Source organism: Sciurus carolinensis, chromosome 7 (genome assembly GCF_902686445.1).
Source record: "Sciurus carolinensis chromosome 7, mSciCar1.2, whole genome shotgun sequence".
In the NCBI taxonomy this organism is placed as follows: Eukaryota; Metazoa; Chordata; class Mammalia; order Rodentia; family Sciuridae; genus Sciurus; species Sciurus carolinensis.
The window spans coordinates 39,212,885-39,357,063 of NC_062219.1; positions in this window are offsets into that span (position 1 = coordinate 39,212,885).

Here is a 144,179-nt window from a genome sequence, read left to right on the forward strand (position 1 = left end):
CTCTACCTCTCCAAAAACTCTACTTGACGTCTATAGGAGATGATCCACAAATTCTGCGTATGCTTCATTGGGTCCCTGTATAACCTTGGACAGACTGCCTTGGAGATCACTGGTTCTCTGTAAAGTTTCCCAGGCCTTGGTTGCTGCTGTATATATCTGCGCATACACTCCAGGATCATATTGATTTTGTGTATCTATTGGAGCATATTGGTCTTCTGCTGTTAGCATATCAACATTTCTACCAGGAAACCCTGCTGCTGCGTTTCTGCGAGCAGTTTCAACAGATATTTCTTGCACTGAGCTCTCCAAATCAGATATTGTCCTCCAGATAACACTACTCTGCATAGCTGTTTCCAATCAGTAGGATTCAAATTTAAATCACTCAAAGACTTAAGCATACTTATGGTAAATGGTGCATGAGGTCCATATGTCATAACTGCCTCTTTAAAGTTTTTAATGGTTTTAAAATCTAATGGTTGATGGTATCTCTATCTATTTTGGTCCTCAAATATGGGCAGGTCCCACGAATTTTGGAGTTCTTTGTATTCAAGGATGTCTAAGTGCTTAGAAGGGTCCTGAATGGCCTTGGTCAGAGGATCTTCCCATGGTGGTGCAGAAGGCTGAATAAGATTTAGCTCTCTCCTACCTTTTTCCCTTGTTTTTCTTAAATTATCTGAGAAATTACTTTCTAAGTCACTACCACTCAATTCTTCCTCACCTTGTTCTCCTTGTTTAACAGATTCTCACTCTTGTACTTCTCCTAAGGCTTCTGCACTTTCAGCGACACTTTCCTGGACGCTAGGTTTAGATGAAGTTAAACATTCCCTAATTAATTGCCACATAAGAAATGTTCCTTTAGGAAGAGGAGCCCCCTGTTTTTCTGTCGCTATTAGATCCTGTTTATGAAGATCCCATTGTGGCACCTTGAGCAGCCCTTCCTCTATAAACCATGGGCTTACTTTTGCTAGAGTTTAAACATATGACTGTGCAGTGGTTTCCTTCATTGCCATGCCATTACTTTTTAATACATCTTTTATGACCTTAGTCATTTGGGTCTTTGAAATTTCCGACCCCATTTCTTCTTACTTTCCCTTGCCCTAAACCGCTCTGGCCAGAGACTCCTGCGAGGTTCCTCAGTGTTTACCTGCCATGCCGATGAAAAGGCTTCCCCATACGGGCCACCACTTGTTGCCGCCATCTTAGAGCTACTTCCTCAAACAGCTGTAAACATGTCTCTACAGGTAACTGTGTAATTACAGATTAAATTACAAAGTCCCTGTGGGCAAGGACTGTGTCCAAAGTTGCATTCCATAAAGAGTTGTGGATTGGTGAATAAAGACATTTATAGAAGTACTGATTTTTTAAAAAAATTCTTATTTTAAAAAGCACACAAAACACATTGTTTTGACTCTCATCTCTCAGCTGAGCACTAAGTAGGCACGAAGAATAATGTAGAAGAAACAAATAAATCAAACTTCCCATTAGGATATACTTTTCTGCTACAGGTTTCAAAATTTATAGAGCTTGCTTGCATAATTTGACCCTATAAACAGTTATTTTCATTCATCATGCTGTGAATCAGGCCTTGTTTATGCTGCTCACATTAACTGGATTTATTAATGACTTCCCTATTTCCTCCAGTTGTAATTGTCTCTTTCCTTCATCTTTCCGAAGGACACTTATGATTCTTAGGAACTTTAGTTTATCTCAGACTCCCACAGGACCTGTAGCTATGCCCTTTTTGGTTGAATTAAAGGGAATTTCTAAAGTTAGGACCATCTCTAAATACTTGAAGGTAAAGACAAACCTAGAATTAATGGTAAACTATTTTCTGAATATTCTAGAAGTTAGTATATCTGATTACCTTCTAGTCTTGGGAAAAATCTTATAGGGTAGGAATTTTGAAGCAAGAAGGAAACTCAAAAACTTGAGTTTTTCTCATTTTATAAATAAGGATAGAAGACCAGTAGAGCTTAGCCTCTATTTTTAGCTCTGTGACTCCATATTTGATTGCCGATAGACAATGTCACTGAACATCTTCTCACTTTTATCAGTATCTACCCTATCTTTAAATCCAACACAGAATTTTAAGAAATTATAAATATGAAAGTACTTAGCGCTCCTGTTATGTTTTAGATATGAGGAGACCCCCAAAGGCTCATGTATGAAATAATACAAGGTTTAGAGGTGAAATGATTGGGTTTGAGAATGTTAACCTAATTGGCGCATTAATCCCCTAATAGGGATTAACTAGGCAGTAACTATAGGCAGGTAGGGTGTGACTGGAGGAGGGGGTCATTGGGGGATGTGCCTTTGGGGCATATAATTTGCTCCTGGTGAGCAGAAGTCAGCTTCCTGTTTCCTGGTTCCATGTTGGAGTGGGTTCTGCCTCACCCTACCGCCCAAAGCAATGGAGTCATCCATCTGTGGACTGAGACTTCTGAAACTGAGCCCTGAAATAAACTTTTCCTCCTCTAATTGTTCCTGTCAGGTCTTTTGGTCACAGTAACAAAACAAACAAACAAATAAACAAAAAACCAAAAACAACAACAACAACAAAAACTGAATAAAACAGAGTTGAATGGCTCTGATTCAACTATCTAGTACTTAGGAAGCAGCTTCAGAGATAGCCCAATCCAGACTATTCTTTTAAATAAGATAATACACTAGTAATGCAGCCACATCAATGTTTATAACAGCTCAATTCACAATAGCTAGACTGTGGAACCAACCTAAATGCCCTTCAGTAGATGAATGGATAAAGAAACTGTGGTATATACATAAATGGAATATTATTCAGTCATAAAGAAGAATAATTTTATGGCATTTGCAGATAAATGGATAGAATTGGAGACTATTATGCTAAGTGAAATAAGCCAATCCCCCAAAACCAAAGGCTGAATATTTTCCCTGATAAGTGGATGATGATCTATAATAGAGGTTGCAGGGTGGGGGGTGGGGTGAGAGAAGAATGGAAGAACTTTAGATTACATAGAGGGAAATGAGAGGGAAGAGGGGATGGGGGCATGAAAAATGGTGGAATGCGACAGACATCATTATCCTAGGTACATGTATGATTACATGAATGTTATGAATCTACATCGTGCATAACCATAGGAATGAAAAGATGTACCCCATTCGTGTACAATGAATCAAAATGCAGTCTGTAAAAATTTAAAAAAATTAAAATAAATAAGATGATACATTTACAGCTGTAAGCACAACCCCAGGCTCATGGTGAGTATTCAATACATAATAACTGTTTTTTTTTTTCTCTCCAATTCTGGAAAATATAAACATTTTTGAGCCACATGAACCTGCTGATATGACAATAAGCCTGTCTTGATTTATACTTAAAACTCAAGGTATATGGGGAATATCATTATCTAGATTAATATAAAAAATAATATTTTCAAGTTGAAGGAATTAGACTCATGCATTAAATTCTGTAACAAATAGCAACGTGCAAATTGCTTATATTTTATCCCTGAATATGTTCTTATCCCTCTTTTTCTACCTACAGTACCTTGGGTTAAAGTTTTGTTTTTAAGAGTCAGATATAAAATGATAGTTTCTGGTGTCATTTGGATACCATATCTTTTGCTGTATAATTTAGAAAATCTGCTTCCTGGTATCATTGGTTTGGGTTTGGCAATTGTCACAAATATTTACATCAGTCTTCCCACAAACAGGATTTGGGGGAAGCAGGGATGTTCTGATACTTCCTGCTTATTCATAACACTTGAATAACTAGAACTCACAAATATGAGACAAATTTTTACCAGCTAGTTGGAACTTCAAAGAATAAAATCTTCATTAAAAAGTCTCATTATGAAAAGATTTGCAGCCATCTTTATTTAGCAACAGAAGGTGCAACATGGAAGAATATCAGCTCACTCCCTGCTAGGTGGGGACTAGAGAGGACACATGAATGTGCTGCTTTTAAAGTGATTCTAGGAGAAAATAAATATCTTAGACCTCTGTTCCTCATTCTACAAACTTCTCCCATTTGGGTTTCTCCTCTTCTTATGCTGATGTTTCAGTTAGGGGTTTACTATTACAGGTAATAATTCTAACTTGGTATTTGACTTCAGTTGGGTTTTAATTAAAATAGATCCAGTTTGGAATGGGATGCCTAGTGAGAGAGTGAGCTCCTTCACTGGATTTGATGCAGATGCTGGCTAGTTGTACACAGAGAATGTTGAGGGGAACTTGCTTTGGAAGTTTGGTCCATCTGGCTAATAAAATCCTTTCCAAGATCTAAGTGGATATGATCAGATTTATCATTTGTTTCCATTGTCTATCTATTGTCTAATTTGTGTGAGATGTTCAGTATTTTACCTAATTTTGTGCTATTTTTTCCTTTTCTCTTTATGCAGGTGAATACTTGATTTTAAAACCACTTGGTTATTAGTAATACCCATAGGCAGTTATCACAAGAATACTCAATAGCCAGAGTCTTAGGGGGGCAAACCTGAACAAGTCCAGAGCAACAACTGAACTCAGATCCTAGAAACTCAGACCAGGAAGCTTGAGGTAAAGGGAACAAAAAGGGGAACTGGGAGATCATAAGAATGATTTGGATTATAATTTCAGACATAAAAATCTAAGATAGTTAGATTGGTAAATATAATTAGGCCTTTTTTTAAGGAAAGTAGAATAGACTCATCTCATTCTGTGATTAGTGGGTTACATTTGTTCGATACTGTCTTGATTGTTTGGAGGTGAATTAGAATCTAAATTGCCTGGTAGGATTATTCTACTTTTGTGTCCTCTTTTTCTCACTGCAACAATTTCAATTGAGTTTTATATTTTTCTTGTATAACAAACTAATGATTATGGTCCTGTCTTCACTCTCCTTGAGTCCTCCAAACTTAACGTGCCTTGTGAAATTGGGTCCCTCAGTGATTAAACAAATGATCAGTTAGCTGCTCTTGTGATTCAGGAATGGAAGAAGAAGCAGTAGTGGCCAGTTGCTGAATTCCTTTTTCCATCAATTCCAGAAAGACTTGGGGGCTTGTCAAGAATTCTTAATCACGTCTTCTGGTAATGAGAGATCGTGATGGATTAAAAAAAAAGACTGACCCCACTCAGTCATAGAGTGCTTGTTAGCATGTGTAAGCTGGGTTTGATCTCCAATACCACAAAACAAACAAAACTGACCTAATCTATGGAATCATAAAGTTTTAGAACTGGGGCATATACATTAGAACCATCGTGGCTGCTTTAAAAAGAATTTATCAACCTTGGGGTTCTACACCAGGGCAATTAACTTCCTTGAATTGGGCCTAGGAGACGCCCTTACTTTTCTGATCAAGGAAGCGAGGCCTGCACCAGATTCCAGAGCAAGCAGAGGCAGCGTGAGGCTGGCACCCATCTCAGGGCTGTGTTCTCTTACAAGGAAACATTGTTCTAAAGTTTTTTTTCTCTTTCATCCTATTTTTCCCCCAGTTCCAGAGGGTAATAGTGACCTCTATTTCTTCACTCCAGTTTTTTCACCTCTGCATTTACCAAACATCAGCTACATCTTTGAAGGATTTCTCTTGCACAATAACTTGGACACTCCAGACTGTTGTGTTTATTTAGAGTCTCTGAAACCAGGGACACTTGCAATAAAATGAGAGTACGTGGAGTTCAGGAAGCTCCCCACATTACCACGCACACAGCTTGAGATGAAATTGGTGGATGGTATCCAAAGGGTAAGGATTCCGATGGCACTGGTTTGGAAGCCCAGGAAGGCATTCTTGGGGGCCTCCCTGGCTCTTAATTCTGACCTGTAAACTACACTCTGGATAAGTAGGTCACACGAGAGGCTCCCCAGTGGCCCAGCCAACCTCAGGAGTCTCTTGTGGCCCTACACACTGAGGAAAGCACTTTCCCTTGCAGAAAGGAACTAAGGCTCTGAGACTGGAAAGCCAGCATCGTCGTCCTCCGGAAGGTGCCTGACTTCTACACCCCCAGCGAAACTCAACGCCTTTAGTCTTCATTCATCCCCTCCCCATGACTTTTTTGTTGTTTTGAAACCTTTTTTTTTTTTTTTTTCCAAAAAGCAACAAATTCTGCGGGTTATCACTTATGCCCCACCCCATTCTTCTAAGGCAGCTTTTGTGCAGGAAAAGAGAGAACTGTTTTCATTGCCTTATCAGCGTCCCAGGAAAGGGGAAAGGAGCGTCTGGCCCGTCTGGCCCACTATCTGTGCCTTGCCTGGGGACAATGAAATGCTGAAAGCAGGCTCCAGGGGCAAGGGGCTGCCCCTTCAGACCCACAGAATGTCTGCAAGGACCAGGGAAGGAGGCTATGGAGGAGGGGCCCTGTGGAGCCTGCAGAAAACATAATAGCCCCCGGGGTGGGCTGCTCCAAACAGGAAGGGTGTGGGCAGGATCTGAGAGCAGCTGCTCCTGACGCCCATTCCCACAGCCTTTGATCAGCAGGCAAATGGCATTTTGTGCCCTGAGATAAATGCCTGGTCAGAGGGCGTGGGTGGCTGTGGAGGGGGATAAGGATTTAAGACGAAGGTGTTTTATAGCCTGCCTTAAGGAGCTGTGTTTCAAACCTGGGACCAGGGATGTGCTAGGTACAAGGGGACAGAAGGTCTTCCCGTGAACACATTCATTCATTCATCAAACATCTGTCGTGTATCCAGAAGACACTGTGCGGGAATCAATGGTGAATAACACATAAGCTGGTTCTAGTCTGGTATGGAGAATCTTGAGTGAAGGAAGGTCCGTGGGGGGTGGGGGATGTGAGAAATTTACATGTGTGGTAGCAACAGGTGGGGCACGTTCTTGGGCTTTATGAATTCTCCTCCGCCCTAGAATCAGATACTTGCCCTGACCACTCCCTCTTCCCCATTTGGGATGTGTGCCTCTGCAGTTAAGAATCAGTGGGAAAAAGGAATGCTTTGGGCTTTTGAACTGGGTGGAGACAGATGAACAAGGAAAACTGGGTCAAGTAGCAAAGCTAAGGCTCACACAAAACAAGCAATCAAAACATCCAAATAGATGGTGGAAAGTGTCATCTCAGAAGGAAAGAAGGAGATGTTGAACAGTAAAGAGTGGAGAGAGCTTCCATCCAGCCAGGGTGGTGGTGATGGTAAAGCTGGGAGGAAGCAAGACCTCTGTAGAAGGCACAACACTGATGGAAGACCTTGAAGGAGGTGGATATGAAAGTCAGATACATGGTGGTACCCAAGGGCGCCGGGAAGGGTGGGAGAGGTAGAAAGGACATTTGAGGACAAATAAAATATCATAAATAGACCATCGTGGCAGAGATGATCACACCTGGTGGAAAATAGCTCAGTTTTCTTGAGACTGTATGTTTATACACACACACACACACACACACACACACACACAGAGAGAGAGAGAGAGAGAGAGAGAGAGAGAGAGAGAGCGAGCACTAGAAGTTCAAGTGGAGTCATCCTCTAGGGGACTTTGGATGCACACTGAGTACTATAAACCTGTGAGCAAGCCACAGTTAGTGGAGGATTTTATCCCTTCATCAGTTATTAACCAATCCTGACTTTCCTACAACCTGAAGGAAATTTCCTAAATCCCATGTTTTAATGTCCTGTTTCTCAGTCACACACAAAGTGTGAGGGTGACACATTATAAAAGCTTAATACATAACCTGATTTCTTTCAGAAGCTCTAGGCAAAGGCCTCTTACTATTCATTTGTGGATTCATAAAACAAATATCTCCTGAGGGCTTTCTTTTGCTGGGCATTGTACCAGGTGGGTTGGGGAAGGAGGATATGGCATTGAACGAGAAAATGCAGTCTTGCCCCCAGGTAGCTGACATCCTAGGGGCTGGAGCCACCAACTCACAAGGAGCAAGTTGGGCTGTGAAGAAGAAGAAGGAAGAATAAGACCTTAGAGATGTGCTGCTGGTTTGGTTTCCATGCGGTGGTCAGGGAAGGTCTTTCTGATAATTGAGTGTTATTTGGGCAGCAACCCAACTGAAGTGGGGGGAAAGAATTGCAGGCATAGGAAACTGTCTTGGGGAATTTGGTACATTGGAAAATGGATACAAGAAGAAGGTTTGTGTCCAAGTCCACTTACAATGGGCAAAGAAATGAAAGGATGAATGGGCACCGGAGCAGAGCCAGGGCTATATGCTGGATCTGGAACCAATCTGCTTTCCTGGCAAACATGCTGCCCTCCAGAGCTTTGCCTCTTGGTGGCCTATTCTGGATGTTTAATATAACCTTCTTAAGATGAAGACAAACAAGTTTACCAAAAATATCTCCATAGATTTGGGTGAGAGAGTTTGGATTAGGAAAATGTGGTTTGAAATTCTTCTATGACATTGAATGTGGTTTTGGAAGGAGTCTGTGAAATCTTAAAAGGCTGTTGGTCTGTCAGGGATGAAGAAGACCTTCATATAAGTCAGTTGTTAATCCAAACCAAAAAAAATTCTCCCATGTGATGAAATGGAAGGATAACATCTCTCACGCTTTCTGACAGCCAACAATTCACCACCAACAATTTGCTAATGTCAAACTGTGTCTAGCTCTCATTCAGGTGTATTCCCTTGGAATAGGGAATGGGCCTTAAATGCATATCGTGATCATTATGTAATGCTGGAGGATCTTTTTGGTTGGGTTTTGCGTGGTAATGTCTGGTAGACTCCTGGTGTATTTATATGACACCATAACAAACAAATTGAACAGTGAAAAATGCAACCAATAACTGAGAGTGTTACCTTCACGTCATACCAATGATTCTATTATTCTCTTCCTCCACAGAATGACTTTTTCTGCATTTTGGTGGGCATCAGGGACAGATGGATAAGTGTCCCATCTGGTGCACATTATTTCTGTTACCACTTAATTTCTCAAAGATCTATTTTATGAGATGGAACCAGTGTGTGTACTTGTACAAGCCTTGCTATAGTTGCTATTAACATCAATATTTACTTTTACCAAGATTAAAAACTCCATACACAGGAGGAGGTGCGAGGCTCATTTACAGTAGAAATGCCCCTTATGCTACAGGCGGATTGACTGATGTAGAAACTTTGGAGTTTAGGGTTTTGATTTATGGTAGTGTCTGGAGGAAGGGTATGTACTCTGTTTCTGTAAGGTAAAGCCCGTTTCTGGCTTCTCTTCTTCTCAAGAGATTTTTGTTTTTTGTTTTCTATGTGAAGTGTCTTGTGTGAGATGGAGATGGCTAAGTGATTCCATTATGCATGGTGTCTCACACATCTTAACCAATTAGGAAAGGCTGTAGAGAATTACATGGAATTAATCCCATCCAGAAGGACTACAGAAAGCCTCAACTACTCAAACTCTAGTTACTTCGTTTACAATGTCACAAGAGTGCCTTGATGGTTTTAGGACTGTGTATGTCAGGCAGTTTATTATTCTTTCTGAATTCTGTGTGTATGCGCACGCATGTGTCTGCAACTGTGTCAGCATTTGTCAGTGGCTAATGGTAAACTCTTGCATTTATATTATTCAGTCTGCCAAGTCATATGATGGTTTTTGAAAATGGTCACCTCATTTACATTTATAAAAACTATGCTATATAGTTGACTTCTCTTAACTTTTTCAAGTATTTGTTTTGAAGTTTCATTTTATACAGGAAATAGGCATAATCTCCAATAAGTGAACTTTAACAACTAAGACCCCAGGATCCTTTCCCTGGTAGGCAAAAAAAAAAAAAAAAAAAAAAAAAAAAAAAAATTCCTTCACATGCTACAAACCTCCTTCTGGGATATCCTATTTCTTATCTGGAGATGAAAGTCAGGATTAATCCAGATGATTAAGAAAATACCCTGCATCCTCTTTAAAATTAAACTCTGCTGGAAGTTTCTTTTCTTACTAAAATAGTTTCAGTGGTAAAAGTAAAAGCAGATCACAGGTATTTTTGGTGTTTTCCATATAAATTTTTAAAACTTGAAACACTGATATCTTCTCCATGTATTAATGCACAAAAAGTGACAGTAGAATGTAACTTTAAGCCAAATAATTGCTTTTGTGTGTGCATTGGGTGGGATACTGGGAATTAAACCCAGGGTTGCTTTACCATTGAGCTACGTACCCCGCCCTTTTTATTTTTTATTCTGAGACAGGGGTTTGCTAAGTTGCTTTGGACCTTGTTAAATTACCTAGGCTGGCCTCAAACCTGCAATCCTCCTTCTTCAGTCTCTTAGTCACTGAGGTTACAGGCATGTACTACTGAGTCTGATTAGGAGCCAACTGTTAATAATCAATATTGGACAATATAGTCAACGTACTAAAGAAGTTGAAGGTGCATCTAAGGAAAAATCTTAAATTCTTTCAATTAAGTCATCCACTCAAAAAGCTCTCACTTTATGTATTGTGCATCTACATGCCAAGTAAATACATGCACACATGCACACGCCTGAGCACACGCAGAGTTAATCTGCTTTCTAGAGCCTAAAGTAAAGAAACCCTTCTGCAGATAGCATTCCTGAAGGTTTCTCACCCTTGCTTTTGCTTTCTAAGGCAGAGAACAACGTGGCTCCTTCCCAGACAGTCAGACATGCTATAAAAAGTAACATCAGCCTTGGGAATTATAAAGGGAGAAGGGATATGCCATAAACAGGGATAAACATCTTCCTTTATACAAAGCTGTCAGATGCATTTAAGCAGAGACCTGCTCCTTGTCCCCATGGTGGCCCCTCTTTCCTGTCCAGGGACCAATGAAGCAGGGCTTTACCTAAGTGGCCCATGGTGAGAAGCTTAGATAAGGCACAAAGTTGCCTCAATAGACTTAAAACCCCCATCTCTGGGACAAAGTGGGGAAGCTTTACTTTTTTTACCACCCTATCGAAGAAAAAAAAGCCCAAGGAAAACATTCATTGCACAAAGCTTACATTGTGTGCTGAGAAAGCCTGATCCTTGACTATTGTCTACACTCTTATTTGTGCAACAGAGATGATTTTCAGGGGCTTAGCAAAATTATCAACAGGGCCATTTTAACACTGTGTGTTTATTTGGCTAGTCCACTCTCCCTTTTCAGGCAAAAGAGAACTAACACATTCAAGTGACTTTCTTCAAACCAAAAATTACCAAGGGAAGAACAATGTTCATTTCTGAACAGGAAAGTCCCTTTCCTATAAAACGTTCTGACATAATAAGAAAGGGACTTATTCCAAGTCTTCCAGAACTTATTTTACACACTTGATATGTTGACACATATTATTCTCATTATATAGTACATATACAGCATATGAAATAGACAAGATTATTTCAGTTTTTTTTTTTTTTTTTTTTTAATGTAAACAAGTACAACTACTTACCAGAGGGTTTTATCTGGCCAACTCCAAAACCCAGCTAAGCTTTAAGTTATACGTAATGTTTTGAACTGGACACGGGGAGAGATGGAGGGCACCAATGACAGATGGGGGAGGGAAGAATGGGCTTTGGGGCCCATGTCCCAGATTCTGAATTGCAATTGCACCCCACTAATAAGTATCATTTTATTTTGATTTTTGAGCTATAATATTGTAATAATAATATTTCCCTTGTAGGCCTCCTGTTATACATGTAAAAAAATCTCCATTTTGTGAAATAAGTGTGAAAAATAAACTTCAAAGGTGGTTAAGTACGAAGGGTGGATAACAGAGCAGAACGATTTAGTTTTCTACCCTACCTCCCCTTGAGCGTCTCAGGGAATCTGAGAAACCTTTGCTAGGTCATGGCATTGACATTTCAAACTGGAATCCATTATCCATACAAGACATATTTTGTGACCTATTCTGTGCCAGGTCCTAGAGTGATTTTGCGGAGTGCTTCAGGGAGCCTCAAGTTTTGATCTGAATTTTATTCTGGGCATATACTTCAAACCTCTTTTAAAAAGAATGGAAATGTTGTGCATGGTCCGTTCATTATCTACTCAATTTTAGCTCTTAACGCGCCTTAGATGCTGAACTTGTGCTCTCAGGTTACCTTGTTTTTGTATAGACTCAGAATACAGCTCCTCTGGCCTCTAAAAATGTTTACTTCTTGTAAATGTGTCATTGGTTAGGATTTAATGGTGCTTAAATGTTCATTTAAAAATTTGGGACTGCTCGTATTCGCACAGGTGAAATTGCACAAGTGTTACAAGAATAATGTGCCCCATTAAACTCCAGGTCAAGGCCAGGGATCTGCTCAGAGCATGTCCTGTTGACAGTATAACTGCTCGGTTGTGCAAACATGCGTGACAAGTTGTCTTGTTCAAAAGAGTTAAGGACACTTACTTGTAAATTTCAAATTCTTTTCTTTCAACTTTTATATTATGAGAGAAAAAAAAGATTGTTACATATTGTTGGAGATTTGATGAACTGTTCCTACTTGCTTCTTTGAAGCAATTGCTTTAATTGAAGAGCATGCTGAGGTTGTAAGGGGAACTTTCAAAAGTTCCACCATTTGTAAAGAATTAGGATTTTGCTCAGTACTGTACCAAAGTGCAGAAAGAAAGAAAAAGAGAGAAAGGGGACAGAGAGATTGAGGATGCTTTCAAATTATTTTTTAAATCAAAAAGACTATTTGTGCTCAATGATTGATTTCATAGTAAGTTGATATTATAAATTAATTATGGAAAAAGAAATATGCTAATGAAATGGTATTTTGCCTGTTTCCATATGGGAGCACAGAGTACTGTTAAATAAGGATGGGAGCCTTGGCTCCATGTATCACTTTCTCCAAAAGGAAGGTCATGGTGAAGAGGAGCCAAAGTGCTGCAGAAGCTCTGTTTCAGACACGGCTTCTTTCCTTTTTCTCCTCAATAAAATGGAAACTTAAACCCCAACAGGTAGTTTGTTCGGTAACACAGACAAAAGTGTTGTGTGGCATGACCGAATGGTGTATAGAATGGAGACTGTCTTAGTTAGCTATTTTTGTTGTGGTGACTAAAAGGATCTGACCAGAACAATTTTAAAGGAGGAAAAGTTTATTTGACAGCTCACAGTTTCAGAAGTCTTAGTCCATAGAAGACTGGCTCCATTCCTTGGGGCTCATGGTGAGCCTGAACATCATGGTGAGAGAGTGTGGCAAAGGGAAACAGCTCACATCATGGTGATCAGGAAGCAGAGAGATACCCCATAGCCATGCCCCAATTCCCACCTCCTCCAGCCACACCCCACCACTTCAATTAATCGCACCAGGGATTAAATCACTGATTGGGTTAAGACTCTTACAACCCAATCATTTTCCCTCTGAACCTTTCAGCATTGTCTCACATGTGAGCTTTGGGGGACACTTCGCATCCAAACCATAACAGAGAAGGGGATCTTCTTTCCATAGGTTCCCCTTTGTAAAAGCATGCCCTGCCCCACCCCCAACCCCCCAGGCTCAAAACCCATGAGGTCATCTGGACAAGGATTGTGTGGACTTTTCTGGCTCTGTGAGTCTTATTTCTCCTTTAACCAAAATGCCATTTCATCCTTAATTCTCCAGAAAAAAACTCACAGAAAAAAAGTCACTTGGATGGTCAAAACCAGCTTTATAAATATTCCTGTGGGAATATTTCCTTGCTGGGGTCAGCACTTAGTGCAGGATATCCCAGTATCCATCACTGTTCTATTAACTCCAGTGAGCGAATACCACTTCCTGTTCCCAGATCTGACAGCTGAAAGGGAGGAGAGAAGAAAGAGGGAGCAACCTGCCCACCCCCGGAGCTGATGATGGCATCTGGGGAAAGGTCATATGCTTTCCTCAAACCCTTGCTGCGTGTGTGGGGATGAGGTACGGGTGTTAGAAAAGTCTTTATTAATTCAGCATCTTGTATGGGTAACAAAGTATAACTACAGTAGCTTATATGTTGATCTTTATATTAAGGATTCACACTTAATTTTGGAGTCTTGACATCCAGACTAGATAATCAAATAGATACAAATTCCTATTTACATGCTAGGTTGTTTACTTTGTTTTATTCTTTAAGACATCAATGAGACAATATTTTTCCCCCAGAACTCCCTGTCACCTGGTTGCCTTCTGAAATCTGTTTCAAATTAGCTTGTCATTTCCCAATCTTTACCTTCGTCCAATTGCCCCTTCTTCTGGTGAACTTGCACTACAAGTTTTTTTTTCTTTTCTCTGAAAAGAACATCACTTCCTGTTCTCTCCACCCTTTCCCTTGCAGCCATTTCCCCGCCTCCCAGCTACTGTCAGTCTGTGAACATCCTAGCTAGCTATGGGTTCATCAGTCAGCTTGCAAGTATCCTTCTCCGTTATTGGTCCCCTGTTAGGCGGGGATTCTTAAAGATAGCTTCACTGCCATCTTTTCTCTCTTGCCTTTCTCTCCCTGACTCACTTTCTCCTCCTAGCTTTTCCACTCTCTCTAGTGTGCGCCCTTTCTCTTTCCCTTTCTTTTCCTCTCATTTTCTCTCTTATCCTGCAGGGAGACACTCTGTTTGCTTAATAAACTCCCTTACGTGATTTCCCATGTCTGGCGAGGTTTTCGTGGGATTCCTTACACTTCCTGTTTTTATAAGAATATTGTTATGCTTTGGATCTTAAATGACCTCCAAGAGCTCATGTGTTGAAGTCTTGGTCCCCATTGTAGCAATGTTTAGAGGTGGGGTTCAGAAAGCAATTGGATCTTGAGGACTCTGAGTTCATCAGTGGACTAATCCACTGGCAGAATAATAACTTAATGAGCTATTGGAGGTGGTGGAAACTTTAGAAGGTGGGGCCAACTGGAGGAAGGAAGTCATTTGGTGGCATGCCCTTGAAGGATGTACTGGAACCCTGGCCACTTAATCTCTCTTTTTTCCTCCTGTTCACTATAAGGTGAGAAACTCTGCTCCTCTATGTGCTCCCCACTATGATGTTCTGCTTTGCCCCTGACCCAAGTAATTGTGCCAAACAACCATGGAACTCCTGTGAAGCAAAATAAATCTTTCCTCCTTTAGGTTGATTTTTCTCAGGAATTTTGTCACAGCAAGGGAAAGCTGACTACCACAAATACACTCTTCTGTATTTTTCTGCTGATGTTAATGGAATTCTCTTGCACAGATTCCAAATGACCTGATCTAAATTTTGTCATTTTTCATTTTGGAATTATTACCCCTACCCCAAGAACAACTCAAGACGACCAATATTATTCACCTCTCCCAGCACTGAAATATTTCCTATCACTCATCACCAAACTAGATTGAACATGAAGTGGTGACTAAGCAATGGGGAGAACCTTTATCATCCGATCTTTCTCATCCCCTACACGAGACGGTTTAAACAAAAGACACACAGAGCTAATCATCTGAAAATCCTGCCAGTATAAAAACAAGCAAATCTTCAAAAACGAGTTAAACAGGTGGAAAGGGATCTATCCTAATGCTTACCTGAGTAGACAGTTGAAATCATTATTTTACTTTTATAAAATAATGTGTGGGGGTAAAAGTAGCTCAGAGGTTAAATTTGGTCTGACTTCTTGGGATAAAAGTTTAGCTGGGACTTACCCATGTTCTTGAGCAAGTCACTCCTTGTTCACTCCTTGTATCTATTTCCCTAACTATGAAAAGGACATAATACCTCCATCCCGAGGGTCCTGGGGCTCAGTGTCAGCGAAGTACTTTGCAATCCACTGCTGAAAGGTGCTCAGCAAGTTCAAAGAACCAGTATTAAGAATTGTTTATCATCTTTATAAACCAGTAAATCCTTCTCATGGCTGTAAAATGATTCTTCCTAGCTTTATTCCCTTCACATACCAAAATAAACTTCAGATTCTTCTATATTATCAGCTTAACATTGTGCCTCAGTTGTTTACATGCACAAAGCCCTTCCCATCTCCTTTTGATTTGCAGCATGTGCTGAGCCCAAGACAAAAGAACGTACTATTCACAAGTATGACTCATGTGAAAATTGAAACTTCATGCTCTGTTTTATTAAGGGCCTTGCTTTCCATCTGTGGGTTAAAATAATTGGGAATAAAGATAAACACTGTTAAAAAACAAAACAAAACATGAGCACTGAGTTAGTCAATAAAGTAAATTTGAATCAACTGTTAGGTGGCAAATCTAATGGACAAATAAGGAAACAGAGTCAAAAACCTAGTGATGAACCAGGTGTGTTATTTTGCAAGGTACTGTATTGAAATGCATTATTTTAATTAATAGTAACAATAATCAATTGTAAAATGCATGATGATTGTTTGGGTTTTATTTGAGAAATTAGGGAGCTAAGAAGAGGCAAAGAGGGCATCTGGCAAAAGCATGGATGAAGAGTTGGAAAAGGCCCAATAGAAGAGATGGTATTACAGGTTAGAGGGAAGAAAGAAAGAAAGGTGACATTCATTGTGTGCCAACTTTGTGCCAAACATTATGCTAAGCTCCTTACATACACTATCTCATTTAATCCTAGTAATGACTTTGCAAGATAGGCATTATGATTGCTTTCATTCCATTGAAGCTGAGAGCTTATGTCATTTTTCCAGGGTAATGGAACTACTAAATGACAGAACAGGAATTCCTACTGGGTTTCAAATGACTCTCAGTCTAACACTTTATACCACACCCTGGCGCCATTTTAGGAAAAAAACCACTGTTGATACTAGAGCTTATTATTGGGTTCCTTGTTATGACTTCTTAATAAGCACTGAAATAATGCTATTAGTTTTCATCATTTTTTTTTTCTGCTTCTGTGGGGCTGACCATATTTCCTTTTCCTAAATCATAATGGCATTAAAATCTGCTCTTTAAATTAGACTGTATTATGTCTTAAATATGAGGCTGGCAGTGAAAATATACAACATCAGTTATGATACCTGGTGGACAGAGATAGAGGGGCATTGATGTGAAATTTGAGCAATTTAGAAGGTATGAGAAGAGCTTTTCCGAACAATTTTTTTCTGAGTAGTGTGCTAGGAAAAGAAAACCCTAACTCTGGGGAATTCTGTGAGGAAAAACTGAATTGCTTGGAAGAGGGCAATGTTTGCCCCCATCATATCTACATTCAATGTCTGCCTCCAGAAAATTAGTCCCCATTATCCCCTAGCTTGCTATTACCTCTATGGTCACTTTATCCATCCAGTCTCCACCCTGACCTCTGGATTACCTCTTTCTCATGCCTCAGAGATCAGAATCATCTCCCTGCATGAAGTTTTTCTCTTCTTCTCTAGCCTGAGGCCATGAACCAGTGATTCTGCAAAGGAGCCATAGTTTTGACCTCTTTCAGGACTGCAACTGAGTTTTTTCTTCTTTGTCCCTCAGCTTAAGAATGAATAAGAGCAGAGATCCACAGTGGTTCTTCCTCCATGACTAGAAGAGCAATAGGTTGGTTGTACCTTCATCAAAGCCTAGGCAGGAATAAAGATTCAATAACTGGAAGGCCTTATGGGGGCTGATTCTTTACCAAAATGTATATTTTGTGTGTGTGTCCAGATTGTTTCCTGGTAGCATTCTAATTTCATGTTTTTTTTAAAGTGACTTTTGCTCTCTAAAGTTATCATTGTACCTATCTTTTTTTTTTTTCTTTTTTTTTTTTTTTTTGCAGAGAAAAAGGTAAAGAAATGACAATGTAAAGGCCAAACCTATTGCTTTAGAAACCTCTCTGAGAAAAAAATCTGGCCTCTGGCATGTAAAACAATTTAAATACCAGGAATGGCCAGGAGAGCCTGTGTATACAAACTTAGCCGGGACCCTGATTTTATCAAGATTTATTGCATTTGGATTCCAATGTTTCTCTGATATGTTTTCTTCTTACAACTTTTTCTCTATCTTTAGGTTTTATACTTTCTTTCTCACCTTACCCATCTGTTTTTATGACTTTTGTTTCTTTCTACCTACCATCTTTAGAAGAAGGGAGAATGACTTACACTCAGGAAGAGAAAGCTTTTCATCTCTACCAGGCCTATACAATAGAACTTTCTGAAACAATGGAAATGCTCTACATCTTCACTTTCTAGTACAAGAATTCACTTGTCACACATGAAGCTACCAAGAAGGTAAAATGCAGTTATGGTGGCACTAAGCAATGACAGCAAAGCAGAGCCTGGGAGAAGTTTGTTTTGTAGCAAGGATTAAATCCAGGGATGCCTAACCACTGAGCCACACCCCAGCCCTTTTTCATATTTTATTTAGGGACAGAGTCTTGCTGAGTTGCTTAGGGCCTCACTAGTTGCTGAAGATGGATTTTATGTTCCTCCTACCTCAGCCTTCCATGTCACTGGGTTTACAGGCATGCACCTCCACACCAATCATGGAAGAGGAATTAAGAAGAGGAATATGCTAGAGGAATAGATCATTTAATTCTGTGATTAAACTCTTGCATTGTTCTCCGTCCTCCTCTTGTTGGCGGTAGTGGAGGCAGGGCTTATGCATAAAATCAACCAGAATCAGCACAACAAACAAAAACTTTGAGAACTGAGCTTTGGTGTATAATATCTCCCAGGCTTCAGACTGGACTCTGAGAAGCCCACCGGTGAGGCAGACCACAATAGCACTGCAAGGCTTTGAAATCAAATTGACATTCAACCCACAGTCCACAAAAGTAGACAGAGACACGTGTTGACTCTGTAAGAATTTTAAAGATTTGATTCCAGATTCTTTTAAATAACATTTGAAATGTTCAGAAATCAATTCAAAATTATTTACTGTACTAAGAATCAGGGAAATCTTAAGAAAGAATAACAAACATATGCTGTTATGGTTTGGATGTGAGGTGTCCCCCACAAGTTCATATGTGAGACAATGCAAGAAGGTTTGGAAAAGAAATGATTGGGTTAGAGCCTTAACCTAATTGTGATTTAATCCCTGATGGAATCACTGAATGGTAACTAGAGGCAGGTGGGTGTGGCTGGAGGAAATAGTTCACTGGGGGTGTGGCTATGGGGTATGTATTTTGTATCTGGAGAGTGGAGACTCTCTTTCTGCTTCCTGATCTCATGTGAGCTGTTTCCCTCTGCCACACACTCTGCCATGACGTCCTGCCTTACCTTGAGCTCCAAGGAACGGAGCCGGCCTTCTATGGACCTCTGAAACCATGAGCCCTCAAATAAACCTTTCCTCCTCTATAATTGTGCTGGTCAGATTGTTTAGTCACAACAACACAAAAGCTGACTAAAACATTTGCCAAGGCCAGAATGATACAAACATTGGTATTATATGACCAAGTTTTAAGTCAATTATCATAAAAATATTCCAGTAAGTAATTAGAAACACTCTTGAACAGAAAAAATAGAAAGTCTCAGCAAAGAAATAGGAGATATAAAGAACAAAATGGAAAGGTTAGAACTGAAAAATACAATAATAGAAGTACAAAACCATAGTCACTAGAGCAATATAGAGATGTCAGAAGAAATTTTAAGTATAGCAATAGAAATTATCCAATATGAACAAGAGAATTTTAAAAAAATCAACAGAACCCCAGAGACATGTGAACAACAAAAAAAAAGAGTTAATATTTGTGTCACTTGAACTCCAAGAAAGAGATGGAAGGAGTATCTTATTATGATCGGAAACATCCCAAATTTAGTGAATGATATAAGCCAATAGATTTAATAACTCAGCAAACTCTAGACAAATAAACCAAAATAAATCCACACCTAAAAACATCACTATCAGACATCTAAAAAGTAAGACAAAGGACAAAATTGAAAGCAGCCAGAGAAATGACAGCTTGATGAGGGAATTGATGATTCAAACAATCGTAGGTTTCTCCCCAGATGAAAGGAAGTAGTATAAATTTTTTTGTTTTTTATGTACATATAAAGCTATCAACACAGTATCAATATCTAACACAAATATTTCTCAGAAACACAGGAGAAATAAAGACATTGTTAGATACAGGGAACAAAGAGAATTTTGTCAAAAGAAATTCTTCAGACATAAAGGAAAAGATAAAGAAATTGGAAGGTCAACAATAAAGAAATAACAATAGAAAGGGTAATACTGAAAAAATACAATAGACTATTATTTTCCTCTTGTTTTTAAAAATTACATTTGATAGTTGCAAACAAAAATTATAACACTTCATGTGGTGTTCAGTATATGTAAAGTGACATTGAAGACATCAATATCTTAAATAGGACAGGGCAAAGAGATCTAAATGGTAATAAAATTTCTCAGTTCCACTTAGAATGGTAAATTATGGACAGTAATATACTGTGGTGAGTTAAGTGTACATATTATACACTATATGAAGAAAGCAATGAAATTATTATAGGTAAATTAAAATGAAATTCCAAAAAAAGTTTATGAAACCACAAAAAGACGTGAAAAGAAAGAGAAAAAGCAGTAGAATGCATTAAAAAAAAAAAATAAGAAAACAGCAACCTGAATTCTAACATGCTATTAATTACCTTTAAAGAAAATGGTCTAAACACATTAATTAAAAGACAGAGATGAGAAAAATGAATTCTAAAAATGATGCAACTCTGCTATCTTCAAGAAGCTTACTTCAACTACAAGGGAGATATAGGTAGCTTAAAAATATGAGAATGGAAAAAGATGTATCTTGCAAACACTAATCAAGGAAGAGTTAGAGTGTCTATATTACTATCAGTCAAAAGACTTCACAGCAAAGCAATTTACTAAGGACAAAGACATTACAAAATGTCAAAAGTTCAATTAACTGAACGCGTAATAGATCTAACCATGTACATGCCAAGCAACAGAACTTCAAAATACACGAAGCAAAAATAAATGGAACTGAAAAGAGAAATAGATAACCCAAGAACTATACCTGGGGGCTTGGATATGAAGAGTCCCCCACAAAGCTCATGTGGCAATGCAGGATTGTTCAGAGGTAAAATGATTGGTTTATGAGAGCCGTCACCTCATTGGTAGATTAATCCATTTGATGGATTAATAATTTGAATGGATTACTGGGTAGTAACTGTAACCAGGTAAGGCATGGCTGCAGGAGGTAGGTTACTGGGAGTGTGCCCTTGGGGATTCCAGATCTTGTCCCTTGATCCTCTTTCTCCATCTCTCCCTACTTGCTGGCTGCTGTGAGCTGAGCAGCTTTCCTCTACTACATACACCCTTCTGCCAAAATGTTCTGCCTTGCTTCATGTTCAGAGTAATGGAGTTGGCTGACCATGAACTGAATCCCTGAAACCATGAGCCCAAAATAAAGTTTTCCTTCTCTAAATCATTCTCATCAGGTGTTTTGGTCATGGTAATGAAAAGCTAACTTAACACAGCTTCTCTCAATGATCAATAAATCAGCAGTGAGAGAAGGAGCACAAAACTTGAACATGAATGTTCATAGTACCTTTATTTGTAAAATTAAAAAACTGGAAACAACTTAAATGTTCTTTACCATATGGGTAAAAAAAAAAATCTTACTGGATATCCATACAAGAATGATAAAAAGAAATGAACTATTGGTACACAAAATAACTTAATGAATTTCCAGAGCATTATGCTGCATGATTTTACAATATCTCAAAATGTTACAGATAGTTTTATTTATATAACATTCTAAAATAACAAAACAGTACTGAAGATAACAGACCAGTGGTTGTCAAGGGTTAGGATTTGGGGCAAGTATAGATTATAAAGGCATGATGTGTCCTGATTATTGCCATGGTAGTAACAATCTATCTATGCAATTAAATTTCTTAAAGTGAATATGAGACGGGGCGATCCAAGATGGCGGCCTAGAGGGAGACTGCACCCCCAGTCGCTCCAGAACCCAGGAGTTAAGAAGGGGAGGCATTGAGAGACTCGGACTGAAATAGAGCCACGGGTGAGTCTGCCCACTGGGTAAAGCTCAGCCCGGGTGGCAGGCCCAGATAGAGGTGGCTTATCGGAGCCGGGCAGGGCAGCTAGAGTCATCCACAGGCAGTCCTGCGCACTCCGGAGGTGGGCCCCGCCCACATAGCCAGCTTCTCCAGGTTCCCGGAGCGGGCCCACTAGTGAGAGCCTTTCTGACCAGAACAAGCTCCAAGTCCTGGAGCCAGCACAGCATAATCCCAGTGTACTCCGGCATGCAAGCAGCTTCAGGGACCAGGATAGGGCAGCCAGAGACTTCCCCAAGCAGCCTGGACCCCTGCGGTGGGAGGGGCCTTTCAAGGCTAGCTTCTCGGAGCAGACCGCCCAGTGAGAGGCTTTCTACATAGAACCAGCCACAAGCCCCCGAACCAACAGAGAGCTTCGATCCACAAGCAGCCTCTGGGATCAGGGCAGGGCAGCCAGAGACCTCTTCAGGCGGCTCTGCCCACTCCGGCCGCAGGCTCTCTTCACGGGGTGATCCAAGATGGCAGCCTAGAGGGTGACTGCACCCCCAGTCGCTCCAGAACCCAGGAGTTAAGAAGGGGAGGCATTGAGAGACTCGGACTGAAATAGAGCCACAGGTGAGTCTGCCCACTGGGTAAAGCTCGGCCCGGGTGCCAGGCCCAGATAGAGGTAGCTTATCGGAGCTGGGCAGGGCAGCTAGAGTCTTCCTCAGGTAGCCTTCCACACTCCAGCAGTGGGCTCCTCCCACACGGCCAGCTGCACGGTGCAGGCCCACAGTGAGAGCCTTTCCGCACAGAGCCAGTTCCAAACCGTGGAACCAGTAGGGGGCTAGGGGCAGTTTTCTTCGGATGCACTGCTTTATCAGATTCCTCCAAAACATCAGGCTACTGAAGGCTGGGAGGTGATAAACTGGAAATCTACCGGGACACTATAAGCCAATAGCGGAAAACTGCAATTCTCAGGGTCCCACTGACAGCTGACCAATATGAGAAAATAAGGGAAGAAAATGTCCCAAACAAACCTAGATACTACATCAATAAAACCCAATGACAGCACAGCAGAAGAAATGTCAGAAAGGGAGTTCAAAATGTACGTAATTAAAACGATCAGGGAAGCTAATGAGGAGATGAAAGAGCAAATGCAGGCATTGAAGGAGGAGATGAAAGAGCAAATGCAGGCATTAAATGATCGCACCAATCAACAGTTAAAAGACCAAATACAGGAAGCAAGAGATCATTTCAATAAAGAGTTAGAGATACTGAAAAAAAAACAAACTGAAATACTTGAAATGAAGGAAACAATAAACCAAGTTAAAAACTCCATAGAAAGCATAACCAATAGGATAGAACACCTGGAAGACAGAACCTCAGACATTGAAGACAAATTATTTAATCTTGAAAGCAAGTTGGCCAAACAGAAAAGATGGTAAGAAATCATGAACAGAATCTACAAGAATTATGGGATATCATGAAAAGGCCAAATTTAAGAATTATTGGGATTGAGGAAGGCTTAGAGAAACAAACCAAAGGAATGAACAATCTATTCAATGAAATAATAACAGAAAATTTTCCAAATCCGAAGAATGAAATGGAAAACCAAGTACAAGAGGCTTATAGAACTCCAAACATACAAAATTACAACAGACCCACACCAAGGCACATTATTATGAAAATACCTAACATACAAAATAAAGACAGAATTTTAAAGGCCGCGAGAGAAAAGAATCAAATTACATTCAGAGGGAAACCAATAAGAATATCAGCAGATTTTTCAATCCAGACCCTAAAAGCTAGAAGGGCCTGGAACAACATATACCAAGCCCTGAAAGAAAACGGATGCCAACCAAGAATCTTATACCCAGCAAAACTTACCTTCAAATTTGACGATGAAATAAGATCCTTCCATGATAAACAAAAGCTAAAGGAATTTACAAAAAGAAAGTCAGCATTACAGAACATTCTCAGCAAAATATTCCATGAGGAAGAGATGAAAAACAACGATGCAAATCAGCAACAGGAGGCGCTAGCCTAAAGGAATAGCCAAATAAAGGAGAAACCAAATCATGTCAAAAACAAATATGAGTCAATTGACTGGGAATACAAATCATATCACAATAATAACCCTGAATGTTAATGGCCTGAATTCATCAATCAAAAGACACAGACTGGCAGAATGGATTAAAAAGAAAAGTCCAACAATATGCTGCCTGCAAGAGACTCATCTCATAGAAAGAGACACCCATAGACTAAAGGTGAAAGGATGGGGAAAAACATACCATGCACACGGACACAGCAAAAAAGCTGGAGTATCCATCCTCATTTCAGATAATGTGGACTTCAAACCAAAACTAGTTAGAAGGGATAAAGAAGGACATTACATGCTGCTTAAGGGAAGCATAAATCAGCAAGACATAACAATCATAAATATCTATGCCCCAAACATTGGCTCATCCACGTACGTTAAACAAATCCTTCTCAATTCCAGAAATCAAATAGACCACAACACAATAATACTAGGCGATTTTAACACACCTCTCTCACCACTGGATAGATAATACAAACAAAAATTGAATAAAGAAACTATAGATCTCAACAACACAATCAACAATTTAGACTTAATGGACATATATAGAATATACCATCCAACCAAGAACGAATACACTTTCTTCTCAGCAGCACATGGATCCTTCTCTAAAATAGACCATATTTTATGCCACAAAGCTACTGTTAGCAAATACAAGAAGATAGAGATACTACCTTGTACTCTATCAGATCATAATGGATTGAAATTAGAAATAAATGACAGAATAAAAAACAGAAACTTCTCCAATACCTGGAGATTAAATAATACACTATTATATGATGAATGGATAACAGAAGACATCAGGAGGGAAATAAAAAAATTCTTAGAAGTAAATGAGAACAAAGACACATCATATCAGAATCTCTGGGACACTATGAAAGCAGTACTTAGAGGAAGATTTATTTCATGGGGCGCATTCAAAAAAAGAAGTAGAAATCAACAAATAAACGACTTAACACTAGAGCTCAAAGCGCTAGAAAAAGAAGAGCAGACCAATACCAAAAGTAGTAGAAGACAGGAAATAGTTAAAATCAGAGCCGAAATCAACAAAATCGAAACAAAAGAAACAATTGGAAAAATTAACAAAATAAATAGTTGGTTCTTTGAAAAAATAAATAAAATTGATAAACCCTTAGCCACACTAACAAAGAGAAAGAGGGAGAAAACTCAAATTACTAAAATTCGGAATGAACAAGGAAACATCACAACAGACATGACTGAAATACAAAACATAATTAGAAGCTATTTCGAAAATCTATACTCCAACAAAACAGAAAACCTCGAAGACATCAACAAATTTCTAGACATATGAATTACCTAAACTGAACGAGGAGGACATACACAACTTAAATAAACCAATTTCAAGCAATGAAATAGAAGAGGTCATCAAAAGCGTACCAACAAAGAAAAGTCTGGGACCAGATGGGTTCTCAGCCGAGTTCTACAAAACCTTTAAAGAAGAGTTCATTCCAATACTTCTCAAACTATTCCATGAAATAGAAGAGGAGGGAACCCTCCCAAACTCGTTCTATGAAGCCAATATCACCCTGATACCTAAACCAGACAGAGACACATCGAGGAAAGAAAATTTCAGACCAATATCCTTAATGAACATCGACGCAAAAATTCTCAACAAAATTTTAGCAAATCGCATACAAATATATATTAAAAAGATAGTGCACCATGATCAAGTGGGTTTTATCCCAGGGATGCAAGGTTGGTTCAACATTCGGAAATCAATAAATGTCATTCACCATATCAACAGACTTAAAGTTAAGAACCACATGATTATTTCAATAGATGCAGAAAAAGCATTTGATAAAATACAGCATCCCTTCATGCTCAAAACACTAGAAAAAATTGGGGTAGTGGGAACATTCCTTAACATTATAAAGGCAATCTACGCTAAGCCCATGGCTAATATCATTCTAAATGGTGAAAAACTGAAAGCGTTCCCCCTAAAAACTGGAACAAGGCAGGGATGCCCTCTTTCACCGCTTCTATTCAACATCGTCCTTGAGACTCTAGCCAGAGCAATCAGACAAACCAAAGAAATTAAAGGGATACGAATAGGAAAAGAAGAACTCAAACTATCCCTGTTCACTGATGACATGATTATATATTTAGAGGAACCTGGAAATTCCACCAGAAAACTTTTAGAACTCATAAGTGAATTCAGTAAAGTAACAGGTTACAAGATCAATGCTCATAAATCCAATGCATTTTTATACATAAGTGATGAATCTTCAGAAAGAGAAATTAGGAAAACTACCCCATTCACAATAGCATCGAAAAAAATAAAATACTTGGGAATCAATCTCACAAAAGAGGTGAAAGACCTCTACAATGAGAACTACAGAACACTAAAGAAAGAAATTAAAGAAAACCTTAGAAGATGGAAAGATCTCCCATGTTCCTGGATAGGCAGAATTAATATCGTCAAAATGGCCATACTACCTAAAGTGCTATACAGATTCAATGCAATTCCAATTAAAATCCCAATGATGTACCTTGCAGAAATAGAGCAAGCAATTATGAAATTCATCTGGAAGAATAAAAAACCTAGAATAGCTAAAGCAATCCTCAGTAGCAAGAGCGAAGCAGGGGGTATTGCAATACCAGATCTTCAACTCTACTACAAAGCAATAGTAACAAAAACGGCATGGTATTGGTACCAAAATAGACAGGTAGATCAATGGTACAGAATAGAGGACATGGACACAAACCCAAATAAATACAATTTTCTCATACTAGACAAAGGTTCCAAAAATATGCAATGGAGAAAAGATAGCCTCTTCAACCAATGGTGCTGGGAAAACTGGAAAACCATATGCAATAGAATGAAATTAAACCCCTATTTCTCACCCTACGCAAAACTCAACTCAAAATGGATCAAGGACCTCGGAATCAGACCAGAGACCCTGCATCTTATAGAAGAAAAAGTAGGTCCAAATCTTCAACTTGTTGGCTTAGGATCAGACTTCCTTAACAGGACTCCCATAGCACAAGAAATAAAAGCAAGAATCAACAACTGGGATAGATTCAAACTAAAAGGCTTTCTCTCAGCAAAGGAAACTATCAGAAATGTGAAGAGAGAGCCTACAGAGTGGGAGAATATCTTTGCCAACCATACCTCAGATAGAGCACTAATTTCCTGAATGTATAAAGAACTCAAAAAACTCTACACCAAGAATACAAATAATCCAATCAACAAATGGGCTAAGGAAATGAACAGACACTTCACAGAAGAAGATGTACAAGTAATCAACAGATATATGAAAAAATGTTCAACATCCCTAGTAATAAGGGAAATGCAAATCAAAACTACACTAAGATTCCATCTCACCCCAATTAGAATGGCGATTATCAAGAATACAAGCAACAATAGGTGTTGGCGAGGATGTGGTGAAAAAGGAACACTCATACATTGCTGGTGGGGTTGCAAATTAGTGCAGCCACTCTGGAAAGCAGTGTGGAGATTCCTCAGAAAGCTTGGAATGGAAACACCATTTGACCCAGCTATCCCACTCCTTGGCCTATACCCAAAGGACTTAAAATCAGCATACTACAGAGATACAGCCACATCAATGTTCATTGCTGCTCAATTCACCATAGCCAGATTGTGGAACCAACCTAGATGCTCTTCAGTTGATGAATGGATAAAGAAACTGTGGCATATATACAATGGAATATTACTCCGCAATGAAGAATGATAAAATTTTGGCATTTGCAGGCAAATGGACGAAATTGGAGAATATCATGCTAAGTGAGATAAGCCAATCTCAAAAAACTAAAGGACGAATGATCTCGCTGATAAGCGGATGAGGACATATAATGGGGGGTGGGAGGGCTAGCATTAGGTTTAGGGTTAGGTTTAGAGTTAGGCTAAGGAGAGCGGTAAGAATGAAGGAAAGAAGGACTGTGTAGAGGGAAAAGAGGGGTGGGAGGGGTGGGAGGGGTGGGGGGAGGGGAAAAATAATAAACATCATTACCCTATGTAAACGTAAAAAAAATAATAATAAATAAAAAAAAAAAAAAAAAAGAATACAAGCAACAATAGGTGTTGGCGAGGATGTGGTGAAAAAGGAACACTCATACATTGCTGGAGGGGTTGCAAATTAGTGCAGCCACGCAGTGTGGAGATTCCTCAGAAAGCTTGGAATGGAAACACCATTTGACCCAGCTATCCCACTCCTTGGCCTATACCCAAAGGACTTAAAATCAGCATACTACAGAGATACAGCCACATCAATGTTCATTGCTGCTCAATTCACCATAGCCAGATTGTGGAACCAACCTAGATGCCCTTCAGTTGATGAATGGATAAAGAAACTGTGGCATATAATACAATGGAATATTACTCCGCAATGAAGAATGATAAAATTTTGGCATTTGCAGGCAAATGGACGAAATTGGAGAATATCATGCTAAGTGAGATAAGCCAATCTCAAAAAACTAAAGGACGAATGATCTCGCTGATAAGCGGATGAGGACATATAATGGGGGGGTGGGAGGGGTTAGCATTAGGTTTAGGGTTAGGTTTAGGGTTAGGGATAAGGAGAGCGATAAGAATGAAGGAAAGAAGGACTGTATAGAGGGAAAAGAGGGGTGCGAGGGGTGGGGGGGAAGGGAAAAAAAATAAATATCATTGCCCTATGTAAAAAAAAAAAAAAAAAGTGAATATGAAACTAGTAAAATTCAAACAAAATTTGCATTTAGTTGGTATGTTGTACCAAAATCAGTTTGCAGGTTTTTGTAATTGTACAGAGGTTTTATAAGATGATACCATTAGGGGAAACTGAATGAAGGACACATGAGAGAGAACTCCCTGTACTCTTTTTGCAATTTTCTATCTAAGCCAGAAATTATTTCAAAATAAAAATCGACTGAACTTTTAATGTGATTTAATTGTTATTAATTTAAATAGTGATATATAACTCATTGGTATGGTATTGGACAGTGCAGGTCTATACTAAGTTATGTCAAATAACTTTATTTTTCTGTTTTAACTCTTAGGTTCCTGAAGACAATTTTCATGTATGAATTTTTTTTCAACATGTAGTTCATATTCTTTAAATGTCTGCTAATCAACTACAACTGAATTAAATCAGAGCGTCGTAAAATTCAAGGGTGCACAAATAATGTGTTCAGTTATTCTAATCCAGACTGTTGACTAATTCGGATGGCAGAATTTTAATTCCTCAGGTAGGTTGCAAAGGTTTAAAACCTTATAACCATGTTTTGTAAGCTCATAAGTAGGAAGAAGCCTACAGTTGTTCAGAACCTTAATTATCTCTTTTTACTGACAAAATCCAAGCATGTTACTGACTCCAAATCCCCAGGAATGAACAATTGGCCCTTTGACTTTTAACGTTTGCCAGCACAGGTTAAGAGAGCAAGTCCTTTCTCAGAGCCCACACAAGTCAAACCCCTCTGACATGCAGAAGGTGCTTGATTTTGTCCACTCGACTCAGTCCCTTAGTTTTTCAAAGCACCTTCACTCCAGATAAAATATACACATTTATAATGAGGCAAATTCTTTATGTGCTGGCCCCATCTCCACACCAGCCCTGCACAAAAGCAAATCTGATCCTAACTCACTGTACAAGCTTTCCTGGGGACACTGGGAGGTGGAGACTCTTCAGGCTGTTTTGGGCTTTGTTGCTCAACCCCTTCTTCCAATAACTCATGGTGGAAGCTCTTGTGACTTCCAGCCTTGGGGAAAGGCTAAGCCTGGTTATCCAGAGATACCTAGGGAATACTACTGAGGTCATCTTCAGTAGCATTTGGAGAACATGAGATCATTATCACTACCATTGTTAAAAGCTACCAGCACTTGGTGATAAAAGCCACTTGTCACCTTTACTTGGGAAAACACTCATATCCCTCTCCCCTCAGAAAGCCACCCATTTTTTCCCTTCTCTGCACAGAGGCACGCACTACTCTCATGTTGGCAGACAAACTGAGAGAGACTCAGATACTATCCAACTCTGAAAGCGCAGGAGACAGGATGTTCCCTCTTAAGTCCCTAAGAATAATGTAATGTGTGGCTCTGCCATAGTTTGGATTTGGAGCATCACCCAAAGGCCTTTGTGTTAAAGGTTTGGTCCCCAAGTTGGCACCATTTGGAGGTGGTGAGATCTTTGAGAGGTAAGGCCCAGTGGAAGGTTTTCAGGTTACTGAGGGTGTGCCCTTGAAGGGAATTTTAGGACCCCAGTCTCTTCTTCTTCCTGTCTTTCACTTTGTGATCCCACCATGATGTGCTGCCTCACCATCACAGAACTAAAAGCAATGTGTCTTCCCACATACGGACAGAGTCGAGACTATGAGTCAAAATAAATTTTTTCTTTTTCTTTTTTTTTTTTTTAGGTACCAGAGATTAAACTCAGGGGCACTTAACCACTGAGTCACATCCCAGCCCTGTTTTGTATTTTATTCAGAGATGGGGTCTCAGTGAGATGCTTCACACATCACCATTTCTGAGACTGGCTTTGAACTCACAATCCTTCTGCCTCAGACTCCTGAACTGCTGGGATTATAGGTGTGCTACACTGTGCTGGGCAAAATGTTGCTTTTTAAGTTGATTATCTCAGGTTTTTGTTTTAGTGAGAGAAAGCTGACTAACACAGGCTCAAATCAACATTCAGAAAGTAGTTGTTAAATAGCTAAATGAATTAGTTTATATTTCACAAAAAGAGATGACCATTTTTGTTTCACACAGAGAGAATATGCCACAAGATTGGATTTTAGAGCAATCGACCAAAAAATAAATTTCAAATTACCACGAAGAGTGCCTATTGGAATTTTATCTTCTTTGAAAAATCTCTTTCTCAATGGAGGAACCCTAAGAACAAAAATATTAAGACCAAGACATTAACTAATATTCACTTCTGACTTTTATTTTATTTGTTCAATACTTCAAGTCTCATAAGAACGGTATCCTCTGAAAAACATGCTCTTGGCCACCTGATCTAGCTAAGGTCCTATCTTGGGTCCTACTTCCTGGAAGCAGAGCCTGAGAAGGATTGTGGTGTGTATGTTTATTAGGGGAGTGTTCTCAGGATAAGAGAGTGAGGGAAGCAGGATGGCATAGGAGAAAGAACTGGAAAGAATATAGAATCAGTTAGAGCTCTCCAGCCTGGTCCCGCAGAGGGCCTGGAACATGATTTTTACCCTAGGCTGGTGTCAGACTTTTGTGGTTCATGCTAATGAGTCTTTGACTTCATGCTGCCCCTTTTAAGGGCACAGTTGGATTGCCTCTCAGGAAAAGTAGTTCCCATTTGGTCAAGGTCAAGTTTCCAGAGGAGAGAGCAGCTGTGAGCCATTAGCAGGCAAACTTAGAGATGTTGCAGGATGAGTGAACTGGCCTGAAAAAGAGGGAGCTTGGCCGGGCTCCAACAGAAGCTCCAACAGTCTGTCCCTTGTACCATTCATATCCGGTTGTTTGTCACACGGAATTCACTCCAGACAGGTTTTCCAGGATCTGGTTAGCCAGGAAGGTGGAGTTTAGAGGTTGACTGACATCAATTGGCTGAGTCAGTCTGTCTGTGGTCATTTCATGACTGAGGAAGTAAATGGGGCTGATGGACATTATGATCCATGCACACTTAGTTTTTGACAATTATACCAATTCCTGCTTTTCCATCTCAGATGTATTTTTTAAAAATGTATTGTCTTGTAAGTTTCAGGGATGTTCACTTGATTTTTCTTTCTATGATGGCTCTTTCTCTACTGGTCAATGTGAATGTTCTCTCAAATGTTCAGTATGTATATTCTGATTATAAATTTATCTAGTTAGGAAATCATCATGAAGGACCTGTGAACCCACTATGATATAGACCTGAACTAGAATTCCTGGCTTCTAATGAGAGGCTCCCTAGCATATGTAAGTGGCTTTATTAGTCCATTTTTCATCACTATAACAGAATACTTGAGGAAGGCTATCTTTATAAAGAAAAGAGATTTATTTAGCTCATAGTTCTGGAGGTTCAAGTATTTTCATTGGGTTAGGGACTTCCTGCTGGCAGAGTCTCAAAGCAGTACATGACATAACATGACATGACAAGAGATAAGGAGTGCGTGTGTGTGTATGTTTGTGTCTATGTATGTTTTTTCTGGTCTCTTTCTTTTTCTTTTCTTATAAAGTTACCAGTATTTAATCACTGAGAACTCCTCTCTGATGACCTTATTCAATACTAATCACCTCCCAAAGTTATAGACTCCCAGTGTAAGTGTCTACCCTGTTATTACTTTCACTATGAAATTAAATTTCAACACATAAACCTTTGAAGTCAAACCATATCAAGCCCATAGCATTCTGCCTCCAAGATTCGCCTCCTTCTCACAACCCAAAATACACTCATTCCTTCCTGAATAGTTCCAGTCTTAACTTGTTCCAGCCTTAATTCAAAAGTTCAAAGTCTCACCTTATGTCCGAGGCAAACTCCTTGCCGTTGTGAGCCTGTAAAAATTGGAGACAAGTTACACACTTCCAAGGTAACAATGGCAGGAGAGGGATACAATAAACATTCCAAATCCAAAAGGGAGAAAGAGATAAGCAGAAAAGAGTAATCGGCACGAGGCTAGAAACTCAGAAGGGCAGACTTTATATCTTAAAAACTCCAAGTCCAGGATCCTGTGCATAGGACCATGGGTAGGATCCCTACTGGTGGCTTTGCTGGTCACAGAATGTGAGCCTGATTTGGCAGGTTGACAACAGCTTTCCCTGGGGGCTATTACATGCTATTACTGGTAGTTGTGCCTTTCTGGGGTCCTCACTGAGGGTCCACCCTCACAGCAGCACTAGGCACCACCCCACTGGGAATGTTCTGCAGGGGCTTGGACTCTACAGCAAATGTTGTCCTCTCTTCCCAGTTTTTCCTTTGAAATCTCAGTGGGGGCTGCCATAACCCCATCACTCTTATGCAAACTTAGCATAAGAGTCTGCTGCCAGCATGAGCCACCCCAGGCTGCTTGAACCATGGCAGCAGATGTGGAGTACTTCACGAGTTGAAAGTGGAAGAAGAGATCCTGAGGCAGCTCTGGAAGATGAACCCCTGGAGGTTCCTAAAACTGGGTAATTGTAAAGGAAAGGGTTTATTTAGCTCACAGTTTTGGAGGTCAAAGGTCTGAACAGCATGGCACAGGGTCTGTTGAGGCATCCTTGGCCACATCACATCATAACAGATGGCAGGAATGATTGACAAAGAGAGGAAGCCAGAATGGCAGAGGGAGGCCCGTCTTGATTTTACAAACCCTCATAGAGCTAAACAGGGTCCCGTGAGAACTTGAATTTCTTCCGAGGGTAGATCCCTCAATGACTTCTCACAACACTAAGGGCATCCCTTCCGGTACGTGAACACTTGGGGTTCAACCGCATCCAAACCATAGCAATCAGAATAGAGAAGGGAGTCTTGACAGGACAGCAACAAGGCCCACAGTAGGGTCTTTCTGCCCAGCGCTCCTCTCCATGACTTTTTCTCCGTCCTTACATGTAGTGACATTTCCAGTTTACAGGACCGTTTGTGCCCCACATCAGCAAGCATCTTTTCTAGAGCAACAGGAGAGGTTCACCTCCATGGATCTTTACATTCCCCCCAATTAAGGCAATGCCTTCCAGATATGGGCACTCAAAAAATATTGTTGATTTGCCCTTTCACCATTAATAATAAAGCCACAAAATAATGTGCCAAGAATATGGTGTATAGCATTTCATCTTCTTAGAGTTGAAATACAGTGACATTTTAACCTATGAATTTGAAGGGAACAAAAATATTCAATATATAGTAAATCCTCATATATCCCATGCTGGCATTAGTGCCTTTGTAAGAATGAGAGTCCTGAGCTAGCATAAAGTATGGCTCTGTCTTGCCATGTGATGCCCTTGGCCATGTTGTGATGCAGCAAGAAGGCCCTCAGCAGATGCCACATGGATTCTGGCACTATACTCTTGGACTTACCAGCCTCCAGAACTATGAAAAGCATTAGCAGCTGTGAGCCACATAAACATATTTTCTATACGAATTACCTCATCTCAGGTATTTTTTTTTATTGTAACAAAATAAACTAAGACAATCACCTTTCCTCTATTTCTCTTTCTCTCTCTCTTTCTCTTTCTCTTTCTCTTTCTCTCTCTTTCTATCTCTCTCTCTTTCTCTCTCTCTTTCTCTTTCTTTCTTTCTTTCTTTCTTTCTTTCTTTCTTTGTTTCTTTCTTTCTTTCTTCTCCGTGGTGCTGTGGATTCCTGTAGTTTCTAATAACATGCTTTTCATGTCTATCTGGCACCTTACCAGAATTACCTTTAATGTCCCCATATTTCTAGCATGTACCTCAAAACTCTTCCAGTCTCTACCCTTTACTCAATTCCAAAGCTGCTTCCACTATTTAGGTGTTCATTAGAGCAGCACCCCACTTTCTGCTACCAAAATCTGTCTCAGTCTGCTCAACCTGCCATAATAAAATACTGTTCACTGGGAGCCTAAACAGTATTAATTTATTTTCTCATAGTTCTGGATGCTGTGAAGTCTGCGTCCAGGGTGCCAGTATGGTGGAGATTGTTGAGGGCTCTCTTCATGGTTTGTAGACTGACACTTTCTCCTTGTGTCCTCACAGCCCTTTCTTGATGTACAAGTAAGGGGTGGGGGAAGAAAGAAAGAGAATGAGTCCTCTGATGTATCTCTTTATACGGACACTAATTTTACCAAATCAGGGCCCCACACTTATGACTTTATTTAACATTAGCTATTTTCTCATAGACCCTAACCCCACAGTCACAGTGGGGTTAGGACTTTAGCATATGGAAAACACAGTTCAGTCCATAGCACGTTGGGAGTATTTAAGAAGAGAGATAATCTATTATCATCACATAGTTAATAAACTTAAGATCTTAGTAATTTGGTTTTTAATTTGAATGTTCTCTTTTAGGGTTGCCAGATTTAGCAATACAAATAAAGAATGCCCAGTTAAATTTGAATTTCAGATAAACAGAAAGTATGTCCTATGTAATCTTTCTATATATGTTTTAACACAATCACTGCTAGTTTTCACTCAGGTAAGGGATCATACCTTATGTATTTACAAACCATCTAGGGTAGATATTTGCTCCTTGAATTAACACATGAGGAGTGAGATTAAGTATTTCAAAATGTCCCAGTAAAGTTTATTGCTACATTAGTCTAACATTTCTGTGTGTAGACACTTGAAAGAAAAACCATTTCTCCTTTCTGCCAAATTTGTAAGTCTCTTATTTGATCAACAAAAATTTTATGATTTACATCAGTTTCTAAAGCACCAAAATGCAAGTGTTTTTCTTCACCTTAAAATAAAATTTTAAATCAAGGAGCACTTATTTAAAAAAAAGCATTCTCAATTCTGTAATAACTTCACAGAACTTCCATTTTAAAGTCTGAATGTTCAGCTTTTCCAGAAAAGCCGAAACTCCTAACAAATCACTTTTTATAAATACTCAGAACAATGTAGCCATGGTGTCGGTCTTTCCGAGGACTCTGAAGACATGTGCGTTGCACCTCTTCACATTAATTCTTTGTCCCAAGGCTGCCATTTGCTGTGTTTTAGGCAAGGTAGCACTTATCACAAGCATTTGGTTTCAGCTGCCAGCGTACTCTGTGACTCCCAATCACTTTCTCTGCCTTCAAGCCTTCGTAGACGTTCCTGGAGAAACCTTCGAGCCAAGGAGGTGACGCGATTTGCATTGGACTCAATGCTGTCACAGAAGCTCTCTCTACCCAAGATAATTTTACATTCAGCCACAGACACATTATACTGTTTTTTTTTTTTTTTTCAAGGGATTACCCATTGGAAATGAGAGCTGAGAGCTGAAATGTATCCTATACACTACAATTGTACGTACTAAGTACTAAGTCTTTAGAGAAACAATGTCACCCTATCTATGGAATCTAGCTGCCCAACGAAATATTCAGCAAATATTTCTTACATGGAAGTATCTGATTTAAATGTCAGTGTTCTCTAAATTACTTTACCGGTCTCCAATCTCCTTTTCAGGTTTCCTAGGATTGCTTTTCTTTCTCTTCTCACCTCTAAGTCCATAAACACACAGTGCATTGTCTCGCTTATCATCTGTAAAGAAATAAACTCGACTTGAATGACCCAAGCTCCTGGCTAGCTAATGCTGAATTGTAAGCTGTTAGGAGTAGAGAACATAAGAACATAAAATTATGTTTTTCTCTTTGGGTCTTGATTTCATCAATACAGAGAATGGGAACCTGTGAATCCAAAATACTTTTTGTAGGATTTAGGGATGACTCTCAGTGATGGAGTGTTTGCCTAGTATGTGTCAGACTCTGGGTTCAATCCCTAGGACTGAAAAAAGACAATTTTTTTTTCCTGTGAAGGATTGACAGGAAAACCCTAGATTTGTATACCAAAGGTGACATATCTGTTTTTCAGAAGTCTGAACTATAAAAATTTCAATACAGGGCTGAGGCTATAGCTCAGTGGCAGAGCACTTGCCTGGCATGTGTAAGACACAGGGTTTGATCCTTAGCACCACATAAATATAAACAAATAAGATAAATGCATTCTGTCTATCTATAACTACAAAAACTTTTTTAAAGAAGTTGCAATACAGTGCTGAATAACAGCTACTCTGTCGTACATTTTTCTTGACAATTACTGACTTCCATGTTCCACCTTGCCCTCAAGAATCCAAGCTTCATGGAGATAGGACTTTTCACTTATTTTGCTCACTTCTCTATTTCCAGTACCAGAATAATGCCTGGTGCATGATATACTCTCTTTATTAGAGAATGTGTGAAGAAATAAAATATAGACAAAAAACTGTGCTTGATTTTATCTCCCTGGTGAATAATCATGAACAAATTCCTGGTGAAGAGGACTACTCGTAATTAGCACTAATTTCTTCCCTACTGTCGAGGTGGGTGTTCATCAGGCATACCAGCTTTCTAATTGATGTTTTGAAAACTCCTTTTGCCAAACATTAGTGACTTTTGTCCTGCCATGTTTACATACCTGAGACCAAGAACAGGCACTTTTTGAAGTTAATTAAAGATTCACTTATGTTAAACATTTCCGGATGATAGCAAGAGCCTAACTTGGCAGACAGTAATCTCTAGAACTTCCCTCTGTGATTTTTCTCAGGTCTTGAATGGGCTGGTCCTAAGATTGATAGAAGAAAGATGGAATGATGGGGAGATGCTATAATCCTGCCTACAGCAAGTGTGCCTGTGAATTCAGAGACAAAAATCATCGTCTTCCCCCTTCTTAGCAGCAATCTGAGTGCACATTATCTGCAAAACAAACAACAATAACAAAAAAAAAAAAAAAAAAAAAAAAAAAAAACCTTTCTGGCTTCCTCCTACCACCCAGTGACTTTGTGGTATGCTTTTCCTTTTATCTGTTCTTGTGTGTTCAAAGGCTAAGAGCTAAATTTCAATACAAGCTTAAAAACTAACTTTATCAGATTGCTTTGCAACCTTTTTACCTGGAAGTATCCTTTTATTTTCTCCCATGATGCACTAGGTTTTGAAAGATTCTATTTTTAAAACTGTATTTACAAACTAATAATTAATTTTCCATTTTCATTTTATTTTAGGAACTTCAATGGCCAGAATTTCTCATCAGAAAATGATAAGCCTGTTCCTACCAGCTGTTGATACTGTTCCAGACAACACTGAAGAAACTTAACTATTGACCTTGTAGTGGTACATCATGGGTAACGTACATGTCTGTAGTTAGGGTCTTCGAAATATTGAAAGCAGTTTGAAGGACTCTTGGGGACATGGGGGTAGGGGTCCAAGGACAAATCTGTGCATTGGGACCAACTGGAGAACTTAAAAGTGCTGTTTCTCAGGCCCCATTCCAGACCAATCAAATTAAATTTTCTGGGCCTTGGAGTCACTTTAATGCACAGCTAAGGGTAAAACCCCTGCCCAGGTGACGTATCTAAATTAAACGTTAAAAAAAAAAAAAAGAAATTAAAGGAAAGAAAAGACAAAGTCTGCCTCAGAGACTGCATTCATATTTATGAGAAAGTCATTTGGAGTTTCTGGCTTATCTCCTGGTAATGGCAGCTCCTGGCAGGGAAGGTCAAGGTGACCCTTCCTCCCTGAAACACCTCCCTTTCCAGAGCACATCTGAGGACAAGACAGAGGACTGCCAAGCCTGCAGGAACAGGGAGGCAGCTCCAGCTCAAGTTGTTTCAGGACTAAATTCCCTGCAGTCAATTAAATACACGAAGGCACCATTTATTTCTCCACTCACACTCCTCTTACTCAACAAGCCTGCGTTCACAAAGTTTTCTCTCCTTCCTGCACAGATTTGGTGTCTTCTTTCTGTTTCTCAAGCCCTGCCTTTACAAACATTTCAATGACAACCAAAGTTAAAGAGCTGTCTAATAGCTAGGGACCTGCCCCTGTCTCTGCAGGGCTTTGTCTCTTTAGCATGGTCCCAGGTCTCAGGCTGGCCTCCTTGTTCCTAACTTGTTATTCTCTAATACTTCTGGAGAATCACCTGTTTGTTGAAAATGCTCAATGTTACCCTTAAAGTTTTGCAGATGAGAAGAAGTATTCCAAGTGAGAAGAGAAATTATTGCTTTTAGAAAAATGGCCTAGAAAGGACATGATTGATAAAACGAAATCAACAGTGAAATGAAACTTGAACAAATTCTCTAATTTGATAGATTTTCAACTGCCTTACAGCCTTCTGTAGATTCTCTTTGATAAGCCTAGTATATTATTCTGTAGTATCCTTTTGATTTCAGAAAACAAATGCCCATGGTTTTCTTCAGTTAACATGTCTTTCTAAAAGCTTGGAACCACAAAAAACAAAAAACAAAACAAGAAAACATCTGACTCAGCCCTCTGGCTAGGTTCTGGAATGTAGAAATCTTACAGTGAATGAACTACAGAGGCAGTTTAGCTGCTGGACAGAACAGGGCTTAGCAGAAGGCCAAGGTTGAATCTCTGTTCTGCTACTTACTAGCTGTGTGATTGTGGGCAAATTACTGAAACTTCATTAGGCTTAGATTACACATCTGTAAAGAAAGACTAATAATATTATCTCAAAGGGTCATTAGGATTTATTTTCTTATTTTTTAACAGTGCTGGGGGTTGAACCCAGGGTCTCACACACATGCTAGGCAAGAGCTCTACCATTAAGCTATAGTCCCAGAAGTTGTTAGATTTTAAAAAAAATTTTTTTCTTAAGTTGTAGATGGACACAATACCTTTATTTTATTTATTCATTTATTTTTATTTGGTGCTGAGGATTGAACCCAAGCACTGTACCACTGAGCCACAACCCCAGCCTGTAGTTGTTAGATTTTAATGAGAAACATCTTCAACTTTCAGTACTGAATCTATTGGTAAAGGGCAATTTACACATAGTTGCTATTAGTTTAATTCAAGAAAGTAAATGACATTCCTTTTTCTGAAAAAGCTTAAAATCTTATTGGGGAGGACTAATGCATGAAAAAATGGAAAATAATACAACTTAGATGTTATGGTTTGGATCTGAATGTCCCCCAAAGGCTCATGTGTTGAAGGCCTGATTGGCAATGCATCACTTTTCAGAGATGGGGCTCTGGAGAAAGGACTGAATCGTGAGTGCTCAATCAGTGGGTTAATTTTTTTTTTTTTAAGTAGGAGCTCCACAGCTGCCTGGAGAGCTCCTTTTTTTTTTTTTTTTTTTTTATTGTGAACAAATGGGATACATGTTCTTTCTCTGTTTGTACATAGAGTAAAGGCATACCATTTGTGTAATCATACGTTTACATAGGGTGATGTTGGTTGATTCATTCTGTTATTTTTTTTCCCTTCCCCCCACTCCTCCCATCCCTCTTTTCCCTCTATACAGTCCTTCCTTTCCCCATTCTTGCCCCCCTCCCTAACACTCACTCTAACCCTAAAACTAACCCCTCCCATGCCCCATTATGTATCATCATCCACTTATCAGCGAGATCATTCTTCCTTTGGTTTTTTGAGATTGGCTTATCTCACTTAGCATGATATTCTCCAATTTCGTCCATTTGCTTGCAAATGCCATAATTTTATCATTCTTTATGACTGAGTAATATTCCATTGTATATATATGCCACAGTTTCTTTATCCATTCATCAACTGAAGGGCATCTAGGTTGGTTCCACAATCTGGCTATGGTGAATTGAGCAGCAATGAACATTGATGTGGCTGTATCTCTGTAGTATGCTGATTTTAAGTCCTTTGGGTATAGGCCAAGGAGTGGGATAGCTGGGTCAAATGGTAGTTCCATTCCAAGTTTTCTAAGGAATCTCCATACTGCCTTCCAGAGTGGTTGCACTAATTTGCAACCCCACCAGCAATGTATGAGTGTACCTTTTTCCCCACATCCTCGCCAACACCTGTTGTTGCTTGTGTTCTTGATAATCGCCATTCTGATTGGGGTGAGATGGAATCTTAGGGTGGTTTTGATTTGCATTTCTTTTATTACTAGAGATGTTGAACATTTTTCCATATGTTTGTTGATTGTTTGTAGGTCTTCTTCTGTGAAGTGTCTGTTCATTTCCTTAGACCATTTGTCGATTGGGTTATTTGTAGTCTTGGTGTTGAGTTTTTTGAGTTCTTTATAGATTCTGGAGATTAGTGCTCTATCTGAAGTATGATTGGCAAAGATTTTCTCCCACTCTGTAGGCTCTTTCTTTGCATTGCTGATAGTTTCCTTTGCTGAGAGAAAGCTTTTTAGTTTGAATCTATCCCAGTTGTTGATTCTTGCTTTTATTTCTTGTGCTATGGGAGTCCTGTTGAGAAAGTCTGGTCCTAAGCCGACATGTTGAAGATCTGGACCTACTTTTTCTTCTATAAGATGCAGGGTCTCTGGTCTGATTCCGAGGTGCTTAATCCATTTTGAGTTTAGTTTTGTGCACGGTGAGAGATATGGGTTTAGTTTCATTTTGTTGCATATGGATTTCCAATTTTCCCAGCACCATTTATTGAAGAGGCTATCTTTTCTCCATTGCATATTTTTGGCCCCTTTGTCTAGTATGAGGAAATTATATTTGTTTGGGTTTGTGTCCGTGTCCTCTATTCTGTACCATTGATCTACCTGTCTATTTTGGTACCAATACCATGCCGTTTTTGTTACTATTGCTTTGTAGTAGAGTTGAAGTTCAGGTATTGCAATACCCCCTGCTTCATTTTTCCTGCGAAGGATTGCTTTAGCAATTCTGGGTTTCTTATTCTTCCAGATGAATTTCATGATTGTTTGCTCTATTTCTGTAAGGTACATCATTGGGATTTTAATTGGAATTGCATTGAATCTGTATAGCACTTTTGGTAGTATGGCCATTTTGACAATATTAATTCTGCCTATCCAGGAACATGGGAGATCTTTCCATCTTCTAAGGTGTTCTTTAATTTCTTTCTTTAGTGTTCTGTAGTTCTCATTGTAGAGGTCTTTCACCTCTTTTGTGAGATTGATTCCGAAGTATTTTATTTTTTTCGAGGTTATTGTGAATGGAGTAGTTTTCCTAACTTCTCTTTCTGAAGATTCATCACTTATGTATAAAAATGCATTGGATTTATGAGCATTGATCTTGTATCCTGCTACTTTACTGAATTCACTTATGAGTTCTAAGAGTTTTCTGGTGGAATTTCCTGGTTCCTCTAAGTATATAATCATATCATCAGCAAATAGGGATAGTTTGAGGTTCTTCTTTTCCAATTCGTATCCCTTTGATTTCTTTGGTCTGTCTAATTGCTCTGGCTAGAGTTTCAAGGACGATATTGAATAGGAGTGGTGAGAGAGGGCATCCCTGCCTTGTTCCAGATTTTAGGGGGAATGCTTTCAGTTTTTCACCATTAAGAATAATATTAGCCATGAGCTTAGCATAGATGGCCTTTACAATGTTAAGGAACGTTCCCACTATCCCTATTTTTTCTAGTGTTTTGAGCATGAAGGGGTGCTGTATTTTATCAAATGCTTTTTCTGCGTCTATTGAAATAATCATGTGATTCTTGACTTTAAGTCTGTTGATATGGTGAATTACATTTATTGATTTCCTTATGTTGAACCAACCTTGCATCCCTGGGATGAAACCCACTAGATCATGATGCACTATCTTTTTAATACATTTTTGTATGCGATTTGCTAAAATTTTGTTGAGAATTTTTGCGTCGATGTTCATTAAGGAAATTGGTCTGAAATTTTCTTTCCTCGATGTGTCTCTGTCTGGTTTAGGTATCAGGGTGATATTGGCTTCGTAGAATGAGTTTGGGAGGGTTCCCTCCTCTTCTATTTCATGGAATACTTTGAAAAGTATTGGAATGAGCTCTTCTTTAAAGGTTTTGTAGAACTCGGCTGAGAAACCATCAGGTCCTGGACTTTTCTTTGTTGGGAGGCTTTTGATGACTTCTTCTATTTCATTACTTGAAATTGGTCTATTTAAATTGTGTATGTCCTCCTCGTTTAGTTTAGGCAATTCATAGGTCTCTAGAAACTTGTTGATATCTTCGAAATTTTCTATTTTGTTGGAATATAGATTTTCAAAATAGCTTCTAATTATGTTTTGTATTTCAATCGTGTCTGTTGTGATATTTCCTTGTTCATTCCGAAGTGATTTGGGCTTTCTCTCGTCTTCTCTTTGTTAGTGTGGCTAAAGGTTTATCAATTTTGTTTATTTTTTCGAAGAACCAACTATTTATTTTGTCAATTTTTTGTATTGTTTCTTTTGTTTCAATTTCGTTGATTTCAGCTCTGAGTTTAACTATTTCCTGTCTTCTACTACTTTTGGTGTTGGTCTGTTCTTCTTTTTCTAGGGCTTTGAGCTATAGTGTTAGGTCGTTTATTTTTTGAGTTTTACTTCTTTTATTAAATGCGCTCCATGAAATAAATCTTCCTCTAAGTACCGCTTTCATAGTGTCCCAGAGATTTTGATACGATGTTTCTTTGTTCTCGTTTACCTCTAAGAATTTTTAAATTTCCTTCCTAATATCTTCTGTTATCCATTCCTCATATAATAGCATATTGTTTAATCTCCAGGTGTTGGAGTAATTTCTGTTTTTTGCTCTTTCATTTATTTCTAGTTTCAATCCATTATGGTCTGATAAAATACAAGGAAGTGTCTCTATCTTCTTGTATTTGCTAACATTAGCTTTGTGGCATAATATATGGTCTATTTTAGAGAAGGATTCATGTGCTGCTGAGAAGAAAGTGTATTCACTCTTCGTTGGATGGTATATTCTATAAATGTCTGTTAAGTCTAAATTATTGATTGTGTTATTGAGATCTATGGTTTCTTTGTTCAATTTTCGTTTGGAAGATCTGTCCAGTGGTGAGAAAGGCGTGTTAAAATCACCTAGTATTATTGTATTGTGGTCTATTTGGTTTCTGAGATTGAGAAGGATTTGTTTGACATACATGGGTGAGCCATTGTTTGGGGCATAGATATTTATGATTGTTATGTCTTGCTGATTTATGGTTCCCTTAAACATTATGAAATGTCCTTCTTTATCCCTTCTGATTAACTTTGGCTTGAAGTCCACTTTATCTGAAATGAGGATGGATACCCCAGCTTTTTTGCTGGGTCCATGTGCATGGTAAGTTTTTTCCCATCCTTTCACCTTTAGTCTTTGGGTATCTCTTTCTAAGAGATGAGTCTCTTGCAGGCAACATATTGTTGGATCTTTCTTTTTAATCCAATCTGCCAGTCTATGTCTTTTGATTGATGAATTCAGGCCATTAATATTCAGGGTTATTACTGAGATATGATTTGTATTCCTGGTCATTTGACTCATTTTATTCATTTATTTGCTTATTTTTGACACGACTTGGTTCCTCTTTATTTGAGAGTTCCTTTAGGATATCTCCTCCCTTTGCTGATTTGCTTCTTTGTTTTTCATATCTTCTTCATGGAATATTTTGCTGAGAATGTTCTGTAATGCTGGCTTTCTTTTTGTAAATTCTGTTAGCTTTTGTTTATCATGGAAGGATTTTATTTTGTCGTCTAATCTGAAGGTAAGTTTTGCTGGGTATAAGATTCTTGGTTGGCATCCATTTTCTTTTAGGGCTTGAAAAATGTTATTCCAGGCCCTTCTAGCTTTTAGGGTCTGGATTGAAAAATCTGCTGATATCCGTATTGGCTTCCCCCTGAATGTAATTTGGTTCTTTTCTCTCACAGCCTTTAAGATTCTGTCTTTATTTTGTATGTTAGGTATTTTCATTATAATGTGCCTTGGTGTGGGTCTGCTGTAATTTTGTGTATTTGGAGTCCTATAAGCCTCTTGAACTTGATTTTCCATTTCGTTCTTCAGATTTGGGAAATTTTCTGAAATTATCTCATTGAATAGGTTGTTCATTCCTTTGGTTTGTTTCTCTAAGCCTTCCTCAATCCCAATAATTCTCAAATTTGACCTTTTCATGATATCCCATAGTTCTTGGAGATTCTGTTCATGATTTCTTACCATCTTCTCTGTTTGTTCGACTTTGTTTTCGAGGTTAAATATTTTGTCTTCAATATCTGAGGTTCTGTCTTCCAGGTGTTCTATCCTATTGGTTGTGCTTTCTATGGAGTTCTTAATTTGGTTTATTGTTTCCTTCATTTCAAGGATTTCTGTTTGGTTTTTTTTCAATATCTCTAACTCTTTATTGAAATGGTCTTTTGCTTCCTGTATTTGCTCTTTTAACTGTCTATTGGTGCGTTCATTCAATGCCTGCATTTGCTCTTTCATTTCATCGTTTGCTTTCCTTATCATGTTGATTATGTACATTCTGAACTCCCTTTCTGACATTTCTTCTGCCCTGCTGTCATTGGATTTTATTGATATAACATCCAGATTTGTTTGAGGCATTTTCTTCCCTTGTTTTCTCATATTGTTCAGGTATCAGTGGACTGCAGAGATGTTGCAGATTTCCTCTATTGACTTATAATGTCCCTGAAGATTGCTAGTGTATCCCCTCTTATCCTTCAGTAGCCTGAAGACTTAGAGGAAGTTGATACTTCGGTGTTCCCCTAGGTAGCTGCCTCTCTAGGGGTGGTGGTCTTCAGGTGGGGTATATTCCCTGCTAGAGGGCAGAGGTGCCTCTACTTGTTGACCAATGGTCATCCAAAGGGGAACTAGACTGCGGGCTGAGGCAATGCCTGTTTGGGCCTGTGTCTCTGGTTTTACCGTCTTTGTGGGAAAACCTCACTCGGCGGGGAAGACCCACCCGGTGGGGAGGTCTCGCTAGTCCGTTCCCCTCCTAGAGGTTCCCCTCAGTCCACAACTACCGCCTGGGCAGGGCAGCCTTCCCAGGCAACGTTTCCAGGGGCCTGGACCTGCCTCCTGGGCTTGGGAGCCTCACCCTTCTCAGACGAGTCTCCTTAGGTGGCCCCTCCTCAGAGAAGCTGCCCGCAGTCCTGGAACCTTCGCTCCACCCCTCAGCTGGTCTCTGTGTAGCTCTTTCAAGAAAAGGTGCTTAGATCCCCGGCTCGGACCGTGCTTTGCACCTAATCGCCTGGCTATGCAACCCCTCCTCTGAGCAGTCGTTGGAGCCTCGTACATATGCTCCAAGCCCCAGTGACCCGTCACTTGTCTCTTCCTTCAGGCAGCCACCCGGTGCTCTGTGTGGGCGCTTGGAGACCAAGCCACTCACTGCGTACCTCCACCTCCTCTGGACAGCCCCCTCCCCGTTGCTCAGGCGGTTGCTGGATCCAAACAACTCGCCGCCCCACTCTTTCTCTGGCAGCCACTGGAGCCCTGGCAGATCGCTTCAAAACCATGCGGTGTGTCGTACAACCTCCTTTGCAAAGTTCCCCGCTTTCCGAGTTCACTGCTCCAGCGGGGGAGGTGTGTCTTGCCGCCTGGGCAGGGCAGCCTTCCCAGGCAACGTTCCCAGGGGCCAGGACCTCCCTCCTGGGCCTGGGAGCCTCATCCTTCGCAGACGAGTCTCCTTAGGTTAGAGAAGCTGCCCGCGGTCCTGGAAACTTCAATCCGTCATTTTTCGCTCCGCTTCGCTGTCCGTTTTTACCGCTCCGGCGGGGGAGGGGGTCTCGCCAAGTCACTCTACTTCACAAAGTTCTCTGCGTTCAGGGGCTACTGCCCCATCCGGGACGCCTCCCCTATGGGAGAAACTCACCCGGTGGCTTTGAGTTGGTCCCAAGTCACTATCTCCTCTTTTGAATCTTGAGTCCTGTAGCAACATGAAATGCAGCCGCCCTCTAGTCCGCCATCTTGAACCCTCTTTCCAGTGGGTTAATTTTTTGAGGGAGCTATAGCTGAATGGACTACTGGTGGTGGAAAATGGAGGAGGTGGGCCTAATTGAAGGCAGCAGGTCCTTGGGCACACGTCTTTGGGGACTGTATCTATGTCTGGCTCCTAGCACATGCTCTCTCTCCCTCTGTCTGCTTCCCAGCTATGATAAGGTAAGCAGATCTGCTCTGCAACATCCACCCACCAAGATGCTCCGCTTCATCACAAGCCCACACTGATGGGGTCAAATGATCATGAACTAAAACCTCTGAAATAGTGATACGAATCTTTCCTGCTATAACTTGTTTTTTCCTCAGGATTTTGTCACAGCAACAGAAAACTGACTAACACCTTAGAATGTAATAAAGTTCCCAATTAAGAGGCAAGATAAAGGAAAGATTTCTGGACTAATATTGAGACCTGAGGTCTAGATCAGAACTGTCATCTATGACTGTGTGTACATAGGCAAATTACTTAACTTCTCTTATTTCTTTGACAGTGATATGAATGTATTAAAGTAGAAAAGGGGTTCCAACTTCTAAGAATTCATAAAAAAAGAGAATCCTTAAGTTATTTTTGTTATTTCAAAAAACACAATAAAATTGGAGTTAATACCACAATAAGCTGCTCAGTTTAACTGAATTGTCGAAACTGATTGCTTTTGCAGAATTAAAAAGAAACCACTTTGGAATGATAACAATACTTTTTATGCAAATGAGAAATTATAGTTAGCCATAGGACCACAGGAATTTGTAAAAGGAATTCTTGGTTATTAAAAGGTTGGAGGCAACTGTCGGAATCAATATTTTTCAATATCTGTTCCTATTTGATTATGTCCTGAATTTTGTCATAAGTTAGAATACATCTTCTTGAAATATCAGTGAAATAAGTTTTCAGTTTAAAATTTTTAAATTTTCATTTCCTCCAGAGTACCTAATAAAAACTTCTGCTCTGAGAATGATTACATGACACTTCTAATGCTTTCCTTTTGGGGGTGTTATTTTATTTCTGATTTTTTAAAAATAGACTTTGTGTTTCAGAGCAGTTTTAGCTTGATATTTCATTATGCTGCTCATTTTCTATTTCGTATCTATTTATTCTTTCCCAAATGGACGGTAAATTCCCCAAGGAGTGATCGTTGTTTTAGATTTCTTTTCTAGCCCTTATTTTATAAAATGTTACTAATTTAAATTAAGTAAATTGAATTGTTACATGCACACCTTACATCTTCAAATTAAATACTTTTGAGAAAATCATGGCTCTCTGAGATGAAGATGAGTGTTTAAAAATTTATCTGTTCAAGTCAATTAAATGACTTGATCCATGTGGGGGAAAATTTTTTAAAAAGAAATTAAGATTTGGTCAGCATGCTAAGCTGAATTTTGAAATGCATATTTACATTATGAACTTTAAATCTTGGGACTAATCCTAAATTCTATAGTCTATATAATGGCACTTATATGTTCAGTTACGTACATTGCATAGGAAATCTAAAAGATGGACAAAATAATTATTAGGACAGATCCTATTTATCCAAGAGCATGCAATTTATATTGGTATTATCTTAATCATCTTATACTCTCGGGTACACACAATAGATAACATGTATCATCATTCTGTCTGAGATGGGTTTCTCTAGCTCTGTTGGCTTGCTTGTTCTGCATGAACTTTGCATCAGATTTCATAACTGGTTCACTGTTAATAAGAAGGACCTGATTTTTCTGTACACAGAAAGAGAGTTTTGGTACTTTGAAAGAGGCATTGTTATTTTTTGTCTCTTGAGACACTATTTCTTTCACCATTTAATGAACTTTTAAAAAAAAACCTGCCATTTCTTTTGACTCTGGAAACTCTCCAGTTTTTATATATCTTAACTTCTGTGTCTAATCTATGTATTTATTTATTTGTTTATTTGTTTATTTATTTAACTTCTCTATCTGATTTATTTATCTTGGCTTACTCAATTTTAGCTTTTACTTGGTTTTTAAAAACTGATACTCAATGTCAGACTAAAATGACTAAACATAGATGTTATATAAAACATAAATATATTTTCCATCATTACTGTCATTTACCCAAACTTATTAAATTAGCATAACTCCTCACAACAACAACAACAACATCAACAACAATAATGGATTATCTCATTGAACAAAAAGTATGACTTCTGAAATTTGTGTATCATTCTAAGCTTGGAGTCTTATGACAAGGTTTTAAAAACTTAAAATGTGAAAATCATATATTTAAAGATGAAACCTCCTTCTGGGGCTGAGGATTCAGTTGACTTGGTTGAATAGATCAGGTACAAATAGGTAACCAGTCACATGTTTGATCAGAAAAGACAGCCCTGAAGATTTGTTCCACGTAGTTGACAGATTGGTTATATACCAGGGCACTGAACAAATAATTAAATATATGGAGGATAACAGGGAAAAAGAAAAGTTATAAACAAGAAAATAAAGAAGGTTAATATAAGTCCTAGATTGGAATTTATGATATTGATGGAAATTCACAATTTATTTTCTTTGATGTAGCTATATATAGATAAGATACCAGTTGCTTGGGCTGCCAGAAGAAAATACCACAGCCTAGGTGACTCAAACAGCAAAAATTTATTCTCTTACTGTTCTGAAGACTGTAAAACTGAGATTGAGGTTTCAGTGTGGTTGGGTTCTGGGGAGGGTTCACTTCCTGGCTTACAGATGGCTGTCTTCTCACCACATCCTTCTTGCCATACCTACCTATGACTTGGTTTCAGTGCATGCATTCAAAAAAAGAGACAGAGCGTGTTCTCTGGTGTCTTTTATAAAGACTCCAATCCTCTCCAGTCAGGGTCCTGTCCTTATGACCTCAGTCAACTACAGTTACCTCTTTACAGACACTATCTCCAAATATAGCCAAAAGGAAGGTTAGAACTTCAACATATAAAGTTGGAGAGATTAAAAGGGCTCAGTTCATACAAAAAATATGTTTCAATGAACACCTCTATCGTCTAGATCTTGTTTCACCAGGAGGAACCAGGGTCCTTGAAGAAATGGCAAGAAAATGCGAGAGAAACCTAGAATATGTTATTGAACTAGGCAATAAGAAAGTATTCAAATCACAACACCAAAGGCAGCTTGAATGAGCTCCTACTTGCCAAATCTAGCACATTATAAGGCCCAAAACTGAATGAATAATGAGAGTAAAAGATTATAAACCATTTAATAAAATAGAAAACGATTTCCCCATTAATAGGTAAGTAGGTACGTAGAGAGAGATGGAGAGATAGAAAAATAGAAGAGAAGAAAAAGTTCTACCTTTTGGTAGAGTAAATGATGGAATCAGGAAATTATTTTTTGTTAAGCATAATTATAATAATTCAGATAAAATAATTGATAGATGCTAAATCTAACTTCTGATAGTTTGGTGAAGGTCAGGACATTTATAGCATTGAAGTCTGTTCCATCAAATACTTGTTAATAATTTATTAATAAATAATACAAAAAACTGACAGACATCTTAACCAACTAGCCAAGGTTAATAGCACTCAGTGGAACAAAGTGATGTCATGCCTTAATGCTTCAAGGTCATAGCATCAGTACTATGATATTTCTGATATAAAACATAACATGCATCTTATCATGAAGAAAGTTCAAACAAATTCAGGTTGGAAACTATTAAACTATTTACAAAGATCAAGTTCATAAAGTATATCTCAAGTTGAAGGAGACTAAAACGACATGGCAACTGAACACAATAGATATTCCTGGATTGGTTTCTCAATGTATAAAGAACATTATTGAAACAATAGTAAAATTGGAAGGAAATCTGAAAATTTACTGAATATTGTTATCCATGTTTATTTATTTTTTATTGTTTTAAATTATGTTTTTATTCATGCATTTTAATTACATGTAATTGTGGGATTCACATGACATAATTCTGCATGAACATAATCTGCTCTCTAACATTCATTTTCTGATGCTGATAGTTATTCTATACCCAAATAGGAGAATACCTTTAGCTTTAAGAAATGAACCCTAAAATTTTAAGAACTAGTAGGGCATTATATGTGCTACTTATTCTCGAATGGTTCAGAAAAAAAAAATCTATCTTGTATAGAATACAGAGTCATTAAGTTGATATTAATTATATATTAAGAGAGATTTTGGTAAAATGTGAATGATTGGCTAATTTGGTGTAGATTACATAGGAGTTTTTGGTACGATTTTTTTTTTATGGGTTCTAGGAATTGAACTCAGGGTCACCCAACCACTGAGCCACATACCAGCCCTTTTTTGTATTTTATTTAGAGACAGAGTCTCACTGAGTTGCCTAGTGACCCACTGTTGCTGAGGCTGGCTTTGAATTCTCGGTCCTCTTGGCCTCAGCCTCTGGAGCCACTGGGATTATAGGCATGTGCCACCGTACCCAGCTTCGCAGTACTATTCTTGATACTTTTTGTATGTTTGAAATTATTTCAGAATAAAGATTAAAAATTTTATGAAGTTGAGAGAAAACATTGTAGGAAAGCAACTTACATCATTTATCCAAGACTGGAAGTTAACAAATGTACAAAAAATTATCCTAGTGGAACATCCTAAAGTATAATATATTGGAAGTGCTCATATACCATAAAAATTCTTTTGGGAAGCATTATAAACTATTGATAGACAACAATAGCCTGAAATGAAACTAAGTGATATTGGAGTTCAGTCATAAAGATAACTCCCTTTACTGCAACTTCATTCCTGAGATTATGTGATTATTCCTTCCTCATGTTAAAATGGAAAGTATTTAGGTGTGGAGTTATGAGTCGGGTGGGGGACCACTAGATATTCTGAAAAAAGAAATGTAATCATTTTCTAATTTTCCTGAGTAATACAGGAACATTTTGCCTGGGTTTATATCATTATGCAATTATTTGGTTTAGCTCTGTGTTTATATTAGATCTCATTCCTTGGCTATGACTAGTAATGAATACTCAATATTGTTTCACCACAACCAGCGTCTAATCTACATAAATTTGGAAAGCACAGTGTGAGGTTGGGATATGAGGATAGGATTGCTATCTTCTCCCTTGAGTCAACGTGAGAGAGAGACTGAGGGTGGTTCTTGGAGGACTGTGTTAGCGTTTTTTTGTGTGTTACTATAACAAAATATCTGAAATAATCAACTTATACAAAGGACAGGTTTATTTTGGCTCACAGTTTTGGAGGTTTCAGTTCATTGCTAGTTGGCCCTGTTGCTTTGGGGCCTGTAGTGAGGCAATATATCATGGCAGGAGCACATTGGGGAGGAAGTTACTTACCTCATGGTGGCTGGGAAGCAAACATAGAGGAAGAAGGGGGATCTGGGTCCGAATATCACCCTCAAGGGCACAGCCTCAATGACCTAACTTCTTCCCACCAGACTTCACCTCGTAAAGGTTCCACCACCTCCCAATAGCACCAAGGTGAATCCCAAGCCATTTGCATATTAGCCTTAAGGGGGCATTTCAGATCAGATGATAACAGGATTCACATCATTTTAAACCCTATCCAATAATGACAGAAAGCCTGAGAATCTAGCTTAAGTATATTCTATAGCAATAGTTTTTAAAATATGGTCACCAGACCAGTAGCATCAACACCATTTAGGAACTTGTTAAAATGCCAATTCTCAGATTCCACCCCTAGCCCTATTAATTAGGAGCTTGAGGAGTAGGGCTCAGCAATCTGAGTTTTAAAAAGTCCTTTGGGAGATCCTAAAACATGATAAAATTTGCAAACCACTGGTAAGTCATCCACTTAGCAAGTCTGAAAGAATACCATCTGTTGGGAAATACTCAGGCACCTATGCCTCCTCTGAAAGGGAACTAATTCCCAATTTCCTTACACTTAAAAGCCTTCAGAAAGAATCACCATAATTTAAGTGGCTGGAGCTTTTAGGGAGCTGCTTAATATCACCATAAATAAAAATTTCAAAACAATTAGAGAGGCACCAGAAGCTCTTTTTATCCTCTTGTGATCCTCTAAATGCACCAAGGACTATGACATATTGCCATTATAATTTTATATGCACCACAATATTAAGGTTCTTGGTTTGGAGTTCTTGTTTTTGGGAACCAAAAGCCTGTCATTTTATGGCACCATGAAGTGATTAATAAAGGTTTTTCTATAATGCACTGGGTCATAATGCAAATACAACTTGTTCCTTAAATGAATATTGCTCAATACAATACCTGAAGGCCAGCAAGCACTAAATTCTTCTGTGGGGGTAATTTGGGGCGGAGGTCTGTTTTGAGTTTGAAATTAATCAGGACTGGGAAGTCAAGACAACCTTCCAAGAGGTATGGAGGGAAAATGGGTAGTGGCAGGCAGAGGAATTTCTAAATTCCCCATCGGTCTGGTATAAACAAAGGCAATCAGTCAGCAGATGTGCTTTGCCTGCTGTCCACAGATTTTTGAGGGTTTCAAGGCCTTCCATGCACACAATTGAGAAAGGATGCAAAGGCATTGATGTTTCAAACACAGAGAGATTTTTCAGAATTTGGAATTCTTGTTGATTTCAAGAAGGGGATATTTGTTTAAGTAATTTGGACTGGTCATCCTGTCTTGACAAAGGACAATAACCATGGTTCTGAGATTTTTGAAGGTAACATGTTTGCCTATTAGGGAAAATTCTACCTAAAATTTGCTGCAACGCCTGGATAAAAGTTATTTCCCTTCTGTTTATAGACTGTTTACTCTTCCATTAGAAGCAAAACCAGCTTTTGTTAGTTAATTGACATACCTGAGCCACAGATAATTATTACCAGTTTGGTATAACAACCCTGTAGGCCTTGAGGCCTTTGTAGACCCAAGATCCCACTTCTGGGATGGCCCCAAGATTTGAAACCCAGGCAGGGTTGGGTTTCACTCACCTGTCGACAATCCATTCAGGAGGGTCATCTCCAAGGTGCAAGTTGCATTTAGTTTTCTGAGCCCTACATCTTCAGATCACTTAAACAGTACCCCTCAAGAAAGATCTTGTGGGTCAGTGGCCCTGGAACTTGCTGGGACTGCTCACTCCTATCTAAATACAAGTCCAAAAACTATTGTCAGCCCCAGCTGCCCATTCCCATTGCTGCTCCCTGGACTTCACTATGCCTTTTTCTTAGGACTTAATTTTTTTTTTCCCTCCTCTTTCTTGATATTAGGTTTTTGAGAGTCCAGAATGTGGGGGAACACTCTAACTCCTTTGCCAATTGAAGTCGGGCTACATAGCCTGATATAAACTCCCCAGACAGAGATGTGGGAGAACAGAAGCCTAATCACAGAAACTACTTCTCATTGTAGGACTTTGGGAAGATCATTTAAAATTCTCTGAGCACTCATTTTCTTTAAGAACATTTTTTATGTTCTAAAGTTAGATGATTTTGCTTTGAAAATAGAATTAAGTGTGCTGAGTAAGAATATGATCTAATTCTGAACAAAGAGCAAGGAAAATAAGGATGACTATTCTTATACAGGTCTTCAAATTCCTTCATTGCAGTTTGAGAAAATGAAAATAATACATTGCCTGGAGAGCAAAAAAAAAAAAAAAATATATGTTTACAAATGCCTGGTTTTTTGTGTCACGGCATTTGAACTTCATGCGAAAACCAAAAACCTTTATAGGCCTATTTAGCAATAACTCCATAGGGTTGATGATGCATATGTTAGTCCTATGATTTTTATCAGCCATATGATCCTAGTTGGCAATAGTGGACTTAGTAAACTTGATGTTTCACAGAAGTGTGGGCAGCAGTCTGGGCTCTCTTCTCCCATAGACTAACTGACCTCTTTTGTTTCGAATTTTATGTATGGTTTCTCTATTAACATTGACCCAATATTCTGGGAAAGTCCATAAAACAAAAAGTTCAGGACATGACCTGCATAGATTGCTGACTGTCTTTCTCAGGCTAGATTTTATGAACTCTCCCATGTATGACAGCATTTTGTTTTGGTTTGTTTTTAATGTATTCGATGGTGGAGGAATTACCAAACCACTGTGGCAAGGCTCACAAAGGTCCACAGAGAGGGATTCATTATAAACCAAAGAGTGAGCTTCGAATGATGTATATATTCAAAACAGGGGGAATTGTTAAAAACTGACTTTAATGACATAAGAAGGCTTGAATATATTAGGAGGTCATGAGTTCCATGAAAAACCTTCTGAAATAGACTTGCAAAAATGAAGTAAAAGAAGGGGAAAATCCCCATTAGTATGAAAAATACCAACATCACCATACCTCTGTAAGCTCTGCCAAAGATGCAATTCCTATTAACTTGATTATAGGAGGAGTTTCTAAGTAGTTTCTAAGTCACTTCTTTCACAAGGCAACAATTCATTCAGTCAAGAAGTTAAATGAGTGTTTGTTGCTCTGTGATGATAAACAGAGCTATTTAATTCCTACCTGGATATTGCTGGTGTGCCTAGCCTTAGTCATAGTCACTATACTACAATATATATTTTTAAACTTTTCAATTCCCAGTGTTTGTTGAAGATAAGGTTTAGTATTTTGTTGGGGTTCTGTTTTTAATTTTTTAACATTTTTTATCCATTTATTTTTAATGGGTATTTTATAGATATACACTGTAGTGTATTTATCTATGCACATATTGTAATTTAGTTAAATTCTTTCTCATATACTCCCCTTTCCCGTCCCTCCTCTCTCCTACTTCACTGATCTTCCCTCTGTCCTTTTGCTATCCGGCGGGGGGAATCTCTTACTTTTAAGAAACTTGAAATCTATCTGGAGAGAAAGTATACATAAAAACCTATAATCTTTAATATTCTTTGAGTATTGTTTGCCAGTACTATGTTAAATACTTTATGCAATGTTGTTTTGTTTTATCAAACAATAACAGAACCAGATAAGTTAATATTATCATTCCCTTTTAAATGAGGTAATTGAGGCCTGGAGACATTAAATACCTTCCCCAACATCCCATAACTTGCGAGCAGTGGACTCAGAATTTGAAACAAGGCTTGTATGACTAGATCCTTAGCCAGTAACCAGTGCAAATCTGCAAATGACAGATTCTCTACCAAATAATATGGGAACAAGGAAAAATATAGTTCAGACTAAATGCATGAGCTTTTTATAATGACACAAAATAAAGAAAGTTTGTTTTAGAGATGCTTTGGAGGATCAAGAATAAGTTTCTCTCATCAGAATAGACAGAGAACATTACTCAAGAACATAGAGAGGAGAAATAAAATGTGTAGTGTATTTTATATTAGTTTTTACTACCAAACTTTGCCCCCTTTTACCACATCGTCCTTCCATCTCACTCTGCTTTAGCTTCTACTTTATATTTAGAGTTGTTGCCTAAAAATCTGAAGTAAATGAGAGAAGAGGCTTCTCATAGCATAGACTGAAAAATCTGTCCTTTTCATCTGAAGTGTTATTATGTGGATAAAGGGATTTACTTTCTGATCATTTGCTTCCAGACCTGACTATGGCCACTTTCTTCTCACTGGCCACTTTCCTCCCTTGGACCCTGACTGCCTGGATGATGGAACCTGACCAGTGCCTCCACCACCAGCACCTGCTCTCTTACCCTTTGAAACCTGCTGCACCTTTCTGTTGGGTCTCCTCTATCTAGGCCAGGCTGCTGAGGCCCTAGGATGGGGCTCTCTATCTGTTCCCTGGTGTCCATAATGAATCTCTTCCCTTCCTTGTCTCCAAGCCTAGCCCCTTCACATGCCCAAGCCTAGCCCTTTAGTCTTTGCCTCATCTGACCTTCCCAACAGACACCTGGCCTTATCCTCTGAGCCATTCCCAGGCTTGGTTCAGCTGTCTCTTTACTGGGAAAGGTCCTCTCTCTCTCTCTCTCTCTCTCTCTCTCTCTCTCTCTCTCTCTCTCTTTTCTTCTTAGATCCTCCCTGATCTGATTGATAGCTGCTCTTCTTTTTTGTACATTGCCAGCGACATTGAGACCCTCAGAGATGGTGCTCACTGGTGTAGTTACTGTTCTGCACACCTTCCTCTTGCACCAGGGTGTGTGGTTACCACATGCCAGTGTTGAACTTTCCATTTTCAACTCTAGGGAGCAGGACTCCTGTCTACTTTAGTCTCTGTTTAAAGGTTTCAAGCTGCACTCTGTGTATTTGGGCAATCGAATCCTTTGGCTATTAGAACCAATGGAACACAATTTAAAGAAAAACAAGATAACACTAATTTTTGGACTGCTTTTATGGAATTCATTTATTTTTCTTTCTGTGTTTTGGCTAGCATGTGTGAATTTTATGGTAGAGTCATACGAATTCTAAATAATTAAATAAGAATAGTCTGAAGTGGTGAAAATTCCAGATTACATTCATTTTTAAATGAAAACAGTGGTATCACTTTCAAGAACATATAGTGATATGACTCATTTACAAAGTATTAACAATATTGTTCAAGGAGACCTACAATATTAGCATAACAGTCCTCAGGCCAAATGTTATATTGAGCACAGGAAGGCCTCGTGGATCTCAATTTTGCCTTATGAAAACCTTCTGTCCTTGGACAAGTCCTTCACCTCCCAGACTGGTCATGTCTTCTCCTGACTTAGTGCAGAAGATTCTGTGAGAAAATGTAAACAAAGTAATTCATATGCATGCACTGAGAAGATAAATAGTAGATATTTGGCTAATATGAATATTTTCATTGTTTTCTGAAAAGATACCTTAAAAGTAATTAATTTATTTTTCTTATAATTTTAATTACATTTATAATTTACCCAGTAAACTCTTCATAGTTCTTTGCCTGAATGATCCATACATTCTTTTTAAGAAGGAACTCCCTTGGTAAAGAAGGGTTGTTTTAAAGCATTTAGAAAACAATAGCAGGGAGAAAAATTTTGATTTAGTGATAATCAATTAAAAAGAAATGATACCTGATGCTCCAGAGTGGCAGCTCTCTCAATGTAAATCCCACCACTGGTGGGTGTGGACCTATCAAGGGCAGAGTCTGGCACCAAAACAACTTTGAAGACTACTACTTTCTTTGGGAGAAAAATCATTAAAACAGGCACTCTGGAAAGTCTCATGTATCTAAACAGTTTTGGTTTTTTTCTCCTTTCTTACTCATTTATTTATAGAGTAAATATCTTAGAATATCTTAGAATAACCACTGGCTTTATTACTATTTTTAGTAATCTTTTTGACATGTTTAAAATCTTAAAGTGACTTTTATGATAAATGAATTTTTCCCCATTTCTTTGAAATGTCCTATACATTCACCCAGTATTTTCCAAACCAATCCTTTTAATATGAATTCTTTCTAATGTCCTGCCTATACTTCAAAGACACATGTGACTTTAAGTGGGAACTTGAATTCCCTTTGCTTTTGTTTTCATTAATAATATAAACTTTTTCTAAATACAAATTCCTTGAAGTGAATTTAAGCAATGAAGTAGATAAAGTTATATTGAACTAATTTGAGAATCAAAGAAACATGAATAGAGTACTATTAATCAGTTTTCCGTTATTGTAACAAAATACCTGACATAATCAACTTAAAAAGAATAAAGGTTTATTTCAGCTCATAGTGTCAGAGGTTTCAGTTTATAGTCAGCTGGTCTATTGCTTTTAGGCCTGTGGGGAGACAGTATGTTATCATGGGAGTGCATGGCAGAGAAAGCTGCTCACCTTGTGACAGCTAGAAACTGAAGCAAAAAGGCAGGAAGAGACAAGGGTCTCAATATTCCCTTCAAAGCTAAGGGATGCTCCTAATGACTGGGCTTTGTCCTACTAGACCCACCTCTTAAAAGTTCTACCACCTCCCAATAGTGCCATAAGCTGGAGACCAATCCTTTAACATGTGGACCTTGGGGACATTTATCCAAACCATAACAAGTGGACTTTCAAAACATTTTGTCTTTCATATTCATTTTACTTAGGGTATGAGCAGATATTTAAAAGTTTTTCATTCAAGTTTGACTCAGTAACAGTGAAAAGAGTCAATAGTCTAAGCGCTAATAGGCAACTTCAGATCTGCAAGTCTGAGTGTCCACATGGATCAATTTGCTAAGGAGAACTATCTAAAGTAGCCTACAGAATATTTGGGCCACAAACGGGTAGGAATAGTTTTTTTTTTGGCATCCTGAAGGCCTTATACATGTTCTGACATCCTATGGGTCTCCTTGTGCCTACCGCAGAGTGCTTTTTCTAAAAGGAAAGTGTTAGCATGCCCTTTTCTTACTTAATAACCTCAGTGGTGTCTCTTTGCTTAGAGGATAGATCCAAATTACTTGCAAGTTGGAACTTTTGAGAGTGGGCCTCTACCCCTTGCCGGGTTTGTCTCTCAACCTGTCCCCACTGCCCTGTGCCTCATTCCTGAGGACTAGAGTCCAGGTTTGCAAGTGCGCCCTCAGCTTCACCCTTCGCTCACATTGTTCCATCTGACAGAAGTGTGCTCTCCCTCACTTCCTTTCCCCTTGACCTGGTTCAAGCATCACTTCCTCTCTCGGCCTAAAGAACTGTTCTTGCCTTTCTTTCCCCATCAGAGATTCACATCCATCTCTAACAACGCATCATATGGTCTATGGCATCCTGTCTCTGCTACTGGCTTGAGTTCTTTGGAACAAAGATCTGGCCAACATATTCATTTTTGTATCACAGTGCCAACCATTTAGTAAGGTCTCTGAAAGTGTGTGTTGAATGAATGATTGATCAGGTTGATAAAGAAAGACTTTCACTATCCACTATATTATTTTACAATAATAGCTAAGGATTTCTTGCCAATAATTTTTAGCAATGCCTGTTTTGTAGACTGTCTCCATCCCTTCCTTTTGTGATATCACTGCAGGTTTTGCAGAATCACAATAGTCCGGAGTTAAATAGTCAGAAATTTTTCATTTTCTCTATCTCTCCTCTGGTTTTCTGGGATTTAACACCCTAGTTGTTTGTACACTAATAATAAAATAACAACCAGGAAATGTTCGCTAAGTGTTAAAGAAATTTTAAGATGGGTATGCTGGTGTGCTCCTGTAACCCTAGCAACTCAGGAGGCTGAGGCAGGAGGATCAAGAGTTCAAAGTTAGTCTCAACCAAAGCGAGGTGCTAAGCAACTCAGTGAGATCCTGTCTCTAAATAAAATATAAAATAGGGCTGGAATGTGGCTCAGTAGTCAAGTGCCCCTGAGTTCATCCTCAGTACTAAAAAAAAAAAGGAAAAAAAGAAATTTCAGCTTACTCTTCACTTGGCCTAGACAAGAATCACTGTGCCCAAGGAATAGAACCACTGCAACTAGACCTCCTGGAACTGACTCATTCAGCAGGGAATGGATTTAATCATGAATCAAAGGGCTCCCAAGAATTGAGAACCCGTAGTGGAAAGTTGTAGAATACTCTATGTGTATGTGTTTGTGTGTGTGTGTAATAAAGGGAAAACATCTTCATGTCAAAGGACAAAGAAAACATTATATACTGAATGCATTTTTACCTTTAAAATATCCAAAACTGAACTCCTGATATCTTTATGCTTTTAAATCTTTATAGCTTTTCCCATCTCTGTGAATGAAAAACTCCATTTTTCCAATTGTTCCCACCAAAATTCTTAAATTCAAAGTTAAGATATCATCCTTAAATCTTCTCTTTCTTTCATATTGCATGTTGAATCTGACAGGAAATCAGCTCACTCTTCCATCAAAAGCTCTTTAGAATTCAAAGCCATCTTTCTTGCTCCAAGCCACAATGTCTCACCTGGATCATCTCATTGCCTTCTGCCTAAGGACTTTTCATAACTCCCCAGGCATTTATTCTCAACATAGTTACAATGATCCTGCTAAAACAGAATCAGTTCATGTCTCTGCTTAAAACTCCCCACAAGCTTTCCATTTCATTAGTAAAGCCCTTCCTGTGAACCATAACCCCACGTGATCTGGCCTTTCCTGGTCACATCTCTTTTCCATCTTCCTGGCTTCCTCTGCTCCAGTCACACCAACCTTGTCTTTCCTGTTTCACACTGTTGCCTCAAATCCTTGGTGCTTGCCGTTCCCTCTGCTTCAAATTTCCTTCCCTGTTTGAATAGATTCCTCACTTCCTTCAGGTCTTTCCTGGTGAGACCCTTCCTGGCTGTTCTAATTAAATTTTACTTCCTGCATTTTCTACCACCTCCCAATAGTTCATTCATATGTGGATCCCTCAATGGATTGATGAAGTCAGCGCCCTCATGACTCAATCTCTTCCCCAAATTCCCATCTCTGAACATTCTTGCATTGAAGACCAAACCTTGAGTCTTTGGGGGACACTTCATTGCCAAACCATACAGTATTTATTACCCCAATATAAAATTTTGTCTGTTCACTGCTATATCCCAGCACTTAGAACAATGCCTAGTACATAAAAAATTACTGTTTATTATGGTTTAGATAAGTTTCCCCCAAAGGCCCATGAGTAAGACTTGGTTCTCAACTCATAGCACTATTGGGATGGAGTGAAATCTTTAGAAGGTGTGACCTAGTGGTAGGAGGTTAGGTCCTTGGGGGGTATTCTTCTCTTGCATTGCTTGTTTGCCACATGGGGTGAACAGCTTCTTCTGACGGACACTCCCTCTATGACATATTGCCTCACCCCAGGCCTCAAAACAACAGTACCAAGTGACTATCATAGACTGAAACCTCTGAAACCATGAGTCAAAATAAACCTTTTCTGCTTTTAGGTTGATTTATCTCAGGCATCTCAGTAAAGATGGCTAATACAATGTTAGATATTTCAAATTATTATTTTAATGTATAGAAGTATGATTCTTTTGACTGAGATTCTGAACATTGTGTTCATCAGAAGACATTGAAAGTTTATTTTGGTCTGCAGATAGGGGGGAAAGTGAGAGGAAAAGATTATATTTCTTGATTAAATTTTGTAATGTTAGGTGGTGTGTACTTGTTTTTGCTCTTCTAGAAAGAGATAGTAAAAGGAAGGGAAATGTTCAGTGCAATAGTCAGCATTGAGGACCATGCATTTCAAGAAAAACTTTACTGGAATGATATTTTTTTTAAAGATTTTCTTCAAGTGAAATACCTACTTTACTAATTTTAAATCTGTATTTTTTTAAAAAATTAAAAATTAAGAATTAGTGAATGTAACCACAGAAGGGTAAGAACTCAGAATAACAAACAACTCCAAGTGGCATTTGTGTGGTAGGGGTGGTGAGGACGCTCTGGGAAGCAGGTGGACAGGCCTGGATGCAGCAGTGGAGACATTGAGGGGTGCCAGGATCTCCCATTAAATCAGCTGCTATGGTTCTAGCATCATGGGTGCTTACCAAGGGTATCTGGGGAAGCTGCAGCCTAAGGAAGTTTGCTGCTTTACTCTCAGACAAATCACCAGCCAGGCATAGCTGGAACCCCTGAGCCACCTTGAGTCTGTATCAGGGAATGGTGTGCCCACCCGCATCCCACGTTTCCTGCTTTGGATGTAGCAGAGCCTCTATCCTCTCTCTCCTCACTGATCATGCCACTGTTACTTAGAAAATGTGCAGGCAAAGATTTGGGCTTTCAGTAACCTTGCAAAACTCATAAGTTTGCGAGATTCCTTGGATCTCTTCTTAGGCACCCTAACTTGATAATGCTTTAATTTTTTTTTTTTTTTCATTACTGATCTTGGAGTGTCACTTGAAATCAGTTGTGATAAATAATTTCCATGGACATCTTGATAGTGTATTACTATTTTGGTTTGAAAGCACTTTAGATTTTTGCCCCCTGCAAAGACCTCAAGTCAGCGTTCAATATTTGATGTGTATGTGCATGTATGCCTGTGTGACATGAAATTAAAGTTATGTATGAAAATCCATCATCAGACTTTGATGAATAAGTTAAGCAGAGATTGATTTTTATTTAACCCTGGCTGTCTTTAATATATGGTAAGTTTTTCCCAGGTTTTCACCTCTTTATTTCAGCAAACATTCAGTTTTTCCTTTACACAAACACCTCATTTCTCTCATAGACCTTCCTCTCTATCAAGCAAGAGTAAAAGATTTCAAAATCTCAGAGGGAAATGTTAAGGTAATTTTTATTTGGGAAAGAGTTAAATTTGTTAACTATGAGATTCTTCCTAAAATATGAGATGGACTGTATATGTCTAAGGAATAAATTGTTCATCCCAAAAGAATAATTGGGTCACCAAGTGGAAATTTAAAATAGCAATCAGATTTTAGTACTAATATTGAATAAGTGTGTTTCAGTGTGGAAGAGCTTAATTGAAAAGTTGTAAATTCTCTGTTTCTAGAAACATCTTGGCTGACAGATTCCACAGATACCAAGACGAGTACTACTTAGGTGTGTCTACATCCAATTCTAAAGATCCATGTTTGAAATAGATGGGGCCAACTGAGGTTGGTTGGTTGTATGTGTGTGTGTGTGTGTGTGTGTTTGTGTGTGTGACAGAGAGAAAGAGAGAGACAGAGATAGAGACACAGAGACAGAGAGAGATTATGGAAGTCTTCTATGCTGAAAACTTTTATAATTATTATTTTGAATCAAAATGATGGCATTTGTTTTTATTCTTTGTTAAGCGTGTCTTACTGTCTGGATGGCTCTCTGGTAATGAGCAACCCTACTCTGGAGAAATTTTCTTAGAAGTTCCATATTCATTTAGCAGGGCTGCTGTAGAAGGAATCCATGGCTGGTGGAAGGTAAGAGGAAGAAAGGAGATGAGTTAGTTTTGTGTCTGGTACTTAATAGGCATTATTTCATTTAAATATCCCTGTAAGATAATGTAATATTGTCTTGATATCATATGTGAAGGAACTGTAACTAAGTGGTGTTGTAATATTCCCACAGTGCCTTATAGCTTTTAGTGTGATTGTGTTCCATATAGGAGCCACCCCTCCATATGGCCTCCAATCCCAATCCTTCCACTCTGATACAAAATGCCATAATAAGAAGGTTGATTGGGCAATTGCTGCAAAATTGATGAATTCAAATTCATCATTCTTTCAATCATTGAGTGAATTGTTCATTCCATTGACATCTATTTAGTATGCAAAACTGGTAGTTGTTTTGGTCTTGGTCTTATAGAAAAATCAAAAGACATCTCTCAGGCTCAGTTGGCAATGAGATAAATTGCAGGAATCATATCAGGGTTTGATCTGACATTTAAAAAGAATATATAGAACCTATGGTATGGTTATGTGTATTAGGAAGAGAGCAGTGATAAGACATGAGAGGAGAAATGGGAAGAAGCTAAGAAGCTACTCCAATGGCCAAAGGCCAATAGGGTAAATTTTTAAAGTCTTAAAATCAATTGATCAAGTTGGGAAATATAAGACATTCATTCTGCCCTGTCCCAGTGCTGATGAAAGCTAAACGGAAATGCCTACCAGAATACCTTATGAATTATAGTGTAAGATAGGTCACCTGTGACTAAAGATGCCTCATCTGGAATTCTCTCTACCCTCAAACAATCTGCTGTGTTAGTTGGCTTTTCATTTCTGTGACAAATACCTGAGAGAAACAACTTAAAGTAGGAAAGATTTATTTCATATCACGTTTCCAGAAGTTTCAGTTCGAGCACAGCTGGCTCCATTGGACTGAACTTGAAATAAGGCAGAACAACATGGTGGAAGGGCATGCTGGAGGAAATCTGCTCAGCTCACAGCAACTGGAAAACAGAAAAATAAAGGGACCAAGGACAAAACATACTCTTCCAAGGCATGCACCCCAGTGACATAATTCCTTCAGCAAGGCCACTCCCCTTTCTACCAACTACCACTAATGTGATCAAATTATTAATCTATCAATGGATTAATCCTCTTACCAGGTCAGAGTCCTCATGACCCAATCTCTTCCTCAAAGCCCTACCTCTGAATGTTGCTACATTAGGGACCAAGCTTTCAACATATGAGCTTTGGGAAACATTCCAGATCCAAACCATACCACCTGCTGTCATGATGGGTGTTCCCATGGGAGAGAAAACAAAGGCCTGACAGAAAGACCCCAAACTGAAATAGATGTGAAGTTATTTAAGTTATTGACATCCCTGGCCTGTCAAGTGTCTTAGTTCAGCATGTTATTTATGATTGGAGGTCCAGCTGGTTTTGGTGTTTCCAAAGAAACTCCTTCACTTGTGAAGCACCAAAGATCATGAATGCAAATATCATATTCTTCTTGGCAAAACGGTTGCTGAAGTAAACCTCTGCATGTTTTGGTTCTGCTTTTCTTTGGTATTCTGTCCTCTTCACACCTTTAGCTGACATAGAGCTGAGACACAGCTTGTTGGGAGTCACTGTGTCCGTCCTTTCCCACAGAGAGCTGTATTTGTCAACAGAATGTTTTTTCTCTTGCAGAGTCATCCCTACTTTGGTTCTCCAAGGGAAAAAAAGGCAACATTTGCTTTACCTTCTACAGTGTTCCAAGCCATCATCTGCTTTTTGCTCCTCTATAAACGTCAAGGACAAGAGAGAGCATCTGTATGATTATGCTTATTTCAATGAACAAAAAATCTGTTTCCAGTGTACATCACCTTTCCCATGCCACTCTAACCTTCAAGTCTCAGATTTAAATGGATGTTAGATTAAGCATTTTAAAATACAGAGTAAATTCTATAATGATTGCTTTAAGCACTGCCATTTTCTTGTTTCTGGGGAGCCCTGATCAGTCCAACAACTTGCTTCTGACTCTTGTTTCTTTTTACAAAATGGACATTGCTTGTCAATGCCTTACCTTTTCAGTCTATAGACTCTGGCCCACAGTCCTGGCTGCTGCTTCCCCAAGAACACTGACTCACATTTCCATTAGACAAATCCAAGTTGACTTAGTGGGTTGTGTTTCAGCTGCCTAATTGATGCTTTTGGTGGATGAGGTCCCAGGTTTGGACTGCAATTTCTGAGCTCTCAGGAATATTTGGCTGAGTTGAAACCTGTGTGATAAAATGTCTCCTCACACTAATACTAGTCCTTTTAGATGAATCCTAAACCTCAGTAACCAAAATGAATTAGATTCACACACTATAAAACCCCAACATGGCTCAATTTTGATAGTACAGTAGAACCATCCAGAATTTGGATTCTTATCAGAATTCTAGCCAGAAGGAGCCTACCAGCTTAGCCAAAGTTGTGGTATTTAGGGACTGAAGGTTCTGAGTATGTAAAGCTCATATAGATATTGGAAAACAGATGCATTCCATTTAGGACCCTCCTCTTGAGAAAATGGCCATGACTCCTGTGAAGAGGGAACATGGGACTAACACACTTTTGTCAGCTGTATAAATATCATTTGGCAAAGATATGAGCTGGCATTCCAACAATCAGAACATGGTCTTTCCTCTCCATCATAACCTCAGAGAGGCAGTCTGCCTGTATTTAACCTCCTCTCTGGGCTCATTTGCTTCTCCTAAGCCAATAGAATGCTCCAATGTAGCAGCATTAAGATAGAGAACTGTCAAGAGGCCTCCAGAAAGGCTGCCATAAGGGTTTCAGTGATGCAAAGACAATTGGTGGGTCCTCTGCCTGTCATAGGCATTGGAGCATTTCCCAGATTAAACCCAAACTAAAGTACCCTTTTGGAGATGCAACCTAGCTTAAGCCCAAATGAAGTTCCATTTTTCAATCTTTCATGCCTTGACTGTTTCCCACACAGACCAGATTTGTCTTCATTTCTGAACCATAAAGAACTATATTGCCTGTACTCAGATGAGACATATTTATTTCTACTCACACCTAGAATAGAGGTACTGTAGGAAAACTTCTTGGTTCATGATGCCCTTTGTGTTGAATTTTTTTTTAAAAGATATGAACAAATAAGTACATTTTATTAAGAACAAGTCCAAACAAGGCAATAGTAGTTTGCTCAGTGTTCAAGAGATGTCACTGTTAAAATACCTTCTAATCCCGCTGTGTGTTTGCTGTGGCACCCTGGGGACCCTGGCAGCACAATTAGGTTTTGTAATGTATCTAAATGGAAGCTTTGATATGGTTACCTCCTTTCTTAATAAAGGAGTTAACCAATCTTGTAGAGAAAATGAAAGTAGAGTAAAATATGTTACAGAGCAAAGTAAGATGCTGTGCCATAATAATAGAAGTATTTTTATTGGTCAGGATGCTTCATTGCAGAAAAATAAGACCCATTATGCTGACTTAGAGCAGAAAATGACTTCTTAAACAGTTAGGTTGTTTGTGGAATTTCTAGAGAGGCCAGGGAAGCAAAGTTGGATGCAGAACAGCCAGGAGATGCTCAAGCATACCACAAAATTCATTAGCGAAATGCTCATTTTTGCAGCCTCTCCTATCTTCCACTCAGCACCTAAGACTTGGGGCTCTACAAAGTGCCTCAGGAGAACAAAATAAGTGGACCATGAAACCTACATTCACTGAGTATACCTATTACCTCACACTGGCTATTTGAGCCTTTAAAGTTTCATGTGAGCCTAGATGGTCACTTGGGGAACCTAGATCATAGGTTGCAACCCCAGGTGAGAAGCAGTCTGGGATTAGTGGCTTTTTGGTTTTCCAACTTCTTCAAAACCAAAAGGTACTTCAGGGGAGGGTCAGATGGGGTGCCAACTGATCTAATCTGCAGTATCTGCCATGAGCTCAAATAAATACAGTGGTTGCTAAGAAAGAGTAAGAGAACAGAATTGGTTGTAAGAGAGTAGAGATCTGTCCATCTTGGACACAGGACTTGAATTGGGCTTTAGAAGAATGGTGGTATCTCAGTAGGCAGAAATATGCGTGACCAATCATGGTGGGAAAAATTAGACCAGGAAAGGTGCAGATGCAGCAAAGTTTAAGATAAGACTCAGGAAATTGCCAGTGATAGCAACTTGAAGTGTTTGTTCTTTACTAAGTAAAGAAAAGGAGACCTAAGATTGGAGACTTGAATTGTACCAATGTAGAGGGAGTCTTAAACTGGATGGAGAAGGAGTCCTTAAGACCTGTCAGTCTTCCCTGAAGATTTCTGACCAAAAATAAATGGAATTTTAGAAATATAAAGAGAAAAACAGTTTGGCATCTCCTTTATCTACCTCATTCCCTAGGTGATCTCATCTGTCCCATGGTTTTGAAGGCATCCAAATGCCAGAGACCCCACATTCCCGTGTCCAACCCAGGCTTCTTTTGAACTCTGGACTTATATCCAACTGCCTACTCTCCATGATATGGATATAGATGCCTCACACTAAACATGTCCAAAATGGAAATCTTACTCTACCCTCTACTTTATAGACCTCCTCATCACAGTCTTTCTTCTTAGTAAATTGAAGATTCAAACTTTGAATTCTCAGATAAAAGTCATGGTGTTACTCCTGACTCCTTTCTTTCTCTCACTTGGCATATCAACTCTCAGCAAATTCTGCCAATCCAAAAGACATCTGGAGTCTGACACTCTCTGGTCACCTCCTTCACTACCACCCCATTCTAGGCCACTATCATCTCCTGCCTAGATTGTTACAATGGCTCCTTCTAACCTTCCAGTTTCCAAGCATTCTCCCACACAGTAACCAGAATGTTTTTAAAACAAGTTGGATCAGATGATGCTACTCATTTGTTCAACATCTTCTAGGGTCTACTCATCTCTTCAGAGTGAAAACCAAAGTCCTTACAAACCCCTAGTTGGCCCCACCCCGAAAGACCTCAGCTACTTCTCTAACCTCCTTAGCTACTAGTTTCCCTTTGCTCAATGTGCTGCAGCTTGGGAATTCTTGCCATTCCCTAAACACTCCAAACACCTGACTCAGACATTTGTACTTGTTTCTTCTGCTTTCAGCATTCTTCTATCTGATAACTTGTGGCTCTCTCACTTTTCTTCAGGAATCTGCTCAGATACCACATATCAGAGAGGTCTTTCATAATTGCTCTGGGTGAAAAAGCACTGGACAGTATCTTCTTTATGTGCATTTATCATAATGTACTCCATAGAAATTATTGACAGTTACCATGAACAAAGACAGTGTCCAGCACATAGAAAGTGTTCAATAAATATTTGTTGCAAGGTACAATTGATGGAGGACAGATGCATTATGAGGATATACTATTAAGAACTATTTAGTAAAGTGGTAGATGATTTTTGTTTACATCTACCTCTGTAGGCCGCCATCTTATCATTCAATACATGATTTGTGAATGAAAAATTTGCTAGAGAATCTTGTATATCTTATGACAACTTGTTCACCAGCCCTAAATATAGAATAACATGGTTTAGACATCAAACAGGTGCGCAATTACAATTCCATACACTTTGATGATCCCTGACTGTTTATAAGGCACTTTCAGATTCATCTTCTAATTGTATCCTCACAACAACACTGAGAATCAATTGAGTGGATTGTTTCCATTTTAAATATGAGAAAAATAAGATTTAGAGAGACAAAGTAACTTCCCTTAGTCACACAGCAAGAAGGTGGCAAGTAGGACTCCAAATGCATCTGAGAAATTCCCAAGTCATTGGCCTTTTCTCTCCAAACCAGGCACACAAGGACCTTAATTAAAATGTTTTGCAAATAATGGAGTCTGCTTCCTATACCTTTTGTCTCTCTTAGTTGAGCTGCTGAACCAAAGAAGCTGGTTGGTGCAGCTGCCCGAGTTCAAGAGAAACCAATGTGGGATTTGTAATGTGTGCTCAGTGTGAAAGCACCTTCCACATCAGCTGCTGGGTGTATGGAATTGCCCCAGGTTTAGATCTATAGTGATTCAGACACAACTTTGTGGGGATTAATTGAAAATTCTGATGATGGGAAGAAATCTGGTGGTGAATGAATGAATATGGGTGAGGACAGGTTCAACACTGCTTTCATGTGTCTGAGTAATTTGTTTGGAAGCCTGAAGAATAGGACTTTCCATGTAATGCAGTTGTGATCTAGTTTAAATAGAAGGAGGATCTTCCTAATGGGTGTTAATAAGGACCTGAGCAGGTTTCCTAGAGTGTTTGTGGATCACTACCTCCCTGAGAGAGAGAAAGCAAAAGGAATTGCCTCCAGCTCAACCTTGCTGACCTAAGCCTTGAGGCAGCTAAGGAGGAGTTTAGGACATGCTGTTTCAAAATACTGCACCTTGGCCTTTAAGAAAGCAGCCAAAGCAGGTAGTCACTCTCACCTTCACTTTCCCCTGCTACCTGGAAGCAGGTCTACACTTTATAAGATCATAAGACCCTCATTTAAGAAGTGTCCTCCCTATACCCACAGGAAAGAGCATCCTTATCTTTGAAGATACAGGGACACAGAGAAGAATTTGAGAAAACAGGACTTGCTAAGTTTCCCCCAGTTTATTACCATCAGTTTATACCCCCTTTGTCCAATCATATTTCTCCATAGCTACCCATGACTTCTTCAGTCTTAGTATGAAAAGACACAGGTTTCCCTTCTTTTGGTCTTCATTTCCCTTTGTGATACAAAACTTACATTAAATATATTTGCATACTTTTATTAATCTGCTTTTTATTACAGGGAATTTATTCATGGACTTAGCCATGGACGAGGAAAGGAAATCTTTCCTCCCCTATACTAGTCTCACTGTGAGCAGTGAGGACTGAAGCCTAAAAGCTGAAAAGTAAATATTTCTGGAAAAGTTAAAATTGCTCTTGTTTCCAATTCCCTGACACATGAAGAAAACATGATTGTTTTCCTTTGGAAAATGGGAAACTCAGAGATAACAACTGTATAGGTGTAATTACAGAGGATTTAATTGTTCCTGACAATAGACAGTTCAAATATTAACATATATCCTAGAAGACAGGAAGCTTTTAAGGACCATAACAAAATGTCACTCACTGGCATAAAAATATTTGTGAAACAAATTATTAGCAAAGTTTGAAAATGAGGAGCACCCGATTCTATCTGGTTATCATGTACATGAAACCAATGATTCATGCAATAACTGCACATTTGAAATTTCTTTCTTTACCTCAATTAGTGGAACTGTCAGGCAGAAGGTTTATGAAACTCAGTTTTCAGTATAATCTAGACAGCTCAGTGTACTTTGAATAGGTAAATATAACCATAGTAAAAGTATATTTGTACTCCCTATTAGAAGCCTAAAATTCCTCATCTTAATGGTCTTTTTAAAATCACAGATATTCTCTCCTCACTGTAAGGGAACCCACGAAAACCACGCCAGACATGGGAAATCACATACAGGAGTTTATTAAGCAAACAGAATGTCTCCCTGCAGGGTAAGAGAGAAAATGAGAGGAAAAGAAAGGGAAAGAGAAAGGGCGTGTGCTAGAGAGAGTGGAAAAGCGAGGAGGATAGAGAAAGTGAGTAGGAGAGAGAGAAGCATGAGAAAAGATGGTGGGGTAGCTACCGTGAAGCAGTTGAATTCCACCAGGCTAACAGGGGACCAATAACAGAGAAGGATACTTGCAAGCTGACTGATGAACCAATAGCTAGCTAGGATGTTCACAGATTGACAAGTGGTTGGAAGGTGGGGAAATAGCTGCACTGGAAAGAGCAGCTTTGTATTACACTTACCCTTAGAGATTCTGATTGGTAAATTTAGAAGAGGCCATAGAAACCAAAGTGTGAAGCAGCTTTCTGGGTAATTCTGATTTTCAACCAACTTTGAGAAGCACAAAACCACATTGTCCCTTTCCTGGGATGTGGTATACAGTAGCTGCTTACATAAACCCAACCTCTTACTTGTTCTCTTAACTACTTTCCTAGCAATACTGAGCACCAAACCATCGAAGTTGTTTGAAAAGTTCAGTTAAGTGGATTTCTGTGTGATAATGTGGGACCATAATTTCTGTGGATTTCTTCCTGCTGGGAGTGAGAAGTTAGCACGGAGTGGTCTTTGCAGTCTCCAAGCTTGAGCATTTGCAAAATTAGTATATCTTATCTGTCATCTGGTGAAGTCCCTGCCTCATTTTTTCCTCAACCTTCAAAAAAGTTTTACCTGCATTTTCATGTTTTTTCTCTCCAGTCCAATATTTCTGTTCTTGTTAAGAATACAATGGTTTGGTTTTTCCATGGAAAACAAATAAAAGGAAGAGTACCTTTATCTGGCTGCTAAGGAAATGGCAGATTGTGAATAACGTGAACCTTGCGTGAGATTTCAGTTTCACTCAAAAACAACTCTACTCAGCAAAGAGCAGACAGACTATTCAACCTTCTCATGGAAGGATTTAGTATTCTTTTCAAAGCTACATATCAAAACCCACACACAATGGAAACATTCCCTCTCATTGGAGTTTCAGAGAAGAAGGAACTTGCAGACCATGCTTTCTCAAATGAAGTCTTTTCATTGCAGCCTCAGATTTTCTCTCTGGGGATCACTGACTTAAAACCATGAAGAGGAGGGTGAGGGACCATCATGACCATTTCCATTAAAAGCAGTTGTTGATGGCCATTTTCTCATTTTCTTTCTCTTCTTCCCTATTTTGCAGTAAAGCTTGCATTCCAATAAAATGAGGCTTCCTGCAACAGGCCAGACAACACTATTCTTTCCCCTAATGCCAGTTGCTTTTCAAGTGGGTGGTGGGATAACTAAGAACATTTGTTGCTGGGCAGAGTCTCTTCAAAACCATTAAGACAAAGTATTCTGCTCGTTCTTTATGTGGGGATAGTTTTTTTTTCTCTGCATAATTTAATTTCTTTGGGGAGAAGACCAGTGGTCAGTTAAAAGTTACAATCACTCCATGTACACAGTCAAAGTAAAATAGGAATAGAGACCTTCTCATTTACACAAATTCTGTTTGATGGCCCTCATCCTGTGCACTGAGAAGGCACAGGGAAGGATAGAAAGTCATAAATGTTTGTGTGTATTTTGTGCTGGGATTCTTGACCAATAGAAACTGTGAGTTAATCAGTGTGTGCTATCTTAAGCTAAGTTTTCAGATATCTTGTTACAGAGCAATAGATAATCAGAACACAAGCCCTGTTTTTATGAACATCATTCTTACACTCTAACAGACATATAGAAATGTATGTAAATCACATACATTTATGAATCATAAAATTCATAAAATCAACATACTCTATGACTTTTATAAAGGGAACATGTACAAACACTTACCACTGAAATTGAGAGATAGAACATTACCAATATTCCAGAGGCTCTCCTTTACCTCTTAAACCATAAACATCCTTCTTAAGATAATACTTATCTTTATATCATTTTAGGTGAATTTGCCTATATTTAGCTTTATGTACTTGGAACCAGGGTTTATGTACTCATTTGTACCTACCTTTTTTTTTTCTCTGATCATTACCTTTTGGGGATCATCCTTGTTGCTTCAGGTAGCAGTATTTCATTTACATTAATTGGTATACCACAGTTTTTTTAATCCACTGTATGTTGGTTTTGTTTTTATATTTATTTATTTTACTATTAGAAGTAATGTCGCTATGAACATCCATTCTTATGCATGTCTTTTGACTTTGTATTTCTGTTGAGAACACACCTAGGAGTGACATTTCCAAATCAATGGGATATATGTATGCTTTAGTAGATACCACCTAATTGTTTTCTAGCTGGTTATACCAGTTACAATTCTTTAGCAGTGTATAAGTCCCAGCTGCCCTAATTGCCATTCACACTTTAGTATTATCAGGTTTATTTGAAATTTTAGCCAGTTTGGAGCATCTGCAGTAGAAGCTCATTGCGCTTTAGTTTTTATTTTCCTAAAAATTAATGATTTAAAGTACTTTCCCATGTGTTTATTGACTATTTGAATATTTTCATTCATAAAATATCAAGATAAACTTTATCAATTGTTGGTAACATTTTATCCTCTAGTGTAGTATTAAGGCACATTGTTTTAAAGCATGGATATTCAAGCTGAAAGTGGTGGCACATGCCTGTAATCCCAGCAACTTGGGAGTTGAGGCAGGAGGATGGCAAGTTCTAGGCCAGCCTCAGCAATTTAGCAAGGCCGTAAACAACTTATTGAGACCCTGTCTCAAAATAAAAAATAAAACTGGCTGGGGATGTGGCTCAGTAGTAAAGTACCTCTGAGTACCCCCAGTACTGGAAAAAAAAATGGATATTTAATTTTCCCAACCCCATTTTTTGAAATATTATTCCCATTTCATTGAAGTGGTGTTGTATAAGTTTCCTGCGGCTGCCATAACAAAATACCCAAAACTGGGTAGCTTAAAACAATAGGAACTTCTTTTCTTACAGTTCTGGATGCTAGGGCTCCAAAATCAAGTTATGAAGAGGGCCACTGTCCCTCAGATTCCTGTAGGGGTGATTCCTTCCTTGCTTCTTTTTCTAGTGGTTTGCTGGCAATAGTTGATGCTCTTTAGCTTGCAGTTGTAGCAGTTCAATCTCTGCCACCATCGCCACATAATTCCCCACCCCACAATTTTTCTGTGCTCAAATATTCCTGTTTTAATCAGTTTTTTCACTGTTGTGACTAAAAGATCTGACAAGAACAATTTTAGAGGAGGCAGAGCTCATACGGGGACTCAGTTTCAGAGGTCTCAATCCATAGATGCCTGGTTTCATTTCTCAGGGCTCCTGGTGAGGCAGAATATAATGGCGGAAGAATGTAGTGAAGGGCAGTGGCTCATGTGATGATCAGAAAGCAGAGACTAAGTTCAGGTCATAAAATACATACCCCAAAGGCACACCACCGAAGACCCACCTCTTCCAGTCACACCCTGCCTGCCTTCAGTTACCACTCAGTTAATCCGTATCGCTGATTGGGTTAAGGCTGTCACAATCATTTCACCTCTAAGCCTTCTTACATTGTCTAACACAGAAGCTTTTGGGATACACCTAATATCTAAACCATAACAGTCCCTCTTCTAATTATATCAGTAATATTGGATTAAGGGCCCACACTACCCAATCAAGACTCTGTCAACTCATTACATCTACAACTCCATTTCCAAAGCAGGTCACACTAAGTGAGTACCACAGTGAGGACTTCAATATATGTTTTAGGGAGTCACAGTTTAACCTGTAACAGGCATTTTTGTCATAAATCAAGAAAATATATATATATGTAAGCCTTATACTAACCGTCTATACTATTCCTGGACATTCTATTTTTTCCATTGGACTATTTATCTATTCTTATCATAACTACACTGCCTAAATTAACTGTGAGTTTAAAATAAATCTTCATATATATTCCCATAGCATATGTTTTCCAACTTTATCGTTATTAGATGATCTTCAGTCTATCTTGAATTTCCTGTGTGGGATTGTTTTCTTTCTATTTGAAGAATTCCCATTACTATATTTTTGGTGTGGATATGCCAGTGACAAATTTTCTGTTTTTGTTTGTCAGAGAGTAACTTTATTTTCTTGCAATTTTGATGTATGTTTCTTCCAAATATAGTAGTTGGCATTTCATTTTAAGGATGCGACTCCATTCTCATTTGACTTCTACTAATAGAAATTTTGTTGTTGCTGTTTTAGAGGCAATGTATCTTATTTCACTGGCTACTTGCTGCAATTTCCATTTTCAGTTTTTAGCAGTTTAACTCTGATGCCTGGGTTTGAACTTTTTAGTACAGTATTAATCTTTCTTGGAATTCCTGCAACTACTTGAAATGGTTTGATGGCTTTGATTGATTTTAGAAAATGATGAATACTTAAATATGCAATATTTGATGAATATTAAAATATTACATCTGCCTTATCTTCTTTCCTCTCAAACTAAGGAACTAAATTCAGGCATATTAGACTTTTTCTCTGTATCTCATATGCTTTGCTATGGTTTGAGTGTCTCCACCAAAACTCACATTGAAATCTAATCCCAGTGTGAGGTGCTAAGAGGTGCGACATTTAAGGGATGATTAAGTCATGAGGACTCTGCTCTCATAGATTAATGGATAATCTCAAAAGTGGTTCTGTTATAAAAGCAGGTTTAACTCTGTCTTTTGTATGGGCATCTATCACTGTGAGATGGCCTGATTATCACTTCAGGATACCTCAGAGAGTCTCAATCATCAAAAAGACCCTCATCATATGCAACCTCACTCCTGAACCTTTCAACCTCTAGAACCATGAGCTGAATAAATCTTCATTCTTTATAAATTGCTCAGTCTGTGGTAATCAGTTATGGCAAGAGAAAACTGTCAAAGTCATACCTTTAATTCCCTTTTTTGTATATTCCATACTTTTTACTCATTTTGCTCTCATCTGGACATATTCTAGTGACATCTTTCACTTTAAAAACTCTTGTCTGCTCTGATTTTCTGTCAAACCCATCTCTTATGTCCTTAGCTTTAGTAATAATGTTCAACTGAGTCATTTTTTAATATGAGACTGAAGCCAGAATTGGGGACAGGCAGTTAGTGTAGAAATAGGGGATCGAGTCAAATTGAGGAAATGGAGGCCATATGAAAGCCATATGCCTCTGGAAGTTGGAGACTGACCCTGGGAGAATGGAATGTTAAGGAATTCTGGAGCTCATTGATTACCAAATTTACCTGCCCTTATCAAGGACTGCAGGCAAGGAGCTGCTAATTAACGCACCCTGGGCCCTTGCCTGGTTGAATCACTTTGGGCCTCCCCCTGCCCATTAGCTTCTCATTTTATGCATCTCACCTGCAAAACCAGGCCTAATTGTAGGTAGGAAGGAGAGATAAGGGGGGAGAGAACTGGAGAACAAAAGAGACATTACCCTATAAAAGATGTAGGGTGTGCTCACTTCTTGGGATGCTAGAACATCAGCCATGGCCCTCTTCTCCCTCCTGGGAGGGGAGAAGTCTGTATTATTACCTTTAAATAAAACCTGCTTAATACGCTTGCCTTGGCGTGCTTCTCTAGTGTTCAAACTTCAATATTAGAGGAAGCAGAACTTGTAACCTGTAAATGGCGGTATCAAGACCATATGCTATGTGCTTTATATTCATTATCTTATTTGAATCCTCATGACTACCCTGTAATAAGGGTACTATTAGTATTAATATTTTCAGAGGATGAAAACAGGTTCAGAGAGATTAAATTGACTAATGTTACACAGCAAGGAGTTGACGCTTGGATTCAAACCCAGGAAATCTGACTCAGAATAGGCTTTCAAAGCCTTAAATCACAGGCTGCCATCTGTAAGATCACTATGTGTCAAACATTGTTCCAAGTGCATTATGTGTGTTAACTTATTGAATTTTCACAATGGCCTAGAGGTAGGTATTCTTATTGCCATTCTATAGATGGAAACACTGAGGCTCAAAGAAGGTAAAGCTTGCCTAAGAATTCAGAGCTCATAAGTGCAAGTTACAATTTCAACTAAGTCTTTCCCCAAAACCCTTGCCCTTCATACCTGTACCAAACTGCCTATTAGCTAAATCAGGGAGGTTGAAACTGAGATACAGCACAGGCAAGGGAAAGAATAAATGGTACGCCACAATTAAAAAAGTAAATACAATGCTGAGAAGTAAGGGAGAAGGTGCTTGGGAAGGGCAAAGTGAGTAGAACATTGTGAGGTGGATTTAAAACAAAGGAGAAAAGAAAAGGGAGGTATGAAGGACTAGGTGCATTACATAAATTACAAATAAGTACATGCTGTATGCCACACACTCTTTGGAATGTGCTTTGCACAATCCTGATGTAGAGGACACAGCTCTCTACTCTGAGCAGTGCATCACGAAGGCTGTTTAAAGACCGTTTCATGCTGAGTCCTGGCAAGTCTATAGGGTCAGGAGGTTATGAACACCAACCACGGTCATCGTGAAGATCTAGCTGATAATTGCTGGGTTTGAAAGATAAGTATCAAGAAGACAAAGATGCGGTCGGAATGGTCCACAGGGTACCATCACAAGCAGTGGGAATCTGAAAACTGGAACTGAATATGTGGGGGTAACCCAGTTAACTCTGGGCTGTAATTATCAAACCACTTCCCTGGCTCTCTCAAAACACAGATATGTGTGTGTGTGTGTGTGTGTGTGTGTGTGTGTGTGTTAGGAGTTTACAAAAGACATTTTGTTTGGTTTGTAATAAGTGACCTTAGGCAAGTTTTCCTGTCCATGGATGAGACTGTTATTTCTATTTGTGTTACTGGATGCAAATAAGTCTCTCCTTTTATGTAACTCAGTTGAGATTCCTGTAAACACTGCGGATAAATAGCTTGTTTTTCAGTTTTCTTGAGACGAACCACATGAAGAATCCAGGCACCAGATTGGCATCTGGGCCCCTCCCCCGTCTTGGAAATGCAGAACTGAAAATGATTTGTAGTAAAAGGATTAATAAAGGAACTCATCTCTTCCAATTAGCCCTACGAGAAAAGGCAGAGTAAAATGTACTCTGCTTCTCTTTGGTAAAGCACTCCAACATTTAACATCCTTTATAGTTAGAAATGTCCAAATGTAAATCTTCCTTTTAAAATTGAAGCCTATCCCCCTGTTCTTAGTGAGACAAAGAACATGAAACCAGATTGCAAGTCCAATTTAGGTTCCCCCTTTAATCTCACTCATATTTGCAACCATATACTTAGATGTGTATTTATTTGTTTATTGTCCCTCTCCCCCCATTTACGGTCTAGTTCCCAAGGACAGGGAACATCTCTGTTTTGTTCACTATTACATTCCCAGAGCAAATTCCTGTGCCTAGTATGTAGTAGACTGTCAATAAATATTTGATGCCTGTAATAAATAAATGGGAGAGAAGGTAATATCTTTAATTTTGGATCAATCCAAGATTTTTGCTTAGTACCATTGCATACAGTTGGCACTTATTTAATGTCTGCTGCACCATAATAGGTGAGGTCAGTAAGTCATTCCTGCTTATGAATGGGCTCCCTCCATTGCAATCTCTAGGGATTGCTCAAAACAGTACTCCAACATCTCACCAGGGCTAGTGAGACCCCAAACTATCTTCTAGTTTTTCCTCTTGTCATTCTCTCTCAGCTAGGTCAAGTTCATAGAATTAGTACAACACCAAGAGTACACTCTAATGTAAGCTATGCCCTGGGGATAGTAATGAGACTTGAGTGCAGGGCCATCATTTGCAACAAATGTCACGGTTTGTGGATGGCTGGAGAGGAACAAAATCTCAACAATAAAAAAATGAACAACCTGGGCAAATGGGCAAAAATTTTAAAAAGACAACTCATCAAAGAAGATACACAGAAGGCAAATAAGTATATTAAATGATGCTTCACATCCTATGTCATCAAAGAAATGCAAATAACAATGATACCACTACCCACTTACTAGAATGGCCAAAATCCAAAACACTGACAGCACCAAGGGCTGGTGAGAATGTTGGGCGAGATGAATTCTCACTCGTTGCTGAGGGGGACGAAAAGTGGTACAGCCACTGTGGAAGACACTTGGCAGTTTCTTAGAAAGAAACACATTCTTACCAAATGATCCAGGAGTTTTACTTTTTGCTCTTTACCCAAAGAATTTGAAATTGTATGCCCATACAAAAACCTGTATTGCATGTTGGTAGCATATTTATGTATGATTGCCAAAATTTGGAAGTAATCAAGAAGTCCTTTAGTAGGTGAGTGGATAAATAAACTTTGGTTCAATCAGACAATGGAAGGTTACTTGGTGCTAAAAAGAAATGAGCTATCAAACCCAGGAGGAATCCTTAATCAAATATTATTGGAAGAAATCAATCTGAAAAGGCTACACACTGTATGATTTCAAGTATAAAACACTCTGGAAAAGGCACAACTGTGAAGTGAAAAGATCAGTGGTTACCAGAGGTCATGGGAGCAGGAGGGATGAGTAGATGAAGCATAGAAGGCTTTTAAGACTGTGAAACTGCTCTGTATGATCTGATAATGATGGGTCCATGTCATTACACTTGTCCAGATCCTTAGAATATACAACACTGAGTATACTCTAATGCAAACATGAACTTTGGGTGGTAATGATGTGTCATATAGGGGTACCAAGTGTAACAAGTGTCATGGTTTGTGATAATGGAGACTGCATGTGTGGGGCATGGGTACATGGGAACTTAGTTTCTGCTCAATTTTGCTATGAACCTAAAACCACTCTAAAAAATAAATAAATGGGGAAATAAGTAAATTAGGATATGGGCAAAGAGAAGAGCAGTTGGGGCTACTTAAATGGGTGATCAGGGAAGGCCTTTGTGCTAAGGGTAGAGAGCTAGGGCGAAGTGAGGGAGTAAAGTAGTAGATATTCTGGGCTGAAAACAAAGAGTGACCACCATAAAAGCTATTCCACCTTATTGTGCTCTGACAGAAGAACAGTGTGCTTGTCCAGGAAAGGGATGCCTCTCTTTTTATTCTTCGTTTAACAGATGACATTGGAAGCATTGAATGCTGTAGGTCCACTATTAGATATTTCACACACAAAATAATATATGATGTAAGTGTATTCTGTCTTGAATGCCACAGCTTAAATATGAGGTATAGACAAAATAGTGATAAGTATAAAAATAATATTTAATAATTTCAAACATTTAATACATGCTAAGTATCATCCTAAGTCTTTTTCCTACTCCTCTCATTTAATCTACCCAGACTCTCGTGAGACAAGCATTATAATTACTCTCCAGCTTATATATGAGGAAACTGAGGTTCTAGAAAGTGGAATAACTTAGACAACACTACACAAATAAAGATGGCACCAAGATTCAGATCTAGGGAGACTGACCTGGGGGACCCTCCTTCATGATGGAACCTGGGTGCTATTGTCTGTAGACAATAAGTCCAGTGAAGGATAGGGAGGGATTAGCTTAAGGACATGCTGACTCAGGGTGATGAGACCTGTCTCTAAGGACTGGAAGACCTCTTAGTGGGAAAGGATTATACTTGGGTCCAAAGAAGAATGTGAAAGCCATAGGGAAGCAAGTCACCTGAATTTTTTTTAAAAAGTGATTTTCTGACAAAGAGAACTGTTCAAGCTAATAAGGACTACCCTTATAGACAATCTCATCTCCATTACTCAAAGCATTCAAAAGGGGAAGAATACAGAGGAAATAGCTCAAAATTATTTTGTAAACCATGGGTATTTCCCAACTATTAGGTCATGAAATTAATTTAGTGAGATATTAATAGCATTAATTTAAGTGACATGGAAAATTCAGAAAAGAGACTATATGAAGTGCAACATTTGTGAAACTTTGATTTTGTTTTATATATGTGCATGCATTTCCTGAGTTGTGAAAATGTATTTCTTGTGAGTCATTAAATAGACAAGAAAGCTGCTGGCTTAAAGAATTGGTCTCCAAACTTTGGTTGGTGGTTGAAATAGTATTCCTTGGTAAGGTTATCTCTGGCATTTAGTGAGTAGAGAAACATACAAACAACATAGGTGAGTTTTTCATTTTGCTAAATTTGATTTAAATGATCATCCTTTGGTTTCAGATTATGTGTCAGTGTTAAAATCTCCCTTCTTTTATTTATTTATTTTTTAAATTGAGGGATGGTAAAAACAAATATATATTTGAAAAAGTGTTCAAAATCTTTAGAAATTAGGGAAATGCAAGGCAAAATTTCACTGAGATTTCATCTTATTCATCAGAATGGCCATCAACAAGAATACAAATAACAATAAACTCTAGAGAGAATGTAGAGAAAAAGAAGTGCTTTTACACTGGTATGATTATAAATTAGTACAAACCACTATGAAAACCAGTATGGACGGTCCTCAAAAGTTTAGGAATGAAACCACCAAGCTATACCACTCCTCAGTATTTATCCTAAAGAAGTAAAATCATTTTACTAGAGTGATACATGCATATCTATATAGCAGCACAATTCACAATGGAACCAGCCTAGGTATCCATCAATGGATGAATAGATAAAGAAAATGTGGTATACATACCTAATGGAATTTTATTCCACCATACAGAAGAATAAAATTACGTCATTTACAGGAATATGGATGGAACTTGAGAACATTATATGAAGTGAAGTAAGTCAAGCTAATAAAGTTAAGGGTCATATGTTTTCCCTCAAATGTAGAAGCTAGAGAGGAAAACAGAAAAGAAAGGTTGGGGGTATCTCATGAAAATTGAAGAGAGACCAGTAGAGTAGAAGAAGGGGTTCAAGGATAGGGAGGAATGGAGGGGGAATCACCATTAACAAACTATATTGTTATATTATGTGAATGTATAAATAGGTAACAAATCCTAACATTGTGTATAATTATAATGCACCAATAAAAAATCTGGGGAAAAATGAGAGGTGTTAGACAGAGTTTCCCAACACAGCCACAAAACTATCACCCATACCATATCACCTTTTGCATTTTTATTTTGTCGCTATTCCATCAAAAGACAAAATCTCTTTCCCCTTGTCATGAATCTGGGCTGGCCCTAGCTCCTGTTTTCAATACTAGAACATAGTGGAAGTAAGACTGTGCAATTCCAAGGCTCAGATTTCAGAGATCTGCAACTTCTATTCTCATCTCCTACAATGTTTCCTTTCAGAATCCAGCTGCTATTGAATGTGACTGTCCAAGTTGCCATGTAGAGAGATCCACATGGAGGAAAAACAATATTCTTGACTTGTATCCCCCCAACTACTAAGCTGACACACAGGTTCATTTTGACTTTCCAGTTATTCTGCTAACACCATAGGAGGTGTGCATTTTTTCACAACTCACAGAATTGTGGGAAATAATAAATCGTGAGCCATTATATTTTGGGGTGGTTTTCTATGCAGCAATAGGTAACAGAAGTAGGTGGTGACAAAACATCCTAGCTGATTGTCTGCTTATTTGTTTTTAATGTCTACTCTTGGCAAAAAAAAAAATAGGTAGCCTGATATATATACTCTACTTGGAAAGAAAATGAACATATAAATTTTTGCATCCATAAGATTGGTTACATTGGAACCCCAGAACTTGATAATCTTCCTTTGGATCCTGAAATTCTAGAGGATCCACATTTGTGAAACATACCCAAATACTCCTCTTGCCATTGTAGAAAGAAATAGGATGGAATAAACAGTGCATCTCATTGTCTTCTCTTAAGACTATGACCTTGTAACTATTTCAGTGTCCTCACACTATTGTGTTAGAATCTGCACTTCCACTTAGTGAACTGCTTGAAATAAGAGCTTCATCTTATCTGTCTTTGCTTCCTCAGCATCTGTTTTATTGCTGGGCATATAACATGTTCTTAATAACCTACCAAAACTGAATTTTAGCTTACTATTATTATTCTTTCATAACATCTTTTGTGGCTCTCCATCAACAGCATGCTGGGAAGATCATCTGTCACATGCATAGAGCCTGCAATGCTTATTTCATGGAAATGTAAAAGAAGAAAGTAAGAGCATTTGAGAGAAGGCACATGCAAAGGAAAAAAAATCACCTTACCCCTGTAAGGAGTGATAGTCATAGCTCTTAAATATTTCCTCACAATATCAACTTACTGAAGTCCTAGAAACACATGGGCATAATTTTCCATCAACACCTTTGAACTTCAGCAAGGTTAAAGTGAATGCCAATTATTGGATCCACCCTTCCTATAGATCCACCCTTCTTGGCACAGAAGAATCAAAAAAGGAGGTTTGACATACTGATGCTTATAATCCTGGTATCATTATTTCCTTTTCTCATGACCTATGTATCAGATGAAGTCTTAAATAAAACAAGTTTTTCAGATAATTTTATATATTAAATGTAACTGAACCAATAATAATTGAACCACCCATTAGTTATACTAACTTCCAGTTAGTTATATGATTCGGTCATTTATTAAAGCCTCTATTTATAAGTTACTGAATATGTAGTTAAGCAAAATATTTGCTAAAATTATTTACTGCTGAAAGTTCCTTACTATGGATAGAGGGTTACTAACCCCTACTTATAAGACTGCTAGACATCTTCTGCCTGGGTGGGGAGAAGGGACTGCTGGATGCCATGAAATTCACTTTATATTCATAGATATTTTCCTGCAGGAATTGTATCTGTGTTAATGACTTTACTATTCTTTATCCCAGAAACATTTCCTCTTCAGCTACATGAATGTACGTGGTCTTTGAACAATTGAGTTGCCCCGATTGCCAAATGTCTATAAAGCTGTGTTGAATCTACTTTTCTCTTTAATTGAAAATAACTAAATATTTTCCATTGTTTTAAAATAAAGACCTTTTATAAAAATTAAATTCTACTAGTAAATTGTACACTGTTAAGACTCTTTCATTCTTCATTAAATGAATGTAAAAGACTCACTGGCTTGTTCTGAAGTTTTAAGATATTAAGAGGAAATGATCATGGTTTGAACAACACTAATTCTGGGATTTGGTTCTATGTTATCAAGCAATCAGAGAGCATCATTGCACTGTTCCTCCCCAAAGGATTTCATCCACAAAGAAACCAAAAAGAGAGGAAGTGGGAGATCATTGGGCAATGCTTATTTTGTAATAAACCTTAGGTTAATCTTGACTTTCTTGGAGCTGATGATTCCCCATTATAAAAAGAAACATCTTTAACAAATTAGGAGCGCTGTAGTGGTTGAATATAGAAATTCTCTGTCCTTCGGGATGAATGAAACAAAACACTTCCTTAAGGGGGAAAAGGGAAACATTTTCATTTTAGATGTTTAATTTCTCAGTTTTCAGATGCATTTTATTTGATCCTAGGATTACTGATGTGCTGAAATCAGGAATTGTTTTAACACTCTGATTCCTTAAGTTTGGAGGTAGTTCATGACTACATTTTTTAAACGATTCTACTTATGTATAAATTCTGATCCTTTATCAGGTAAATACCATCCCTTTGTACTAATGTTCTTTTGACCATATGACACAAAATATCTTGGACATTGTAATGACTTTGATATTAAATCAGAAGCCATCCCTCCACCCCCACCCTGAAAAAAAGAAAATGAAACAAAATGACATTTTCCATGAAGTGGTCACTGAGGAATTTCCACTAAGGATAATAGATAAAATGCAAAGACAGGGAAGGAAAATGTTCTTTTGTTTTCATACCCTAAAACTTTGTGTTAGGATTCTCCTATAACTTCCAAAAGTCAGACAGGGATCAGTGTCTGCTGAAAGGAGATTTTTCACTTGAGTTCTTATACTCAAGTAATGGAGCCAATTCTAGTTAACCATCCTTTTCCTGAATATTAAACACTGACTTGAGTAATCGAAGAACCAAAGACCCTTGGAGTCCTTGGGGTCCTCTTGGCTCCTCCTCCCATGTCCTGCAGATTCTTCCATAAGATGTCCACGCTCTTCCCTTTGGCTCCTTCTCTTGTTTGTCTCAGATCCTAGCCCCTCCTACTATCACATCCCTTCATCACACAAAATGTGCAAGAATCCTAAACTTACCGGTCTCATATTCACAAGGAGCAGAATTTGGATTCTCTAAAAGTGCCAATGACCTCTCAACTTTTGCCTAATCTCTATTTTCTGTTATCACACAGTTCATCCCCCCAAAGCCTGTTCCTTACTCCTCGGCCCTCCCAGTTCTGGTTGTTTCATAGATCCTTCTTAGAGGCCCAGAAGTCACAGAGTTCAGTCCTTCCTTCTCAAGGAATGACAATCTCAGCAAAGGCTTCCAAGGCTCCTGGTCAGCTCTTCCACATCCTTAGGAAACCACCCCAGGCTCTGGCTCTCCACCCTGGAGACCCATTGAGAGGGACCTAATCCTCCTAATTCCCAATACATTACTTGCATGAGCTAAGAATTCCCACTGGAAACTAATTAAAAATTCTAACCTGGCATGGCAGTATAAATCTGTAATCCCAACTACTCAGAAGGCTGAGGCAGGAGGATCACAAATGCAAGACCTGCCTGGGCAACTCGGTGAGACCACATCTCAAAATAAAAAATTAGGGCTGGAGATGTAGCTCAGTGGTAGAGCAGTTCTGGGTTCAATCTCCAAGAAAGAAAAAAAAGAAAAGAAAAGAAAAAGAAAAAACTGTAAGATTCCCTAGAGTCATCATGTGTTGATTCTGCTTTTTATCCCACCAGGTTACTACCCTAAAGGATACTCCCTAGCTTATAGCCCCAGGAAATATTGTATAGACAATATATATCTCGGGTAAAGAAAAGGTAAACATTTACAGACAAAGAGTGGGTTATGACAACCAATGGAGTCCAGAATGTGGAGCTGGAATACAAGAAGGATGGCAAAGACTAAATGAACAAAGGTGGGAGCAGCTGACTTTGGTTTTAATTGATTATAAGTATAGATCAGAATTCCAGGCATGATGGTGCATGCCTGTAAACCCAGGGACTAAGGAGGCTGTGGCAGGAAGACGACCAATCTTGGCAATTTAGTGAAACACTGTCTCAAAGTAAAAAATAAAAAGGGCTGAGGGTGTAGCTCACTGGTAGAGTGCCCCTGGGTTCAATACCTAGTTAAAACAACAACAACAACAAAAAAAAAAAAACCAATATCAGTGTTCCTTTTGAATGAAGATAATGGGCAACTTAGTGAAAAAAAAAAAAAAAAAAAAAAAGATTTGAGCTCCAAACAAGGGAAGTATAAGAGACAGATAGGATATAATTATGATATGATTTTAAAATTTCAGTAAATGCAGGGTCAACCTACAACAATTTCCCACAGTATTCCCAAGCCACAGGAGACAACCCTGAGAGCAAGAATAAAATATCAACAGTCAGGGGTGACTCTGTTTTGCTCACAAAGCCCAGAAAACAGCAGACTGTTAAATAATACAAGAATGCCTACAAAGCTAAAACTATGGCCCAATAGTTGGCCCTATTTAGTATAGTTGGGCTAGTGCCAGTGTAGTGGCATGGATTCATTTGGGCAATTTTAAAGAATGGGCTATCTGAGCTTCATCTCTGGAACTTCCCATTCAGGGGTGGGAATCAGGAACCTGTATTTTTCAAATGACTCCTGACTGAGTCAAATGTGCATCCAGAATTAAAACCCTGATCTAGAAGCATGGGTTCCATGCTCAATGACTAACGTCCCCTGTTTAATTGTTGACTCTGTCTCTTTAGAGTCTATAGGATAAAACAATGAGGAGCCAAAGGCTGGATACATAGGGGCATGAATGTGAAGATGCTGATGGTGGGAACAAGGAAAGGCTGTCTGAAGATTGTGTAGTTAGAGAAGAAATAAGCAACTAACATGCAGGCCTGAGATCAGTCGAAGAGTTGCAGGAAAGTGTGAAACTTGCATCAGAAAAATAAAAAAGACCCTCCGAGAGAATTGCTACCCAAGTATTAGACACTGATGAAGGGTAGAAGGCAATGGAGCTAGGGCACTGAGCCACGTATTCTTCTCTCCCTCACTCAACTCCCTCAAACTAGTAGTCTGCAGTAATGTCTTCCCACCTCACTCTGCCTTTAGCCCCCTTTTTACTGACACTGTTTTCTATTTTTCAAAATCAAGGCACCATTTTCAACCTACTGTCTCATTAGAAGGTAGAGTAATATGTTACAAGAGTGTGTCTGGGAGTTAGTTTTCCTTGGGTTCAAATCCTGATTCAGTACCTTCCTAGTTACCCTAGTTATTTAGGAAGATACTTGAGCCCCAAGCTTCTTTTCTGCTGAGAAGTTTAAAAGTTACTATGCTCAACATTTCATAATTCATCACTGCTATTCTTATTTACCTTTCTACTACATTAGATGCTGCACTTTTTCTTGAAATATTCTTTTTTGGGGGACTTCTTAGCACAATATTATCTACTTTTACTTCTGCTCCTGTAGTACTCTTTTTCACTGTCTTCTCTTTTTATCCTCTTGCATGTCATTGGGTGTCTTCCCCAAGACGGCCAACATATGACTTTTACTTATAAAGACTGTTCTACTTGCTCCTCTCTTCTGGGCAGAATTAGGGACCCCTCCTATGATGTCATCATTAGACCCCTTCATTGGCACCCCACAATGCCCTTTGCATACTAATTGTGGTGTTGTGCTCTCTTCCTCCCCTATCAGATGGTGAACTTCCTAAGGGAGGGGTTGGTGATCTGGGAGCACTGTTGCTTCTCAGTAAGAATCTTTTGGAAGGAGAGATGAAAATTTGCAAAATAATAAATGAAGTCACTTCTTTCCAAAGCATGTGGAGTGCACATTGTCTAGTCAAATCTGATTGTTCCATTCTCTTGCTGGTGATCAATTTAGAATTGGGCAAATCTAAGCCAGCTTGGGCCAATGAGGTAGCAGATGAGGCATACTTGAACCTTCTGTAAGAGAGAACCAAGTTTCTCCACTTCCTGCTGAGTGTAAAGGGGGAAATATTGGTCCCAGATGCTGCAGATGTCCAAGCAATGACCTTGAAGGAAGGCAGCCTCATTGTGCTGCCAGTTCTGTGGATGTCAAAGTGGGGATATGGAAGGAATCTGGGTTTCACATTAAATTGTTGAATCAACTGGCTTTGAGGCTCAGTCTCCCTTTGGATTTTATGTTATATTGATAATACCTTAGTAAATATACATATATATGTAATAGAAACTAGAGCATTCTATGAAACACTAGAATCCAAGATGGAGAAGTATTGCATAGCGTTTCTCAAATAAGGAGAAAAGTAGACCAAACACAATTTTATACACATTCAGCAATTAGGGCCACTCAGTTGTTCAAAGATCATTTACGTTTACACTGCTGGAGATGAGACATTTCTGAACTACTCAGTGGAAAGATCAGGTTACCATTATCACAGACATAATTTATGAAAGGAAATATCTACGGACCTCAAATGAAGTTCATGACATTCCACAGCATCCCCTAAGCCTCAGATAGTGGACTTCTAGCAATCTTATAGTTGTTGTTAGTCCCCGTATCAATAGCAAGGAACTGTCAGCAGTGAATGATTACAATAACTGTCCTGAGAAATGCTGGGGAAAGTGTTATTTTCTTCCCTGAAGTATCATTCATAAAAATCCTGATCCAAATCTGAGCATGGGCCACCTAAACCATGAGCAGTACATTTCTCTTCCAAACTACCAATTGTGTCACTCACACAGCTTCTATGGTCCTTGTACCTGGGCTTTATCTTTGGCTATGCTGTGATTTCTCATGCTGGTGAAATCATGTGAAGATGGAATCTGAACCTTTTTCTTCTCTGAATACCTCTCAGGTCCCAAACACCAGCTTGAGAGTCTGCTGCTTCTATTTCCATCACTTACCCTGGTCAAGACTGTAACAGGTCCTAGCATATTTTCATAACCTCTATTTCTGGAATATCCTATGAGATTCATATTTATAGTCCCTGGCAGTCACTCTTTTGGTACCTGGAACCCAGTAGTGAGTAGGGAGAAAGGCCCCAATTCTAGTCCTCCTGCCCTATCAGTAAGAAGCATCAGGCAGAGGTGGTATCCAGGGCATATACCCCACAGAAGGGTGAATCAGGGTTTGAGTCAGTTCAGCAGCTGTTGGCAGAGAAGTTGAATTCAGAAGTCTTTTCAAAGGTTTTGGCCAAAGTCCTAGTGAAGGGTTAAGAAGGAGTAAAAATGCTATGGGCATGAGAAAGAGCAGGACAGTTGCAAATTGTTTTGTTTTATTTGGGCTTAAGTTGAGATAATGATACTGTTATATAAAAGTCTACCTGTCCCTAAGGATGTAGAGCAAACCTCAGCCCACTCTTAAGCTTCCTACACTTGGTTACCTCAACCATTGGTGATTCCACCCTTCTACTGCACCTTTATGTTTCTGTTCCTTGAAACTCCAAGTTCCTGTTTTCCCAACAACACAATGCCTCATGGCGATCTGCATATTCCCACACTTTATCTCTCCCACTAAGGTATACATTCTTCAGGGCTGGTTATGTCCCTATTTCATGGTGAGTGGCAGTTTAAATGTGGGCTCCGGAATCAGATCATTTGGATTTGAATCCCAGACAAACCCCTTAAGAGATTGTGGTTTTTGGACAAAGCCAATCAATCCAAGATTCAGTTTTCTCATCTATAGGTTGAAATAATAATTACAGCAATAATAATTTCTACTTTTAGAGTGAGGATTAAATGAGACATGCATATAGAACACTTAGCTCAGTAATTACTGGTTAAAACATAAATCTTAGCTAATGATTATTACCCTTTCTAAATCTAGCAGCACCCAGTACAGTGCACTAAAATAGGGGGTCCTCAAGGTGATAGTTCTTGAGTAAATTCAATTCATAAATGAATGAATGAGTCTACCAAGGACCTGAGAGACATATTGTTACACAGGACAAGACTCAGGGTCTCCAGGACAGAGGAAGACATCTGGAATGACCAGAGGTCACAGCACTCAAATTCCCAGTCTTAAATTGTCTTCTTACCATGTAATGATTCTGCAGACTTAATTTGGTTTCCTTTATTTTAGGTTTACTATGTCCCAAAGTCATCTTGTTTTGAAGAAGACCACCCCAGAGTTTTATAACACAAGGCTTTGTTTTGAGAAATATACTTTGTGTTTCCACTTCAAGCATTTGAGAGAAGCCCTTCCTTGGTTTGGTTCTTCATGCATACTGTGCCTCTGGTGGATTGTCTGTAGGACATTCTTGTTCTTAAAATGTATATTTTGTGCTTTACTGTCAAAGGCATAATTTGAATTTTTCCATTATTATAAGACATTAATTTCCTTGTATTCATAAAAATTTTTCTGAATTTGTTTATAAGTTTGATAGAATATTGTTTCTGGTAGCAGAACTGAAGCACCTTGTATGTTTTTGTCCTTTGAATCTTCCCATTGTCTCTTGGGTCTGATGTTAAATTCAGAACTGAGATATCTCAGGGAGGAGAGAAAATGGGAGCTTGTAACAAGTTCATGAGAGTCTAGCAATTTATTCAAAAGTACTCAAAATCCATGCATTTGCAGGGTGTTTTGTAAAATGTTTGAGTTCTTTACAGCACACAAAAAGTCCAAACATTCTCTTCCTCTTCCCTATTTCTCCACCAGAATGACAATAAACAACTGGTAAGGGGATTTGCACAAAGTCATGCACATAAAGGGCTCCCTTCCTGGTGGCGCCATGCAACTGTGTATGACTAAACAATTGCCTGGAGGCAGCCCTCAGGGAAGGCCAGGAGCCATCCCTTTAGCAAGATCTTGAAGCAGAGTTGGCAAGTTCCAAAGATCCCAATGGAGTTCCCTCATGCTGAAGAGACTTGCTGAGGAGAAATTGGATTTTAAAGGAGAAAAGGTGGGTGAGCCATTCAGGGACTTTCCAGTGACCTATCAGGAACTGGAGGAACTGACCAGTAAGAATGCACTGGGAAACCAGCCCTGACAGGAAATATCAACAGCTGGGGATACTGGCTGTAGCCCTGTGGAAGTCTGCTTCCTCCACACTCTTCACCTTAGGAATTTTGGGAAAGAATTTTAAGGGGAAACTAAACATATCTTCTAATGCTCTTGGCCGAAAACAGCAAAAGAAAATACTGTGAGTTTTCTCTTAATTGTTGGACAAAGGAGGGATGTGGTTCCATTATGTCTGCCATGGCCCTCTGTTTGGCATTGTGGTAATTTGCTGGGATCTTTGTCTCTATGTGAGGGATGCCACATACCACCCTGGTTCCCACTAGAGTCAGTGGTCTGTTTCCTCTTTGTCTTCCTTCTGAACTGCCACTGCATGCCTTCCACCTCCCCAAATGTGCTGTCTTGCATTATTCAACTAAAAAGATGCTTTACCAGCACCAGCGTCCTTAGATGTGGTTCACTCAAATAGCATCCTACCAGCAACTGAACAGTGACTGGCATCCATCAGCCTCTGATGAGCAAGTGAGCTGAGGGAGACAAGACCACTTCAGGCTTAAACAAACAACAATAAGAGCATGTGCAGATTCCAAAAGAACACACACCGAATTTAATAAAGACTCAGTTGCCACAGAAGGCCATGTTTGTGGATGGTACTGGAGTTCTTTTGTTTTCCTCTTGGGTTTTTCTTGTATCCCTTTGTCCCTGAATGCCATCGTTCCAAATCGATAGTCCCAAATGATAGTGAGTCAATTCACCTTTGATGGTGCTGCCATCAAAGGCAGTGGAGAGCTGGGGGTGGGTAGTAACTGAGGGGCTTGTAAAAGCATTTGCTCAAATGGAGCCAGGGAATCATTAGGTTCTGTGTTCCCCGCCACGCCACAAATGCCTGGTTCAGCCCAGGGGAATTGGGTTAAGAGCAATAATGAAGTTTCTGGCAGTAGTGCCCCAGAGAGAGCTTTAAAATCCACACTTCCCTGGTAGCAGTGAAAGAAAGGCACTGAAATCCAGCAGTTCTTGTACACAGAGTGTAGAAAGGAGGACATCTGGAGGTGTCACAAAGAGGAGGATAGCCGAACAGGCTCTGGAGCCAAAGCAAAGCATGTTTGCCCTGTGAAGGCAGAAGCAAGACCAAGGCTTCCAATTCAGTAGCACATTCAGCTTTGTCACGGTGGGCAAGGGAGGGGAAAGGAGGGAAGACAGGGTAAGTATGCAGGTTCAGGTGGGTTTTCAGGTGTGCTGGTTGTTCAGAGAGGGGCCCCCTTTTGAGTTTCAGAGAACATGGGGGGCCTGTCTTTTCCTGGCCAGGACTAAGCATGCAGCTCCTTACAAGGCTCCTTCCCACAGCCACTTCTGCTCCCAAGCGCTGCCCACGCTGACCCTTGCCCCCAATTTTCCACGCTGTGCAAAGCCAGCACACTGGGTCGTTTATTTGAATGTGCCCTTGGCCTCCAGAGGGAAGGGAAGAAGGCCAAGGGACTGAAAAATGATCTCGGGAACTGCACATGGGTCTGCTACTGCGTCAAAATGTGAGTGGTCTTCCAGGTGTATGGAGTTGTCACTTGGGAAGGCGAGAGGTGGAACGCTTTACTTTTCCAGTACAGGGAAAGGAGCAAAAGAAGATCGCAGGCTCCACATGGTCATGAGCACATGTCAATGTTTCATCTTGCTTGCCTGGGTAAATCTGGCTTCCTGTCCTTGACCCTACATTACTCCATCCCATCAGGAGGCAGCTGGTTGCTAAAGCCTTATGCTACTCAGCAGACGCCCTGGTGGGGCCAGGAGGTGGCCGCCCTGACTCCAATTTAGTCTGCCTCTGGGTTAGCAGTGGCAGCTAGAGGTCCTGTGAAAAACGTCTGGCTGCCTCTGTTGGCTGTCCTCCAGTAAGAGCTGTTCACAGGCCTGTTCTCAGGCGGCCTCGTGCCAGAGGGTCTAACTGGGAATACAGAATACGTTGCTTTTTTTTTTTTTTTCACCAACCTCAAAGAGATCCTTTTATGGACAGACCCGTGCCTGCCTCCTTTTTAAAAATTCCCGTTGAGAAGCTGACCTCCATTGGCCGGGGCAAGGCAACAGGTGACCCCTCAGAGAGTGGGAGGCCATCAAAGCAGCTCTGTCTCTGGTGTCTAGGCGGAACTGAGGACAAATGGAGCTTTCATCCTGCAAGGACACTGGTTCTGCCTCAGGACACACTGGGGAGTTTGGTGGGGTGGCACCACCATGGGTCTTGGCCTCCCAGAGAGGCTGTGGCTGGTCTCTTAAGCTTTGGAAATTCACTGGGTTTTGTATATCACGTTAGCAAAAGAGCAGGATTGTGACTACCTTTTAGAGAAAGGTCCTATTTTAACCCCAATATACCAAGATAAATTCAGTTTAAACATTTACCCTCATGGTTGCCTCTGCAGATAATTGCAGAGACAAGATTCTGAGTTTGGGCAGGGCTGTCCATACCACCGAATGGATACGAGATGAAGCACTAGGTAGGAGAGATTTTTCTTCAATATTGTGGTGTCCAAGAGTTTTCAAATCTCAAAGAAAGTATTGATTTGATATTATTAATTTATTCAACCATAATTAAGCATTGGAATATGAAAAGAAATTGTAAATTGACCCCAGACACCACTCCAATGTCAGCAACTTGACTTCTAGATCCTGATTTAAAGGAATACTAATCAGTCATGGATCTTTATAATAGACACCAGAAACTTTTGTTATTTTTGCTATAAGTGAATTTAGGTTTATTATAATGGTCTTCTTGAGCAATGTTTTTAGATCTCTACATTTATTTTATGATTGAAGTAATGAAATAAAGAGGAAGTAACAGAAATGCTGTGGGTTCTTTTTCTGATGTTAGGAGATTTGGAATAGATAAATCGCTTACACCCCTTGGTGTGTTTTTATTCTTGGTTTTATTTTAGCCTCATGCATTTCTACGTTTTTTTTTTTTTTTAATTTAACATGTATTTAGAATTCACATAATGTCGTACACTAAATTAACCATTCAAATTTGGTGTCATAAAGCCAGGAGAAGACATGGTATTTGCTGCCAGCTGTCTACAGGCCTAGGAAAAGGAGGGAAATGGTACCACACAGTGTTCTCAAGCTGGAGGATTTAGGCCTGTTTTATTTCACTGGATTCAAGTAGCCGACACAGTAAGATTTATGACTTTGGAACTTGGAGCTACCCAGTACCAGTACCTAGAGGAATTAAGAGTCAGATCCAGGTTGTTTGACTCCTCCTTTTGGACTATTCTAGCCATGGATAGAGAACCTATGGAAACCTGCATTAGTTTAAAAAATTTTTTTCCTAGTAAATCTTATATGTTGACTTGCAACAAAGAACTGAGCCCTGGGCTTTAGCGGCTGATTGGACATAGGTCAATCATGAAAGTTCTGTTCCTCTCAGTACTGGATCTGTGAAGTGGAGACACTCTGAAGATAAGTTACCCCACAACTCCACATCAGGAATAACATAACAGCAGTCATTTACATAGACATCCTAGTTTACTGCTTATGAAACTTTTTTTATCACACAAAAAAGCTTTGAAATGAAAAAGACTCTACAAGTCTAAGTGATTACTATGCTTCTCTCCTTTGAATTTCAGTTTCCCCAATGGCAAAAGAGATAACTCACATCTGTCTCAAATATTTAACAGATGTTTAAAAAGTCATTCAATGTTTCATGGACAGGCTTTTCTGAGCTAAAGTGATGTTCACTAAAAAACTTGTGTTGAGCATCTATTCTCCAATAAACTTTATATTAGGCACTGGAAAGGTGAACAAAACTAGATTCTGTCCCTTGGAGAGTTTATAGTCTAGACAAAGAAATGGACTGTGACCATGGAAAGAAGAGGTTGGAGTGATACAAAGAAACCATGAACTACTGAATGCAGGTGGTCAAAAGAAGCTGAAAGGCAAGGAAATGGATTCTCCCCTGAGGCCCCAGAAGAATCCAGCCCTGCCAACACCTTGACTTTAGCCAAGTAAAACTGATTTTGGACCTCTACTTCCAGAAATATGAGAGAATAAATTTGTGTTGTTTTAGTGCCCTAAGTTTATAGAAATTTATTACAGCAGCAATAGGAAACTAGTATAAGCAGAAATAGTTGAATCAAAAACACATGTAAGCATTAGCTCTAAAGAGACCAGAGAGGAAATGTCTTTCAAAGAGAAAAGAAAAAGGAATGTAAAGGTAAGTTGGGATGAGGATGCATCAGTAGGTACCTGTATGGTTGGAGGCAGGGAAGATGAGTCTTGAAAGAACGTATCTTCAGGAAGCTGGTTGGAAACGCAGGTTTTTGAAACTTGCTCCACATCTACGGGAGATGTATGAAGAGTGGAGCCCAGCAATCTATGTTTCAATAACCCTCCAGTTGCTTCTGATGTGCACCAAAGTGTGAGACCACTGGCTTAGTCAAGCATGATTTGACCACCATGTCAGAGGAGGGATTCATCTTTGCTGACCTTCTAAACAAAAGCAAAAGCATCTGGGCAAAGTTGAGTCTGTTAGAGGAGAAAAAAAGAAGAAAAGATCAGAGAGATGTCTAGATGTTGAGTAAGCCACAATGTCTTCCACCACATCTTGTTGCCTTGATTCTTGATTTCCCTGCTTAATTTCATAACACCCTTTACAACTGCCTCTTCAGTCTCATATTGCTGATACTCCAACTGTTCCCCCACTTCACTGGAACTTCATTTCTAATGACCCTTCTTATTGTCTATTGTTCCTCTCCTGATCACTTTCCTTCTAATTCATTTGTACTCCATTGAACATAACTCAACTGCTTTCACTGATACACACAATCTCCAAGACTATTTATAATCCTCCATCTACATCAAATATTGCCTCAAACACATAATTTACCTTTTCTTCTCTGGTGCTAAGAACTGCTGAAGAAAATTACTCAGCCTTAAAGTACTAGAGATATAACTATTATTTGTTTCAAAACTCAATCTGTCATCTTAAATGCTAATTTGGAAATCTTCCCACTTTGGCCTTCTCTAGTTTCCCATGGTGAGTGTTCTGTTTCTCATTACTTTCATCTTAATTATAGAAATTTATTACTGTTACACTACTGTCTTCTCTACTGCTAGTCTGGGAGTGGCTCTTTGAGAACAACCAGTCTAAGCTATCATGGTGGTTTAATTCCCATTTTCAGTTTGGACATGAGCATGTGACTCAACCCTGGCCAATGATAACAGAAGGGACGTCTCCTCCACAGGTGCCTAGACATGTTTTCCTAAGGTATAGAGCCATGTGGAAGCAAAGCAATCCTCGTCCCTAGTGGGACATGTTTATTTATGAAGTCCCTAGAATAGTTCCAGCCATCATGTAGCCATGAAAATAGTCATTGCCGAAACCCCCAAGGCAGTCACACTTCAATTGTACACACTTAGACCCTGGTCTTTGTCACTATCACTGAGCACTGAATTGACTCACCCTGACACCAGACTTCCTCTGAGAATGCTTCAACTCCTTTTGGTTGAATTGTCTGTGATGTAGAGTTGACTATATCTCATTGATGCAAGTAGAACATCTACCAGATGAGCACAAAATTAATGTAGTATCCACTGACTGATAAAGAGGTGATAGAAAATTTGTTGTCAGCAAAAGTTAATGGTCTTTTAAGTATGTAACTTGAAAATAGTTATTAAAATTAAAAATGTATAAATGTATCTATACAGACATCTCACTCTGAAATTTATCTTACAGAAATGAGAGTGCCCATATGGAAAAAAAAAACATAATTCAGGATATTTATTGTAATTTTTGTCAAATCTAAAACAAAAATAATACTTTAGTTGAAGTATATCAAATCAATTGTGGCCTATCTACTGTATGATATATTATGCAGCTATTTTTAAAAATGGTTAAGTTAATATCTATTCGTTTGAGAATATATCCATAGTATGTTGTTCATTATTAAAGAGGTATTTTTAGTACTATCATAATTTTATAAAAACAATAAATTCTCAAACCTTTATGTATGTGTTTATATAGTCATAGCAGCACAAATTAACCTGTGGAAAGATTAACCTGAAGTCAATAACACTGATATTCCCAGAGAAACCATATGAGAAAGAAATGGGCTAGTAAAGATAAAAGAAAAAAGTCTTCTGATATAATACTTAGTGATGAAACACAATTTGTAGAACTCTAGTTATAGTATTGAAAATATGTAAAAATTGATGACGCAGATGGATAAGAACTGGATAATATCTGAGACAAATTAAGGCATTCATTTAATTGGGTAATGTGATATGAGTCGGATTTTGTCTTGGATTCCAATTGCCTTCACTGGTTTCATTAAATAACATTTAAAATGTGGAATATTGAAATTTAAGCATTTAGTTGGCAGAGCTGAAGGTATAAGGGCTGCATGGAGAAAGAAAATGACACAGAGTGTCATTAAAGGTGAGAATATCAAAGATGGTTACACCTTTATCAAGGAAGTCTCCAGGGCAAACTTAGGTCTCAGAATAAGGATAATCTGAGTCAAAATATTCGATAAATGAGAGAGTGGTCAAGAGAGCATGGATGATAAAAAAAGGAAAAATAAAAGACAGAGAGAGAAAGAGACAAAAATAGAGGGAAAAATAGGGAAGAAAAAAGTTCTAAAACAGAAAGCACTTGGCATGAAGTTGAGAGACTTTAGTTAAGGCAGTGTGGTACAATAGGCACTTGCTATGTGAAATGAATTAGCATGATCAAGAACTTGTTGCATCTCCCTGCCCTCCATCCCAATTTCATTATCTGAGGGGAACTTCTATTCCATTTGACTGCTCCTCATGTAAGCACCAATAGGTCAAATTCCATCATGGCCGCCCTTGCCTACGTTGTTCCTCTAACTCCATAGCCCTGTCCCTTCTTAGACACCCACTCTTCAGGGTCAATCAGAAATCATTTCTCCTTCAAGACTTCCTTGACAATTTCAATTCCAAGAAATGTGTCACAGATAAGAACTCCTGATAGTTTGGCACTTTGTCACAGAGTGTCAATTATTACTAGTCAATGCTAAATCTAATTTTATGATGGCAGTGTAACTACTTCGTCATTCTCTTCAAATCTTCTACCATATGAAGTCCCATTCCTTTTTACTCTTTCATTTCATAAAGAAAATAAAAGACATCAGTTGGAAAATCCCCCACAACTCCTTCCCCCACAGTTCTCCCTTGGGTCTTCTCATCAAGGGGCAAGAGGTGTTTGTCCCTCCATGTGACAAAGACTCGTGTCCTCAGTTAGTGCCTGAATAATCTTCAATTATTTACTGAGATTCTTGATGTTCCAGCACAAACACAGGTGCTGGGTCGACAGTGAACCACACGAATGTGGTCTGTGTACTCACAGAGGTTAGAATCCAGTAGAGAGCAGCCATTTGTAAGTATAAACAGGGTGAGTATTAAATGACGGCAGAATTCTCTCTCCTCCACCTGGAAACTGCTGTTGATTATCTCCTACTGTCTTCATTATTTTCAAACTCTTACTTCCTATAACATCCTTATAATCAGCAATTATATTTGCCATTCATTCTAAAAGTAACATAACACTTGCTTTACTCTATTTTCCCTACCGTATACGGTCCTACTTTGTCCTCTATTCCACAGCAAAGCTTCTACAAAGAGTTGCCAATAATCACTGCATTCGTTGCCTTACTTCTTGCAGCTTGGCTTCTGAAAGGCTTACCCACTGTCACCACCGCTGGTGGTTTCTCTTATCCAAAACATTCGACTTTGACTTTGGTGAACTCAATATGTTTTTTACTTCTTGTTTGGCTCATTTCAGGCAACATTTAACATTCTTTATCATTCCCCATTTTTCCAAACCATCATAATTTGACTTGAGACATTCCACAATCTTCTTAATTCCTACTGTGTCTTTTGATACTCTTTTTTTCTCCTTTTCAGGTTCATCTCACACTAACAGGACTTTAAGATTCAATTCTCTCCTCATTTTGCTTTATATTTTCAACCTAAGAAACCTCATCCTTTTTCAAATCCTAAATTGCTATTTCCAGATGGTGTTTCCACATTTATTTTCATAGCTCTGATCTCCTTTCTGAATTTCAGACTTGTATACCCAGCATTCTTATTCAATTTCCTCTGGGAAGCCTTCTAAGAATCCTGGACCAGCTTAGAGCCCCTTACATTATGCTGCCATATTGCTTCACATTTCCCCCCACTATCATTTTTCTCTCTACTTTGTTGTGATTTTTGTAGTTGACTATTTTTCCTGGGATATACATGTAGTCAGGGCAGGAACTCCAGAACTTTTGTCTATTCGTCACTTTACACAGTGTCTAATAAAGTGTCTGGTTTGTAATTACTTGTTGAAAATCAAATATTTAAATATAATGAATTAAACCATTGTAAGTTATTTGTTTTAAAGGACATCAGTATTATCGAGCCTCTCATCTGTTCTGATACTATATTCTTTTTAATGATCGATACTTTTGTGAAATGCAACAAAAACAAATTAGTAGAAAAATAAGGAAAACAATTACAAACAAGATGTCCAAAATGCTGCCCAATTTTTCATTAATAGATTTGACAGATTTGATATTGTTGTTGAATATTAATAAAAGTTTGTAAATACTTTAAATTCCCATAATTTTCCTGTTGTTAAAAATGACAAATAGCTCCCAGACCAGCACCACTGGGAATCTTACCTCATAACTTCTTTTCATCTTTCCTAGATTTTCTTATTTGTGAAAAACATTTGAGAAAATCTTGTTTTTGAAAAGCAAGTAAAGAGGTGATTCTCTAATCATCATACTGGTCAATGAACTAAGCATACTTCATAATTGTAGGAAATTAAAAATAATTCTCTCTCTATTCTTCATAGATCTTATTTGGGGCAGCCTTTCATAACAAAAGTCAGGATGACAAGAGAAAAACAAAGGGGTTTATTAACATGCATACCTCACATATCTATTACTGGAGTCCAACACCAGAGCCATAACTCCAGGGGTCCCAACAAATCACTTCCAACCACTTGCCCCCAAACCAAATGGAGAATGTAATGATGAAAAACAGGAAAGGAGCTTTAATCAATGTAGCTATGCTGGGAAGACAAGGAAACCTACGTACCTACCCCTGTCTCCAAGAGGCTGACAATGATGAGGTTCTACAGAAAGCGGAATGAAGGTAAGGGTTAAGGATTTGCACAGTTTGAGGTTTCACACAGCTGGCAAAGCAGGTGATGTTGATCTGGTCTGTCATTGTCTCGGGACTGGTCCTGAAGGGCCTGGTTGGAAGGCAGTTTCAACTCAACACAAGGTGTTTACTGATCAGAACTAATTTTCCTGTAATCCAAAGTAACTCTGGACAAAGAAGACATGAAAAATGGAAGCATAAATGTCAAGATCTTTTATCCTGCTTTGAATTACTCATTGGCTGTTTGTAGGCCCAAGTGAAGAGTCTAACTCCTTGTTACATACCCAGATGGCTTGCAACTTACAATGGAGTTATATCCCAATAAACCCATTCAGAAGTTCAAAATGTCATAAGTTGGAAAATTCATTTGATATACTTAACCTACCAAACATCTTAACTTAGCCTAAACTACCACACGTGTTCAGAACACTTACATTTGCCTGAAGTTGGCCGAAATCATGTAACACAAAACTTATTTTATATGTATCAACTATGTGACTTAATGCAGCTCACTGCTGCTGCTGCCCAGCATGAAAGTATCATGCCATATATTGTTAGCCTAGGGAAAGGTCAAAATCTGGAATATAGTTTCTGCTGAATGTATGTTGCTTTCTCTCATGGCATCAAAAAAAAAAAAAAAAAAAAATCATGAAACCACAGTAAGTCAGGGGCCATCTGTGTATGGAAGACACCAAGAGAAATAAGTGAATCTCTAATAATTAGTGACCTTGAATTCAGGCTTAAATACCATCATCTGCTGATATAAAGCAAGAAGTTTGAGGAAGAATATTGACTTTGGGGAGATGGCCAGGAAAAGCACAGTAAACAAGTGTTTTAGTCAGCTGTTTCACCACTGTGACTAAAAGAAGTGACAAGAACAATTTTAGAGGAGAAAAAGTTTATTTGAGGCTCACAGTTTCAGATGGTTGACTCCATTGTTCTGGACTTGAGGTGGGACAGAACATCATGGCAGAAATGTGTGCAGAAGGAAAACCACTCTGAACATGCCCATCAGAAAGCAGAGAGACACTACCCACCACACTAGGGAAGAAACATACCTCAAAGGCACACCCCACTAACCCACTGTCCTGTCACACTACAAGCCTACAGGTACTACCCAATTAATCTATTAAAATGGATTAATACACTAGATTAGGTGAAAGCTCTCATAACCCGATCATTTCACCTCTAAATTTTCTTGCATTGTCTCACACATGAGTTTTGGGGGACACCTCATATTTAGACCATAACAAGAGTTAAGATTTGCTCTGCCAATTTAAGTCTATGCTTTCATCATTGATAAGTCTCTAGTGATTCAGTCACCCTTCCCTTCCTGGTACAGAAAGGGATATATCCTTTCAAGTAGATTGCCTTTATAGAAGTAAAATTTCCCTTACAAAAGGATAACTTCTACCCTGTTTTTGGAACTTCTCTGAGTCTACAGTTTCTCAAAATAACCATTTTAAAATAAATCTTTTGCCAAAGAGGCATATTCTGGCCTCCAATATAGTTAAACCCAGAAGTGGTAGTAAGGGGTAGAGATGTCAAAGATGGTACCTTGGAGTGGTGCAGGCAGTCTCAGTGTGCATGTGTATGACAGGAGAACTTCTAGAGGGCCGTTACCACATGTTCCTGAATGGCCAGAGTCAGCACCTACTATTATGCCTTCTTATCCTTGGCACTGAGTGCTTTAAAATCAAAGAACTTCCTGAAAATACCCCTGTCCTTTCACTGTTTATCAATACTGTCTCCCTAACCCCTCAAGGACTAAAACTTTTATGACCTTCAGGAAAGTCTTGCACAGTTTCTACTAAACATAGGAGAAATGCAACTCCTCATGGAATTGCCAACTGTTCTGTTTTTTTAAAAAAATTTTCTAGGACCAAATATATGTGGACACTACAAGTTCCACATGACAGAATTCAATTTTCTCACATAGTTTTTCAAGTAAAACTATGAGGAAGTGTTGAGCTCTTTCCCTTATCAATTTTGGAATATTCTTAACATTTGAAGAACTTAAAAAAAAAAAAGAGTCCAGCTGCACATTGGAGCCTCAGTTTATCTCAGGCGGAAGTTGCTGAATGGAAAGACCAGTTTTTAATGTCATGTTAGGGTTACCAGATTTAACAAATATTAATACAAGACACTGAGTTAAATTTGACTTTCAGATACAACAACAAAATCCTTTATAGAGACATGAGACATGTCCTTTGTGTGACACATACTTATACTAAAAATTTATTCCCTGTTTATCTAAAACTCAAATTTAACTGAATATCCGAATTTTGTTCTGGCAACACCGTGTTAAGTATGTTATTTTATTTAAGTGGTACCCCTTTCCGATGTTAATTCTGTAGGGTTTGAGGGTTTTTTTCTTTTTTGGGGAGGTTGGGCTTTTTTTTTTTTTTTTATTTTGACTCTTTTGTTCACTACTATAGCACTCTTTTTAAAAGGCTCTCTGTCATTCTCTAGCTCATTATCAGTGACATCATTAGCATCACCATAGCTTTAAATTATGTTAAAACGGGATTAGAAGTACTGACAAATTGTGAAGACAAGAGGCTCCTGAGGAAGTTAGGATCAAATTATGATCAAGAAAGGAAAGGAAGGAAATGCCAACCTTAGTTTGAAGATAATGCTCAGCATAGTGAATGCTCTGTAATGGAGTCAGACACAGAATACCCTGGGGAGGCCGATGGGCACTCAGCCTCACATTTCACAGATGGAGAAACTTGAACACAAAGGGGTTAGTGACTTCTTGAGCGGGGCAGGAAGCAGCTGTGTGAAGGAATGGGGGAAGAGAAGAGAAAGAAAGTCTGAAACCCAGCCTTACCTAGCAAGCTTGGAGAAGGCAGACATTACCAATATGTGGATATTTTATTAGAATTATTTTCTTTTTTCTTTTTTTGGTATTGGGGATTGAACCCAAGGTCTTGCACACGCTTTAAATATTTTTCTTCTAACACATTCTAAAATTTGAAAGAGATACCAAGAACATTTATTCCAGTCCTTTTATTATATTGGTAGAAGAACTAAGAGCAATACATTGTATATGACTTGTAGAAGTCACCTGGGTAGAAAGTGAAGGACTTTTGCATCTCAGTATTTCTATGTAGCTGCCTTTAAGTTGACAATTGATCCCTAAGCTGTAGAAAAGAAATTTGATGAGCCTTCTCAATCAAATGGATGGGTAGAAAAAAGTGATAACTTTTCTCACCCAAGATAAGGGTCATAACCCACACTTCTATAACAAAACACAGGTTCCCAAGAGAAAAACATAATGAATTTAATTGATCTAAGCCTTACAGGACATAGGAGACCTAAGAACGAAGACCCAAAGATCCAGAGAAAACTATCCAATTGTAAACATAGTTTCATTACAGAATGGACAACTGACTAGAAGTACAATTGGACAAAATGGAATGACTTCGTGGTAGTCGACCGAGAGGGAAACACAGCAAGGCCTGTCTGTTCAGTCTTCTTGACCTCTCTGTGTGGCATTCCTTCTTCCCAGAAGTAGTGCAAAACCCACTGTGAAATGAGGATCGTATGATCTACTACCTGAGAAGGCAAGTCAGAGTATTTCTTTATGGCTATCTCTTACACAGAAAGATAGAGAACCTTTCGAGTTACATTTCTAGGCTTAAGGAATGGCTTTGGGGGATAGTGGTTCTAATTTGTATGGCCTACTTTGGGGAAGAATTCTTAGCAGCCCTGTGGGAGAGGGGACTAGGAGAAAGAAGGGCTGGAGGAGGTCTAAAGGATCTCACTTCTGGGCCCCTTCTGTTCAGTTCGTAGTGTTCTTATGCCAAGGTGCCACACACCTTTCTGAGTTCCCACATAAGTAAAAGGACTCCAATGAGTTGGAGAATGAGATCTTAAAATGGCCCTCTCTCTTCAGTACATTTAGGGAGTTCCATCTAAGAATGGAGTCTGATCTTTTAGCTAAAGGAAAAATTATATTAAAGAAGTAAGAGTTGTGATAAACACAAAACATAAACATGTCAAAAACTTAATGAATGAATGAATGAAGGAAGGAACAAGTAAGATGTTACAATTACTTTAAGCGACGGTTTGATATTCAGAGATAATATTACCTGAATGCTGTAGTCTGAGTTGCTTTCCTTAAATTCCTATGTTAAAGCCCTAATCTCCCATGAGGCTGTTATCAAGCCAGGACAGTGACTTAGAGAGGTGATTAGGGATAAATGAGGACATATAGGTGGAGGCCTGATCTGGAAGGACTGGTGTTGGGGTAAGAGGAAAAGCCACCTGGGATCCCTCTCTCTCTCCCCCTGCACCTAGCCAGAGGACATAAAGGTGGAGGCCTGATCTGGAAAGACTGGTGTTGGAGTAAGAGGAAGAGCCACCTGGGATCCCTCTCTCTCCCCCTGGCCCCCGAAAACCAGAAAGACAGCCTGCATCAGAGTCCAAGCATACTGGCAACCTAACTCCATGCCTTCAGAACTGTGGGAAAATAAATTCCTGTTGTTACAGCTACCCACTCCATGGTATTTCGCTATGGCAGCTTAAGCTGATTAATCCATTAAGAAAATCCATTTGCATTGCCTTAAACAGGAATCATTTGCATAGCTAAGGGCAGAAAATATTTGCAGTTTTGAACCATTAACTTCTCTCTCTCCAGAGTTCTAAAAGCCTAATCAAAGGCAGACTAAGGCACACAAGAGTGTAGAGATAGGTAATCCCCATAAGCCGCAGCATTCCATGTAAAGGATAGAGTCTTCTCTCTAAACCATTCCAGTTCTCCAATAATTTCCCCCCACATTTTTTATGAAGATCCATCTGTAGCACAAATTTAACTCTTGCTATTTTAAGCTCTTCTTTCCTGGAGGTTTCTCCATCCTCACATCACTTTTGCAGGTTTCTAGGGATGCAGAGCTCTATCTGAACTTCTCCAATTTCAACTCTTAATTGTCTTCACTCTCCATTCTTTTTTGGAATCAAAAGCATTTCTCTGCAGTGTCTTCACCTAAAAAATAAACATGGAAGCATGAGACATTGTCCCTCTGGAAGATCAGAACACTTCCAAAGTCAATACCAATTTACTTTGTAGAAGAAAGAGGAAGACTTTCTTTTAAATGTGCGATACTTTTCTCTCAGAGCTAAGGAGAGTCACAAGAGGTGATTTTGTGCTTCACATATGAGTATCTAGAAGATAAAATTTCACTTCAACTATTAAAATTGATTTTTGAAAATCATCTTGTTTCTAGGTGATTCATTAAAAAGTTCTTGTGACTATTGATAGAAACATAAATTTTCTTATTATCACTATATATTTCCTTAGAGGATCATAGATTTAAAATTTGGAAGGAATTTAGAGATTATAGAGCAATTTCCCCTCCTGATTTCAGTTCTTTCTCTATTAATCCTCAGAGAAGTAAAGACTCTTCTTAAAAATTTCCATGATCTCAACATTTTAAAAGACTCCTTTATATTGTTGTACAGATGCAAAGATAAACATAACTCTCCCTTGGTTTATAAAAAGCACATAGGCAGTCTGCTGTTGCTATAGGATGAGAGGTTCCAGTTCTATTATTAATACATTTGTTGGAATAGTATTCTTCTAAGATTTGTTACCCTTAATTCATATTACAGAATAAGTGTAGATTGGATGCAAGAAGATTATCTACCTACCTATCCATCTATCTATATGAGATGTGTAGATGTTAAAAAAAACATATAAATGCATATATAAAGATGCTCCTGAACTTACCATGGGACTGTGCCTAGATAAACTCATCATAGGTATAAATACTGTAAGTCAAAAATGCTTTTAATCCACTAGTCTATCACATGTAATTCCATAATTGTAATTGCTCAGTAAAACAGTACATTGCAGAATATCAGTTATTTCCCCTTCTGATCATGTGCTGGGAGCTTCTACTTGTTGCTGCTACCCAGGGTCTCAAGAGATTATCACACTGCATATTGCTATTCTGGAAAAAGACTCATACTTTAAATCTGAAGCATGATTTCTACTGAATGAGCATGCATTGGCAACATCATACAGAAGAAAAATCATAAACTGAACCATCCTAAGTCAGGGACTATGTATATCTGGGTGTGTATATATGTGTGTACAAACACACACATATACCTAGGTTCCAGAGACAACTTTAAATATTGCTTAATTCAGTCTTCACATTGCTTTCACTATGCTATGGAATTACTTGCTTGACTTTTACTGAGGTTTCTGTGATAACAGGATTATAGCTTTCATCCTGTTTAGGAAGCCTGTAACTACATTTATGGAAATTTTAAAAATGCATCAAAAAGTACCCAATGAAGTGAGATTTTCTTTGTTTCCTTGTAGGGAGGTATCATTATAAACACACAGATTTTAACATATTTTTGCATTTCCATTTATTGCAGCTATTATTCACTTTTGCTGTTCAAATTTCCCTATCTTTGGCCAGTGGGAGTGCTATTGGAGGTATTGGGTGAAAGCCCCTGCCCTGGTGGTTCCAATAGACCAGACTTGGTCGCCTGTCCCAATATGCCAATCAAAGACAAGCAATGGTGCTGGGCAGGAAGGGAGCTAATCAATGTGGTCATGAGGGGAAAACAGATGTAGGGGTAGAGTAACAAAGGTCTGTCTTCAAGGGACTGCCAGAAACTTTGAGGTTTTATAGAGAATAAAGGCGAGGGTTAGGGGCTTGTAGGGCTGGGTGTTTGCATAGTTGACAGACTAGGCCATCTTGGTCAGGAAATTATCGGGCTGATCATCATCTCAGGACTGGTTCTGTGAAGCTCTGGGAAGGTCTTCATTGCTTAGGGGGATGATTTGGTTCCCATCCTGAGATGATTGCTCTTGCTTATGGAGGTAGCCTCAATTTCATCCTGGGGTTAATTGGTCCCACTTAGGGGGGAAATCTCATCATGGGTAAGCTGTTCTGTGAGGCTCCCCATTGCTTGGGGGTAGTTTTGGTCCCTTGTTATAAAGATGTTTATCAACCAAGCATGCTGTTCCTGGAATCCAAGGTAATTGCTGAAGAAAGTAACTCAGAAGGAAAATAAGTTAAAAGAGACAAATGGAGTCAGAAAGGAACAGAATGGAGTTGGTTAGTTCAGAGACTGGCCTTCCTTCCGGATTCCCTTCAGGTAGACTCCTGAGCCTCTTTGATATAATCTCAGTAGCGTTAGAAAATTTATACTTTTTGTTCCAAGCTTACCTCGGGCGTCCTGTGTCAGATTTAGGATCGACTACTTCTACAGTCCTGATTTCTTTAAGAAAATAGTATTTAGATCATAACATAGTCTTTGAGCCAGGGCAACATTTTTGTATTCAGAATAACATTACCAATATTAGGGAACCAACTCATTATTCTAGTAATTGATAATCAAATATTTATATTGCTCTTCATGAGTAAATTATACCTCAATGTGACCAAATAATATTACTTTCTATAGATGTCCATCTGAGAAATGCAGAAAAAATGGTAGAACTAGAATATTACCATTTGGCATCCCTTAATGAATTTATGAATTTAGACAATTGTCATCTATTGCTGCTAAAATTATTAAGTAGGAATTTATTCAAAAGATATACTTAGGTTTGTGCTAAATGACACATATACATGAATATTCATTGCAGCAGTGTTGTAATATCAAAATATTATAGTCTAAATGTTTATTATTAAGAGACTGCTTAAGTAAATTAAGGTGCATCCATATATTGGAATACCATGCAGTCATTAAAAAAAGAATGAGGTATTAGCTAAAGACTTCCCCAAGGGGCATTAAAAACAACTGAGGAAGAATTAGATATAAATGAGTATCTATATGTTTATCAAGGAAAACAATTTGTATATCTAAATTTATTTAGTTTATCTCTAAAAGACTGTACAATGTACTGGTAGTATTGTCTACTGCTGAAGAGGGATATCAAGTAACTGGAAAATAAGAGTTAAAGAAAGTCTGAATTCTCACTGCATACCTTGGGGAAGACCAGAAGATGCCTCCCCAAAATATTTAAGACCACCAAGCTAAAGATAATGATGACGAAGTAGATACAGGTAGCTCTCTATCCTTTCTTTTTGCCGAAAAGCAGGAGCTAGATTTACAAAAACAAAAGGTATCCTGTCCCTGCCCCTATCTGTCACTTTCTACCAGGAAGAACAAAGGTTAACCATTGAAGAAAACTTGGTACACTTATTGGCCTGGAGATGGTACCAGGGTAATCTACATTAATCAAGTTTACTCACTAGCCTTCATCTGCCATTTATTTGCCTTTGCTGAAAGTTGCCACCCAGAAAGATTCAAAGTTCTTTTTCTTTTTCTCATCAAACCTCTAAATGGGTTCTGTTCTTTGTCAAAGTTGCTAAAGAAAACTCAAATTCAAAGTGATCTCCTGGAAAACTATTCATTCACTGAGTATCTCTTATATCTACATGAAATATAGATATTAATAAATTTCTGCTTGTTTTTCTTTTATTACTCTGTCTCTTGTTACAGGAATCAATTTCAAATAACCCCCAGGGGTCATTCTTCCTCTACAACACTTTCATACCATCTGAATTTTATACTTTGTACATGTATTACCTATGTATACTACAATATAGTCTATTTAATATACTCAAGTTTTGTTGTGAGCATCATATTTTCATATAAAAAGTTTAAACTTTTCAGAAATGCTTAAACAATATTTCACCGAACAGTTGCATTAGATGATACATTGTTGTGTGTGTAGCTCTTATATATTATTATTTTAGCTAAATTCATGAAATTGATAAATAAAATATGGTAAAGAGAACGAATTGTTTTTTCTTGTGTTCCTCTACAGGAGTCACAGGAAAGAATAAAATTGGCAAGAGACTAAGGTAGCAACTAGAAAAATATTTGGATTTAATTGCTGAAGACAGTGCAGTAGTGCATGCCTGTAATCCCAGCAGCTTGGGAGGCTAAGGCAGGAGGATCACAAATTCAAAGCCAACCTCAGCACTAAGCAACTCAGTAAGACCCTGTCTCTAAATAAAATAGGACTGGGGATGTGGCTTAGTTGTTGAGTACCCCTGAGTTCAATACCCAGTACCCCCCCAAAATAATAATTATTACTGAAAACATTTATCAGAATTGAGATTATGTCCCAATGACAGAAAATAGTCATTTGCCTAATTTTAAACCCAATTATACCATTTAAAAGTGTCAGAAAATTTTTTCATGTTTTTGTGTCTCATACCTAAAAGAGTTCCAGATACATTTAAAAGAAGTTTTAAATCAGAAACCTAAAGACCTGATGTAATATTTATGAGTCAACAGTTACAAGTAACAGAAAGCTATGAACAATGCTTATTTAAACCACTAAAAAATCCTACTACCAGTTGTTAAACCAGAGCTCAGCAGAGATTGGAGGCACTCTGGAGGACTGGAATGGGCTGTGCCAAGATACTGTTTAGTAAATGATCATTCAGCTCAGCTCTCTGGCATCCTGGAGGGCTCTGAGGTACCTGTGTGCTCAGGCTTATCCATTTATCCCAACGTACTCTTCATATGCAATCATTTCTACATGCATTATATTGGATAAAAGCCTGGGAAATACTGCCTTCAACAATAAAGACTTTTATTACTTTACCCAACAAGAAGTATGCAAGAGGGTCCAGGGTGGTTCAGTCCCCCCATCAAGTCGCCAAAGACCCCACATTTATCCACTGTGATCTCGACTTAGCCTTCCTTCATGGTAACTATTGGGGTTTCAAACATCACATTCTTCCATGACCGTGTGTGAAAGCTGGAAGAACAAGTTGCTTCTCTTCCTACTTGTCTTTTTTCTTGTTTGTTTGGTGCTGGGGATTGAACCCAGAGCCTAGTACACACTAGGCAAGTGCTCTACCCCTGAGCTACAACCCCAGCCCTCTCTCCTTTTCTAACCAGATGGAAAAACATCTTAGGAAGTTCCCAGAGGTGTCTGCTTATGTACAATTGAGGAGGTTTACTTTCTAAGTGAAATGGAATTATCATGATTAGCATTTAAGCAATATTTTCTCTGGGGCAGGGAAGAGACTAGTCCTGAGAACTATTGGAACCATTGACCACAAGTCATTCGAGACTTGTCTTTAGTTTATATAACTTGAGTTGAGATGATTTACTTCTCTATTTATAAATTCTATTGGTGATAAAACAATAAATACAGAAATGTTAGAAATATTTACCTATGTTTATATAGGTCCTTGACTGTGTGCTTCAATAAGTCTGCAAATTCCCTAATTTTTTTTGGCAAAATTTTCTATGTGTGTTTTCATAAGAGAAGGCCGATGGTTTTCATCTAAATGTTGTGGAGTCCAAAAAAAAAAAAAAAAAAAGTAATAACTACTGGTTTCATGATCTCGCTATCTCAGGCAACTCTCACATTTTAAGGTTTGTGGAATGAATTAAGAAAAGGAAAATTAGAAATTAGATCCTGAGGAACCCTCCTTAGTGGGTTAACCAGTGAATACTGGCCAGTTTTTTCCTGGAATCTATCTGACCTTGCCTGAAAGATATAACACTAATTCTCAAACCATTAAAGAGCCCTTAGCAATGACCTAGTGACCTCATCTTCTCATTGCAGGTGAAATCCAAGGGGGTTCATTGACTTACCCCTGATCCACATCAGATTCATGACAGGTGATTCTTAGAAACCTGGTCTCCAGTTATTGATTCCTTTACTTGAAAGTGCTCATAGATAGAAGAAATTGAAACATCTGTAAATTTTTAAATGGATCATGGGAATCTCTTAATTTCTTTTTCTCCCTCTTCCTTCCTCTGTTAGATCTAATAATTATAATTAATTTTAAAAGATTCATGATTAATTTCAAAATCTGAATCTACTGTGACTGCCTTAAGCCGTCTCAAAGTTCAATAAAGTCAAGCAATAAAGGAAGAATGGATCATTGATATTTCAGTTGCTGATATAATAATAGCAGCAACAAACATAATAAGATACTTACTGATCTTGACTTCAAGAAATTATAGTTACCATTCTTTGACACAAAATCAAATAAATGAAAGAGGAAACTTCACGTAGAAACAGCTGGGAATCAATATAGTGACATTGTCAGTTTCATTTTGGGGGCTGTAATGTATAGCCTCAGGTGACATCCCCCACCATTTTTGCCATCAACTTTCTCTAGTTTTAAGATAAATAAGGGAATAGAAAGGAGTAAGGGTTAAAATAATGAGAAGGAGGAGAAAGGAAAAGTAGAAGAGATACTCAAAAGTTCTGTAATTCACTCAAGTTGAGAAAAGAAATTCATGTTCAAAAACATTCAAGTTGCCTGTTCCCATATTTTTTTCCACTTCTGTCATTTAGGATGCTTTCAGTAGTAACTAATGGAAATCTCATCTGAAATGTCTTAAAAATAAAGAACCAAGTTCATTGTCTTGGACTGAATGAAGGAGCACATAGCTCCAGATCCTGTTGAAAGACACTTGTTACCATGAGGAAAGCTGATCTGAGAACCAAGAGGATATAAACAGGGCAGAGCAAAGAGGATGTTGGGGAAAGTAAAGTTATTTTATTTTTTCATTCATCTTGGTTTGGGTTTCCTTCACATGCAACCCAAAATAGCTTAATGGGTGCAATATTTAAAGGACTGGCCCTTCATCACCAGGAGAAAAATCACAGGAGCGGATCAGGGCTGGAACATGGCAAAGACATGAAGTCACCTTTTCCAAAAAAATTGATAAGAAAAGATATTCCTACTGTGTAGTTAATAGCAGAACACATTTTAGAACACTGAATTTAGAATGATAACTCCTTCGAAAGATCGTCAGCATATTCCCTCAACCAAATCTACACATCTTCAGATGAGATATCAGATTTCTCTCTGATTTTCTGGCTTAAAATATCCTTGTTCACTGAAATGCTCAGGAATGCATTCTGTAGCTATGCATAGGGTATTGGTCAGACTAGTAACTTTTTTTAAAACCCAAAATAAGCACCAAATCTCATTGTCTGATTTTTGTTCAAAACACTAACCCAAACTGGGCATGTATTCATCATTTATAAACCACAATGGAGAAATCCGGGCCAAGTTTCAGGTGAAACTTCTTTTTTCCTCCTGGTTTCTAGTCAGGAAAAAATCAGTGTTTCAAGTCTTTTAAAAGTGAAAGTCACTGGTGTCAACTGATAGGAATTCAGATACAAGATTTTCCAACACTGTCTTCTAAGCACTGTGCATCATAGAAAGAACTCTATGATTCACATCATTCCATTTGGCAGCTAGGATTCTTCACAGACAGATGAGTGTTGCTTAGTTTCTGTTTGTAAACTAAATTTTAACAATCAGAACAGGTAACTTATTCAAAGTCAAGAAAATTTTAGGCAAAGTGATCTCAAGATCAGATTATCAAAGCAAATAGTACATCTTCAGGGTGTTCATTTTAGGTGGTTAAAACACAATCATTATCCACAGCATTTTGAAGACTTCTTATTTGGTATATTGAGAAATAAAAATCACCCAAGTCTCTGATTTGGCTTATTAGGTTTCTCCATGCTCTCAAATAGAATTATAGAAATCTCAGATAACATGTTTTGTTTTTTGTTTTTTTCTCCAAAACACATTTAGGCCTTTAAAATCTCTGAGTTGAAATTACTCTTTCATTAACCAGGTTCATAGTCCTAAATGGGTCAATTTCCTTGCAGAACAGAAAGGTAAAGAGATTTGCCTCTGATTGTAAAAGCCAAGGAATGGAGTTATAAAGAGGAGACTCCTTCATGGATGAAGAGTCTTTTTTTTTTCTTGTCTAGGAGAGAGTCTAATTTTTCTAATTAGAATGAAAGGCCATTGGAGCATTTTAAGTACACAATCTTTCTCTTCATGTGCAATTGTTAGGATTAAGTGTAACTATGTGGTAGGGATATATTATATAGTGCTTGGTTCTGAATGAGAGATCAATAATGGCAGCCATTATGAGTCTTGCCTGGGTGATAAAATTCTTCCCATCATTCTTTGCTCACCAGCACCCCATTCACTCCAGAAGCCATCCTACCTCTCCTGTATTTCATTATCTCAGGTTTGACTAGCTAGACTTAGAAAGCTACTTCTGCTGCCATGTGTGGTATGGGAGGCTCTTGAAGGAAATGTACATGGTAAACATGGCTTCCCATTGGCAATATAACATCCCCATTCTCTTTCAGACTGGAAAGAACTTCAAGGATCATTAATTACCAAATTGAAAAAGCAATCCAAGAGTCTAGTAGTAATTTCAAAATTGAAAAGTTGACATACTTTTTGCAATAGTATGACATATTATCGGTCCCCTTTGGTCCTCAAGAGATTCCTCCATCCCACATGGAGGTCAGGTCACAGTACCCTGGTTTCCTTATTCTTTCAGCCTGAACCAAATTCATGTCATAGTTCTACTTTCTATAAAAACATGCAAATGCTTCTAATGCTACCTCATTTGTTACGTTAAATAAGGATCAAAGAAGATTGGTTCAAAAGTTGCATTTGTGGTTCAAGTTGTCTACCTTGGCCGGCGAATATTTATCAAGGACCCGCTACCTGTTAAGCACGAAATGTATTAGTTCAGTGAGTTTTAAGATTTTTTCTTTTTCTTGTCTTTTCTTCTTTTTTTCTTCCAGAGACAACTTTTTTCAAACAAAATCTTTCAAGGGAGTTCAATGTGTGGAACAGGCCAAACATGAAGCACCTTTGGCAAAAGTAGGGACCCTGCCAAAACTGGGTCTTTCAGATTGACCTTTGCTCTCCAAGTAAATTCCTGAGGATTTACAGGAGTTTAAGCACATTTGAAAAGTAGCATCCTGGGCTGGGACATCACTCAGTGGTAGAGGCTTGCTTAGCCTGCATGAGGCTCTGGTTTTGATTCCCAGCACTGCAAAAGTAATTCAAAAGTGTAAGGTATAAAGCTGCCCGCCTCTCCCGTTACAGGAATTTCCCGCCTCCCAACCACTTGCCAATCTGCGTTCTGCCCGCCTCTTCCATTACAGGAACTTCTGGCCTCCCAACCACTTGTCAATCTGCAATCCGCCTGCCTTTTCCGTTATAGGAATTTCCGGCCTTCCCACCACCTGTCAATCTACGCTCTGCCCGCCTCTTACGTTACAGGAATTTCCGGCTTACGCTTTCGCCATCTTCCTGCCTCCCACATTAAGTCCTAACATGCTATTGGTTCCTCCCAACCCTGGAGATTCCAATATCTGGGAGAAGCCACGCACCATCTCTTTCTTTCGTCCTTTCTTTTCTCCCTGAGCAGACCGCATAAATAAAGTCCCTTGTGTGAGACCTCGTGTCTGCGGAGCATTTTTCTGGGAGCTATCAGCGAGCCACAACTGCCCCTAACATCTGGTGCTGCATTTTTGCATTTTTTAATTTTCCTAACAAAAAGTACTATGACAAGGAATGGGAAGCAGGAAGGGAGGGGAAAGTTTTAGGGAGTGTTATGGGCCAAATTATATTGTCATATTGTGTGCATGTATGAACATGTAACAATAAATCCCATCATTATGTACAACTATAATGTACCCATAAAAATGTGGAAGGAAAAATGTACTTAAGAAAACTATCTTCCTGGGTTCAATAATTCTTGAACACTGATCAAAAATAAATTGGGGATAATGCCAATTGCCAATTCTTTATTCTTTTTTCTATAATTTTTTTTGGAGATTATGAGCTATATATCAAACTCTTTCTTTTAACATTTAATAAGACTTTTTAGTCAAAGTTTCTACTATCAGTATGGTTCAAATAGCTGTCCTGAACCTTTTGTCTTCAAGAATTCCTATCCTCTTTGTTAAAAGATAAACTTAGACACATTAAAATTTTAAAGAATTTACTTGAACAGCAAACAATTCATGAATCGGCTAGTAAAATCTGTAAAAGGATTTCGGTCCCACTTTGGGGCACAAAAGGAAAACTTTACTAAGGCATCTAAGAAGTAAGGCAAAGAAAATATTTGGTTGAAGTGGAAAGTTCCTAGTTAGAGTTTGGTTAGCAGTTTCTGATTGGTAAAGTTTAAGCTTCATGTTATCATTTACATTGATTTGAGTTTTGGTTTGCATGTGTAGGAACCCAAGGTGCTGGAGTTGTCTCAGCCTGAGAGTCTCCAGATTAACCTTTTCTCACACCTTTCAATGACTTATCACTTTGGCATCCCAACAATAGCATCAGGGACAGAAAGACCTGAAATTTGCACCCTAGCAAGATACAAGTTTCCTTCAGAAGTGTGTATGAGAGGAAGTCAATCAGCCCCCAGTCTGCCAATTTGATTTGATTTAAGTAGGAACTTAGGAGGGTGTAAAGTTTTTTTTTTTTTTTTTTTTTTAAAGAAATCTTTACTCTTCAACATACCAATGGATGGACACAAAGCAAGTATCTTAACTTCTGACCTTAGCCATTTTCTGTCCTATAAAAGATAATAAACAATACATTTCTGGTCCAAGAATAGTAATTAGCTAGTACTCAGTGAATGCTAGTTAATTGTGAGGCATAGTTATTTTCCATCCCATAACCTGTGAGGGATCCTGGAGAGATCAAGGCGGCTGCATCATTGAACTGAATATGGCTACCGTATTCTTGTGTATCTAGCTGTTACAACAAAGGGAAAATGCAAATTCTTTAAAACATTTAATAAATTCAAGGTAGTTCTTTTTTAATAAATATATCTCCTAAGATTCAACTTCACTCACATAAAAGGTAACAAAATAGCCTGGTATTAAAGAAGGCCTTCGACTTCCAAAGAATGGGAACAGCTTTGAAATTCATAAGGCTAGAAACAAAAGTACAGTCACAAGGCTCTGTCCTCACTTTAAATCATGTTGCCTTCAGAAGGAGTCCCACCCACCAGCTGCCTCTCCCCATCCCTCGTTATTGGTTATCAGTGGGTAGATAAGGACAATGGCTTTGCTTTTCTTCACTTCCAATGTGGTGCTTCCTGGCTTCCTGCCCCCTCCCTTCCCTGTCCAGGTCCCTCCACGTCTGGGGTGTCCGGTGTCGCCAGAGCAGGCGGTGATGTCTCAGGAGTGCAGCTGTGCCGGCCAGCCACTGAGTCACAGGCTTGTGGTGGCGCTTGCCCATAATCTCGAGGGAGACAGCCCTGGTGGCTGCATCTGATTGCTAATGAGTTTTCTGGTGGCCAAGCCTTCTCATCAGGACCCTTTGTTTTTACAGACTGCCCTTTGTTGACTTGAAGCTTGTTTTCCTTGCCTCTGAGGCCCTCCCTCCGAAGTTTTCCTCACTGGGCCTGGCTGTCTCCTTTTCTTTTGAGACTTCGTGGGAGCTAAATTTAAACTTGATTAACAACATTCAGTCCAAGGAGGGTCAGGATACTATTTTCATGTTAAATGCTGCTCTTTCTGGTTCCGTTTTGTTTTGTTTTAAGACACAATAAGCCTCACAATGAGAGCCCTTCTGATTTTGTTGCTATGGAGTGAGAAACAAAAAAAGAGCATCAAGTGTTGAGTCCTTGATTCTGGTCAGAGGTGTACAAGGGGGCCAATATCTATTTGTGAGAATATAATATACCATTGATAGTGGACCATTGCTAAACCTAACATACTTTCAGTAATAATATTTTTTACTTTTTGCCACTGAAGAACTTATACTTAATATTTGGCTTGCAGCTTGAAGTCATGGAAACTTCACAGACTCTTCATTTCAGGTCTTCTGATCAGGATCTCCTTCATCACCCAGTAACTTTCTCTTTCTAGCATTCTCCAAGGTGTGATTAAAATTTATTCATTATCTTTCTCTTCTAGGCTGTAAGAACCATAAGAGGAGGTACAGTGTCCCTGGTTTCCCCCCACCCCACCCCCACGTCTCCCCTGCTAGGAGACTGAACATGTAAATGGACAATGAGGAGACCACGCATGAGAGCAGACTTCTGATCCCTAACCTCTGCAACAATCACTTCCGGAAGCTAAACTAGAACCTCATAGTTCAGAATGATCAGGACTTGGTCACTGACTGCCAGCTTCCCTAACTTCTTTCCCATTTCCAACTCAGGACCAACTAGAGAAAGCAAAATGTGTTTGAATCACACAGGTGCCCCACTCCTTATTGGTCTACCATATGCCAACCTGAGACATCCCTGTACCAAAAACCTCTCGCCACAGCAAACCTGACATCTCCCATCTTGTTCACTTCCCTGCCTGCTTGGGAGCATCACTAAATTCAAGTGACCGACTCCCTTGATATGACAAACTGAATAAAGAATCTCCATTTATCTCTTTGAGATGTCTTTATTTCCCCACCACATTGTCCCTGGTATTCAGGATAGTATGTAGTATATAGCAGGCATTCAGGAAAGATTAATTGAATGAATGAATGAATATGCATCAATCTATTTCTGGATTAGAGTTCCTTCATGTCTCTCTCTATTTCTCTCTCTCTCTCTCTCTCTCTCTCTCTCTCTCTCTCTGCAGTACTAGGGATTGAATCCAGGGGAGCTTTATCACTGAACTACATCTCTAGCCCTTTTTATTTTTTATTTTGAAGCAGGGTCTCACTAAGTTGTCCAAGCTGATCTTAAATTTATGATCCTCCTACCTCAGCCTCCCAAGTCACTGGGATGACAGGCATGTGCTACTGTGCCTGGTTTGGATTAGAGTTCTTTCTAAACTGGAAGTTAAAGAGTCAAGAAGACCTGGTTTTTCCAGCCTGATATGTAGCCTTGAAGAAATCCCTCAGTGTGTTTAGGTACATTTTTCTCAAGCTGTGAACCAGCAAGTTTGGACTAGATGATCACTATGTTTCATGTGTTCCTGACAAAACTTCTCTCTACCGCCATGAGCTGAGGATGTCTACCAAGATTTCCCCACAATGCATTTAAAAAGGAAATGCAGAGAATATTTTCTTTGATATCCATGTTCACTGACCAATGAAAGGAAAGGACAGCTTCTAAGAAAATATTCTTGCTCCTCCTGACTTATGACTTGGTGAGCCACGCTGTGTATGAAATAGATAATTTTTAGTTTTTTGTGTGTTTGCTACAGACTCTGAGGCAAAGCCCATGCTTTCTTGCTGGAAGGACACATGTTAAATTCTGCCCCTCTGCCTTCCCTCCACTCACTGCACCAGTGATAAGTACCCTGCCATCTTCAAGACCTGCATTACCTTCCACGGTCCATAACTCTTGCCTGATTATTCTTATTTCTGATAATCTTCCTTCTAAACTCCTGTAAGATATGAGTTCAAGTTCACATACAGTCTTTTCAATAGGATTATAAATTTCATGGGGAGGGGATCATATCTTTTGATTTTTCCATATTTCACGTTATTGCCTTGAAAACATATGAAAGAGCCAACCAGTATCAATGGATGGGCAAATACAATGTAACACTTGTTTTCATTTCTGTCCTATTATTAAATTTTTTGCTACAACCTTTAGGTAGCAGTTATAGATTTCATGTTACAAAGGGACAGATAGAGTTTCAGAGAGGTCGAGAGGTTGAATATGTTCTCAAGGCCACATGGTCATCCATGTTCGGTCTCAAAGCCAGTCCTCCGACTGCTGTACTTCGTGATTTCTTAGTTAATCGTATGTTCATTGAAAAATCCATCTCCAATATCAAAAATGACAGACTAACGGGTGAGGTTTCCAAATTTAAGTTAAATTTTCAAATTTAGTTGAAATTTTGGTCATAGTATTTAAAAAAATATTTTGAACTCATAGACCTAGGCCCATTTGCATAGCTGTTAGGTCAGAATTTAGGCGACTGTAGGGGGCAGAGCAGCTGAGACAAAGGCCAGCCCGCCAAACGGTGACCAATCAAGTGGGCTAGAAAATTCCACTGACCCTTAACATTCACCTGTCACTCAGCAGGACCTCCTCCCATTCCGGCCTATAAAAACCCTGGGCAGCTGGGGCCACCTGCGATTTTCTCCCGGTCCCTACTTGATCTGTACCCCAGGGGTCTGGGAATTTCACTTGAGAGCCAAATTCCAATAAAGCTTGCTTCGGCCACTTTCCGTCTGATTTTATTTGGCCGCTAAACGTGCCCCCCAAGCTTATAATAGCAACAGGTCTTATTCATGTATAAATAATTTAAATGTTTTCAAACTTTGTGATAGGTATTAAACCAGAAACTAAAAAACAAAAATAGGCAAATCAGAAAATAATCTAAAAGAAAAAGAGAACAGATTAAAATAGCACACAGTTCTGCACAGTGATTGTTGTTAAAAGCATACTCAATGCCAGGCACAGTGGCACCGGCCGGTAATCCCAAGCAGGTTGGGAGCCTGAGGCAGCAGAAGGATCACACATTCAAGGCCAGCCTCAGCAACTTGACAAGACCCATTTTTTTTAAAAAAAAACAATATGATATTTCTTTTTTTTTTCTTGTAAACAAATGGGATACATGTTGTTTCTCTGTTTGTACATGGAGTAAAGGCATACCATTTGTGTAATCATAAATTTACATAGGGTAATATTGTTTGATTCATTCTGTTATTTTTTCCCTTCCCCCACTCCTCCCACCCCTCTTTTCCCTCTATACAGTCCCTTCTTCCTCCATTCTTGCCCCCCTCCCTAACCCTAACCCTAACCCTTACTCTAACCCTCACACTAACCCCTCCCACCCCCCATTATGTGTCATCATCGGCTAATCAGCGAGATCATTTGTCCTTTGGTTTTTTGAGATTGACTTATCTCACTTAGCATGATATTCTCCAATTTCTTCCATTTGCCTGCAAATGCCAAAATTTTATTCTTCTTTATGGCTGAGTAATATTCCATTGTATATATATATATATATATATATATGCCACAGTTTCTTTATCCATTCATCAACTGAAGGGCATCTAGGTTGGTTCCACAATCTGGCTATTGTGAATTGAGCAGCTATGAACATTGATGTGGCTGTATCTCTGTAGTATGCTGATTTTAAATCCTTTGGGTATAGGCCAAGGAGTGGGATAGCTGGGTCAAATGGTGGTTCCATTCCAAGTTTTCTAAGGAATCTCCACACTGCTTTCCAGAGTGGCTGCACTAATTTGCAGCCCCACCAGCAATGTATGAGAGTACCTTTTTCCCCACATCCTCTCCAACACCTGTTGTTGCTTGTGTTCTTGATAATCGCCATTCTAATTGGGGTGAGATGGAATCTAGGCTAGTTTTCATTTGCATTTCTCTTATTACTAGAGATGCTGAACATTTTTTCACATATCTGTTGATTGCTTGTAGATCTTCTTCTGTGAAGTGTCTGTTCATTTCCTTAGCCCATTTGTTGATTGGATTATTTATATTCTTGGTGTAGAGTTCTTTTAGTTCTTTATAGATTCTGGAAACTAGTGCTCTATCTGAAGTATGAGTGGCAAAGATTTTCTCCTACTCTGTAGGCTCTCTCTTCACATTGCTGATAGTTTCCTTTGCTGAGAGAAAGCTTTTTAGTTTGAATCTATCCCAGTTGTTGATTCTTCCTTTTATTTCTTGTGCTATGGGAGTCCTGTTAAGGAAGTCTGATCCTAAGCTGACATTTTGAACATTTGGACCTAATTTTTCTTCTATAAGATGAAGTGTCTCTGGTCTAATTCCAAGGTCCTTGATCCACTTTGAGTTGAGTTTTGTGCAGGGTGAGAGATAAGGATTTAATTTCATTCTGTTGCATATGGTTTTCCAGTTTTCCCAGCACCATTTGTTGAAGAGGCTATCTTTTCTCCATTGCATATTTTGGCACCTTTGTCTAATATGAGAAAATTGTATTTCTTTGGGTTTGTGTCCTTTTCTCTATTCTGTACCATTGATCTACCTGTCTATTTTGGTGTCAATGCCATGCCGTTTTTGTTACTATTGCTTTGTAGTATAGTTGAAGATCTGGTATTGCGATACAGCCTGCTTCACTCTTTCTGCTAAACATTGCTTTAGTTATTCTGGGTTTCTTATTCTTCCAGATGAATTTCATGATTGTTTGCTCTATTTCTGTAAGGTACATCATTGGGATTTTAATTGGAATTGCATTGAATCTGTATCGCACTTTTGGTAGTATAGCCATTTTGACAATATTAGTTCTGCCTATCCAAGAACATGGGAGATCTTTCCATCTTCTACGATTTTCTTTAATTTCTTTCTTTAGTGTTCTGTAGTTCTCATTGTAGAGGTCTTTCACCTCTTTTGTTAGATTGATTCCCAAGTATTTTATTTTTTTTTGAAGTTATTGTGAATGGGGTAGTTTTCCTAACTTCTCTTTCTGAAGATTCATCACTTATATATAAAAATGCATTGGATTTATGAGCACTAATCTTATATCCTGCTACTTTACTGAATTCACTTATGAGTTATACACGTTTTATGGTGGAATTTCTGGGTTCCTCTAAATATATAATGATGTCATCAGCGAACAGGGATAGTTTGAGTTCTTCTTTTTCTATTCATATCCTTTTAATTTCTTTGGTTTGTCTAATTGCTCTGGCTAGAGTCTCAAGGACAATGTTGAATACAAGTGGTGAAAGAGGACATCCCTGCCTTGTTCCAGTTTTTAGGGGGAATGCTTTCAGTTTTTCACCATTTAAAATGATATTGGCCATGGACTTAGCATAGATGGTCTTTACAATGTTAAGGAATGTTCCCACCATCCCTATTTTTTCCAGTGTTTTGAGCATGAAGGGATGCTGTATTTTATCGAATGCTTTTTCTGCATCTATTGAAATAGTCATGTGATTCTTAACTTTAAGTCTGTTGATATGGTGAATGACATTTATTGATTTCCTGATGTTGAACCAACATTGCATCCCTGGGATGAAACCCACTTGATCATGGTGCACTATCTTTTTAATATATTTTTTTATGCGATTTGCTAAAATTTTGTTGAGAATTTTTGCGTCGATGTTCATTAAGGATATTGGTCTGACCTTTTCTTTCCTCGATGTGTCTCTGTCTGGTTTAGGTATCAGGGTGATATTGGCTTCATAGAACGAGTTTGGAGGGTTCCCTCCTCTTCTATTTCATGGAATACTTTGAGAAGTATTGGAATGAACTCTTCTTTAAAGGCTTTGTAGAACTCAGCTGAGAACCCATCTAGTCCCGTACTTTTCTTTGTTGGTAGGCTTTTGATGACCTCTTCTATTTCATTGCTTGAAATTGATTTATTTAAGTTGTGTATGTCCTCCTCGTTCAGTTAGGTAATTCATATATCTCTAGAAACTTGTTGATATCTTCAAGGTTTTCTGTTTTGTTGGAGTATAGATTTTCAAAATAGCTTCTAATTATGTTTTGTATTTCACCTGTGTCTGTAGTGATATTTACTTGTTCATTCCGAATTTTAGTAATTTGAGTTTTCTCTCTTTCTTTTTGTTAGTGTGACTAAGGGTTTATCAATTTTGTTTATTTTTTCAAAGAATCAACTCTTTTTTTCATTAATTTTTTTCAATTGTTTCTTTTGTTTCAATTTCATTGATTTTGGCTCTGATTTTAACTATTTCCTGCCTTTTACTACTTTTGGTGTTGCTCTGTTCTTCTTTTTCTAGGACTTTGAGCTGTAGTGTTTAGTCGTTTATTTGTTGATTTTTACTTCTTTTGTTGAGTGCGCTCCATGAAATAAATCTTCCTCTAAGTACAGCTTTCAGAGTGTCCCAGAGATTTTGATATGATGTGTCTTTTTCTCGTTTACTTCTAAGTATTTTTTTTATTTCCCTCCTGATGTCTTCTGTTATCCATTCATCATATAATAGTGTATTATTTAATCTCCAGGTATTGGAGAAGTTTCTGTTTTTTATTCTGTCATTTATTTCTAATTTCAATCCTTTATGATGTGATAGAATACAAGGTAGTATCTCTATCTTCTTGTATTTGCTAACAGTAGCTTTGTGGCATAACATATGGTCTATTTTAGAGAAGGATCCATGTGCTGCTGAGAAGAAAGTGTATTCGTTCTTTGTTGGCTGGTATATTCTATATATGTCGATTAAGTCTAAATTGTTGATTGTGTTATTGAGATCTATGTTTTCCTTATTCAATTTTTGTTTGGACGATCTATCCAGTGGTGAGAGAGGTGTGCTAAAATCACCTAGTATTATTGTGTTGTGGTCTATTTGATTTCTGGAATTGAGAAGGATTTGTTTGACGTACATGGTTGAGCCAATGTTCAGGGCATAGATATTTTTGATTGTTATGTCTTGCTGATTTATGTTTCCCTTAAGCAGTATGTAATGTCCTTCTTTATCCCTTTTGACTAGTTTTGGCTTGAAGTCCACATTATCTGAAATGAGAATGGATACTCCAGCTTTTTTGCTGTGTCCGTGTGCATGGTATGTTTTCCCCCATCCTTTCACCATTAGTCCGTGGATATCTCTTTCTATGAGATGAGTCTCTTGCAGGCAGCATATTGTTGGATTTTTCTTTTTAATCCAATCTGCCAGTCTATGTCTTTTGATTGATGAGTTCCTACCATTAACATTCAGGGTTATTATTGTGATATGATTTGTATTCCCAGCCATTTGACTCATTTTTGTTTTTTGACTTTATTTGGTTTCTCCTTTATTTGGTTATTTCTTTAAGCTAGTTCTTCCCGTTGCTGATTTGTGTCCTTGTTTTTCATCTCTTTCTCATGGAATATTTTGCTGAGAATGTTATGTAATGCCAGCTTTCTTTTTGTAAATTCTTTTAGCTTTTGTTTATCATGGAACGATTTTATTTCATTGTCAAATCTGAAAGTAAGTTTTGCTGGGTATAAGATTCTTGATTGGCATCCGTTTTCATTCAGGGCTTGGTAAATGTTGTTCCAGGCTCTTCTAGCTTTTAGGGTCTGGATTAAAAAATCTGCTGATATCCATATTGGTTTCCCCCTGAATGTAATTTGATTCTTTTCTCTTGTGGCCTTTAAAATTCTGTCTTTATTTTGTGTGTTAGGTATTTTCATAATAATGTGCCTTGGTGTGGGTCTGTTGTAATTTTGTATATTTGGAGTCCTATAAGCCTCTTGTACTTGATATTCTATTTCATTGTTCATATTTGGGAAATTTTCTGATATTATTTCATTGAATAGATTGTTCATTCCTTTGGTTTGTTTCTCTAAGCCTTCCTCAATCCCAATAATTCTTAAATTTGGCCTTTTCATGATATTCCATAATTCTTATAGATTCTGTTCATGATTTCTTACCATCTTCTCTGTTTGATCAATTTTGTTTTCAAGATTAAATATTTTGTCTTCAAAATATATTTTATCTGAGGTTCTGTCTTTCAGGTGTTCTATCCTATTGGTTTTGCTTTCTATGGAGTTTTTAACTTGGTTTATTGTTTCCTTCATTTCAAGGATTTCTGTTTGTTTTTTTTTCAATATCTCTAACTCTTTATTGAAATGATCTTTTGCTTCCCATATTTGCTCTTTTAACTGTCGATTGGTGCGATCATTTAATGCCTGCATTTGCTCTTTCATCTCATCCTTGAATGCCTGCATTTGCTCTTTCATTTCCTCATTTGCTTCCCTGATTGTGTTAATTATGTACATTCTGAACTCCCTTTCTGACATTTCTTCTGCTGTGCTGTCATTGGGTTTTATTGATATAGTATCTAGGTTTGTTTGGGACATTTTCTTCCCTTGTTTTCTCTTATTGGTCATATATCAGTGGGACTCTGAGATATTGCAGATTTCCTCTATTGGCTTATAGTGTCCCTGTAGATTTCCAGTATATCACCTCCCAGCCTTCAGTAGTATGAAGGCTTGGAGGAACTTGATAATGCAGTGCTTCCGAAGAAAGCTTCCCCTAACCCGCTACTGGGTCAAGGGCTGGAGGCTGGTTCTGCGTGGAAATCCTCTCACTGGGTGGTCCTCCTTCTGGAAGCTGGGTATAGACTGGGCCTGCCCCCACCTGAGGGAGCCGGGCTGCTCAGGGAAAGCCTCTCCCTGTCCTGCCTTGGTCCCAGAAGCTGCCTGCGGGCCAGGGCCAGCTGCTGGGTTCAGGGCTTGGGGTTGACTCTGTGCAGAAATGCTCTCACTGGGTGGGCCTGCTCTGAGAACCTGGCTGTGGACTGGGCCTGCCGTGGGCAGGAGCAGGGCTGTTTGGGGAAGACTCTCGCTGCTCTGCCCTGCTCTGAGAAGCTGCCCCTGTCTGGGCCTGCCGCCTGGTGGAGCTTCACCTGGTGGGAGAGACTCACCCCACGGCTCTATGTTGGTCCAAGTCTCTCAATATCTCCCCTTCTTGAATCCTGAGTTCTGGAGTGAGGGGAGATGCCTTCACCCTCTAGTCCACCATCTTGGATCTCCCCAAGACCCTGTCTTGAAATAAAAAATAAAATAAAAGGGCAAGGGATGTGGCTCAGTGGTAAAGTGCCCCTAGGTTCAATCTGTGGTTGCAAAAAACAAAAGAAAACAAAAACCCCACATACTTATTAGACTCAAGTATAGAATTTCAATAAAGTATTTTTTAGAACATTTTATCAAATCAATAATTCTACCTCTAGGGCATAAAATTTAAGAACCTGAGAATTTGGAGGCAAATTATAATAGAATTCAGAAAATTTTTAAATGATAAAAAAAATGAACCTAGAACTCAGACTAAAGCAATCGGGATTATTTGGCCTGTGAATGGAATAAACTCCACAACTCTGAATGAGCAATGGCCTCCAAAGATATCAAGGATAGTAAGTCAGACAAATGAGAATGGCTCTCTAGTCTCCCTGAAATTGTGAAACACACAAGGAATGATCACACACACACAGGAATGGTCATACATGCAAGGAACGGGCATACACATAACCATGCCTTCCCCGGCACCTGCTCTTCCTGGGAACTCACCACTTCCTCTGTTGCATTTCTCAACTTCTCTTGCCTCCAAGAATCTGTGTTTTATTCTTGTTCTTTGCATTTCCTAAGTAAGTTTAAGGGCATCTCTGGTGTCTGCCTGTCTAGTCCTTTTCCCTTCCCCAGTTTCTTCTAAGAGACACTCCTCTCCAACTTCATTTTTTGGAGTGGGTGTTTTGACCTCACAACATAACTCTCAGGGGCCAAGGGACTCAACTGATCCATAGAGGTCTGGTTTTTCTGTTACCTTGTCATAGTGATACAAAAACAGCTAACACAGTATCATGACTATCAATAAGATGGTAAGTGCAGAGTCTGGCTAACACACTTCTAATGTCTTAGTTACATGAAGAGGATGTAATTTTTAAAAATAAAGCTACCAATTTTCATCTTATTCATTCGTTTTTAAAACAAATGTTTATCTAGTGCCTGAGTGTTAAAGAGTAATATTTGAATTAAAATTTGTAGAGGAAATGAAAATTTAAAATATTAGCAAACATTAGCCAGGCAGGTGTGGTGGCACATGTCTATAATCCTATCTACTCTGGAAGCTGAGGAAGGATGGTCATAAGTTCAAGGCCAACTTTGGCAACTTAAGGAGACCCTGTCTCCAATAAATAAAAAATAAATAAAAATAAAAGGGCTGAAGATGTAGCTCAGTCATAGAGTACCTGCCTAGCATGCATGAGATCCTGGGTTCAATCCCTGTTACTTCAAAAAAAGAAAGGGGAAAGAAAAAAAAAAAAAACCAACATTGACTTATTTGTATTTCTGTAAATTCAATTATTTTACTTGTTGCATCGATTACTTATTATGCATAACAAACTATTCCAACATTTAGAGACTTAAAATAACTATCATATTTTAGCTAGTAATTCTGTGGGTTGGCAATTTGAAAGGGACTAAGTTGGATGATTCTTTTGGTCTGCTCAAAAGGGCTAACTTGTTCAAATGTGGTGAGCTAATATATTGGCTAGAAGGTGAATGCACCAAGGTTCAGGGCAGCACAACATCAACTCCCTATGTTTTATTGGTCAAATCAAACAACCTGGCAGCCCAAATACCAGGGTTGAGGAAATAAACATCTCTTTGAGAGAGGAACCATAAGGTCACATCGTAAAGGTGATTGCACATAGTGATGAATAATTAAAGTTCATTTACAAGTAGTTTAAATTTTTTTTTTTTACTATTGAAAACTTTTTATTTGTTCTAATCAGTTACACATGACAGTGGAATGCATTTATATATTTTGATAAATCATACATAAATGGAGTATAATTTCTCATTTTTCTGATTGTACATGTTGTAGGATCATATAGGTGATGCAGTCAATTATGTACATTAGGTAATAATGTCAGTTTCACTCTACTATTCATCTTATCCCCATACCCCTTCCCTTCCCTTCACTCCCCTCTACCTAATCTAAAGTAATTCTATTGTTCCCTAGCGCCACCCCTCCACACACTTATTGTGAATTAGCATCCACCTATCAGGGGAAACATTCAACTTTTGGTTTTTGGGAATTGGTTTTTGGTTTTTGGTATTGGCTCAGCATGATATTCTCCAACTCTGTCCATTTACTGGCAAATGCCAAAATTTCATTCTTCTTTAAAACTGAGTAATATTTCATCATATATATGCCACATTTTATTTATCCATTCGTCTGTTGAAGGACACCTAGTTTTAAATTTTTAAAATATATTTATTATGATAAAAGTTTCAAACAGATCAGAGGGACATCCTCTGATATTCCAGATTCATATCACACTTTCTTATATATCATTCCAGAATTTTTCTATGTATACATATTTCTTACTGCACAAATGAGATATCCTTGTACCTACTTGCTTTAGTTGTGTGACTGTGACCAAAGGACAAAAGGACCCAACAAGAAAATCATAGAGGAAGAAAAGTTTATTTTGGCTCAGCAGTTTCAGAGGTTCAGTACATGGTTGTCTGACTCCATAGCTCTCAGCCCAAGATTGGTCAGGACATCATGGCAGACAGGCGTCACAAAAGGAAGCAGTTCAGAACATGACAATCAGGAAGCAGAGAGAGCTTTGTTTGCCAGAGAGAAAATAGTAACCCAAGGGCATGTCTCCATTGATGTACTTCCTCCAGTCATACCCTACCTACCTACAGTTATCACCCAGCTAATCCATACCAGTGATTACCTGGTATACCTCTAATAATCATTTCACCTCTGAAAACTCTTACCTTGTCTCACATGTGAACTTTTTGGGGACACCTCATATCTAAACCTCATTTTTAAACCATAACAATACTACTCTGCAATTTGCTTTATACCCAATATTTCTTTCTTTTATTATATGTAGATGTAACTACTTTTTAAAGGTGTAACATTACTTTTTAAAAGTGGCATACCATTCCATCATGGGAATATTCTATGAACTTTCTATTATTTATTTAACCAATTCCCTAATGATGTTGGATATTTAGTTTTTTCTTTTTCTGCTATGTTACGAACTGTTATGGACTGAATTATTTTACTCCAAAATTCATATATTGAAGCCCTAATGCCCAGTAACTCAGAATATAACTGTATTTGAAGATAGAGCTTTTAAAGATGTAGCTAAATTAAAATGAGTCTTTTAGAGTATTCCCTGATCCAATCTAACTGTTGTCTTTAAGGGAAGAAGTGATTAGGGCAGAAGGAGAGGCACCATATTGTGTGGGATCACAGCATAGACTATGTGAGGACAGGGTGAGAAAGTATTCATTCAGAAGATAAAGTCAAAGACCTCAGGAAAAGTCAAACCTATTGAAACCTTGATCTTGGTTTTCCAGTCTACAAAAATGTGAGGAAATAAATTTGTATTGTTTAAATTATAGTTTGTGATGTGTATAATTGTGTATGGGATTTTGATTTGGAGATACAGAAATGTTGGATCCAAATTTCTGTGCATGTCTTACTTTAATAAGTACTACCAATTTATCTTTGCACTAATTTTTATTTTCACCAATAAAGTAACAAAAGGATCATTTTTCCATTTCCTTGCTATTATCAGTTTTCAGGCAGAAAATCTTGCATGGTTTTCATTTTAATTTGCATCTCTTTGGTTGTAAGAGACATTAAACTTGTTTTTATATGCTTTTTGTCTATTTTATTTTTTCTGTGAATGATTTATTCATGCATTTTGCATATTTTTATTGGACTTTATTATTACCTGTGGGTCGTTGATTAAAAAACTATGAATATTAAGAAAATTAGCCTCTTCTCTGTCACATATCTCTTACATTTTTCCCAGTTTCTCGTGTATGGTTCAAAATTAATTTAATTTTCCCCCTTATTTTATGCCTTAAAGAACTTTATGTTTTTATCAAGTCAGATTCATCAGTGTTTCATTTTGGATTCTTGGTTTTATGTCATCTTTAGGAAATCTTTCACCAGTTGTGATTATTTTGAAACATCTAGTGTTTTCACAGCCTCCATTCTTTATAAAGTTAGATCTTTGCAATGTCTAGAAAGTCATGGGGCTTTTCACATACAAATGTGTTTTCATCACAAGTGAGAAGAGTAACAGAAGCGAGAAATAGGTAGTGAGCACTTGGGACAAATACTGGCACTGATGCTTTGCTCTTTCTTCAGCTCTAGTCTAAAGCTTGTCTTTACTTATTATTTATTTTTATACATGGTTTTACTAAGTTGCCCAGGCTGGCCTCAAACTTGGGATTCTCTTGTCTCAGCCTTTGGTGTAGTTGGGATGACATTGTTGTCTTAGGTAAAAAATGCAGGTAGATCAAGATAATATATTTCAGAGGGACTTTGTGGAATTTAAATTAGATTTGAAAAAATATTATAAACAAAAGCTCATACTATAGCCTACTATGAGTAATACTTAATGAAAACTGGAATTAAAATATTACAGATTATATATATATAATATATATTCTGTACTTTACTAATCTTTCTATATATTTGAATTTATATTTTGGACTGAGTATTTGTGTCATCCCAAAATCACATGTTGAAACCCTAACCCACAATGTGATGGCTTCAGAAGGCAGGGCCTTTGATTAGGTTTAGAGAGCATCATAAGCCCCAATGATGAGATAGTATCCTTATAAGAAGAGGAAAAGACACCAGAACATTCTCTACCATGTGAGGCAATCATCTCTAAGTCCAAAAGCAGACAATCACCATGACCCAACTATGCACCTTGATCTTGGACTTCCCAGCCTCCAGAACTATGAGAAATAAATGCCTGCTGTTTAAGCCACTCAGTTTATGGCATTTTATTATAGTAGTCCAAGCAGACTAATACAATATATCTGAATTTAATAAGTGGATTACATGTTGCCAAGGCCATGTTAGCATTGTCTGGACAAATTTGATATAGAAGTCTGTAGAGAACAATAACTTGGATCATGGTCTCTGACTGCCTTGTGGTTCTGCTTGTGCTGGGAACTTCCTATACAAAGGTGCAGGTCAAGATTGCTCAGTTGCTATGGTGATGCCCTGCCTTAGGAGGTTCTATGCAAAGGTACAGAACTACATCAGTCTGGACTTGAGCTCAGGCACCAGCAACCAGGGATAGAGAATTCTGGGCATAATAAGATGACCACAATGTCTTTCAGGTGCCATGGTCTTCAAGGTTGTCTGCTTTGCAGAAACTTTCCCATGAATAACATAAAACCTATATAATAAATATATCAGAGGATGGTGTCCCACCTTGTCCCAGTTTTCTCTCTATAAGTGTTTGTGTGTCTTTCTGAATTCCTCATCACCCCTCACTGGTTTTCTGAGGTTTAGCCATGCATATTGTGGCAGAAGTTGGAAAGGAATTATTAACAAGTGCAGAATGCCTACTTAGTGTCGTTACTGACGGACTCTGCATATATGCATAGGCCTACTTAGTTAGATCAGGATGAGGAATTGGGGAGCATTTATGCTTTAATCCATGATGTGCTGCTGAAAGACAGCATTTCATGTCAACGAGGAGCAAATGACAAGTGATCAAACTCCAAATTTATTATGGACAAAATCATCAAAAGCTAAATAGTTTTGCTCCTGCTTTAACATTTAAAACATCTGTCAGTACAGAAATAAAAGTTGAGAAAAGAAACAAGTAAATGGAAGGAATTTGGCAAGATTTTGAAAAATTTAGCCATGTCTAGCAAATTAGATGTTTTTCTATTTTATTCAGTTAAACCAAATACCATGGACATTTTGTTTTATGATATTGAAGGTGTTCTCCACCTCTCTTGCCATCTCATTGTCATTGTGAACTTACAGCTTCTGGGTTTTATAACATAATTTAAAAGATGGACTCCACATTGTATCTCAGATTTTAAATGCTTAATTGCATGGTACTGGGTATATTCTTGTATTTTAACTAAGATCCAATTGACTCCTTATCCAAAATTGAAGAGAAAGCAGAAGTTCTATGACAAACAAAATGTAATTGAGTTTAATTTTTCCTAGTCCATCTAAGCTACCCTGGAAAATGTTCTGGTCACTACAGTGACTGGATCTAGAGATTTGGCAGCCTTGTGGACATCTGTGTGGAGACGCTCCCTGTAGACAGCACAAGGCAATCAGGAAATGGGGCAGCCCCTCAGTGAGCCCCTTCCCCTATTTCAACTTGCTGTAAGCCTAGATATTCTATGTGGCCCCAGTAAAGAGGGACTTCTGCCCATGAAAGCAGGACACAGTCTTACTTCTTTTCCTATTCTCTGCCACCAGGCTGGTCCCTCATGCTTTTACTAGTATTGGGAGGTGTCTGACTCTTCCCTTCCTTCTGGGAGCAAAGATGGTCAATTTCAATTCACTTGTACAGAATCATTTTCTCCAAAAGAACTCTAAATGCATTTTTAAAAAATATTCTTGCTAGTATAGCTCTTGCAAAGATAGATGGGACATATTAAGTTGGCAAATAGGAAAAACTCTGGGAAAAGACTATCCAGGGATTTTCTGTGAGAGAAAAGTTGTAGAACTAGACTGAGGTGTTTGAATATTTTTCTCTATATTAGATCCACTTACAAAATTCCTGCAAAAAGTATTAGCCTCTATGTTCCTTTGCCTACAGATCACCCAGGATCCCTTTTACAACTTAAGTTAGGATAGTAAACATAAACAAAGAAGAAATACCAAGCTTCTTAATATGGTAATTTCAGAATTTCCAATTGGATATGGACAGGGATGGATGTTATCATGTTCCATTTTCCCAATATTTTTCTTAAGTTAAAAACAACCCAAAAATTTATAAAGAATGATTTTTGAAATAAATCAGGTTGAGATGTACATATAGAAGACAATGAGTCTATAACCACTGAATGGAAAGACAGGGAAGGATTGTGGGCTAGTTGACACATAAGATTCTTCGGATTTTCTAAGCCCAACTGAAGAAGCCATAGCCACAAGTGCTTATTGTTTCTTTTAGTCACATGGAGAGCTTAGATCAGTGCACTCACCAAAGCTTCCTGGTAGACTATGCTATAAATACACCAGAGCTAGACCTTCCTGGGACTGCAGAAAATTTAATTTGCCCCTTGGATTGCTTTAATAAAATGCTTACTTTCAGTTCAGAATTTCTGGCACCATCCCAATTGCTAATAAAAAGGATTAGGAAAGGGATTCTTCTAAATACATACGGTTAGCTCCTAAATATATCAGCATCTGAGCAAAACTCCCACTGACCCTCTGCAATGAATTTGCTTATGTCTGTGTCTTTGTAGTAGACCAAAAAAAAAAAAAAAAAAGGTCTTAGAAGTAATTTTCCAGACTCTAGGATCAAAGTATACCTTTCTTAACATGTAAACTAGTCCCATTAAGCCAAACAAAAATAAAAGCAAAACAAAATAGGCTTAGCAGGCTTGCATGCAGCCCATACAGAGATTCTAGGCCAATTTTGGATTCCAGAAAAGACAATGGGGGTAGAGAAGAGGACTTTTGGTAAAGGAATGCAGAGACTTGTGTGATTGACTAAGCCAGTCCATCTTCTTTGTTTTCAATATCAAAGACTCTTATTTCTGTTTTGACTGTCTTTGGTTTTAATTCCCCAAAATACAACATTTCAGTTCCATAATTGTTGAGTATATGAAATGAGCAAGGTATGTCCTCAAGCTGTAGAAGTTAAAACACTGAAGAATTTGTTATGGTTTTTACCTTCCAGGATTGTGCACCAGATAATAAAATAAAGACACAGATGTAAGAGCCAAATGCTAGCAGAGAGTATTTGGAGAGAAAATAATGTGACCAGTAAAATGACTTAAAAATGTAGTTCTTGAAAGTGTAGGTGGGGACAAGAAGTGTCACTCAGTGGTAGAGCACTTGTCTAGCATGCTCAAAGACCTGGGTCCAAGCACTGATGTGTCAACTAGCCCACACACAAAAAGATAAAGTTAGCTTTGAATAAAGGTAGTAAATTCAATGTATTTTTCCTCAATTTCTTCTCTCTACTTGGGCATATTCTACTTATTAGTGCCCTTCCTTCCACTGACACTGATTTTCCCAGTCCTTTTCATTCTCTGAATGCCTTCTGGAATTTCTTTTTCTAGTTGTGTTAGTCAGTTTTCATGACTGTAACTAAAATACCTGACCAGAACAACTTTAAGGGGGAGAAGTTTGAGTTATAGTTTCAGATGCTCAGTCAATGGTCAGCCAACTCCATGGCTCTGGGCTGAGATAAGAGGGAGTCTCATGACAAAAGGGTGTGGTGGGGGAAAGCGGTCACCTCATGTAGCCCGGGAACAGAGAGAGAAAGAGGAGTCACGGGGACAAGATAGAATCCCCAAGGGCACATCCCAGAAACCTACTTCCTCTAGTCACACCCCACCTATCTCAGTTACAATCCAGTTAGTGCATTCAAATTATTAACCCATCAAATAGATTAGGTTACAGCTATTAATCTAATTGTATCACCTCTGAACATTCCTGCATTAACACAGGAGCTTTTGGGGGACACTTCATATCCAAATCATAGCACCAGTGAAATTTTCTTCCATATGTCATTCCTTTGAATTATGGAATAGAGTAACATGTATTTACTAAATTTTAATTTGTTTGGATCTATTAAAAAATGCATGTGTGTATATATGTATGTGAACACACACACATATATGTATTTGTTTATTAATATAGTCATCCCTCAGTGTCTATGGGAGATTGGTTCCAGCACCCCTCCACCAATACCAAAATCTGCAGATGATCAACTTTGTTTTTTAAAATGGCATAGTATTGGCATACGGCCTATACACTTGCTCCTGTATTTAAATCATCTCTAGGATATTTATAATATCTAATCCAAAGTAAATACTATGTAAATAGTTGTTGTATAGTTTCAAAACAAGGTTGATTGTATCCATGGATGTGGAGTCCACCAATACAAAGTGTTGACATAAAATAATAAGCTTCTGGATGGTGGAGAAAATGTGGCAGGGGTCACAGTGCATCATTATGCATTTAGTAAGAACAAAACACAGCATTCTAGCCTCTTTTCTTGAGTCATCAAGGTTGACAGGACAGAATAGAGAAATGTAATAGTCTAAGGTCTCCACACAGAATGCTTTGAACAAGGGACTTCTGCAAGAAAGTTTATTTAGCTAGATGAATTCTTTTGTTGAAAAACTGGGTTCATAGAGCATTCCTCAAGGTAAATCTGATTTGAAGTACTAGTGGAGAAGGTAGGAACCTATCCTAAGCTCTGTCCTGCTCCACATTTTAATCAAGGAGTTGGGTTAAGTTATATACAATTAGTTTATTCCATTTTCAGATTCTTCGAGTCTGGGAAGACTAATTCACTTTATTTTCAGAAACTGGGAGACATTTCAGACACTTGAAAGAAACAAATGAGTCAAGATTGACTTTTACAGAGAAAAATATGAAGTCCTATAGTTTAGAAAAAAAGCAAAACACGGGATGAAAAAGTGGTGGTGTGACAGGGCTAGTGACTTAGAAATTTTAGTTGATAGTTGATTCTCAGTCATAAGAGGTGCAGTATGGCTCATAAGTTAGTATGCTCACATAGAATGTAAACAAAGAAATCAAGTTCTAATCTACTCAATTTTTCTCTTCTTTACTCCGGGTTTTTTGTTTGTTTGTTTGTTTCTTTGTTTTCCTTAGACTGCACCTAAAATATTTTCTGTAAGCAGTATTTTTAAAAAGTAGAGAAATCAGAGTGCATTTAGTAGGATGTACTTGGGTGGTAGAAGAGACTACAGACAACAGGATTATAAAAAGATTCCAGGGGTGAGGAAAGGAGAGGAGAGGTGTGCATATCATAGTTGCCTTCAAATATACATGGTCTCCTTGCACCTTCTGCTTTGCTTTGTGGGAATTGGAGCTCAAGGAACCAGAGTGAATCCTAAGATTTTTTGATATTGTTATTTCTGTGAATAATAAACTTTCCTTTGTCTATGTCTCCTTCCAGCATCCAAGAAATGCTGACAGGCTAACCTGTTGGCATGAGAAAAATCTGAGACTCTTCCCAATTCTTGACAGTACTTTGTGAAACCATAATTCTGTGATTTTTATGAGTTTGGAGATAAGAGATTAATGCAAACAAGGTATTCTAACCATAAGATTCCAGTGCCTGGGAGTTTGTTGGATTAAGAGAAGGTAGGACTTTTAAGAAACTATAGGAGAAATTTCATAGACACTCACCTGCCAACTTCCCTTATAGCCAGTTCTGTTTCAGTGAAAGATTTTTACCACACTATTGATGGGTGGAAAATACAGCCACTTCCCAGATAAATTGTTTTAATCCAAATTTCTACTAAAGACCATATTTTGTTTTGGAAATATGAGTTTAGCTGTACTGTGTTCAAATTCATATAATAATTAGTTGTATCATACAAACATCTTCTTATTTTATATTACAATATACCAAAAATGTGTGAAGGATTATTTGCAGAACCTGTCATTTTTACTGCCAACACTGGATTATGCTTGTTTTCCATGAGACCTTCTCATTGATATGACTGAAATTGTAAAACTATAGTGGAAATACTTCTTAAAAGCTTATCATTTATTTTGGAGAATAGTGATATATGAGTGATTTATTCCCCTGAAATTCGAGTAGCTTTGACAAGGCAAATGTCTAATTATTTTTATGAGGTTTTTTTTTTACAAGTTATTTCAATTATTCTTACAAGTTGAAGAATGTGAACCATCACATGTACCCAAGAACTCATGTGTGTGTTGATTTACAGGTATCCTGTGCATATGTTGACGTGGGATTCACTGTCTGGATTCTGCAGGATGTCATGGGCTAGGTGAGAGAAATCTGTAGTAAGTGTAAGCCTATTTGCTCATTTTATACCTCTCAAGAGTGGGTTTAGGACTGATGTTTAGGACTGATGTTTAGAACTAATGCTTCCTCCAAGCTTGCTCTCCAGTAGGGGAGGCAGCTGGTATAACAGACTTGAATGCGATGGAAGGATGCCCTAATCTCCCGGTGGGCAAATCGACAACTCAAGACTGTGTGTGCCAAACTTGTTCTGATATACGAAATCCTCTGGTCTAGACATATCAAACCCTGCCCCCAAAAGACGGTGAAAAATGAAAGAGAAATGTTTGCTCATTGAAGTCCTTGTAGTTAGGATGGGGGATTTCATTTCATTTTTTGTAAAAACAATATATTCTGAGAATGGAGTATAGTAAAGAGTTATACTTTCCACATTCCCTGAAATATTTATATTTCCCTATTCTCCTTCTTTCTTTATGTATGCATATGTGAATATATGCATTTATTTTTTTCTCTTTGCTGAGGATCCAATTCAGGGCCTCACGCATGCTAGGCAAGTGTTCTATTACTAAGCTAAATGCCTAGCCCCTTCCTCACTGTATTTCAGAGAATAATATGGGGAAAAAACAGAAATTGATAGCATCTGTTTGGATAACTTGTGGTTGGAGAAAGAACCACTTTAAAGAGAGAAAAGAACTGCTTAACTCTTGGAAGAAAAACTTCACATTCATTGGAAAAAGCAGTATTTAGGAGTAGGCAAGCATCCATACTTATATTCATAGATCTATCAACAGAATGTACACCCTGGTTTATTCCAGTGGTCTTGTAAATCATGTGAAGACCAGGCAGAATTTCAGGTCATATGTATGCCCCAGAGAGCCCTTGCCCTATGGATAAGCATTGGACACAATTCATGAGGAAGACTTTAATCTCTCTGGTTGTGACAAAGTTGGCTTTTGTGTTTTTCACGAGCATTATTTTTCTTAGACAAATCAACTTAGTCATCAGTGTTCCCTCATCTGTGTTCTCATTTCTGGATCTGTCTTGTCTTCCCATTTTTTCCCAATTATTTTCTCAGTTCAAATTCATTATGAGAGTCATCCCCCCTGCTTTATGGCATTAACTCTGATCCCCATTGCCAATACCCACATCTGTACCTGTGAGTCCTATTTCCACAGCAGTATCTTTGTCTGAAGATTGATACCAGAGTCCACTTGCTTCCTAGGTGCATGTGACCCACTCCAACAGTGCTTCAGTCTGGCCACTTGGTTAGTGACTACCAGTAAGGTCACTGATAAAAACTCTGGCAACCTGAATGTAATTCTTTGAATTTTGTTCTTTATTTATGCCTGACATTGGAATTAAAGAAAATATTTGGTTTGAACTAGGAATTGGATTAGAAGCAGAAGAAAAGTCTAGGCATAAACAGTTGCATTTGTGGATAAAGTATACAAACTATATATTCATAGGAATCCATATTCATATCCTTCTCTAATCTTTATTAATTGTTGTACAATGGGGAGTCCAGTGAAACAAGTTGGCAAATTAACTTATATTCTTCTTGGAAATGAGTGCCCACATTGGAAGAGAAAAATCATGAGAAAATAGTCATGAAAGCATGCAATCAGAGAATTTGTGACAAACAATTCCAGTGTGATTAGTTACAGGGTAAAGCGTTTTAGGGGGGGGGGAGAGATACCCAAAGGTTACTTATGATTGTTGCCTCTGAGTTACACAAAACCCACAAAATGTTCACAGACTGTTCCTAACACCCTGTTATGATCAAAATGGCAAAACAACACTAAGTTGTATAAGTGATCCACTGAAACACACCACCACTTCTGTCCTTATGCACATTGTTCTTTCCTTGCATCGACCTGGTGAATTCACACTGGAATATGACATTCTGATTGATACCCTGATGAGAGACAGGATAGATCTAGAGGAACCCCAAAGGAAGGTAAAAAGTATTCGATGTATAGAAGGGGATTTTCATACCAAGAGACAATAAAAACAATTAAACAAATAGTCATCAATTTCAAAAGATGGAGTCAAAGGAGGTATATTCTCCAGATAACTTTTAGAAAACACATTTCAAAAAGATGATCAAATAGCTGTCTTAAACAAGCAGGCATCTTTGTTCTTAGGGATAACTACCAGATGCCTTCTTATTAAAAAAACAGAAGGACTTAAGGATATTTACTCTAACCACTGTAAGAATTTTGTGTTCTTAGATTTGTAGTGAATGCAATAAGAGAGGAACTAATTACAAAAGTGATTTGGGAATACATGACACAAGCTTACTGTTTTACCTTCTGCCATCTCCTCTCTTGTGTTCTGAATTTAAGCATGGCCGGGGAAAAGCTTCGTGGTGATGACTGGTCCTCACTAAAAACCTGGGCCACTTATCACAGGTGGTAGTTTAATGCTGCCCCCAAAATGCTCTATTTACTTAATCCACTCACTTTCCCACTTTTGTGGATGACTATTTATACTTTCTACTTTCTATTCTTCATTTCTGATCTCTCCTCTCCCACCCTCACGGTTCAGGCTGCTATTTCACTGAAATGAAGAAAAAAAGAAAAAGAAAAAAGGCATGTCCACAAGTTTCCAACATCACAACTTTTTTTCTCACCTACGTGAGCATGTGGCCACTTACTCTCTCTTATTTTCTATTATTGATGAACTGGTAATGTTCCCAGCTAAGAACATCTAAATCCCATCTCCTCTTTCCCTTCAGAACATGGTTGCAACAACTCTCCCAACCCTGTACCATCATTTTTCCTCTTTATGAAATTATTTTAACAAGTACAGAAAGAGACTATTATTTTTTCCATGAAAATGCTCTTGATTAGGATTCTCAGTGTTAGAAAAATGCTGATTCCCCTCCCAACTGATCTAAATCTATTAATCTAAATCAATTATTAATTTGTCAGTCAAAATTGAGCTATATTCTCTCCAAATTGGTGACAATTCTAAAAAAACAATCAACACTATGTGTGTATGTGTGTGTGTTAAGTGATAACTATCATAAATTTTTGAAATGGCACAGGACTAAGAGTAAGCTCAAGGGAAACAGAGTTGGGAGAATTAACTATCAAACTTTAAAATCTATTGTGAAGTTATGATGAATCTTTATAGGATCAGAGTTGAAGAAATTACATCACAGACTTTTTTTTTCTCTTTTCTTTTTTTTATGGTGCTAGGGATTGAACCCAGGGCCTTGTTCTTGGGAGGCAAGCACTCTACCAACTGAGCTATATCCCCAGCCTTACATCACAGACTTTTAAGGTTTATTATAAAGTTGGAAGACTTACTATAATGCTATAAAAAGTAATCTTCAAGAATAACAGTGCTGAAAAAATTATATTGCCAAATATTATAATGTACAGAAATTAAGAAGGTCAGGGGTTTGTGTAAGAATAGACAAACAAGTGGAATAGAACATAAAATGCAAACAGTTACACATATATGGTCACTTGATTTTTGACAAAAGCAACACAGGAGAGTATAAAGGAAGTCCTTTTTTGTAGATGGTGCTGGATCAACTGTGTATTCACATCTTTCCTTTTTAAAATTGTTACAATTGTTAACACATACTAATTGTAAAAACTGATGGGATTCACTGTGATATTTCTATACACACATACGTTGAGAAAGAACCACGTCCAGTCATCCTTCCTTTGACCGCATCACCCCTCCCTTTTCCCCTTCCTCTTTATATCCTTCCAGTCCCTAAAAGTCTTTAGTTTCCTTCTGTTCACTCTTCCCTTTCCCTTTCTCCCTTTCTCGTGACTATGATTCCATTCTGTACTTCCACTACAAGTTTGACTTTTTGGTTCCCTTAAATAAGTGAGAATGTGTAATATTTGTCTTTCAACGTCTGGCTTGTTTCACTCAATATGTCCTCCTGTTGCATCCAGTTTGCTGCTAATGACTGAATTTCATTATTTTTTATGGTGGAGTAGTATTCCACTTTGTAAATATACCCACCTTTTCTTTATCAATTCATCTGGGTTGATTCCCTATTTTGACTACTGTGAATAGTTTTGCAATAAACACGGAGGTGCAAGTATCTTTTTTGTTATAAAGATTTCAATTGCTTTGGGTATACACTCAGTAGTAGAATTGTTGAGTCATATGGTAGGGCTGTTTTTACTTTCTTTAAGAATCTTCATACTGTTTTCTACGACTATACTAATTTACATTTCTATCAGTAATGTATAAAGAGTTTCCTTTTCTCTGCATCCTCATAATTTCTTGTCTTCTTGATGATGGCCATTCTAACTGGGATGAGATGATATTTCATTGTGATTTTAACTTGATTTGCATATCTCCGATGACTAGCATATTTATCCTTTTTTAAAAAATAGACTTCCACCTTACACCATAGATTATCTGTTCCAGATGGATTGTGCTCTTTCTCATTTTGGTTACTGGACCCTTTATCCTTCCAGGTGTTCAAACTCAAAATGTTGGAGTCACCCTGATTCCTCTAGTTCTTTCACACTTCATAGCAAACATATCAGGCAATCCTTTCAGCTCCTCTTTAAAATACATCTAGCATTACATCAATTATCACCACTTTGGTCCAAGGTATCATTTTTTGCCTGGATAAGAGAGATTCCAGGAAGAATGGTAAGGTAATGGGAGACTGAAATGGAGAAAGCCAATGGAACGTGCATCAGTAATGAGTGAGGACAGCTGGGAGACAGTGAAGCTCAGTTTTGCAAGGCACCCTCTGAAAGTCTATGGAGAACACACTTTGAAATTGTCCCACTGAGCAAAAACGGAGTCTTTATCCACTAGTGAACTTCCCTATTTGTCCAGGGGCAGTTCTAGGCATAACTCCCTGACATGTTTGCTTTTACAACTTCTCAGGCAAAGAAAGAGGAGATAGATGTGGGGGTTGTCTCAGGTGCCCTCTGCGGGGAACCGAGGCTTTATGGACAGGAGGACTAACTTCTGCTCCACATCCCAACTCTGTCTCTGCTTTCGTCCTCTTATGGAAGCACGATGTTCGCCACCTTAGAATCTAAAGCATTTTGTCATGTTTTTCTCAAAACTGTTCAATGACTCTTCACATCATCCCAAGAACAACTCACATGTCTCACTGTGATCCATAAGAACTTCCATGATCTTCCTTCATTGCATTTCAAAAGTCTTATTTGTAGCTGGGCACAGTGGTGCATGCCTTTAATTCCAGCTGAGGAAGGAAGATCACGAGTTCAAAGACAGCCTCCGCAACTTATCGAGGCCCTGTCCTGTCTCCAAATAAAAGCAAAAAGGGCTGAGGATGTGGCTCAGTGGTTAAGTACTCCTGGTTTAATCCCTGGTACCAAACAAACAAACAAACAAACAAAAAACCCATGTCATTTGTAACTCCTTTGACTTGCTTTGACTTCTTTACGCAGAAGTCACTTTTTCAGTGAAGACTTCTCTGCCATCTATAATTTCAGCACTCACCTTCATTGTCTTATATACCTCTTCTTGGCTCTGTTGTTCTTCCTGTGCACTATCCAAATTTATGAATTAATTTTGTAAAATTTGACTTATTACTATTCTTCCTCCATCACCTCTCTAGTTTTCATTTTTGTTTTTTCAGTACAAAATGCCTGGAGCTTAGAGAGGTTTAGCTAGCATACAATAGATACTTATTTGTCATTGGATAACATGATTGGTATTATGATTTGATTTGAGAAAATCCAAAATAACCAATAATTAATAAAAACAATATGCCCATAATGCAGTTATAAAATATAATAACATATTAAGCACAATAAACATTTCATAGTTTTAAAAAAATCTAGTAATGACTTACTAAGAAATATGTGAGTTCTAAGTTAAGAAGACATATATTTACTGGTTTGTAAAGAAAGTTTTCACTATATGGAGTATTTTGTGTTCAAGGACCACAGAATATGGTAAATAGGTTAATTCTTCCCAAATTCATTTTGTATTTACCCATTTTAAAGAAATTGAAATGGCATGCTTTTGAAACATTAGAATTTAATCTAAACGTTATTTAGAAGAATAAAGACAGGTAGCTGAGAATGTTGGGGGATAAAAAGTAAAAGTAAATTTCAAAAACAATAGCAGAGGATAAACTTACTGTATTAGATATTCAAACTTTATATAAAAATGTAATATGAAATCAATAGATACACTTATGTAGCAGAATGTACAGACCTGTTGTGGCTATAATGTACAAAATCAAACATAAGATAAAATAGTCTTATATCAAAGAGGATAATAACTTGGAACAAGTATTTTCACTGTCTGGAATTTTAAATTTCTTTCTTGTTAATTTCTTAGATTTCTGAACAAACATATTCATCACAGCATTATTTAAAACGACAAGAGGTAGGAAACAACTAATGCTCTTATCACATAGTAGAATGGTTAAATAAACTATAGCAGATCCACATGATGAAATAGTATGCAGCCATTAAAATTACATTTTTGACAATTTTTATTGATATAGGTAAATTTTTATGCTACAGTTTCAAAAAATATGTCTGATATGGTAATAAATACATATAAGCCATATGTAAATATTTAAATATTATATGTACAAAATAACTACAAGAACAGGCACCAAAATGTTTTAAGTACATTTCTATAAATTACAAAAATATGAGATGTTTAATCCATTAGTTAAGAAAGAATAAAAGAAGTAATCATGTGGTTATAAAATCATTGTAGACAAAGTGAGCACTGACTTTTCTACTACTTCTTAGAATTAGATTAGGAAGGTCCTCTTTGAAACTTGAATGTAGTATAGAAAGAACTTTAGTGCCGGTTTAACTTATGGTTGTCACAGATGCTATTGGAGATGAACTCTAGTCCTGAGAAATGTTACTTTAGATTATCATGCTACTTTGTGTTACCACAGTCACACGCAGTTCATAGTCGCATTGATTGTAATGATTGAAAAAGCTTTTAACATAAATGGAACTTAGACTTTTTTTTCTCCATAGTACCTTTCTCTCTTTGAACACATCTGGAATATATAAATAGGACACAAAAATAGATTACATTACCAAGATCGTATTTTTATCTTTTTTAAAAAATAAAAATTTAGATATGCCCCCAATTAGTACACCGTAAAAAATTGTGTGAAATTTTTTAGCATTAATTCGTACACCACTAATCTAAACAGAACAAATTTCATCAAATCTCCTTAAAACCAAAAGCCTCCATAAATAGAAAAGACTTACAATATAATGACAGAAAAGATGAGTTCTGCTGAATTACCTTGGACTATTTCTTGTATGCTGCTAAACCCTTAAATTTGCTGAACACACGGAACCACTTAATACCCCTATTTTAAAATTTTGTTCCCAATAAATTTGCTTTGACCAGCCAAATCTAGCCATCTAATTTTTCAATTTCTAGTAGAACCTCCAATATAATTTTTAATGAAAAGTTTTTAAGTTTTGAAAAATAAGAAAACTGAAATTTGAGTTGTACCTCTCCCCTTAACCTCCGTGTCTGAGAAATAATTGAAGAACGTCCTCTACCTGCTAATGAGTAATCACCTAAAGACGAAAACATGCTTCCCCTCTGCAGCCAACAAAGCTCTTAAGGAAAAGATCTGGTTCCTTGTTTTGAAGATTTCTGTCTTTTGTAGCTTGTCTCCACTGAAAGAGAGCTTTCAATTCCCCCCACCACAAAGTACCCTTGCTTCTCCTTCATCATTGTGGTCACCAGTTTATTTATCACTTGTGGCAAATGGTAACCCTTTACACCATACTTAGCTAAATATTGTTTGTTTTAGGAACAAAGCACAGAGGACAAATATTTCAATGCGGTTTTCCATTTGGGGAGGGAGCGGGACAAACATGAACTCCAGCTGATTCCCCGCCTCTCAACCCCCAGTTAGGAGGCAGCTGAGGCTTCAAAGAGCCTCCAGGCTCCAGGAGGAGCCACTTAGGCTTGCACTGGCACCGAGGGGGCAAGAATTAGAATGGGTGCAATTAACCTGAGATGCTCAGAAAGTCTAGGCCCCAGGCAAGGAGAAAGCTGGAAAGACAGCTACAGCACCCTGAGTTAATTATTATATAAACAGCTCACAAGCAAACAGGGTTTCTTCTAAGGACCCTCTGCAAGGGACTTTTCTTGGTTAGGATTTATGCTGATTCCAGTAAACTAAATAAGGAATGAATGTTAACTCAAGGAAAAAAAAAAAATCAAAATTAAAAGAAACTACCTCTCTCCAAGGCCACACAATATAAGTCAAAGAAAATCCCTTTCAAAGCAAAATATTAGTGGGGGTCAAACGGTAAAGGAGAGAATGCATTCTATTTTATTTAATTAAAAAATACATTAGTCATGATCTGCTGAATTGATTTCATGGTGCACTAATGGGTCATGATCCTCAGTTATAAAAACACTGGTCTTATGGGAACCCATTTATGAGTGGGAAAAGATTTAGATCTGGTGCACTGGGCCTGTGAGGAGCCCAGATGTGTGATTCTTCAAGACAGTGTGGCCTGAGAAAGAGGAAGTATAGGGTTGCATGGGCCACCAAGGAGAAAAACCTACATTTTCTTCACCAGCATTGGATTTCCCAGAGTCAGAAGCTGAGGTTCAATAGCACTGGCTATTTTAATGATCTTGCCCATTCGTTTTCCCTCACATCTGTCCATCAAACTGAGATAGTTTTGTTAGCCCAGGTTTCCACTGCTACCAAAGAAAATGGGGACAAGGAGCATAGTACAAATGGGGCAAAAATGACTTGTGTATTGAATAAGAGAATAATAGGCTATGGGGTCAGGGAGGCTTTGAATCAAATTCCTGCTCTGTCATTTTCCGGTTAGCTTGACAGTTTACTTATCCTTGACAAGTTTTCTCAGCAGAATTAATTTTGACACTGAAACATATAGTCTATAATACTGGGCACAGCACACTTAAAAAAATGGTAGGTTAGTAATCCCAGTGGCTCGGGAGGCTGAGGCAGAAGGATCCCAAGTTCAAAGCCAAACTCAGCAATTTAACAAGGCCTTAAGCTACTTAGCAAGGCCCTGTCTCAAATAAAAAATAAAATGGATATGACTAAGTGATTAAGTGCCCCTGGATTCAGTTCAATCCCTGGTACCAAAAAAAAAAAAAGGTGGATTATCCATGATGTGATTTTTAGTTATGGCTTTGCCATTAATCACTTGTGTGACCTTGTATAATCACTCAACATCTGTGAACCATGACAAGTGATGCTGCCATCAGATGTTTAGTCCATCGGTGAGAGTATACTGACACCAGGAATTTAGAAATATTGCAGCTAGGAGATGGAAATATATCTACTAACTAGATTTGCA